The following is a 115654-nucleotide window of genomic DNA, read 5'->3' as shown; positions in this document are numbered from 1 at the left end:
AGTATAATAAATTTATTATTTATTATTTATTCTAGTGCAGTTGGTGGCGGTAATGCAACATATTTAATGCCAACTGCCGTTAAACCTAATCAAAGAAGAAGAAATGAAGTAGGTGGAGCAAAAATGGTTGCATATGTCATCCAACAACATGAGTCTACTGTGGCAGTTGAGAAGCCAAACAAACTTCTTTGCATGGATATTTCAGTTATGGTTCGGTTAACAGACGTAATATTCATAAACGATTTATATCCCTTTTTTATTTAACCTTTATTTAGGGACAAGTAATACTCATTTCAAAAACCTGTTGTAGTTAGTGAATCTTAGCTCTTAGCTAGGTTGGTTGAAGAAGTAGCTAGCTAACGTTGCATGCAAATTGAACCAACGTTTCAATCAGTGGGGCACATGCTCAAAGCAAACATGGTCGTCAAAATAAAGTATTGGCCGAGAGGAACCAGGCAGTTTCACCTGCAGGCGCCTGGGTGAAGAGTGGACAAGACTACCACGATAATGAGCATCCAACTGCAAGTCACGTGCTGTAGTTAGCAACATCAATTATTGTACTGGAATAGGTAGGTAGCTGGAGCATATTTACCTGTTGACTTATTCTCGTATGGGCCAGATTAGTACCCTGCTAACTGAGGGGCTACAGGTGGAGATGCAACCGGTTTCAGGACGAAGTGTGCCGCCCATGCGAAATAGTGACTAGCCTATATTGTGTGGATAATTGACATTATTGTATTGCCATAGTTGCTTTTAGTAACTCAGGGGTATTTACAAACACTAGCGTTTATTCCAATTGTAATGAGTTACACAAAAACAGTCTGCGGGAAGCCAGAAGTTAAAAACAATTACATTTTAACTTGAAGGGAAACTTCACAATTATTCAACTCATATTCATTATCTCCAGCACCACACCCAACATCAACACATGTGAAAATGGTGCGTTTCTTGGTTTTGTTGTAAGAAAAGATAGAGGAAGATACGTCTTTCAAATGTATGTAATTCTGTGATTGATTAAGTTAGTTAGTAAGTAAATAATTAAGCCAATTTGTATATATCTGATTCATGATTTATATTAGGGTTCGTGCAGATATCCAAGGGTTTGCGACGTTCAGGATATGACTGATGAGGTAATAATACATTAATAGAAGACTGTAATTGATAAGATATGAACATATTTGAAGAGTTAGTTCAATAAAATAGAGACTATAAACATTTTCCCATGGTGCCCCTACTTCCTAGTTAATTAAAGTTACATGATTAGATTAATCACATAAGGAATAATTACACAGAGAATTTATTTGATAATATAAGTCTTCACAATTAATGACAGCAAACTCTACCACAATCCCCTCTAAGCTCGTCACCACGCTTGGGTCACTGGGACTGAACACCTTCCTCTGCAACTAGATCTTGGACTTCTTGATGGGCCGTCCCCTAGTGGAGACGGAAGGCAACATTACCGCTGCCACGATGACCCTCAACACTGGGGATCTATAGGGGTGTGTGCTTAGTCCCCTCCAGGGTTTTTTTCTGTATCAAAGTGGGGCTTAGGTGGTGGGCGTGGCGGGGGCTTGGCCAATGGTGTGGTTGCTTACCGAACATTTTAGAGGCCCCCCTGTTGGCCACAGTGTAAAAATGTAGCTTATACTATCTGAGTGACTCAGACATTATATGGCAAAAATACTCCTGATTGCATCATTTATGGAATTTTTGATTCTCCCTGACTGTCTCTTTTATTTTGGTTATTGTTAGTTCTCAAAGATAATTTTATTGGAAAACATATAGGTCCATTATCTTCAATACATACTTTGTTTCTGGTTTTAGTCATTTAAGTTTACACTGAAAAACTTCTTCCCATCATGAAAAGTATATATTTTATATATATATTTTACTGTTTGGACATAGGCCGATATGTTTTATTGCCCTCCAGCACTCCCTGTTCACCCACGACTGGCCATGCATGGCTCAAACACCATCAAGTTTGGTGATGACACAACGGTGGTAGGCCTGATCACCAGTGAAGATAAGACACAGGAAGTGTTGTCCTCTCCCTCAACGTCAGTAAGACCAAGGAGCTGATCGGGGACTACACAAATCAGATGGGATGGCGTATCGCTGCAGAATGCTGCAGTAGACATGCTGGTTAAGGGTGCCTTGAATTCTAAATAAATCACTGACAGTGTCACCAGCAAAGCACCATCAAACCTCCTCCATGCTTCACTGTGGGCACAACACATGCTGAGCTCATCCGTTCACCTACTCTGCATCTCACAAAACACAGCAGTTGGAACCAAAAATCTCTTGGACTGGACTTATTCTCCCAATCTTCTTCTGGATCATCCAAATGCTCTCTAGCAAACTTCAGACGGGCCTGGACATGTACTGGCTTAAGCAGGGGGACACGTCTGGCACTGCAGGATTTGAGTCCCTGGCGGCGTAGTGTGTTACTGATGGTAGGCTTTGTTACTTTGGTCCCAGCTCTCTGCAGGTCATTCACTAGGTCCCCCCGTGTGGTTCTGGGATTTTTGCTCACCGTTCTTGTGATCATTTTGGTGAGATCTTGCGTGGAGCCCCAGATCGAGGGAGATTATCAGTGGTCTTGTATGTCTTCCATTTCCTAATAATTGCTCCCACAGTTGATTTCTTCAAACCAAGCTGCTAACCTATTGCAGATTCAGTCTTCCCAGCCTGGTGCAGGTCTACAATTTTATTTCTGGTGTCCCTTGACAGCTCTTTGGTCTTGGCCATAGTGGAGTTTGGAGTGTGACTGTTTGAAGTTGTGGACAGGTGTCTTTTATTACATTTACATTTACATTTAAGTCATTTAGCAGACGCTCTTATCCAGAGCGACTTACAAATTGGTGCTTTCACCTTATGACATCCAGTGGAACAGCCACTTTACAATAGTGCATCTAGGTCTTTTAAGGGGGAGGGGGAGAAGGATTACTTTATCCTATCCTAGGTATTCCTTAAAGAGGTGGGGTTTCAGGTGTCTCCGGAAGGTGGTGATTGACTTTTATACTGATAACAAGTTCAAACAGGTGCCATTAATACAGGTAACGAGTGGAGGACAGAGGAGCCTCTTAAAGAAGAAGTTACAGGTCTGTGAGAGCCAGAAATCTTGCTTGTTTGTAGGTGACCAAATACTTATTTTCCACCATAATTTGCAAATAAATTCATTAAAGATCCTACAATGTGATTTTCTGGATTTTTTTTCTCATTTTGTCTGTCATAGTTGAAGTGTACCTATGATGAAAATTACAGGCGTCTCTCATCTTTTAAGTGGGAGAACTTGCACAATTGGTGGCTGACTGAATAATTTTTTGCCCCACTGTATATCTAATGTGCATCTATATCCATCATTGATCTCTGCTCCTTATAGACCTAGGCGACTTGCCCTTTTTATCCTCAGTGATGCAGATGGATTATTTACACAGATGTTGCAGCCTTGCTGGCTGAACATACTAATTCAGTGTCATTGCCATTAGGGCTGTCATTAGCTCTATAGATAAAATAGATATTCATACGGGCTGGTTCTGGTTTTTCACTTCAGCAAAGTCAAGAGGCAGGTCAGACACAGACTGGTGGCCTGTCAAATGTTCCAAGATGGAGAAGTGATGTCAGAGCTCCCTGGGGGATTATGGAAAGTGTCTCCAGCCAGAGATGTGCGTTTACACTGCTCCTTTCTAACTGGCCAAAGTCAGTTTTGACAAAAATGTCAGATAACCATATAATTCGAGAAAAACGTTTTCTACCTCCTATGAATTTATAATTATTTTTCAATGGATATAACTTTATAATTATTAGCTCCCATTTACAGGAATACTGTATTTACTACAAGATTTTTCTGGAAATGTGAGTACAAATAACTATTTTGCTTTCTAACTCAAAACAGAAACCTGTATCTCGGGTGACAAGAGCAGAGGAGGATGCTGAAGAAGAAGAACAGGAGGAGGAAGATATTCCTTTGATTGGGCAACAAGACTCCCCTCTTCAGAACTTTGAATCTCACGAAGGTCATGGGAGAAAGGCTGTCACCTTTGACAACAATCCGGTCGGTCACAACAAGTGTTCTCTTTTTAACAGTTCTCCAATTTCTAAACACTCCCATTTCCCCAAACCACATACAGTCCTGTGAGGCATGTGCTTATTCAACCATTACTTTAGTCAAGCTATAGTGATTTGTGTTTGTTTATCAGTCTATATGGTTTTCTTTGAGTTAAGAGGTGCTTAACTCTTCTGTAAATTAGTCTTTGGGTGCTGTTGCCCAGGAGTCATCTGACTTGTATGAAAAAGACTGCTTTAATGCTAAAATGCATCTATTGTGACCGCTGATAATCAATCTTACATACCTGTGTGTGCTTGCTGCAGGTGTGTGAGAGGCTAGTTACAGAGCCTTATCCTGCAGGTCATAGTTTTCAGTTTGGTACTGACTATAGAGCTACTCAATTGCTCTGGCCACAAGAAGACCAGGATGAACTGATAGAGACAGGTGGTAAAGGTCAGTTAGAACTACATTATAGGGTTCTAGTGTTTATGAATATACAACCAGGCCCTTCCAAGATGGCTACCAAATAACCTTTATTAGTGACCATATTTACACACAGCCAGTTACATCAGCTCTCCGGGTGGCTGGTCTCAGACGATCCGGCAGATGATGAAGCCAGATGTGGAGGTCCCAGGCTTGCGTGGTTAAACGTAGTCTGCGGTTGTGAGGCCAGTTGGATGTACTGACAAATTCTCTAAAACAAAGTTGAAGACAGATTATGGTATAGAAATTAACATTAAATTCTCTGGCAACAGCTCTAGTGGACATTCCTGCAGCCAGCATGCCAATTGCATGCTCCCTCAACTTGAGCCATCTGTGGCATTATGTTGTAACACAACTGAACATTTTAGTGGCCTTGTATTGTCCCAAACACAAGGTGCACCTGTGTAATGATCATGCCGTTCAATCAGCTTCTTGATATGCCACACCACAGGGATGTAAACAAATCTGTGCACATTTGAGAGAAAGCCTTTGATGCGTATGGAACATTTCTGGGATCTTTTATTTCAGCTCATGAAACATGGGACCAACACTTTACATGTTGTGTTTTATATTTTTGTTCAGTATATAATCTCCATTGAAAGTACTTTTTAGTCCAGGAATAATATGACTCCAGGAAACTGGACCTAAATGTGTTTGTGCTGGTGAACCTAGAAAATAAGGCCCTGTGTCCCAGCCTATGTTGTGCATGTTAATTGTGTAACAAGTTGGGCCCTGTGACAGCAAATGGACCAATAAAGACTGTACTGCACATATGTCAGAGTCAAGGCCCGCGGGCCACATCCGGCCCGCAAGAAGGTTTTTTACGGCCCCTGGGATGATCTTGATTTATTATTAGAACCGGCCCGCAGCAAGCCGGCAGCCCGCAGATCTTTTACACGCACCAATACTACATTTCCCACAATGCAAAGGTGACGCACCGAGCAGTAGGCTGCTTCATTTCAATATTTATTGGCACAGCAGTCGTCAGCATCACAGTAAAATTAACTTTCAGATACCCATCAAAAATGGCAAAACGGAAGGTGGATACTGAGAACCGGGGGTTTCAAACAAGGTGGGAGTCGGAGTATATGTTCACGAAGGTAGCTGGAAAACCTGTGTGTCTTCTGTGTGGAGAAAGTGTGGCGGTACTGAAAGAGTATAATCTGAGACGACATTATGAAACGAAACACGCGGACAAAAACAAGAATATGGACATGGAACAAAGGCTACAAAAGGCAGAGGAATTAAAACGAGGCCTCAAATCTCGACAGGCTCTGTTCAAAAAAGCCAAATCACAAGGCCAGGCTGCTGTCAAGGCCAGTTTTATTTTGGCAGAAGAGATCGCTAAATCAGCCCGGCCATTTACGGAGGGGATTTCATCAAAAACTGCATGATTAAAGTTTGTGACGAAGTTTGCCCAGAAAAAAGGCAACTCTTTTTAAATGTGAGTCTGAGCAGAAACACCATTGCCGAGAGAGTAGACCAGTTGTCCATCAATCTAAAAGAGCAGCTTGTGAAAAAGGGAAAAGATTTTATTGCATATTCCTTGGCTGTGGATGAGAGCACCGACATTTCTGACATTGCCCAGTTGTCAATTTTCATCCGCGGAGTGGACTCCAACCTAAGCGTGACAGAGGAGTTTTTGGCTTTACGTCCTATGCATGGCACAACTACGGGGCATGATTTGTATGAAGAGGTGTCAAGATGTGTAAATGAGATGGAGCTGCCTTGGGAAAAACTCGTGGGTTTGACAACCGACGGAGCACCTGCGATGTGTGGACACAGGAGCGGACTGGTGGCGAAGATACGGGAAAAGATGCAAGAGGAAAACGCGACAGGTGAGCTGACAGCTTATCATTGTATCATACACCAGGAAGCGTTGTGCGGTAAAGCCTTGAAAATGGAGCATGTAATGAGCATCATCACGCGCACAGTTAACTTTATCAGAGCCAAAGGTTTGAATCACCGCCAGTTCAAGGCATTTCTGACGGAGTTAGAAACGGAGCATGGTGATTTGCCTTATCACACAGAGGTGCGATGGCTAAGCCAGGGAAAGGTGCTTCAAAGATGTTTCGAGCTTCGTGAGGAGATTTGTCTGTTCTTGGACAGCAAAGGGAAAGACACAACACAACTCCGAGACGAAATGTTTCTGTGTGAAATGGCTTTTCTGTGTGACATTACGAGTCATCTGAATGCAATAAACTTGCAGCTGCAGGGTCGGGATCGTGTCATCTCTGATATGTACAGTACAGTGAAGGCATTTAAAACCAAACTGACTCTGTGGGAGACGCAGATGCGGAAAGAAAATTTGAGCCACTTTCCCAGCTGCCAGACCATGAAAGAGAAGCTCTCTACCAGTGCGTTCCCGAGCACACAGTTGGCTGATAAAATAGGTATGCTTGCCGCTGACTTTCGACGCCGATTTGCTGACTTTGAAGCACAAAAAAAGCAGGTTGGAACTGCTCGGTAACCCATTTGCTGTTGACGTGGAAAGCTCACCACCAAACCTCCAAATGGAGTTGATTGACCTCCAATGCAATGATGCACTGAGGGCAAAATATGCGGCAGTGGGTGCTGCGGAGTTCGCCCGTTTCCTCCCGGCACAATGCCCCAGCTGCGCATCCAGGCTGCTCAAACGTTGTCTATGTTTGGCAGCACATACCTGTGTGAACAACTGTTTTCTTTGATGAACCTGAACAAAACATCACACAGAAGTCGACTTACTGCTGAACACCTCCACTCAATTCTGAGGATTTCTTCAGCTCAGAGCCTTACCCCGAACATTGATGAACTTGTGGAAAAGATGGGACACCACCAAGTATCACCCTCAACCTCAAACAAGTGAACATTACTGTGCAATCACATATTTAGAGTTTTTACTCAGTTCAAGTTTAAAAGTTAAAATTTAATATTTGTTTTCACTGCATGTTACTTCTCCTTAAACAAAGTGTTGTTTTTGATTAATAGATTTTTGCACTTTATTTTTTTGTATTTCAATCCAATTATATTTTAAAAATATTTCAGTTGAGTGGATGATAGAAAATTGCTATTATTGTTTTTTCTTTGAAGTAAATTTAGCCCACTTTTGCTAAAATAGAAAATATAGTCTACTGATGGTGCCTTGAATACCGGTTTCTTTCATTTAATGTTCATGTTATGGGGATATTTATATAAAGGAAATTTGTCTTTTGTGTCTGTTGAAAATTAAAGATTACTGACAGAGCCATAAGAAAATATTGCTTTATTTATCTGATCATATTGTAATATATTTGTTAGGTTTTCAGTAGGTTCAATTAGGTTCACTAGACTATATGCGTCATTTAAAAATTTTTCAATGAACATTCGAACAGTCCGGCCCTCGTCTTGTAGCTGATTTTTTTATTTGGCCCTCCGTCCATTTGACTTTGACACCCCTGCTGTACTGTGTTCTGTGGCAGGTACATCAAGGTTCTGAGAGCTCGGATGGAGAGCATAGCTCTGGAGAAGACAGAGCTCCCCCCTCTGTTGCTGCGGAGACAGTTTTTGGGACTCCCATCCTGACACCTGCGCAAATTGTGTCTTCTACCACAACTCTACATTTTTATTTTATTTATTTTATTACGTTTATTTAACAGGCAAGTCAGTTAAGAACAAATTTACAATGACGGCCTACCAAAAGGCAAAAGGCCTCCTGCGAGGACGTGGAATTAAAAATAAAATAAAGGACAAAACACACATCACAATAAAAGAGACACCACGACACTACATAAAGAGTAACCTAAGACAACAACCTAGCAAGGCAGCAACACATGACAACAACATGGTATCAACACAACATGGCAGCAGTGCAACATGGTAGCAGCACAAAACATGGTACAAACATTATTGGGCACAGACAATAGCACAAAGGGCAAAACGGTAGAGACAACAATGCATCACGCAAAGCAGCCACAACTGTCAATAAGAGTGTACAATCAGCACTAAATGTCTCAACCACAAGTTAATTGGCTACCTCCAATAGAACAGTAAAGTTAAAGGTATAGTCATTCTTTGACCTGCTGCAAGCCAAGATAGGTGACTTGCACCCTTGCTGTATGTTTTTCATATGAAGTATGTATCATTTCCACGTAGATTAGCACCCCGTATTATCGGCATATTCAACAGCGTTTAAATTACCTTCACCAGTGTTATCCTGTGATCAAACTATCAATGTTTTGTGATTATTGGGGTCGTAAAAATGTTAGCAAACGGGTTAGAAATTAGCATGTTTGACATTTCAGTGGAAATACTACTACAATCAGCCTTTTTGATAAGCCCTTTAGCAAAACAATAGGTCCCGTATTATCGGCATACGGTCCCCAGTTACCTTACTATTTTGTTCAATTACAAGATATTTCAGTTTAATTTTGTTCAAAAAAGAGACCCCAACCTTGTATCTGAAGTGTTTACTAGATAGTTGATGAGTTGGCTAGCCTTCCAGTAAAAACAAACAAACTTGCCTGTCAACTTTTCATTGCGTAGCCCACCAACATCATCTTCAGGGTTGTAACCAAATAATATTATTTGTTTTACAGATTAAGGAGGAGCCAAGGATGGAACCAGAGCCGGTGTTGGAGGTGAGCGAAGCAGAGACAGTGAAGGAGTTAATGGGGAAATTGGAGGAGAGAGTTATGAGGGAGATGCTGTGTTGGTGCATGAGGCACAGAATTCGCCCGACGGAGCGTGTCGGGGAGTTGATGGCACCTGGGTCAGCTCTCCATACTCGTCCTGAGGTGCGTGCTAGTCGTCTTGTGAAGACTGTGCCAGCCTCACGCACCAGACCTCCTGTGCACCTCCCTAGTCCTGCACATCCTGTGCTAGCTCAGCACTACAGTACTCCTAGCCGTGGCGGGCGTTGTACTGGTCAGGCACCGTGTTATGCGGTGGAACGCACGGTGTCCCCAGTACGCGTGCTTAGCCCGGTGCGCTACATCCCAGCTCCCCACATCTGTCGGGCTTGGGTGAAGATCCAGCCAGAGCGGATGGTGCCAGCCCTACTCTCAAGATCTCCAGTACGCCTTCACGGTCCGGTCCATCCAGTGCCACCTCCACGCACCAGCCCTCCGGTGGCATCCCCCCGCACCAGGCTGTCTCTTCGTCCTTTGTCTACAGGTGCTCCCGCTTGTCCAGCGCTGCTAGAGCCTTCCTCCTCTCCAGCGCCGCCAGATTCTCCCGTCTCTCCACAGCTGCTAGAGTCTCCCGCCTGTCCAGAGCCGCTAGAGTCTCCCGCCTGTCCAGAGCCGCTAGAGTCTCCCGCCTGTCCAGAGCCGCTAGAGTCTCCCGCCTGTCCAGAGCCGCTAGAGTCTCCCGCCTGTCCACCGCCGCTAGAGTCTCCCGCCTGTCCAGCACTGCTAGAGTCTCCCGCCTGTCCTGAGCCGCTAGAGTCTCCCATCTGTCCTGAGCCGCCAGAGCCGCCAGTCTGTCCTGAGCCGCCAGAGCCGCCAGTCTGTCCTGAGCCGCCAGAGCCGCCAGTCTGTCATGAGCCGCCAGAGCCGCCAGTCTGTCATGAGCCGCCAGAGCCGCCAGTCAGCATGGAGCCGCCAGAGCCGCCAGTCAGCATGGAGCCGCCAGAGCCGCCAGTCAGCTTGGAGCCGCCAGAGCCGCCAGTCAGCTTGGAGCCGCCAGAGCCGCCAGTCAGGCCTGTCAGCCAGGAGCCGCCAGTCAGCCAGGAGCCGCCAGAGCCGCAAGTCAGCCAGGAGCCGTCAGTCAGCCAGGAGCTGCCAGAGCCATCAGTCAGCCAGAAGCTGCCAGAGCCATCAACCAGCCTGAGCTGCCTCTCAGTCCTGAGCTACCTCTCAGTACTGAGCTACCCCTCAGTCCTGAGCTACCCCTCAGTCCTGAGCTACCCCTCAGTCTGGAGCTGCCCCTCGGTCCGGAGGAATTTGTTAAGTCCAGAGGTGTCCCTCAGTCCTGTGGGCCTATTTATTAGGGTTCCCAGGTCAGGGTCGGCGGCAAGGGTCTAAGACTATGGTGGAGTGGGTTCCACGTCCAGCGCCAGAGCCGCCACCACGGACAGATGCCCACCCAGACCCTCCCCTCTAGGTTTCAGGTTTTGCAGCCGGAGTCCGCACCTTGGGGGGGGGGAGACTGTCACGTTCTGACCCTAGTTCTTGTGTTATTTGTTTGTTTTAGTTGGTCAGGACGTGAGTTGGGTGGGCATTCTAGGTTTTGTGTTTCTAGGTTGGTTTTCTGTGTTCGGCCTAGTATGGTTCTCAATCAGAGGCAGGTGTCGTTAGTTGTCTCTGATTGAAAATCATACTTAGGTAGCCTGGGTTTCACTGTTGTTTTGTGGGTGATTGTTTCCGTGTCTGTGTTTCTTCGCCACACGGTACTGTTTCGGTTTTGTTCACGTTTATTGTTTTGTATTCATTGAGTGTTCAGTTTATGTTTTTAAAAATAAATAACCATGGACACTTACCACGCAGCATCTTGGTCCGATCCTTGCTACACCTCTTCAGAGGAAGAGGAGGAAAACCTTTACAGTGTGTATATATATAAAAGCCAGACTATGGTTTGCAACTGCACATGGGGACAAAGATCGTACTTTTTGGAGAAATGTCCTCTGGTCTAATGAAACAAAAATAGAACTGTTTGACCATCGTTATGTTTGGAGGAAAAAGGGGGAGGCTTGCAAGCCGAAGAACACCATCCCAACCATGAAGAACGGGGGTGGCGGCATCATGTTGTGGGGGTGCTTTGCTGCAAGAGGGACTGGTGCACTTCACAAAATAGATGGCTTCATAAGGAATGAAAATTATGTGGATATATTGAAGCAACATCTCAAGACATCAGTCAGGAAGTAAAAGCTTGGTCGCAAATGGGTCTTCCAAATGGACAATGACTCCATGCATATTTCCAAAGTTGTGGCAAAATGGCTTAAGGACAGCAAAGTCAAGGTATTGGAGAGGCCATCACAAATCCCTGACCTCAATCCTATAGAACATTTTTTGGGCAGAACTGAAAAAGTGTGTGCGAGCAAGGAGGCCTACAAACCTGTCTCAGTTACACCAGCTCTGTCAGGAGGAATGGGCCTAAATTCACCCAATATATTTTTGTAAGCTTGTAGAAGGCTACCTGAAACGTTTGACCCAAGTTAAACAATTTAAAGGCAATGCTACCAACTACTAATTGAGTATATGTAAACTTCTGACCCTCTGGAAATGTGATGAAAGAAATCAAATCTGAAATAAATAATTCTCCCTACTATTATTCTGACATTTTACATTCTTAAAATAAAGTGGTGATCCTAACTGACCTAAGACAGAGCATTTTTACTAGGATTAAATGTCAGGAATTGTGAAAAACTGAGTTTAAATTAATTTGGCTAAGGTGTATGTAAAACTTCCAACTTCAACTGTATATATTACTTTTTTGAAAACTCTCAAAACCTAACTTACATAAACTGCAATGAAAATCAGTGGTCAGCTAGATAGAAGAGTCATTAGTCGCAAAACGCACTGTTATTTTCCAGGCCATTTAAATGTTGAGCTCCAAGTGGTTTAATCCTCCAACCGCTAGAGAGTGTCCGAAGTTAGGGGGTGTCCGATGTTGTGGGAAAACTAGATAGAATTCACTATTTCCTAAAGCATTAAATTGTTCAGTTCCTGTTAGTAACATGCCTCGAGGAGTAATTAACACAAGTATTTCAAGGTCCCGGAACATGAACCCACTAATGTGTACCAGTTACCCATTAGTGACCTCCTGTTCATATAAAGTTCCATATATATATATACTTCCATATTGTCCCTATTTTTATTCTTCCCTATGTAGATTTGTCTCTTTTCAAGCCTATCTGGATCGTGTTTATTAGGGTACGCAACATATATATATTTTTAAGCGTTGCAACCTAAAATGATAAAATTAGAGTTTCTTGTTGGACGGGTAGTGTAGTCCCTCCCTGCTTCAGTCCGTTCTCCTATGTTGGGTCCCTGATGAACATGGCCTTGAGAATCAGTATGATGTGCTTGGAATGGGAGGGATAATTTTTCCTTTGTATTTCATCCAGCCTATGTCCAGGCTCTGCAGTCTGCGCCGTTGAGCTATGATCTGAAGAATGGGAGCCACTCCACTTACCAGCGGGCCTTGGTTCGCAGGATCACCTCCATGCACGCCCTTTAACCCAGGAAGTAATCCAGGAATCAAACCACAGCTCACAGGAACTTAGACACCTTGCAAAGGAACAAAAATAAAATACATTTGAATTTCTGCCCTCTTTGTTTTTAGTCAAATCAATTACAACCGACTAGGTATCTCCCTTTCCTTTACATGTCATACATGTCGACTGATTTTAAATCAAACCTTGCCGTCTCTCTCTTGAATACTTATCATTTGTAATTCCTTAAAACATGATGGGATTTGTTTTGTATGTGGTTTTAATTTAATAATCTGTCATTCGCTTTGTCAGAGATGTACACTTGGTTTATGTCTGTCCTGATTTAAAAACACCTGACAATTTATCTTTGAACCTCAGGATGATGCTTCATTGGTGTTTGTCCGATAATGTATTTTGGATGCGGCAGTGGGCATAATCGCTGATGGTCTCGTAATCCTTCCTATGACAGTATACACAGTGTAGAACATTTTGAAACCCCTGGTCTTTCCATGACAGACTCACCAGATGAATCCAGATGAAAGCTATGATCCCTTATGATATCACTTGTTAAATCCACTTCAATCAGTGATGATGAAGGAGAGGCGACATGTTAAATAAGTATTTTTAAGCCTTGAGACAATTGAGACATGGATTGTGTATGTGTGCCATTCAGAGGGTGATATTTAAGTGCCTTTGAATGGTGTATTGTAGTAGGTGCCAGGCGCACAGATTTGTGTCGAGAACTGCAACGCTACTGGGTTTTTCATGCTCAACAGTTTCCCATGTGTATCAAGAATGGTCCACCACCCAGAGGACATCCAGCCATCTTGACACAACTGTGTGAAGCACTGGAGTCAAAATGGACCAGCATCCCTGTGGAATGCTTTCAACGTCTTGTATATTCAGTGCCCTGACAAATTGAGGCTGTTCCAAGGGCAAAAGGGGTGCAATTCAATATTAGGAAGCTGTTCATAATGTCTGGTACACTCAGTGTATATTATTCCATTCCTATGGAAAAAGAGTGGGCTGAAAATGTTGTCTGCTGGTTTAATTTCCTATAAAATGGGGAAAGAGTGACTTTTGTCTGAGACCACAGACCTATGATTGAATTTGTATTTTTTTTATGTCAATGTATTATTAATGTGTTACTCATTGCATTGTGAGGTTGATTGGTCACGATGTTTCCTATTGTAGTCAGATGACTGAATCTATGTTTTAGTTTGAACCAAAACAGAATATGAAAGGCCACATTGGAGGCTATACTTGTAGGATATAGACCAGAGGTCCCCAATAACATTCAGCCGCGGTACAATTTTTTTCTTGAGCAGATGGTCGGAAGGCCGGAACATAATTATAAAGAATTTGTATAGAAAATGTACTGCAAGAAGCCAAAACAGATATAGTATTTGACAAAAACAATCATTTCAAACCTTCATGACGTTGGGATACGAGCAGTGGTGGAAAAAGTACTCAATTGTCATATTTGAGTAAAAGTAAAAGTGAATGTCACCTTGTAAAATATTACTTGAGTAAAAGTATTTGGTTTTAAATATACTTAAGTATCAAAAGTAAATGTAATTGCTAAAATACCGTGGCAAGAAAAAGTACCCTTTGAAAATACCTGGATTTCTGCATAAATTGGTCATAACATTTGATCTGATCTTCATCTAGGTCACAACAATAAACAAACACAGTCTACTTAAACTAATAACACACAGACAGTTATACATTTTCATGTCTTTATTGAACACACTAGTAACATTAAAACAAATGAATCATTGCCACAATCCTGAGAAATGAGAGCACCTACCATAATGAACTGTTAATGAACCATAATGAACCCATCTGGACAAGAGGAATACCCATGTAAGAATGCTGTTCATTGACTACAGCTCAGCATCTAACACCATAATACCTTCCAAACTCGTCATCAAGCTCGAGACCCTGGGTCTCGACTCCGCCCTGTGCAACTGGGTACTGGACTTCCTGACGGGCCGCCCCCAGGTGGTGAGGGTAGGTATAACAACATCTCCACCCCGCTGATCCTCAACACTGGGGCCCCACAAGGGTGCGTTCTGAGCCCTCTCCTGTAATCCCTGTTCACCCACGACTGCGTGGCCATGCACGCCTCCAACTCAATCATCAAGTTTGCAGACGACACTACAGTGGTAGGCTTGATTACCAACAACGACGAGGCGGCCTACAGGGAGGAGGTGAGGGCCCTCGGAGTGTGGTGTCAGGAAAATAACCTCACACTCAACGTCAACAAAACAAAGGAGACGATTGTGGACTTCAGGAAACCGCAGAGGGAGCACCCCCCTATCCACATCGACGGGACAGTAGAAAGTTTAGAAAGTTAGTAGAAAGTTTTAAGTTCCACGGCGTACACATCACAGACAAACTGAATTGGTCCACCCACACAGACAGTGTGGTGACGAAGGCGCAGCAGCGCCTCTTCAACCTCAGGAGGCTGAAGAAATTCGGCTTGTCACCAAAAGCACTCACAAGTTTTTACAGATGCACAATCGAGAGCATCCTGTCGGGCTGTATCACCGCCTGGTACGGCAACTGCTCCGCCCACAACTGTAGGCTTTCCAGAGGGTAGTGAGGTCTGCACAACGCATCACCGGTGGTAAACTACCTGCCCTCCAGGACACCTACATCACCCGACGTCACAGGAAGGCCATAAAGATCATCAAGGACAACAACCACCCGAGCCACTGCCTGTTCACCCCGCTATCATCCAGAAGGCGAGGTCAGTACAGGTGCATCAAAGCAGGGACCGAGAAACTGAAAAACAGCTTCTATCTCAAGGCATTCAGACTGTTAAACAGCCATCACTAACATTGAGTGGCTGCTGCCATACATGTAAAAAATGTATCACTAGCCACTTTAAACAATGCCACTTAATATAATGTTTACATACCCTACATTACTCATCTCATATGTATATACTGTACTCGATACCATCTACTGCATCTTGCCTATGCCGTTCTGTACCATCACTCATTCATATATCTTCATGTACATATTCTTCATCTGTTTACACTTGTGTGTATAATGTAGCTGTTGTGAAATTGTTAGGTTAGATTACTGTTTTGGTTATTACTGCATTGTCGGAACTAGAAGCACAAGCATTTCGCAACACTCGCATTAACATCTGCTAACCATGTGTATGTGACAAATACAATTTGATTTGATTTATTACTATGAGTGCACAATTTTTTTTTTACAAATTGCTTGTGTGTTGTTCTAATTTAAGATACCTAATAATGAGAGATTTTCTCAACGCTTTATTTGAAAGTCTGGTGTGCTTTCCCACTGTCACTGTAACACACTGTTCATAAACCCTGTAATCATGAGACATATGACCACCCTCAAGGTGTTTCTGCCCTGGAAACATTCAATATTCTTTTCACACAAAGGATTGTGTTGACCCAAACCAACCCGTAATGACTATTTTCTTTTTACATTGCCCTTCTCAGCACAGTTTTTCAACATTTGAATTTTTGAACTGTTCTTTAACTAGGCAAGTCAGTTAAGAACCAAATCTTAACTGCAATTGCAGCCTAACCCAGATGATTGTGGGCTAATTGTGAACCACCCTGTAGGGTTCCCAATCACAGCCAGTTGCAAATCAGCCTGGATTTAAACCAGGGACAACAGTGATGTTTGGATTTGAACCAGAGACTACAGTCATGTTTGGATTTGAACCAGAGACTACAGTCATGCACTGAGATGCAGTGCCTTAGACCACTGCACCACTCAGGAGCTGCTGTTGCTTGCTCCACTCATGACTTTAGAAACTTTTCAATCTGTAATTTTAGAGGAGCATAATTTACATTTCAAACACATTGATGTCTTTTCATTTTCTGCTCTAAGTAGGCTGTACCACATTTTATTGACAGAAGACAACGCATCATTTTCTGTGGTGGTGGTGGTGGTTTTGTACTTGAGTAAATCAGTCATCGCTCCTTTAAAGCCTTGACGTCAGATACGGGAATCACATGTCCACACACTTCGGGAAGATGTGTATTGGTACGGCGGCTGGGCTTGGAAAATATTGGGAAATGGCTACCCTTGAACTATTATGGACAGAATCCGTAAGCATGTGGACTAATGTGCATGTGACACAGTAGAGAAGTGCATAGAGTATTTATAGAAACCGGCTTTTATAACGCTATCAGCTTGCTCAAGCATGCATGGAAATCTATGGGAATTCATTGTTGGCGGAGATTCACCCATTAACAGGAAGTAGGAATAGCCAAGCGACTGAAGCTGTTTTGATCAGTGTGCTTTTTAAACATTTGTTTATTTTTAAAATTATTACACTTTAAACAAAACAAAAAATAAATAAACCAGTGTTTTTATAATCAGTGGGAAAAATATCGATGGAATATTGTAACTAAAAATTCAAAGTCACTGGAGCTCGAACCTGTGTGAGAAGCTGTTTTTGAAAGTCCCATGTATAGACTTTCAGTTTGCTTTTGTGCTGTTTTTATATATTTTTGTAGTCCTATTTTTTTAACAGACCATATCAATTGGATGTATACAAGACGAACGAACTAACTTTTGATGCCATGTCTGAGAGAAAAGTGTAAGCGGTTTTAACAAGTTTTTCGAAGGTCAAAGACCTCCACCCAAGATGAGGTCTTCTTTGGCTCCCGGTATCAGACTGATCACGTCCTTCTCAAGAGACAGCTGGTAAGTTTATACTATCTTTGATCTAATCTAATCTATTGTGTGTGTGTGACACCCTTTTTGCAAACAAAGCTATTGCATTGTACAGTATGTAGGTTGATGGGGGGGGGGGCGGCAGCTGTTTTGTCCCTAATCAGATAGAAGTATATGATTGGCTAGACATGAGGCTGTAACCTGGCCTGATTTTTGTATTATTCTGTAGTAAGAAATGTTACGTTTCGTATGATATGTATTAATTTGTGGATATCCACAATATGTTACGAATTTGCAAACATACAATATGTAACGAATTTGCGAAATTATATGTTACAGATTCTAATTTGTTGTGGCTAATGTTAGCTAGGTGGCTAACGTTAGCTAGGTTAGGGTTCATGAGCATCATGGCAAAAACTGGAAGACTGGCCAGTGGCCAAGAGCTTTTACCTATAGACCATCAGGCTGCTAAATAGCCAACACTAGTCAGCTACCTCGAAAATTCAAGCAGCTTGGGTGCTGCCATATAGTTAGAATTAGAAGTGCCCATCCAAGAAAACACAAGGTCATTGGACACAGATAAATGACGTCAAATCAAGTTATATCTACCGTAGCTTTTATTGGACTGATAATGTCAACATCATACTTTCAAAATCTTAGCTAGCAGTCATCATCATGAATCAAGTCGACAATCTACTGCCAAATCCTTGTCATATGAAGATAAATTATAGATAAAATGTATCGGTGCTCATCGGCCATTGGACATAAACATGAATTTATGTTGGAAATCGCAAATTCAACAATGAGTGGTGTGGAAGGAATCAGTGGCTAACTGCAAGCATTGCAAAGCAATCACTAGCCTGTTATTCAGTGGAATGGGTGTGTGGTTCAAGTCTAGGTTCAAGGGTCTCTTTTCCAATCTTAAAAAGATAAACATTAGCCATGCTGTCAATCCAGCATGACTTCAGTGAGTTCAAGACAACTGGGAACTCTGGGGGGAAAAAAACAAGCTCCAACTGGGGAAAATACATTTTGAACTGTCATCCATCTCAGAATTTCAAGTCGGGAACTCGGGGTAAGACCGGCCCATGTTCTGAATTCTGTCGCTCTACATTTCACAAAAGTGCTGAACAAATAGTTATATTGGCTGCGTCCGTCGTAGCTCGCTTATTAATGTCTTAATTGAAATGACAGATTGCTCTTATCGTCATCCCCTTATGCCATAGTTTGTACATCTCAATTGTCAGGAGAAACCACATTTTGTTTAAGCAAGTCAGCCTTTTTTTTAAAGGCAGTAAATGAGGCTGAATGAACTGTTTCTCTGCCAGACAAGGCTCAGCTGATAGCCAGGTGTAGCAGTGGTAAGGTGTTGGGACAGCTTTATGTAGGCCCTAACAGTTTGTGGGCACCGTTTGTTACTGTTATATTGCAATTCATGTATTGTTTAGTGTTGTGTAGTGCCTTTGCTGGCATGCATATTTGCTATTTTTTGGGGTGTTTGTCCCACCAAGATTTACATGCTAAAATCGCCACCGTTCATTACATATAGTTGAGGTCGACCGATTTAATCTCAATGGTCGATTAATTAGGGCCGTTTTCAATACAATCGGTAATCGGCATTTTTGGACGCCGATTACATTGCATTCCACAAGGAAACTGCGTGGCAGGCTGACCACCTGTTACGAAAGTGCAGCAAGGAGCCAAGGTAAGTTGCTAGCTAGCATTAAACTTATCTTATAAAAAAACAATCCATCTTAATGTAATCACTAGTTAACTACACATGGTTAACTAGCTTGTCCTGCATTGCATATAATCAATGTGGTGCCTGTTAATTTATCATTGAATCACAGCCTACTTCGCCAATCAGGGGAGGATTTAACAAAAGCGCATTCGCGAAAAAAGCACAATTGTTGCACAAATGTACCTTCCTATAAACTTCAATGCCTTCCTTAAAATCAGTACACAGTAGTATATATTTTTAAACCTGCATATTTAGTTAACAGAAATTCATGTTAACAGGCCATTTTAACTAGGGAAATTGTGTCACTTCTCTTGCGTTCATTGCACGCAGAGTCAGGGTATATGCAACAGTTTGGGCTGCCTGGCTCATTGCCAACTAATTTGCCATAATTATTACATAACATTGAAGGTTGTGCAATGTAACAGCAATATTTAGACTTAGGGTTGCCACCCGTTTGATAAAATATGGAACGGTTCCGTATTTCACTGAAAGAATAAATGTTTTGTTTTCGAAATTATAGTTTCTGGATTTGACCATATTAATGACCAACGGCTCATATTTCTGTGTTTATTATATTATAATTAAGTCTATTATTTGATAGAGCAGTCTGACTGAGCGGTGGTAGGCTGCAGCAGGCTCGTAAGCATTCATTCAAACTTTACTGCGTTTGCCAGCAGCTCTTAGCAATGCTTGCTTCACAGCGCTGTTTATAACTTCAAGCCTATCAACTCCTGAGATTAGGCTGGCAATACTAAAGTGCCCGTTAGAACATCCAATAATCAAAGGTATATGAAATACAAATGGTATAGAGAGAGATAGTCAATGCGTCATAATTCCTATAATAACTACAACCTAAAACTTCTTAACTGGGAATATTGAACCACCAGCTTTCATATGTTCTCATGTTCTGAGCAAGGAACTTAAACGTTAGCCTTTTTACATGGCACATATTGCACTTTTACTTTCTTCTCCAACACTGTGTTTTAGCATTATTTAAACCAAATTGAGCATGTTTCATTATTTATTTGAGACTAAATAGATTTTATTTATGTATTCTATTAAGTTAACATAAAAGTGTTCATTGTTCATACAGTATTGTTGTAATTGTCATTATTACAAATATATATATATATATAAAAATCGGCCGATTAATCGGTATCTGCTTTTTTTGGTCCTCCAAAAATCAGTATTGAAAAATCATAATCGGTCGACCTCTAGTATAGTTAAAACCAATGATGTATATAAACCCTGGATTGCTAATGCTATGTTTTAGCCAATGAGAGGCTTTGACGTCACCGGTCGACCATATTGGAACTCCCCAGAAGATGCAGTCCTCTATAGTCCATAGGAATTAATAGAATTCTACAGTATTTTAAATTAAATGTTTCATTTTTAGCAAACATTTCCTGGTTGCTAAAATTCTAATAGTTTGATTGTTTTGTCACAAACTGAAATTTGTCTCTGTATAGTGTAGAAAATCATTGAACCATCTGAACCGCTGTGAAGTATATTTTCCATAACCAAAAATATTGTATTTTCAGCTGTTTGAAGCTGGTGTACAAAACCGAAAGTAAAAGACACAAAAACAAAACTTAAGAATAGGAAGCATGGAAATAGAGCACATAGAACAGATGTACCGCTTCTTAGACATTAGTTTTAATGAGTGACAGATCTATAACTCACATTTCTATGTGCACTTGGTTAGTTTGCCCCAAGAAGTTACATATTGCAGCTTTAAGTATTTTGTTGTAGTGGGGACATTTTTAACATTAGAACTTTCAAATAAGTATACTTTAAAGCGGCAATATGTAAATTTTTGGGCGACCCGAACAAATTCACATAGAAATGTGAGTTATAGATCTGTTTTCTCATTGAAAGCAAGTATAAGAAGCTATTTATCTGTTCTATGTGCGCTAGGGCGGGGGTGATGAACACTGTCTACCGGTGTACTAGCTAGCTAGCGTTGTCTCCCCTGCCTATTCTTCTTCTGTGGGTTTTATCTGTGTTTGGTATCCAACGTTATGGTGCATTACCGCCACCTATTTCCGCCTGTGTACTGGGGTCCTAGCTTAAAAATGGACCAGTTGAGGTATAAAGAGGGTTTCCTGCAGATGCAGGAATGCCCACATGTTGGAACGCCATGAATTGTGGGCCACAATTGTGGGCCACAATTGTGTTATTTTCACTTTAAACCCCATATTCAAAGATGTCTTGTGCAAAAAGAAGCATAGAATTTTATGTGAAAACATCCTAGGTGAAGGCCATCTACACTGTTGGATTTCTACAACATTTCATCAATCCACAATACTTTCAGGATTATTGCTGTAACTGATCCAGGTTGTTCCATAAACCTGACCAAATAGTCACACGTTGTCCTAGATTTAGTCAGTCAAACTGTGAAGGTCACTGCAGGTTGAGTCTTGTGCACAACACTTTCTCCTGAATGTTTGTGTCAGAAATGGCATCCCAGTAGTCACTATTTGACCAAGGCCCTAGTGTACTGCTTTTGATCAGGGTCCATAGCGCTCTGGACAAAAGTAGTTCAGTAATAGGGTGTCTTTTTGAATGCATCTTATGTGTTGTGTGCAATTAGCTTGAGGATGAGGAGTTTACACCAGGTTCTGAGTGAGGTGTTAACTAACTGTTACTAAAATCTAAATGTGGTAAAGCCTTCCTTTCCACTCCAGGAAATGTAAACAGGTCAATACAGAGCGTGTGTGGTGTAGCTAGCTTCCTTCCTGTGCAGTGTACACCTCGTGTCAGCTAAGTACCTGTACTGCTCTCAGCAGTGATGAACTCTTCTGAATACCCTGTTTGGTTCCCACTAAAAAACAAGCCTATGTGTACTGCCTACTGTACAGACAAGACCATGTGAACAATTGTGTTGTTTTCTCTTCTCCTCAGATCCTTCTTCAGGATGGTAGTTTGAAGCCTTTCTCTCTTCTCTCTTTTTTATCTTTTTCCCTCTCTCTCCCCCTTCCGGTCTTATGAGACTAACATCCCATAATACCCAAGACCTGTAGACCTCTAGATAATGTATAAGAGACTGTCCAAAAAAATGTGTGTGCTTTGACAAAGGTGAGGTTGTTGATGGCATGATGTTTGCTTTGGACAACATTAGAATGAGCTCTTTTTCTACTCTCTGTGCAGGTACAGAGGTTTCACCCTCTTCCTCACCTTTCTCTTCTATACCAGCTACCATCTCTCCCGGAAACCCATCAGCATCGTCAAGGTGATACACTGACTTCACAAACCTGTATGAAACGTTATCTTATTTATTAGTATTTTTAAATGTAACCTTTATTTAACCAGGCATCTTAACGCAAGGCCACACTGTTCAGCTCTATATTCTAACATATCTAAGTGTTCTAGGTCACAAAAGCCAGAGAACACTCAAGTTGCACTACAATAGTTAACATAGTCATTTTTGAGATAGTTATATGATAGTGGCTGTTTTTGTTTCGAGGCGTTTAAGCTGGTTGCGTCTTGGAGGCCTAGTATTTTGTGTCCATGTGTGTAATCTCTGGTTATTGCCCCATGTATATACAGAGTGAGCTGCACAAAAATTGTTCCACCCTCATTCGGCCACCAAACCTCAATGGAACTGACAATGAAACCTGGTGTGACTGGGCGCCATTTGGTGAGTCCTCGGCTTGACTTGACTTCTTCGTTCATTTTTAAAAAGGAATAAAAATGCTTCCAAAGTGTTTCTGAGAATATAGAAAGCACACCAAATAGAATGAATCCGTTTTTATGTTGCTGTTTAAGCATTACGACAGCAGATTTCATTCTGACATTTTCTGTGCCAACTCATTTTCTCCAGACCAGGACAACTACCAGACGCTGTTTGGAGCCGTGGACAACTCTTTCCTCGTTGCTTATGCCGTTGGCATGTTTTTCAGGTAGGCAGAATGATGTAAATTCTATCATTGTTTTTGTTTTTTGTGGGTGGGTGTGCGTGCTTGCATGTGTATTAAACCTCACTACAAGGAGTTAACCAGATGATGTGTTGTGTGTTTTGACAGTGGGATATTTGGTGAGCGCGTGCCCTTGCGCTACTACCTGACCACCGGGATGCTTCTCAGTGGTCTCTTCACATGTCTGTTTGGCCTGGGCTTCTACTGGAACATCCACTCTATCTGGTACTACGCCTTCGTCCAGGTAAGGGTTAAATCCCCTCTAAAACCATTGTCACTCGCTCACACCCTGCCCCATAGTTACCTTTGAGTTCAGGCCCGACCTGGGGCATGTTCGTAAGAGTTTGCAGCGTAAACATTTTGCAACGGGAAGTCCTGGTAGTCCCTCTGTTTCGGTCAGTTGTCTTGTGTTTCGTGCCTAATGAACACAGCCTGGTACTGAAAAACAACAGTTTAAAGTTACATCTTTGTCCACACTGTGTATACTGGGCCTTGTGTATGCATGCACATTCATGAGTTTTCCTATCTGAGCATATGCAGCAACAAAACAACTTGGGAAAGTCAGGTAAAAGTTGGCATGGGGGCTTTAGGCACTATCACATGACAGATCAGCAGTATCATATGATGTAGAGCGTGTGAGGGAGGCTGAGGGATTGTTTCCATGCCAGTGCTTTTCTCAAGGCTATGTGTTGTGATAATATAATGGTGTGGGTAACCGGCCCAGCCCCCTTCTCTTTTCTGTGTCTCTGTTTGTATCTCTCTCATGGGGATACAAAACATCTCTCCCATCTTTTTTCTCTCTCATCGGGTTGAGTATAGGGGCATATTTAATGTTGAAATTAAAAGCATCTAAATCTCCCTCTTACTTCCCTAGGCAATGAATGGACTAGTGCAGACAACGGGCTGGCCTGCAGTGGTGGCCTGCGTTGGGAACTGGTTTGGAAAGGGGAAGTGAGTGAGACATATTCTTACTCTTGACTGGTTCAGCAATGCTGAGTGCACAGTATCAGTACCCCTTTTCCATATTGTGTAGGGTATTTTTTTGTTTGTTGCTCAAGGTCAGTCACATTATGTGAAATTAAAAACAGAACTCTCCAATCAGTTCCTTTGTTTGAGTGTAATGACTGTTTGGAAATTCAAAATAGGAACAATTTACAGATGTCCAGTTTCCAATTCAGCATTTTACTGCCGGAAGCTGTCCTCAGTATTTAGTACCGGTATGTTGAATGTTTTAAGTATATATTGAATTCACTCCAATAATTTCCCTATGTTCAAGTGTCCCTATAAGTTAATGTAAGCAGGCTCACTGTCTCACCTTTCACTGTCAAGATATACAATGTTTCTAAACCCATTTCATTCGTGTCCACCCATCTGTGTGTGTCTGCCCTTCAGGCGAGGGTTCATCATGGGCGTGTGGAACTCACACACCTCGGTAGGCAATATCCTGGGATCGCTCATCGCCGGCATCTTTGTATCCTCGGCCTGGGGCATGTCCTTCATCGTGCCCGGCATCATTATCGCATGCACGGGCATTCTCTGCTTCTTCTTCCTGGTGGAGAGTGAGTGTGACCTTTTGACCTCTGGGTCTGTTTTCATAGAGAAAGTAGGAGTGCTGATCTAGGATCAGTTTTGCCTTTTAGATTATAATGAATGGACAGAGGGGGCCTGATCCTAGATCACTATTCTTACTTTGAGATGTTCAAAACATGTCAACAGGACCATAGTGCTGACTGCATAAGCCACTGCAACCTATTGAAGCTTGATACCGTAGATCATAGAATCCAAATGAAATGGTATACAATATTCATTGCCATTAGAAAGTTATGGAGGATAAGTTTTTATTAACATAGTTTGAAAATGGATCATGTTGTGTTCCCCCGACAGGATTTATCTGAGAGTTTTTACTCTGCAGGAATTTCATATTCAACCTAGACTGTTTTCATTTAGACATGTACAATGAGAATAGGCTCGTCCCAAGACGTATTTTGACATGAAAATGGATTTGTGAGCACACCCTTTCTTTCTTTTTTGTCACAGAACCAGAAGATGTCGGCTGCAGCCCTCCGCAGCACCGTGTAAGTATAACCAAAGAACATATGAAGTAATGGGTGCCTTGCTCAAGGGCAGTCGGTGTCGGTGGCACCTGAGATATGATATAAGCCCTGCTTTTGTAAACTCTAGCTACCAGCTCCCACCAGATTATGGCCTGGTTTTGTTTTGACCAATGTTTTGTCATTCAATTAATTCCCTTTCTTTCGAAAGACTTGATATTATAGAGTAATAGAAGACATGTTAGACTATACATAAAACATAGTCAATAGTTGTAGCCCTGGTTAGAACAATGCTAATGGCTGTGTATGAGCAGGAAGACAACGAGAAGGAGCCTCTCTTACAAAACTCATCTAGTAGCGAGGAGATCTTCAGCAGTCCTGGCCTGTCCAACTCTATCTCCTCTGAGTCGACAGAGGAGCACACCGAGGCCATCAGCTTCTGTGGGGCCCTCAGGATACCTGTGAGTGCGGATCACTTTTTAAAAATATTTTTCCCTACCACCCCTCCCCTAATTGGAGTAAACTAATAGACAACAATACTTAGGCTTCCACTTCCACTATAAACATATTGCATACATTTCATGTACAGTATATTTCACATGAGTTATCTTTTGTTTGTTTTTAGTCCCAGCCTTCAGCTACACTCAACCCCTTCCATATATCTCTGAAGACCATCCAGTTTTGATTTATTGTTATGACAGTTGCTATGACTGCTCTATGACCAGTGTGTAATAAACTCAGCAAAAAAAAGAAACGCCCTCTCACTGTCAACTGCGTTTATTTTCAGCAAACGTAACATGTGTAAATATTTGTATGAACATAACAAGATTCAACAACTGAGACATAAACTGAACAAGTTCCACAGACATGTGACTAACAGAAATGGAATAATGTGTCCCTGAACAAAGGGAGGGTCAAAAGTAACAGTCAGTATCTGGTGTGGCCACCCGCTGCATTAAGTACTGCAGTGCATCTCTTCCTCATGGACTGCACCAGATTTGAAAGTTCTTGCTATGAGATGTTACCCCACTCTTCCACCAAGGCACCTGCAAGTTCCCAGACACATCTGGGGGGAATGGCCCTAGGCCTCCAATCCAACAGGTCCTAGATGTGCTCAATGGGATTGAGATCCTGGCTCTTCGCTGGCCATGGCAGAACACTGACATTCCTGTCTTGCAGGTAATCATGCACAGAACGAGCAGTATGGCTGGTGGCATTGTCATGCTGGAGGGTCATGTCAGGATGAGCCTGCAGGAAGGGTACCACATGAGGGAGGAGGATGTCTTCCCTTTAACGCACAGCGTTGAGATTGCCTGAAATGATAACAAGCTCAGTCCGATGATGCTGTGTCACACTTCCCCAGACCATGACAGACCCTCCACCTCCAAATCGATCCCGCTCCAGAGTACAGGCCTCGGTGTAACGCTCATTCCTTCAATGATAAACGCGAATCCGACCATCATCCCTAGTGAGACAAAACCGCAACTCCTCAGTGAAGAGCACTTTTTACCAATCCTGTCTGGTCCAACGACAGTGGGTTTATGCTCATAGGCGACGTTGTTGCCGGTGATGTCTGGTGAGGACCTGCCTTACAACAGGCCTACAAGCCCTCAGTCCAGCCTATTGCTGACAGTCTGAGCACTGATGGAGGGATTGTGCGTTCCTCGTGTAACTCGGGCAGTTGTTGCCATCCAGTACCGGTCCCGTAGGTGTGGTGTTCGGATGTACCGATCCTGTGCAGATGTTGTTACATGTGGTCTGCCACTGCGAGGACGTCAGCTATCCGTCCTGTCTCCCTGTAGCGCTGTCTTAGTCTCACAGTATGAACATTGCAATTTATTGCCCTGGCCACATCTGTAGTTCTCATGCCTCCTTCCAGAATGCCTAAGGCACGTTCACGCAGATGAGCAGGGACCCTGGGCATCTTTCTTTTGGTGTTTTTCAGCATCAGTAGAATGGCCTCTTTAGTGCCCTAAGTTTTCATAACTGTGACCATAATTGCCTACCGTCTGTAAGCTGTTAGTGTCTTAACGACCTATCCACAGGTGCATGTTCATTAATTGTTTATGGTTCATTGAACAAGCACGGGAAACAGTGTTTAAACCCTTTACAATGAAGATCTATGAAGTTATTTGGATTTTTACGAATTATCTTTGAAGGACAGGGTCCTGAAAAACGGATGTTTCTTTTTTTGCTGAGTTTGTGTGATATATTATCTTACAGGGTGTAATGGAGTTCTCCCTCTGTCTGCTGTTCGCTAAGCTTGTTAGCTACACCTTTCTCTACTGGCTTCCTCTCTACATCTCTAATGTTGGTACGTACTCAGTTTAGCTCCTATTTGTGGACAGTTCACCTGAGGGTTCAAATGATATCAAAACTTATAAGCTGATAATGACTTGCTTTGCATTTTGAGATGCGCCATTAGTTAATTTGGCATACACTGTGTCGCTAAAAATTCCGAATGTTTATTTCCTCAGCCCATTTTGACCCCAAGGAAGCTGGGGACATGTCAACACTATTTGATGTAGGAGGAATTGTGGGTAAGCCTTAACAGTCATGTGACTGACTTTATATGGAATTAGGTAACCTTTATCGCACAATACTCTGAGAGATCATATGAGGAACCAGGAAGCTCTTCTCTGATTGATCTGGATGTTTTGTCTACACTGTGGTTATAACAAGTCATAGACATAACGAGGGGTTTCTGCAGTCATAACAAAACATAGACATACCAAGTGATGTCTGCAGTCAGAAGAGTTCTCATTAGAATTGCCAATGATTGGCCCCTACTGTATTGTGGTGTCTGAGCACTTACTATTGATATTCAATGCAGCTCCTCAAAGGCTGACTATTTTCAGATGATGTAGGACTGCTATCTTCCCCTACGTGTTAAGTCTGTGGTAAGCGTGTGTTGTGTGTCTACAGGGGGCGTTGTGGCTGGACTGGTGTCGGACCAAACTGGGGGCAGAGCCTCAACCTGCTGTGTCATGTTAATAGTGGCTGCTCCTATGGTGAGTGTGCACTCACACAGAAAACATCACTGGCTTATACCATGTGTAACACCATGGTCTCTTTATTATAGTACACTTATGACTTCTCTTTGAATTGTAAATGTGGCATTTCGAGAGTAATATGCACATTCCAATCTTTAGAAAACCGGTGCTGGGCAAAAATATACTGTATTATCATGAAAGGAAAGGCCTGCACAAAATGCCTGAATTGCATATCTTTACTGGACACACTTTATGTTCACTAATGAAAAGAGGGAATTCTCTCAGTAAATGTATTGATCATATACACTACCAGTCAAAAGGTTGGACGCACCTACTCATTGTGCAAAGCTGTTATCATACATTTGAAGAATCTCAAATATACTATATGATTCCATTTGTGTTATTTCATAGTTTTGATTTCTTCCCCATTATTCTACAATGTAGAAAATAGTACAAATAAAGAAAAACCCTTGAATGAGTAGGCGGCTCCAAACTTTTGATGCTGGTACTGCATATGTCATGTAAATATGACTGCCTGGTGGACTCTGAAAAAGGAATTTGGCTGCACTTGTAGCTCTGGAATTGGCAGTGAAATTCACCCGCTGCCCGAGAAATATTTCGTGATAGGTTGCAAGGTCCTTGACAGTATTGTGTCAATCTGTTTTTCAGCATAGCTAAATATTTTCCTTTGGGTTTACATGTGGGTTATTAAATCATGAGCAAATCCTTCAAGAGTGCCACCTTTTATCCAAAATCCAGTCCAAATGTTTGTTTTGCTTTCCTAGCTGTTCCTGTACAACCACATTGGACAGCATAGCCTAGCAACCACAATCGGTAAGAGATACATTTTATTTTTTTTGTATGGCATTTGACTTTCCATCCATAGAGCCATTTTAGTCTCAACCCTTCCTGCTAACAACTACATCAATGTTCCAATTTAACACATTGTAGGGCGAGTTACATTCGGTGCATTCAACTGAAGTAGGCAATCAACAACCACATATCACAATAAATCTTCTTAAAAAAGACCCTTGCTATCTGCTAGCTAGCGTACTGTACATGCCTGATTCTCTCACAGTGCTGTGTTGTTGTTGTAACTCTGCACCGTAGGGATGCTGTTGGTGTGTGGAGCCCTGGTGAACGGACCCTACGCCCTCATCACCACCGCTGTGTCTGCTGACCTGGTAAGCATATCCATTCCAGAATGGACCACTTCATGCCTCTAACATGAGGTCCTCACCTCTCCCGAAGTCACACGGAGGAGATGAGCTCCTCATTGGCCTAACTCCCCCCACATCCCCTGTTAGTCCACGGCTCTATGTTAATGCGTCTTTCCTCGATCCCTTGCATTCTGTCTCCCTTGTCTCTTTCTCAAACCGATTCAAGGTGCCTCCCATCAGACAATCACCTTCAATGCGTTTTGAGGAGAGAGGACGCAAGGAATCGAGGAGACAAATTGAGGAATCGGATTGAATGTTGGTTCATAATGAGTATTTTTCCTTTCATAGGGGACACATGAGAGCCTGAGTGGAAACTCTAGAGCGTTGTCAACGGTCACGGCCATAATTGACGGCACAGGGTCAATAGGTATGTGGGGAATGTCTTGGCCACATGGGGGATTGGTGCTGATTTTGTTGTTTTAGTTTTGACGTTTGAATGGTGACCAGTAATGGGTTAGTGGGGCTATGGTGCATTTATGTGCGCCTGTGTCAATGCATGAAAGAATGTTTTTATTTATTTATTTATTTGAGGTCACCTATGTTTCGAGATTCACTTCAATGCTCACTTATTGCAGTGTAATGTGGCAATTTACAAATTGTTTTATACAGTTCATGTACAAGGTCCATGGCTACCGGTAATTGCCATGCACAATTATTTTCCATTGTAAATCATGTAGTGTTCTAAAGGCAGACTTTTCATGATTGTTGTCCCAAATCAAATTGTATATCCAGACCTGGGGCCTTATTTATCAAAGCTGCGCGCGCACAAAAAAGCCTCTAAACACTGCGTGCGCCAGTTTTCCCCCAAAGGTTGGTATTTAACCATTTTGAACATGATGTGAAAGTGGGGGTATCTCCACGCATATCTCACTTCTAGTGGTTGATCAATTGTATTGCAAGCAAATATTGTTCTTTTGAGGGAAATGTCGGTGTTCGATACATCGGAATTGTAATAATACTAGATTAATAAAAACATCTAATGATAAAACGGATGCATTTGCCGTGGGTAAGGAGATCGCATGGCAGCATGTAGCCTATTGTGTTTCTTTTATTACCCTAATACTTGATTTAATAGCTTTGGCATTTATTTGCTTAAATCACTGAACACAACAGGCACTTATTAGAGATTGGTTTCTATTTGAACCAGGCATCTATTTCCTTAATGCACACAGCTTTTTTTTCTCATTTGCATAGTTAATTGCTTGGATCCAGCATTCACTTCCAACATTTTAAGCTATTTATTAATTTCATGCACTGTGTTATCATTTACACAATATGTCACATTTCTTTTGTCGTAGTATGTCTCTATTTAGACAGAAAAAAAACATTAATTGATGGAATAATTATTCTCCTCTGACTGCATTTTCAGCAGTTCTTACTTTCGGATGATTTCTAGGGGTCTGTACCCCCAAAGTTGTTGACTGTTTTTGTGCTTGATCGTTAGCTAGCAGTTCTCAGCTGTTAGCAGCCAATGGCGTGCAGTTTCTAACTGGTGATAAAAAAACGGAAGATTTTTTTGTTGTCATTACTGAATTATTTAATGTAACAAATCAAACATTAAACCTTGTAGACAATTCATGGTAATCCATGGTAACCTCGTAAACAATTCAAACCCAGCGTTTATTTGCTGAAATGCGTGCCGTTGCCCAGCTATTTAAAGGGACAGGTGGCCATTTGAGACTGAGCATTTAATTGAAGTTTTACGGTATATAGGCCTAAATCATGATCATATTGCAGGACATGACTGTCCTTTTCTGACATGACTGGTTTATTCCCGCTACACATCATATAATAGTGTACCATTTATTCATCGCTCATTTAATAGCCAAACATGCTAGAAATTAAATAGACCGGTAGCCAATTTAATATATTTGATAGTATGGGTATACAGTAGGCTACAGTATAGCTGTGCAATAGGAGCGCAACATCATAGCCAATATATACATTCAGAGCCAATATATACATTCAGATTCTATACCAAGGCAGGAGATAGAAACACAATCATCTATTGAAAATTGTTAAATTTTCAATAGAAGTGTGCTATAGCATTTAGTCCTACTTTTACATTGTTCGAATAGAAAATTATACTTCCAGAATGTGCTGCTAGTGTTTGGCACTCGCTATAGGCGGCATGCATTTGTTTGAAAAAGTCATGACAAAACGTTCTGTGCATATCTCTTCATAACTGTGATCAAATGTACCATTGCGCTTTACTTTACAACCTGTCATGGCCCAGTTCCAACATCTCCAAATCATACAGCAAATGAGGGTGTTTTTGTTACCATAAAAGGTGAATGGGGGTGTTTTCCAGGCGGGGTTGTAACGCTCGTTCACGAGCGCACAAATATAATATGGCTCTGATTTATCAATGAAAACATATGTTACGTGCGCCAGTTTGATAAATCCCAATTTGTTGTTACCTGCAAATCCTAGAATCGACAGAATTTAGTGAGACATTTACACACGGTTGATAAATGTAGCCCCTGGTTTCAGGTGCTTGGTTTCCCCTGCTCAAGTGTTTGACTGTTATTCTGACTGTCCTGTAGGTGCTGCCCTAGGTCCTCTGTTAGCAGGAGTGATCTCTCCGACGGGGTGGAACAATGTCTTCTTCATGCTGATCACTGCTGATATCCTCGCCTGTTTGGTTAGTTTTTAGTCATGTTTTATAAATCAGTGCAATATTTGAGCCACATGCACAAAGAAGGTGCTATACCTGTGGATTGTGTACAATAGCGGTCTCCAACATTTTCTACCATTTTCTACTTAAAAAAAAAATATGTTGCAAGCTTTTATTTTACCCAATACATTACTGGGAGCTTGTACAGTGCATTCGGAAAGTATTCAGACCTCGTTACAGCCTTATTCTAAAATTGATTCAATAGTTTTTTTCCTCATCAATCTGCACACAACAACCCATAAAGACAAAGTATAAATCCGTTTTTTTTTTAAGAAAAACAAGAAAACCTTATTTACATAAGTAATCGGACCCTTTGCTATGAGACTCGAAATTGAGCTCAGGTGCATCCTGTTTCCATTGATCATCCTTGAGATGTTTCTACAACTTGATTGGAAACCACCTGTGGTAAATTAAATTGATTGGACATGATTTGGTAAGACACACACCTGTCTATATAAGGTCCCACAATTGATAGTGCTTGTCAGAGCAAAAACCAAGCCATGAGGGCGAAGGAATTGTCCGTAGAGCTCTGAGACAGGATTGTGTTGAGACACAAATCTGGAGAGTGGTACCAAAACATTTCTGCTAATGTCTAAACCTGTTTTTCACTTTGTCATTATGGGTTATTGGGTGTAGATTGATGAGGATTTTTTGATTTCATCCATTTTAGAATAAGGCTGTAACGTAACAATGTGGAAACTGGAAGGGGTCTGAATACTTTCTTATAAAAACATTTGTGTTATAAATATGTGGAAAATGTTTTTTTTTTTATATATCTAAAAACATATATACAGTATATACAGTACCAGTCAAAAGTTTGGACACACCTACTCATTCCAGGGTGTTGCTTTATTTTCTACATTGTAGAATAATAGTGAAGACCTAAAAACTATGAAATGAAGCTTATTGAATTATGTAGTAACCAAAAAAAGTGATAAACAATTCAAAATATATTATCTATTTGAGATTCTTCAAAGTAGCCACCGCCTTGATGACACACCGCCTTCGCACACTCTTGGCATTCTCTCAACCAGCTTCATGAGGAATGCTTTTCCAACAGTCTTGAAGGAGTTCCCATGTATGCTGAGCACTTGTTGGGTGCTTTTCCTTCACGCTGCGGTCCAACTCATCCCAAGCTATCTCAATTTGGTTGAGGTCGGGTGATTGGTAAACTGTGTTGATTGTGCTGTCTTCCTGTTTTCCAGCTGCTGTCCAGGCTGGTGTATAAGGAGGTGAGGGGCTGGTGTGGACACAGCCCCAGACAAAGAGGGTGAGCCACTCATGAATACACCACTTATATCACCAATCAGGAAACCAAAAGCTGGTTTCATTTTTTTTAAGTTGAAGAGGCTTCTAAGTGCAATAAGTCATAAAATAATACATTTGTGTATCTAAGGAGTGACCAAATACTGTCTCTTTAAGGGTACATTTTTTTTGCAATTGAACTTGCGTGTGCACAAAAATGGCTCCTCCTTGAAATACAGGTCAAAGCCACAAATAGCTACTCAGTAGGGCTGTTGTACATTAGCCTCTCCCTGGAGGTTAAGGGTGCCCATTATTCTACTCCAAAGGGGCCTCCAGGCTGCTTATTAATTGGCCAGCTTTAAAGTAACTGTCCAGTATTTCCACATTTCTATGAAATATTACCTGAAATTAATTATAATATCAGTGAAATAGTTTTCTTCCAAAACATGGTATTTAAGTATGTTAAAAAGCATATTTTCTGTTTTGGAATGGTGTGGGCGTATTCCGGCCATAAAAAAATATTCATGCGAGTAGACCACTGATTGGCCAGCTCATCCTCTATGAGGAAATATCAAGCATTCTTTTAAACATTCTGTTTGATACAAGTTTAAGGTGTGTTTTAAAAAAAAAAAAAGTTTTATTTTTCTTCATTTTTTTCTCTAATCTTTATTTTATTTTTTATTTCACCTTTATTTAACCAGGTAGGCTAGTTGAGAACAAGTTCTCATTTGCAACTGCGACCTTTATACGAGTATAGAATGAATCGACAATAATATTTGGGTATGCGTTAACAGAATATTAACTTTTAAGCCTATGTGAGAATTTCATTGGACAGTTTAAGAATAAAATTGCAGTTACACCTCAGGCTATTTTTAGGCATCATAGGTAATCAATCACTATCAACCTGGGACAACCTACGTCTTGAGAGTTCTATTTTTCCAACAGGTTCCCATAGGATGAGACATGATTGTCTTTGAATGGATGACTTGAGTTGGGTCTTAGACGCTCAATCAAATGTGACACAGAATCTTCTCTGTTCACTGAGCACTCAGGCTTCTTTACTCTTTCACAGCATCAACTAACGGTTTCTTGATTCTTGATTGAAGCACCTTTCCATGTTCTGCAAATCTATATACACTGGGCAACTGGGATTAACCCTTTGCACTTGTGGAAATTGGCTTATATGGATAGGGCTACATTGAAATGTTTCTTACAGAAGAAATATGAAAAGCATATGCATAACCGTGGTAGCAATGAAAGGGAACAATTTGGAGATTATGCAAAAATTCTTAGACCAAAGTTGTGAAGACACAAGACTGAATCCAAACATTACACTGTTGATTTTATGTGCATTTTATTTACTATACTTTTCGCAGTATTTGTTGATAACAAAATCAGAAAATACTCTGGATACGTACAGTCTTTAACTATAAGGTGCTTTTTTGAGCACTCCTAGCAGTGCCGTTGAGGAGCTAGAGGAACCACACTTTTAGTTGTTTTCTTTGGTACACAGCCCTTCATCCCCGCCATCACACAATTACTGTTGTTTACTCATACCAAAAAAGCGGTTCATTAATAAATCTCAATCTGTCAGGTGGGCATAATTTGAAAGTCTGTACTATTGCTAACATGACTAGCTACGTTATAAAATACGATCTTAGTGTTAGGCTTTAACAATGCAATTCAGGGAAACGGATCATAATTTTGGCGCGCGCACAGAAAGGAGGCATGAGTGCATTCTGGTTCATGTGCCGTGGCAAATTTTCTTCACGGTAGACAAACGGGCTCATCCTTGTCAGAACAACCCAGTGTATGATGCAATGTCATCTAGTAACTGTACATCAAACATAGTGATCATAAACGTTAACTATACGACGTGAGTTTTATGATATGGAAATGTGAAGTGCACCTCTGGACTCACAGTTGTTTGGCTTGCTTGTATGACATCCGTGGTATTTATTATAATCCTCTCTCATCTTTCAAAATACATAGTCCTCTGAGTTTATAGCATTTCCCTCACTCAGACAACAAGAAATGTGAAAAGTTACCCAATTTAGATGCAGGGATGGGGGCAACTTCTTGTCGTGTAAGGTGCTCAAGTTCAGAATGGCTGTCAGAAACATTATGTATAGCGTGATACTGTACAGCCACTGCGTTCCTGTTTAGGCGTTTATCAGTGCCCAAATCTGCCATTTTCAACCCTTATGCGAATGTAAAGGGTTAAGAGCCATTGTGACATCAAGTTTAACACATGTCATTGTAGGCTGTTTTGGAAACTATAGCAGTACTACATTACCCATAATTCACCATGTAACATGTCTGGTTTGTCATAATGGAATTACACTACAGTCCAAGGAGTCTTTCTTTGAGCTACCTAAGTGTCAAAGCTAAAAGGAAGCTGTATCCACCCCAATATCCACAACTGCGCAAGGCACCGGCCACTCTCACACTGTCCCGTTTATTCCAAGTCCCAAACTAACCCTCACATCCTGTCAAATAATGCTGCCAAATTAAGCAAGGCTCCATCCCCAACAACAATATCCACAACTGCGCAAGGCACCGGCCACTCTCACACTGTCCCGTTTATTCCAAGTCCCAAACTAACCCTCACATCCTGTCAAATAATGCTGCCAAATTAAGCAAGGCTCCATCCCCAACAACAATATCCACAACTGCGCAAGGCACCGGCCACTCTCACACTGTCCCGTTTATTCCAAGTCCCAAACTAACCCTCACATCCTGTCAAATAATGCTGCCAAATTAAGCAAGGCTCCATCCCCAACAACAATTGTGCACCTCATGGCTCTATACTGCCCCTCATTTATTCCACTTCCCAAACTGACTCCATAGCATTAGCCTCTCTCCAGCAAGGTTGAGAAAGTGCTAGGGACCGTGTTTACTTGCAAAATTTTCAGAGAGGATACTCTGTTGAAGATTATGTGGTGCTTGCTTCTCCTCCAGTCCTCAAATATAAAATGACATTGAATTAATCAGATCCAATGATTTGGTACCTATGTTAATGACCAGAATAGGTTTGTATTTGGTCCATTCTGAAACGGGTTAATCTCACCTTGTGTTGTCAGGTTCAAAGAAATATGAGTGGGTGCCTGGGACAAGAGACCGTATCACACATGCAAGGAAGGACGCAGGAAAAAGGACCAAGAACTAACCCCTGAGGTGCATCAAGATTTATAGGGTGCCGATCCTTTCATCCTTAATGGCCCCAGACCCCATCACCAGCGGATGAAAGGATCTGAAAAAGGAGGAAGGGGCCATTGATATTTTGGGACCATCTGACGGAGAGAGAGAACATGTCCTTTCTTCAAATGGTCGCAAAGCACTTTCTCTCTTATGCCTTTTTTATGATTATTTTGTATGTTTATTTTTTTTTTCTGTTTGCCCCTCTCGGGGCTGTGTGCATCTTTCATCTTATTATTAAAATAATGTGCACACTGCATTTCCCCAATCTCTCCTCAATGGTTACTATAAGTTAAAATCACATGCTAGTTTTGGGCAAGCTAAATTGGGCGCGCATGTTTTGCACAGCCTGGAGAACGCCGAACTACATAAGCAGCGAAGGAGGAGTTTGCAGTTGTAATCAAGTGCTGTGGCGGAAAATGTTGTCACTAACTAAACCAGTGCAGATAAGGATAAATTGTCTGACCAATCAAGAATATTTCTCAGACAGTACCATCACATCCTTCCATTTGTTTCTGATGGAAATGTTTGTTGATCAATGATTAGACATTTGTTTGTATCCACCACATGCATTTGGTTGTTGTTTTGTTTTTGACTCCACCCCTCATAGTGGGCCTCACACATGTTGAGCGGGGTGTGGTGATACTGATGGTTTCTACGGTTGTGGCCAGCTACGGACAGAAGTAACTTTACATCGCAGGTTAGGAGAACTGACGCTGCAGGTTAGGAGTATTAACATAGGAGAATGAGGTTAAGGTTAAGAATGAGGTTAATAACTTGATGGAGCTGTACCATCTAGCCACAACCATAGAAACCATCAGACTTGGCAAACCATTAGGGAAAGGGAAATACCTAGTTGTACAACTGAATGCCTTCAACTGAAATGTGTCCTCCGCATTTAACCCAACCCCTTTTGAATCAGAGAGGTGCATGGGGCTGCCTTAATTGACATCCAAGTCTTCAGTGCCTGGGGAACAGTGGGTTAACTGCCTTGCTCAGGGGCAGAACAACAGATTTTTACCTTGTCAGCTTGGGGATTCGATCACAGCAACCTTTGGGTTACTAGCCCAATGCTCTAACCACTAGGCTACCTGCCGCCCATTCGTATAATAACAGGGGGATTTGACTTTTGTCGCCGGGTTCCCAAATTGCAAGTTGAGTGCTACAGACGTAAGCTCTTAATCTGATCACCCTGTTATAGTAGAACTGTGGGCCATGCAGAACAAGCTCACTCAATGTTTTCATGTGATTTTGATTTGTAAACATTTCAATGGCACATGACAACTATGCCCTCTGACCAACAACAGGCAGGTGACCAGTGTCCACTTGACACATTTTTATATATATAATTTTTTTTTCAATTAATTGGTCTTCCATTCCTTTTGATCTACATTTCACACATTGGTCCCATCCTCGATAGTGGCCCATGTTATTAAGGTGATCATTTTACTTTGGGGACCCTCTGCTTTGTTGTAGTGAGAGGCGTTGCTATAGGTGGCAGAAAATACATGTTGAATTGAGGGGGAGGTATGCAGTTACCGGTAGTTGTAATGCCCCAGATGATGACATGCATAAGCGTATGCAGAGGGCAGGCTTTATTATGATGTAGATGGGTTTTTAAAAGTCGGGTTTTCTTGAAAGTCGTGACAATCCCCCCCCAAATAGAGTAGAAATTATTTTGATTTTGTTGCATTATTTGAGCATAAAAATTACGTTTAGGGGAATTTTATAAGGAAATAGATTAGTTTTGGGAATTTTTGAAAATACTTTAAATATTTGTTGATTTCCATGTCGGCTCTGTGCCTGAAAATGTCCTTGTCCGAAGCAAAGGATCCCAATTTCAAGCGCTCCAAAATGTGTGGCAATAATGGATATTAACTGAAGTGATCTTTATATAGTTTCTTGCTATAGCCCTCTGACTTTAAAGAATAGTTCTCTCAACTGTGATTCCTAAACTATCCAGAGATTTGGTCAACTCTGTCAGATTTGTCTTAAATCCTAAATTAATCAGGAATGCGCTGTGTCAGCTATACTATAAAGAACCCTCATGTCAAATCAAATCAAATTGTGTTAGTCACATGCGCCAAAAACAACAGGTGTAGACCTTTCAGTGAAATGCTTACGAGCCCCTAACCGACAGTACAGTTTTAAAAAAAAATACAGATAAGAATAAGAGATAAAAGTAACAAGTAATTAAAGAGGAGCAGTAAAAAAAATAACAATATATACAGGGGGGTGCCAGTACAGAGTCAATGTGCAGGGGCACCGGTTAGTTGCGTAGTATGGACATGTAGGTAGAGTTAATTAAAGTGACTATGCATAGATGACAGAGAGTGGCTGTGGTGGGGGGCATTGTGAATAGTTTGGGTAGCCATTTGACTAGATGTTCAGGAGTCTTATGGCTTGGGGGTAGAATCTGCTTAGAAGTCTCTTGGACCTAGACTTGGTGCTCCGGTACCGCTTGCCGCGTGGGAGCAGAGAGATCAGTCTATGACTAGGGTTGCTGGGTCTTCTCAATTTTCAGGGCCTTCCTCGACACCGCCTGGGATAGAGGTCCTGGATGGCAGGAAGCTTGGCTCCAGTGATGTACTGGGCCATTTGCACTACCCTCTGTAGTGCCTTGCGGTCGGTGGCCGAGCAGTTGCCATACCAGACAGTGACGCAACCAGTCTGGATGCTCTCGATGGTTGAGCTGTAGAACCTTTTGAGGATCTGAGGACCCATTCTAAACCTTTTCAGTCTCCTGAGGGGTTTGTCGTGCCCGCTTCACGATTGTCATGGTGTGCTTGGACCATGTTAGTTTGTTGGTGATGTGGACACCAAGGAACTTGATGCTCTCAACCTGCTCCACTGCAGCTCCGTCGATGAGAATGGGGGCATGCTCGGTCCTCGATTCGATCGCCGCCTACTCCTCAGAAGGCAGCCCGCCCTCCGGCCTCTCTTTCTCCGCCTCCTCTTCGCGCAGATCATTTGGGTCGGGCCTGTTCCCGAGGGAGCCGTATATCCTCCGCCTCGGGCTTGTCAGAGTTGTGAAAGAAGAAAAAGGATTCTGCTAGTCCATGGTGAATAATCGCAGTCCTGATGTCTATAATTTATTTTCGGTCATAAGAGACAGCAAAATTATGTACAAAAATAGTAAAATAAATAAATAATAATAAACAAAAAAACAATCGGTTGGGGGCATGTAAAACGTCTGCCTTCTGCTCTGGCGCCATTTTAACATTTGTGTCCTCATTACATGCACATGTTTTGCAACAAGACCACTCATGGTCTGTAAAGTGCTCACTTTTTGATAGATTTAAACAAACAATATTGGAATCACCATGGTCACAACCGTAAACTGTCAACACCATCTGTCTGATAGAATATACATTTTGGTTCAAATATGTTACTTTTAATATGGTTCAGAGTCAAAGCAACTGGGGAAAAACACAATTGGTTCTGTGTATACCACTTGAATGAAGAAAAATTATAATTTTTATCAACTCGGTCAGAGTGCTGAAACATCTGATAGAATGGGGGGGGGGGGGGGGGTCCATGAAGCTAAATGTTAGGACTTGCGTCAGCTCTTAAAGTATGTTTGTGGAAGAAGTTTAAATCGATTTACTTAAGTGAAGTGGTGAAATATAGTTCAAAATGTAAAAATATCTAGTCTGATTACTTTGACTATATTAACCTTATTACTTTGGACTATGGGGAAGTTAGAGCACATATTTAATCAGAAATAACTACACAGACTAATACACTTCCACTCATGAGAAATTAGAAAAAGTTTGAGTATCATTTGCGAAGAGAAATCTGATGGTGCATCGGGTGGAAGAAATTTAGAATTTCGTTAGTGTTAAAAACAAATTTGTTAGTTGATTTTAAAAAGTTTTACTTGAGTGAAGTAGCAGAATATAGTAAACATTTAAGGTTGAGTAAGTAAACAAACAAAAAAATCCACAAATATACCCACATTTCTATAAAACGTAAACAGTTTGATTAGTGACTGCCATAGTGTAATTATTTTGTAAGATACTTCTCCTTAGAAGCTGAAATAATATTTTTTCAAAGCCATTTTAGCCGTTGCGCTAGTTTGGTCTGAACAGATTCACAACAGATCATTGGAAATTGTCACGCTATGCAGATGTTGTCTCCCTCCGAGGCACGTATTGCTAGGCCACCCCTCTGCACTTGCCTAGGCATGCCTGCTTCCGCCGTGGTTAAAGCTAGTGTGAGCTTTCTCTGCAGATCCTCTCCGGCTCTGTCAGGTTGGATGGGAAGTGTCGCTGCACAGCTATTTTCAGGTCTCTCCAGGGATGTTCGATCGTGTTCAAGTCCGGGTTCTGGCAGACCCACTCAAGGATATTCAGAGTTGTCCCGAAGCCACTCCTGCGTGGTCTTGGCTATGTGCTTAGGGTTGTTATGCTTTTGGAAGTTGAACCTTCGCCCCAGTCAGGTCTGAAGCAGGTTTTCTTAAATGATCTCACTTTACTTTGCTCCGTTCATCTTTCCCTCGATCCTGACTAGTCTCCCAGTCCCTGCCGCTGAAGAACATCCCATATAATGCTGCCACCACCATGCTTCATCGTAAGGGTGGTATTGGCCAGGTGATAAGCGGTGACTGGTTTTCTCCAGATGTGAGGCTTGGCATTCATACCAAAGAGTTCAATCTTGGTTTCATCAGACCAGAGAATGTTGTTTCTCATGGTCTGAGTCCTTTAGCTGCCTTTTGGCAAACTCCAAACGGGCTGTTATGTGCCTTTTACTGAGGAGTGGCTTCCATCTGGCCTGATTGGTAGAATGCTGTCCTTCTGGAAGGTTCTCCCATCTCCACAGAGGAACTCTGGAGCTCTCTGAGTGACCATTAGGTTCTTTGTCACCTTCCTGTCCAAGGTCCTTCTCCCCCAATTGCTCAGTTTGGCTGGGTGGCCAGCTCTAGGAAGAGTCTTGGTGGTTCCAAAATTCTTCAATTTAAGAACGAGGGAAGCTACTGTGTTCTTGTGGACCTTCAATGCTGCAGATTTTTTTGGGGTCCCCTTCACCAGATCTGTGCCTCGACACAATCCTGTCTCTGTGCTCTACGGACAATTCCTTTGACCTCATGGCTTGGTTTTTGCTCTGACATGTACTGTCAACTGTGGGACCTTATATAGGCTGGTGTGTGCCATTCCAAATCATGACCAAACAACTTAATTTTACACAGGTGGACTCCAAGTTGTAGAGACATCTCAAATATGTTGAATGGAAACAGGATGCACCTGAGCTCAATTTCGAGTCTCATAGCAAAGTGTCTGAATACTTATGTAAATAAGGAATTTCTGTTTTTTATTTGTAATACATTTGCAAACATTTCTTAACCTGTTTTCACTTTGTCATTATGGGATATTGTGTGTAGATTGATATAGAACATGTTTTATTTAATCAATTTTAGAATAAGGCTGTAACGTAACAATGTGCGAAAAGTGAAGGGGTCTGAATACTTTCCGAATTCACTGTACACTCAGTTTTAGGTACACATCTTTACTGAACAAAAATATGAACGCAACATTTAAAGAGCTGAAATAAAAGATTGCAGAAAATGTACATACATATTTCTCTCAAATTTTGTGCACAAATTGGTTTACATCCCTGTTAGTGAGCATTTCTAAAAGATAATCCATCCACCTGACAGGTGTGGCATATCAAGAAGCTGATTAAACAGCATGATCATTACACAGGTGCACCTTGTGCTGGGGACAATACAAATCCACTCTAACATGTGCAGTATTGTCACACAGTGCCACAGTCTCAAGTTTTGAGGGAGCGTGCAATTGGCATGCTGACTGCAGGAATGTCCACCAGAGCTCTTGCCAGATAATTTCATGTTTTAATGCACAGAGATACCGTGACGAGATCCTGAGGCGAATTGTCGTGCCATTCATTCGCCCCCATCCCCTCATGTTTCAACATGATAATGTGCAACCCCATGTCGCAAAGATCTGTAAACAATTTGTGCAAGCTGAAACTGTCCCAGTTCTTCCATGCCCTGCATACTCACCAGACATGTCACCCATTGAGCATGTTTTAGAAGCTCTGGATAGATATGTACGACTGCGTGTTCCAGTTCCCGACAATATCCAGCAACTTCGCACAGCCGCTGAACTGGAGTGGAACAAAATTCCACAGGCCACAATCAACAGCCTGACCAACTTTATGTGAAGGAGATGTCGTGATATATGAGGCAAATGGTGGTCACACCAGATACTGACTGGTTTTCTGATCCACACCCCTACTTTTTTTTGTTTTGCTGTCTTTTACCAATAGATGTGTACCTCTATTCTCAGTCATGGGAAATCCATAGATTAGGACCTAAGGATTTTTTTTCAATTGACTGATTTCCTTATATGAACTGTAAATCCTGGAAATTGTTGCATTTGACATTTTTGTTCAGTGTAATTTGTGCATGAATGTTCAGAGAAATAAGCTTTTTTGCATATGGAACATTTCTGGGATCTTTTATTTCAGCTCAAGAAACATGGGACCAACTCTTTTAAATGTTCTTTATTTTTGTTCAGTGTATATCTAAAGGTGATGTATTTTTTTACATGATTTACATGTGTGGCTCAGTTAGTAGTGGATGGCGCTTGCAACGCTAGGGCTGAGGGTTTGATTCCCATGGGGAACCAGTACGAAAATGTATGCACTACTGTAAGTCACCCCCGATAAGAGCGTCTCCAAAAATAACTAAAATGTAAACAAATAAGTATGTACATTTAATGTATGAACATCAGATGAATATGAGTTTGAGTATTTCATTAAAAGGGCATGTTTTGCTTCATGTAAAATTCATATTCAATGGGAATGATTGATTACAGGGGAAGTCTACCTAATATGTAAAAAGCAACTCACCATAACAGTTAGGATAACTGGTGTAAACTTGTCCTAAGATGTTTTTATCTCCTATTTTCTATAATGCAGAAGACGTTTCTGTGTAGCCATTTCCTATGCTCAGTTATCTAAATATAAAATCACTCAAGAACATATATCCTGGTACCACAATAACTATGTGTCCATGCCAAATGTGCACTACTTCCTTTATAGTGCACAACTTGTGACCAGGACCTATAGGACTGGTCACAAGTAGTATACTATATAGGTAAAATAGTACAATTTAAGATTCACACACATACTTTTAACACCATCTGGATCTTTTGTTTCCTCGACCCCAGGTGAACTATTAGTTAATCAGAACAAGCCCACTTTATTATTGATATTAGTGATGTATGAACGTGGTTTGAACTCCATGTGGAAACACCTGATGAACACCATTCACATCTGATGTAACCCATTGAGTAGGCTTTACCAAATCATTTACATTTACATTTAACATTTAAGTCATTTAGCAGACGCTCTTATCCAGAGCGACTTACAAATTGGTGCATTCACCTTATGACATCCAGTGGAACAGTAGTGCATCTAAATCGTTTAAGGGGGAGGGGGGGTGAGAGGGATTACTTTATCCTATCCTAGGTATTCCTTAAAGAGGTGGGGTTTCAGGTGTCTCCGGAAGGTGGTGATTGACTCCGCTGTCCTGGCGTCGTGAGGGAGTTTGTTCCACCATTGGGGGGCCAGAGCAGCGAACAGTTTTGACTGGGCTGAGCGGGAACTGTACTTCCTCAGTGGTAGGGAGGCGAGCAGGCCAGAGGTGGATGAACGCAGTGCCCTTGTTTGGGTGTAGGGCCTGATCAGAGCCTGGAGGTACTGAGGTGCCGTTCCCCTCACAGCTCCGTAGGCAAGCACCATGGTCTTGTAGCGGATGCGAGCTTCAACTGGAAGCCAGTGGAGGGAGCGGAGGAGCGGGGTGACGTGAGAGAACTTGGGAAGGTTGAACACCAGACGGGCTGCGGCGTTCTGGATGAGTTGTAGGGGTTTAATGGCACAGGCAGGGAGCCCAGCCAACAGCGAGTTGCAGTAATCCAGACGGGAGATGACAAGTGCCTGGATTAGGACCTGCGCCGCTTCCTGTGTGAGGCAGGGTCGTACTCTGCGGATGTTGTAGAGCATGAACCTACAGGAACGGGCCACCGCCTTGATGTTAGTTGAGAACGACAGGGTGTTGTCCAGGATCACGCCAAGGTTCTTAGCGCTCTGGGAGGAGGACACAATGGAGTTGTCAACCGTGATGGCGAGATCATGGAACGGGCAGTCCTTCCCCGGGAGGAAGAGCAGCTTCGTCTTGCCGAGGTTCAGCTTGAGGTGGTGATCCGTCATCCACACTGATATGTCTGCCAGACATGCAGAGATGCGATTCGCCACCTGGTCATCAGAAGGGGAAAGGAGAAGATTAATTGTGTGTCGTCTGCATAGCAATGATAGGAGAGACCATGTGAGGTTATGACAGAGCCAAGTGACTTGGTGTATAGCGAGAATAGGAGAGGGCCTAGAACAGAGCCCTGGGGACACCAGTGGTGAGAGCACGTGGTGTGGAGACGGATTCTCGCCACGCCACCTGGTAGGAGCGACCTGTCAGGTAGGACGCAATCCAAGCGTGGGCCGCGCCGGAGATGCCCAACTCGGAGAGGGTGGAGAGGAGGATCTGATGGTTCACAGTATCGAAGGCAGCCGATAGGTCTAGAAGGATGAGAGCAGAGGAGAGAGAGTTAGCTTTAGCAGTGCGGAGCGCCTCCGTGATACAGAGAAGAGCAGTCTCAGTTGAATGACTAGTCTTGAAACCTGACTGATTTGGATCAAGAAGGTCATTCTGAGAGAGATAGCGGGAGAGCTGGCCAAGGACGGCACGTTCAAGAGTTTTGGAGAGAAAAGAAAGAAGGGATACTGGTCTGTAGTTGTTGACATCGGAGGGATCGAGTGTAGGTTTTTTCAGAAGGGGTGCAACTCTCGCTCTCTTGAAGACGGAAGGGACGTAGCCAGCGGTCAGGGATGAGTTGATGAGCGAGGTGAGGTAAGGGAGAAGGTCTCCGGAAATGGTCTGGAGAAGAGAGGAGGGGATAGGGTCAAGCGGGCAGGTTGTTGGGCGGCCGGCCGTCACAAGACGCGAGATTTCATCTGGAGAGAGAGGGGAGAAAGAGGTCAGAGCACAGGATAGGGCAGTGTGAGCAGAACCAGCGGTGTCGTTTGACTTAGCAAACGAGGATCGGATGTCGTCGACCTTCTTTTCAAAATGGTTGACGAAGTCATCTGCAGAGAGGGAGGAGGGGGGAGGAGGATTCAGGAGGGAGGAGAAGGTTGCAAAGAGCTTCCTAGGGTTAGAGGCAGATGCTTGGAATTTAGAGTGGTAGAAAGTGGCTTTAGCAGCAGAGACAGAAGAGGAAAATGTAGAGAGGAGGGAGTGAAAGGATGCCAGGTCCGCAGGGAGGCGAGTTTTCCTCCATTTCCGCTCGGCTGCCCGGAGCCCTGTTCTGTGAGCTCGCAATGAGTCGTCGAGCCACGGAGCAGGAGGGGAGGACCGAGCCGGCCTGGAGGATAGGGGACATAGAGAATCAAGGGATGCAGAAAGGGAGGAGAGGAGGGTTGAGGAGGCAGAATCAGGAGATAGGTTGGAGAAGGTTTGAGCAGAGGGAAGAGATGATAGGATGGAAGAGGAGAGAGTAGCGGGGGAGAGAGAGCGAAGATTGGGACGGCGCGATACCATCCGAGTAGGGGCAGTGTGGGAAGTGTTGGATGAGAGCAAGAGGGAAAAGGATACAAGGTAGTGGTCGGAGACTTGGAGGGGAGTTGCAGTGAGGTTAGTGGAAGAACAGCATCTAGTAAAGATGAGGTCGAGCGTATTGCCTGCCTTGTGAGTAGAGGGGGAAGGTGAGAGGGTGAGGTCAAAAGAGGAGAGGAGTGGAAAGAAGGAGGCAGAGAGGAATGAGTCAAAGGTAGACGTGGGGAGGTTAAAGTCGCCCAGAACTGTGAGAGGTGAGCCATCCTCAGGAAAGGAGCTTATCAAGGCATCAAGCTCATTGATGAACTCTCCGAGGGAACCTGGAGGGCGATAAATGATAAGGATGTTAAGCTTGAAAGGGCTGGTAACTGTGACAGCATGGAATTCAAAGGAGGCGATAGACAGATGGGTAAGGGGAGAAAGAGAGAATGACCACTTGGGAGAGATGAGGATCCCGGTGCCACCACCCCGCTGACCAGAAGCTCTCGGGGTGTGCGAGAACACGTGGGCGGACGAAGAGAGAGCAGTAGGAGTAGCAGTGTTATCTGTGGTGATCCATGTTTCCGTCAGTGCCAAGAAGTCGATTTTATGTATTTATTCAAAGTATACGCAATGTCAAAAATCATTATTTAATAATATTTTCACATTTTGATAAGTATACTATCACTTCCTTTTCATGGTAATGATCCAGCATGAATTTAATACATGTAATGAATCAATGGCTGCTATGAATGAAAAACAATACCCCTTTCCCACCTATATCATATTTCATAATTGATGCTTATTTATAAAGCCCTCTTAGGCCTCACTCCCCCCATCTGAGATATCTACTGCAGCCCTCATCCTCCACATACAACACCCGTTCTGCCAGTCACATTGTGTTAAAGGTCCCCAAAACACACACATCCCTGGGTCGCTCATCTTTTCAGTTTGTTGCAGCTAGTGACTAGAGAGAGCTGCAACAAACACTCAAACTGGACAGTTTTATCTCATTCTCTTCATTCAAAGACTCAATCAAGGACACTTACTGACAGTTGTGGCTGCTTTGCATGAGGTATTGTTCTCTCTACCTTGCCCTTTGTGCTGTTGTCTGTGCCCAATAATGTTTGTACCCTGTTTTGTGCTGCTACCATATTGTGTTGCTACCATGTTGTTGTCATGTTGTGTTGCTGCCATGCTATGTTCTCTTAGGTCTCCCTTTATGTAGTGTTGTGTTGTCTCTCTTGTCGTGATGTGTGTTTTGTCCTATATTTTTATTAAATTTATTTGTATTTTTAATTCCAGTCCCCATCCCCACAAGGAGGCCTTTTGGTAGGCCGTCATTGTAAATAAGAATTTGTTCATAACTGACTTGTCTAGTGAATCAGTTATGAACATATTCTTATTTACAATGACGGCCTATCCCGGCCAAACCCTAACCCGGATGATGCTGGGCCAATTGTGCGCCGCCCTATAGGACTCCCAATCACTGCCAGTTGTGATTCAGCCTGGAAATGAACCTAGGGCTGTAGTGACGCCTCTAGCACTAAGATGCAGTGCCTTAGACCGCATAATGTAAATAGCGCCGACAGAGATGGTCAACTCGCTTCGCGGTCTTAGGAAACTATGCATTATTTTGTTTTTTTATGTATTATTTCTTACATTGTTAGCCCAGGAAATCTTAAGTATTATTACATACAGCCGGGAAGAACAATATAAGAGCAACATCAACTTACCAACATTACGACCAGGAATACGACGTGAAGTGGATCTTCTGTTCGGACCACCACCCAGGACAATGGATCTGGTCCCAGTAGCTGACCCAAAACATCGGCGCTGCAGATGGAGCAGCCTTTTGGTCAAGCTCCGTAGACGTGCTCACCGCTCCCGAGTATACTACTCGTCAATATTCAGTCTCTTGGAAATAAGGTAGATGAAATTCGAGCAAGGGTTGTAACATTCTCTGTTTCACGGAAACATGACTCTCTCGGGATATGTTGTCGGAATCGGTTCAGCCACCGGGCTTCTCCATGCATCAAGCCGACAGAGATAAACACCTCTCTGGGAAGAGGAAGGGCGGAGGTGTTTGCTTTATGATTAACGACTCATGGTGTAATCATAACAACATACAGAACTCAAGTCCTGCTCACCCGACCTAGAATTCCTTACAATCAAATGCCGGTCATTTTACCTACCAAGAGAATTCTCGTCAGTTATAGTCACAGCTGTGCACATTCCCCCTCAAGTGATCACCAAGACTGCCCTCAAAGAGCTTCACTGGACTCTATGTAAACTGGAAACTATATATCTGGAGGCTGCATTTATTGTAGCTGGGGATTTTAACAAAGCAAATTTGAGAACAAGGCTACCTAAATTCTATCAACATGTTGATTGCAAGACTCGCAGGGCTTATACTCTCGACCACTGCTACTCTAACTTCCGCAATGCATACAAAGCCTTCACCCGCCCTCTCTTCGGCAAATCTGACCACGATGCCATCTTGCTTGTTCTGTCTTATAGGCAGAAACTCAACCAGGATGTACCAGTGACAAGAACCATTCAACACTGGTCTGACCAATCAGCGATCCACCACATTTAACCATGGAAAGAAAGAGGTCTGGAAATATGGATGAATATATACAGTGTAGTTATTCCATCCGCAAGGCAATCAAACAAGCGAAATGCTGGTACAAGGACAAGGTGGAGTTGCAATCAGAGCATGCGCAAAACAGCTGGCTGGTGTGTTTACGGACATATTCAATCACTCCCTATCCCAGTCTGTATTGTCTCCACATGCTTCAATATGGCTACCATTGTTCCTGTACCCAAGAAGGCAAAGATAACTGAACTAAAGGACTACCGCCCCGTAGCACTCACTTCTGTCATCATGAAGTGCTTTGAGAGGCTAGTCAAGGATCCTATCACCGCCACCTTACCGGCCACCCTAGATCCACTTCAGTTTGAATACCGCCCCAACAGGTCTACAGATGACGCAATTGCCATCACACTGCCCTATCCTATCTGGACAAAAATAATACCGATGTAGGAATGCTGTTCATTGACTACAGCTCAGCATTCAACACCATAGTACCCTCAAAAGCTCACCATCAAGCTGGAGGCCCTGGGTCTCAACCCCACCCTGTGCAACTGGGTCCTGGACTTTCTGACGGGCAGACCCCAGGTGGTAAAGGTAGGAAATAACATCTCAACTTCATTGACCCTGAACACTGGGGCCCCAAAAGGGTGTGTGCTCAGGTCTCTCCTGTACTCCCTGTTCATCCATGACTGCATGGCCATGCACTCCTCCAACTCAATCATCAAGTTTGCAGACGACACAACAGTAGTGGGCCTGATCACCAACCAAGACGAGACAGCCTACGGGGAGGAGTTGAGGGCCCTCGGAGTGTGGTGTCAGGAAAACAACCTCTCACTCAACGTCAACAAAACAGAGGAGATGATCGTGGACATCAGGAAACAGCAGAGGGAGCACCCCCCTATCCACATCAACGGGACAGCAGTGGAGAAGGCGGAAAGCTTTAAGTTCCTCGGCATACACATTACGGACAAACTGAAATGGCCCACCCACACAGACAGTGTGGTGAAGATGGCTCAACAGCTCCTCTTCAACCTCAGGAGGCTGAAGAAATTTGGCTTGTCATCCAAAACCCTGACAAACTTTTACAGATGCACATTGTTTGTTCATTTATAAGTTATTTATAAGTTTATGTAGGCTTCTTTGTGTTTTGGACACTGGTGACCAGCCTTCGTTGTGTTTTGGACACTGGTGACCAGCATTTGTTGTGTTTTCACTGGTGACCAGCCTTTCTTGTGTTCTCGCTGGTGACCAGCCTTGCTTGTGTTCTCGCTGGTGACCAGCCTTGCTTGTGTTTTCGCTGGTGACCAGACTTGCTTGTGTTTTTGCTGGTGACCAGACTTGCTTGTGTTTTTGCTGGTGACCAGACTTGCTTGTGTTTTTTGCTGGTGTCCAGCCTTGCTTGTGTTTTTTGCTGGTGTCCAGCCTTGCTTGTGTTTTTGCTGGTGTCCAGCCTTGCTTGTGTTTTTGCTGGTGTCCAGCCTTGCTTGTGTTTTTGCTGGTGTCCAGCCTTTGTTGAGCTTTTGCTGGTGTCCAGCCTTTGTTGTGCTTTTGCTGGTGTCCAGCCTTTGTTGTGCTTTTGCTGGTGTCCAGCCTTTGTTGTGCTTTTGCTGATGTCTAGCTTTTGCTGGTGTCCAGCCTTTGTTGTGCTTTTGCTGGTGTCCAGCCTTTGTTGTGCTTTTGCTGGTGTCTAGCCTTTTATGTTTTGGATGCTGGTATCCAGCCTTTGTTGTGTTTTGGACACTTGTCACCAGCCTTTGTTGTGTTTTGGACACTTGTCACCAGCCTTTGTTGTGTTTTGGACACTTGTCACCAGCCTTTGTTGTGTTTTGGACACTTGTCACCAGCCTTTGATGTGTTTTGGACACTTGTCACCAGCCTTTGATGTGTTTTGGACACTTGTCACCAGCCTTTGATGTGTTTTGGACACTTGTCACCAGCCTTTGATGTGTTTTGGACACTTGTCACCAGCCTTCGATGTGTTTTGGACATTGGTGACCAGCCTTTGTTGTGTTTTGGATGCTGGTGGCCAGCCTTTGTTGTGTTTTGGACGCTGGTGACGAGGCTTCCTTTTGTTTTGGACACTGGTGACCAGCCTTTGTTGTGTTTTGTACATTAGTGAGCAGCTTTTCTTGTGTTTTGGACACTGGTGACCAGGCTTCTTTGTGTTTTGGACGCTGGTGACCAGCCTTCGTTGTGTTTTGGACACTGGTGACTAGCTATCGTTGTGTTTTGGACACTGGTGACTAGCTATCGTTGTGTTTTGGACACTGGTGAGCAGCTTTCGTTGTGTTTTGGACACTGGTGACTAGCTATCGTTGTGTTTTGGACACTAGTGACCAGCTATCGTTGTGTTTTGGACACTGGTGACCAGCTATCGTTGTGTTTTGGACACTGGTGACCAGCTATCGTTGTGTTTTGGACACTGGTGACCAGCTATCGTTGTGTTTTGGACACTGGTGAGCAGCCTTTGTTGTGTTTTGGACACTAGTGCCCAGCTTTCGTGGTCTTTTGGATGCTGGTGACCAGATTTTGCTGTGTTTATGAAGCTGGTGACCAGAATTAAACAAAACAGAAATGTCAACCATCGAGTTAGACTCAACCATTACTTTCATGATAATCGACCCAGTCATCTAATAGCTAACATGCTTCGACGTAATGATCGGTTAGTGGATATTGCAGCTATTGAATCTGAGTCAGGTAAATTACTATCAGAACCCAAATTAATCAACCAAAGATTATTCTGCTTCTATAAAGAATGGTACACCTCTGAGTATAAATCAACACCAAGCCAGACTGAGTCCTTTTTTTAAAGATATGGGAGGCCAAAGCTCTCTCCATGAACTGAAAAGGGCATTGGAGAAAAGCAAATCACCTGGTTGGGACAGTACTGTGTTGCAGGAATTAAATTCCTCTATGTTTTAACACCCAATTAAAATTAAACATTCTGTCAATTCATAAGGATTTGTATGACCCTTATTTTATAAAAACAGGGCCCAGTCTTAAAGTCAAACAGCAGCCTTTATTCACGAGAGTACAGCCCATTACACATTTTACCACAGGTTATAAACTGACAATGACGTCATTAGTTTCAGTACTAGCCCATGTCATCTCCGCTGTAGTACAATGGCTGTATGGTTCTCACATGTCTCTCCCTATTTAAGATAATATATGACCGAGCCAAGGTCATGCTTGTGTAGATAAGCCTTCTAGCCAGACTGGCTATAAGTTCATTCATTTCTACCATGGTACAGACAGTCATTGTTCTAATTCTTGATTATATTTGCACACATTATATTCAGTACTAAGATTAAAAAGAAAATTCATACATATACAGTAACATAATAGTATTCTGATTAGTCAGTCCTGATTGAAATGTATACATAATTAGTCATCATTGATAAAAATTCCCTTAACATACTGCTACTGAGATCTATACAAAAATGTTTAACCAATTAGTTCCACTGTTACTTGAAATGATTAACACAGCCGTTCAGAAAGGGTGGCGGCACAATTATTATTTTTTTATTTTTTTTACATACTAAATGTATTGTTACTTTTTGGTTCTGTGATGCAAGCTAACTATTACATGATATTAATTTCTGTATTGTGTATGTAGTCCCCCCTCCAATAAATTTTTTTTTATACAGATTTGGTCACAAAAAAAGAACAGCAATACTTGTCTAACTAACACATACACACACACACACACACACACACACCAATATATTTTTGTGTAGAAACTCATCCCTCTGTATGTCTATTTTTCTGTTTGTCTAAAACCAAAATATTACAATCAATAATGTAATCAATTCTCATGAAGTCTTTTTTTAGACTGAAATAAAATGTGAAATTTAAGCTAGACCTCAGTGAAAATCCATCATATCTGTGATAGTCAGGATTAGTTCCATAGTAAACTGGAACCATAGAACTGGGTTGTCATAGTTCCAAGAGTCAATAGGATTCTAGGATTCTATTCACCAAGGGGGAATTCCTACCCAAGTTAAGCAGTGTAAATGGAAAATAATTCCCTTTTTATGCTCTTTTCTCTCTACGTGTATACGGACCTTGAACTTAAGCATGAGAAAAGCATGCCATTCACCCACTATTCGTTTGGGGTGGAGATTTAAAAAATAAATAAAGGTGTGGCGGAGGTGTGTCTACAGATTAATTGACTTAATGCACTCATAATTCCACCACCTTTACGCGTGATGAAATTATGAATAAGGTTGAGCAACCTGTCAGTTCCAAGTGGAACATCTCATTTATTTGTTTTCTGATAGAAATAACACCATTCTCCATTCACTGTAATTTACAAATTGATAGGAGCTATTGATAAGAGTAAATAAGTGGTTGAGCGGTTTCGATAAGGGAATTGTAAACATAAATTGCAATTGTTTTAGACCTATTTTACCTTATGATCCCTGGAGACAAATGTGAAACCAGTCATACAGCAGCAAACTGAAGCATATCAACAAATCACCTTTTCCAAAGTGATATTTATGAAATACTGGTCTAATAATGGGATGCAATTTGGAGACCCAAGCTATAGCCTTCTGTAGCCATGTGCAAATAACACAAATCAGTTGATTTAGGATCTCCAGAATGTTTTAATTATATGCCCGGACTTTTCACAGTGTTCTTTACAATTTGAATCGTGTTAAATATTAGCCACTATAGGACATCACCGCCAGTTAGACCCACATACATTTATAACTCTCATTGACTTTAGTGTTCATTTCCTTACATTTTGAATCATTCCATTGCATTGTTAGTTTAACTTTCTTTCCTCTGTCACATTCGTGTGGTTGTTCCCGAGGATCGCTAGCAATAGGGCATCTTCTAAGGCTAACGTATTACAAGTTGTTCAATAATTTGGGACATGTAGCCTATTTGAATCATTATAGAACGCAAACCATATGTAGCAGTTTAAACCTGGAGCACGGTTCACGAGGACTGGACCATTGTCACCACAATCCCATGATTAGTGAGGATTATTAGGGTAGATATCAGAACTATGCGCTGACATTGCGAAGAGTGATCAAATATTTTTTAAATGCTAAAATCTTGCAACATGGATAGTTAGCATGCCTGTATTTTCAACAAAGTTAATCACTGGTTCAGTATCTTTACAGATGATCCAGCATAAATCCAGAACCCAGGATAGAGGGGCTGCTTAAATGTGGTCTGGACTCTGTGGAGGAGGGTCATTGTGTCAGAGACGCTGTAGAAGGACAGAGTTCCTGCCCTATGGTCCAGGTACACTCCTACTATTCTGGAAGAGCGGGGCACATGTATGGCAGTCCGCTTGTTATTGTGGTAGAAATAACAGCCAAGGATAGAACAACACACCAAACTCCAGGACTGATCATTGCCTCCAAACCAACACTCATCACCACGTCCTATTCTGCCAATCCCTTTATATGAGGTGGCTATATAAGCCTTGAATGCGCTCCACTCTACCTCCCAGTAGCAGGTTCCAGACAGACCCTCTCTACATAGGACTTGTTCATAGGTGGAAAATCTGTCTGGATGGTCAGGATAAGGCTGGGCCTTATTACTCCATGGACTCCACGTCACCTTCCTATTCCCCTCTGACAGACACAGCCAGTTATTAGCTGTGTTGGGATCCAATGTGAGCTGGCAGGAATCTGAGGACAAAGAAAAAGTAGGTGAAAGGGTGTGTGTGTGTGTGTGTGTGTGTGTGTGTGTACGCATATGCATGCACACTCACATTCCAAGAACTCTTCTCTGGTCTTGGGTTCAGGCCTTATCTTCTGAAAGGTGGCATCATTTCTACATGACGCTAGTTCACCAACTAACAGTCCAGACTGAGGCGTGCTGAATGACGTGAGACTACAGGGCTCAACGGGGTGAACAATTTGGACTTTTGTCACTATGGAGATAAAGAACATCAAATATCACTGGTCCACACTGATCATTACATAAACATACAGGAAGTTAACGGGCTGGGATTCAATGTAAGGCACAGGGCACTATACATTAGGGGGATTCTACCAATTGGGTGCCTTTTGAGAAGTGTAACTTCGTCAGAAAAACTTTTTCACCTAATTTTAACATTCTGTCATAAAGAGCATATCTTCAACTTCATCAAAAACACATTTTCCCATGTCAAGAGGTAATCCTTTTTTTTTACTATACTAAGTGCCTTTTAAGTGCCAAATGAAGTAACAGGGTTGACGATGTCATCTTAAATCAGCAATAAATCCTGTTTAGGGGAAAGGAAGCTTGTTGTGCGCAACAGGGAATGGCAATTGAATGCAAGCTCCACAAATGCATTTTATCTATGGGTAAAAGTACTACCGTTTATCTATGGGTAAAAGTACTACCGTTTATCTATGGGTAAAAGTACTACCGTTTATCTATGGGTAAAAGGGTTAACGTGTTATACTCGACCCGCTCCATTTTCCACCAGAAAAACACCAGAAAATGGCCAAAAAGAGTAGACCCAGATCACTAGCTCAGGGGTCCCCAAACTTTTTCCTGTGAGGGCCACATAACTTTTCCCTTCTCTGATGGGGGGCCAGTGTCAGTTTGTAACAGAAAAAGTGTGACGATCGTAGGGGAGCTTAAAAAATTTATTGTTTTCCAGAAAGCCACACATAACCAAATAACCCTTTCCAGGTTCTTTACAGAAAAAAAGTCAGGAAACAAATAATAACACTATTAATGAAATAAATAATAACTAAATAACCCTCTCTGAGTTCTTCACAGAAAAAACAGGAAATAAATAATAACTAAATAACTCTCTCTGGGTTCTTCATAGAAAAAAAAGCCATGGAACATTAACTTTCTGTCGTGCCATGCACAATCTTAACAGATAAAGGTTCAACTCAGTTGTCAGAGCAGAATCTCTCTGACACATATGAGCAGTCTCTTAAAGTTCTTGTGTTCCTTCCTTATAATCCTTTTGTAGGTTCCAGTAGGCTTGTAGACACCGCTGTTTGCAGCTCTCTCTCATCAACTTCCCTGTGAAAACCACAAAAGAAGCAGGTTGAGAAACTGAACTAAGTGATACAGCACCTACACAGCACAATACATTTCACTACCAGTATGGTTGTAAAGATGGATTTTATCCCAGTAGATTTTATTATGATTATATTTGTTTATGCTCAGAATGACTCATTCAAGTCAGAAAAGTGAGCTTACCTATGTATGTTCATCAGTGTGAACTGTGGGCCTGCATCTGGCTGGTGAGAAGTTGAATATCAGGTTCCATTCTAGTTACAGCCAGTCTCAAGCACTGATGCAAATGTTCATCTGTCAATCTTGATCTCATCGGGGTTTTCAGCAGTTTCATGCGAGAAAAGGTTTTCTCGCAGATATACGTGCTGCCAAAAACTGTGGACATTTTCATTGCGTGTTTTTTGATGTTTGGATATGTGTCGTTTGGGTGGGCGGCATAGAAGTCAATGAGACTGTTGGGCTTGAATGAGTCTTTCAGAACATCACAGTTCTGTAACTCAGCCAACTCAAACTGATATGAAGGCTGGGCTTCATCAATGTCGGCAACAAAGGGGTTCTGAAAAAGACGGATTTCTTTTGCATGAACATGTAGTTCACTGAATCGCACACCGAACTCCGCCTTCAGCATTTCCAGTGCTTCCACGCACTTTTCAGCTGGGAACGGGACCGCTGGGTATGGACGAAGTTGCGCTTTTTCACTTGTTCCAAAAGCAGCGCTAATTTCACCTCAAATGCTTTTATGTGTGAATACATGTCGCAAATGAGTTTCCCCTCGCCTTGTAGCTGCAAGTTAAGGCTGTTAAGTATTTCTGTCACGTCTGTTAAAAATGCGAGGTGCCATTTCCATTCTGGGTCGATCAGCTCTGGGACCGTTTTGTCTTTTAAATGAAGAAATGCGTTAATTTCGGGTAGCAGCTCGTAAAAACGCCTCAAAACTCTGCCCCGGCTCAGCCATCGGACCTCTGTGTAGTACAGCACATCTCCGTGCGTAGACTCCAGTTCAGACAGGAATTCTTGGAACTGCCTGTGTTTAAGTCCCTTTGCTCTGATGAAGTTTATGCACGACACCACAACCTTCATTACAGAATCCCACTTCAACACTTTGCAGCACAGTGCTTGCTGGTGAATTAGGCAGTGGACTCGTAGCGGGGCGGTGAGACCCCTTTTTTCCAACTCCCGGTTCATGCGTCCTATTAGACCGCGAGTTTCGCCCACCATGCTAGGAGCCCCCCCGTCAGTCGTGATGCTAGCTAGCTTTGACCAGTCCAGGTCCAACTTCTCCATGGTTTGGCACACTTTGTCAAAAATATCCTCTCCCGTTGTAGTCCCTTTGAGACTTTGGAGGGCTGCCAGCTCCTCGCATATCTCAAAGTTTGCGCTAACTCCACGAATAAAAATGAGCAGTTGCGCTGTGTCTTGCACGTCCGTGCTCTCATCCAGTGCTAATGAAAAAAAGTCAAATTCTTTCGTCTTCTGCTGCAGCTGGGCATATACATTACTCCCAATTTCTTCAACGCGTCTGGTGATTGTACTCGCCGACAGACTTACGGCATTAAATGCATCTTTCTTCTCGGGACACACCTCCTCCGCGACAGCATCCATACATTTCTTAACAAACTCTCCGTCAGTGAAAGGCTTACCGCTTCTTGCTATCAGTTTAGCAACCCGAAAGCTGGCCCGAACGGATGCCTGGTTCAGCTGAGCTTGGCGTACAAATGTATTCTGCTGAGATAGTAGTCCACTTTTTAGCTTTGAGAGTTTGTCTGCTCGTATTTGGCCTTGCAAGCTATCGTACTTGTCTTTGTGACGGGAGTCATAGTGTCGGCGAAGATTGTATTCTTTGAATACCGCCACCGTCTCTTGACAGATGAGACAAACAGCCTTTTCTTTGCATTGAACAAAAAAATTTTTGTTTGTCCACTGCAGGTTAAATACCCTGCATTCTGAATCAATTTTTCTCTTACCTAACCTTTTCGCCATTATTCCGTTCTCTCTTTGACAGGGCCGGGGCCTAGGATTTTTTTTCTGGAGGCCAAATAGGAAAAAAATTCGATAGCGTCTCTGGTATTGTTCAGAGGGCCGGGCCAAATGTGCTGACGGGCCGTAGTTTGGTGACCACTGCACTAGCTTTTACACAATGATTTGACTATTAGATGTTAAATGTTTGTTTTGACTCCTTCTTTTTTTAAAGGAATAGTTTCGCCTTATTAAATTGAGAGTTCAGTTCACGTAACCAGGTTGACCTTAAAATAAGGACAAACTTTTAAATAAATCACTAATCACATGAAATATAAATTAATAATAATCTTCAGAAATGATTTTGTCAAAGCAACAAAAAAGCTAGGGCTTTACAATGATGGTGAAAACTTGTAGACATTTTGGGGTTAAGTGGGTTTAAAGTGGGTTAACATTTTTATGCACACTAAATTCTGATTTATTGAATTCTCCATGTTGTCTATACTAAAGGGCAACTCATTCAATATAAATAGCTTTTAAAATGCAATATTGGTGCACAATTTCTATTTAAAATATCAAAGAGATGCAAAAGGTCCTATTTTCATGGAACAACCAAGCAGACAATAGACCTTTTAAAGGCATTTTTCCCTAAGTTCGCAGAGCTTGCATTCATGGTAAATGTCAGCTCAAGTGTAAATAACCTTTAAAAGTATGTTATAGTGTGCTGCGCTATAATGTACCGTGCATTGAATCCCAGCTTGAGAGTGGTTCTTCACTGAGTATAAACATTAATCTATGTTCAAATTAGATCACCTAATGAAATCACTATGTCAGTGAGATTAACTCCGATAGGATGAAGCACATTTCATTTCTAGCAATGTTCTTCAAAAAGACCTAGACCTACTTTTCGCAGAGATCATGGCAATTTCCCCAGAGCAGATAACTTCTATTTGATTTTTCAGCTCAGACACTGATTTCTTCACATCCTCAAAAGAGACATGTTGGTTGACAGTGATGCTCAGTAAGGCCTCAGATCCAGGAGAGACGCAGAGGGACTGCAAAGTCTACAGAGTGAGGAAACAGGGAATAGATTATTGTTGAGGAAGACTCTCAGCCGTTCCCATTGGCCCTAACCCCTCGATGTTAGCATTCCTGAAGGGTCTTTATAGGCAGTGTAGTGGTGAAGCTTCCACTGTACAGATCTTGCAAACATTGAAGCGTTAGGAGTGGGACCAATGGGAAGGGGATCAAATTGTGAATGGCTTAAATGATCACTTTCTACAGTGACACCTGCTCCTGTGGAGAGTGAAACCAGTGATGTCACCTGGAGGAAATGAATGTGATCCTCTGTGTGTGAAAGCTGCTCCAGCTCAGCGTCTCTCCTCCTCAGCTTGGCTATCTCCTGCTCCATTTGCTTCAGAAGTCCTTCAGCCTGATTCACTGCTGCCTTCTCCTGGGCTTTTATCAGCTCCTTCACCTCAGAACACCTTCTCTCAATGGTGCAGATTAGCTCAGTAAAGATCGTCTCACTCTCCTCTACTGCTGCCTGTGCAGACCGCTGTTAAGACACAGAGAGAGGAGGGGTTCCATTTGAACCAACCCAGTCACTCCATTCTCACCAGGACACCAGATAAGCAGGTTCCCCACAGTAGGGTTGACTGGGGTTCTCACTGGCTCTGCAGTATAGTTTACTGTAAGTCACTTACTGCTAAGTGAATAAATATAAATGGTCAAAACTCACCTTCAGTGACTTCACAGAACGTCTAACCGTCTGTATCTCTTTCTCTATCTTCTTGATTCTCTGTTTCTCCCCCTGCTGCCTCTGTAGAGAAACAAATCTTCCATTTTCATTCCATAGACCATTTGCAAAAGTGTCTGTCTACGTCAAACTTTATGATCAGTCAATGTCCATACCACATGGAGGTGTGTATGTATGCACACGCACGTTAGTGTATCTAAAGTTTCCATAAAAAAACACGTTTGAAATCAAATACTACTGCCATGCATAAAATGACTTGTTAATTGCTCAAGTGTTCTGTAAATAATACAGTTTATGTCCTTACCTGTCTCTCAGCCCTTTCTGATTCAGCCGACACTGTATCGTGGCCTTTATGATCACCTATCATACAGAGGTAACAGATAATTTGCTGATCGGTACGGCAGTACATTTCCAGCAGCTTGTCATGACGAGAGCAAATCTTCTCCTGTAGCTGTGTGGAGGCTTTGACCAGCTTGTGCTTCTTAAATGTAGGTGATTCATAGTGAGGTTGAAGGTGAGTCTCACAGTAAGAGGCCAGACACTCCAGACAGGACTTGACGGCTTTGAGTTTTCTCCCAGTGCAGACGTCACACTCCACATCTCCAGGTCCAGCATAACAGTGAGCAGGAGGAGCAGCTTGAAGCCCTGTTTTCTTTAGACTCTCCACCAATTCAGCTAGCAAAGTGTTTGTGTTTAGAACAGGCCTTGGAATGAAAGTCTGTCTGCACTGTGGGCAGCTGTAGACACCCTTCTGGTAATCCTGATCCCAGTAATCCTTAATACAACCCATACAGTAGCTGTGTCCACAGGGAATAGCCACAGGATCCTTCAGTGGATCCAGGCAGATCGAACAACTGATCGAATCCATGGATGTTGCCATTTTGGTGCTGACACACTAACAGATGGAGTGCAGCAGAGTATCAGAGTTCACTAACGTTTCTCTAGAAGTGTTTAGGGTTATAGAAATGAGAATTGATTGTGTGTGTACTCTGTACCTGCAAGGGGTGTGGCGTTGGATGGATTCTATATAGTTATATGAGGGGCTATTTTCTTTGATAGTGAATATCTTCTATATTCACTATCAAAGAAAATAGCCCCTCATATAACTATATAGAATCCATCCAACGCCACACCCCTTGCAGGTACAGAGTACAGTGCAGGGGCCCCTACATAAAAAGATATTACAGTTTACTATAGAAGAGTATATTACTTTAGAATTCTGTAGTAAACTATAGTACATGGTAGTATACTGTAAAAACCTGTACTCTACACTGTAATATACCTAAGATCGTGTAGTGCTTACTATAGACTTTTGTAGAATACTATACAACACACTGAACAATCCCTTGATCATGGGTAGTACTTACTTTAGAATGTTGTAGAATACTATACTAAACACTGTAGTATCCCTCGATCATGTAGGGCCCGTTCAGACTTAGGAAAGTACGCCTTTCCTGCGCACGCCTTTCCGACACACTTCTCAGTAGTTAGTATTCAGACTTACCTTATGCAGGTGCTTAATGGGCTTTGCAAGTGAGGTTCACTTGCACGCTAAATACATGTCTTTCAATGTTATTCATCCTGAAAGTTGAACCCGATCGAATATCTCTGGAGAGACCTGAAAATAGCTGTGCAGCGACGCTCCTCATCCAACCTGACAGAGCATGAGAGGATCTGCAGAGAAGAATGGGAGAAACTCTCCAAATACAGGTGTGCTAAGCTTGTAGCGTTATACCCAAGAAGGCTCAAGGCTGTAATCACTGCCAAAGGTGCTTCAACAAAGCCTTTTTTTGAACTAAATGCATGTCTTTCAATGTTATTCATCCTGAAAGTTGCCGTATTAAATTTTTAAATTCATGAAATATTGGAAGGTGAAAAAAAGTTAACAATAGGGGTTGAACAGTAGTCCTATAAATCTACCCTAATAATACTCATTAATCATGGATTTAATGAGTGTAATGACAACGGTCTAGTTGTTGTGAACCGTGCGCAAGGCTCCAGGTTTAAACTGCTAGGTATCAAATTAAATTGTATTTGTCACGTACCCATGGTTAGCAGATGTTAATGCGAGTGTAGCGAAATGCTTGTGCTTCTAGTTCCGATCATGCAGTAATATCTAATAATTTCACAACAACTACATTATACACACAAGTGTGAAGGAATGAATGAGAAAATGTACATAAAAATATATGGATGAGCGATGGCCGAACGGCATAGGCAAGATGCAGTAGATGGTATAGAGTACAGTATATACATATGAGATGAGTAATGTAGGGTATGTAAACATTATATAAAGTGACATTGTTTAAAGTGGCTAGTGGTACATTTATTACATCCAATTTTTAATTATTAAAGTGGCTAGAGATTTGAGTCAGTATGTTGGCAGCAGCCACTCAATGATAGTGATGGCTGTTTAACGGTCTGATGGCCTTGAGATAGAAGCTGTTTTTTCAGTCTCTCGGTCCCAGCTTTGATGCACCTGTACTGACCTCGCCTTCTGGATGATAGCGGGTTGAACAGGCAGTGGCTCGGGTGGTTGTTGTCCTTTGATCTTTTTGGCCTTCCTGTGACATCGGGTGGTGTAGGTGTCCTGGAGGGTAAGTAGTTTGCCCTCGGTGATGCGTTGTGCAGACCTCACTACCCTCTGGAGAGCCTTGCGGTTGTGGGCGGAGCAGTTGCCGTACCAAGGCGAAGATACAGCCTGACAGGATGCTCTCGATTATGCATTGTAAAAGTTTGTGAGTGTTTTTTGTGACAAGCCAAATTTCTTCAGCCTTGGGGATAAACCAACTAGGCTCATAATTTAACAATTTTATTTGTATTTACCGATGACATACAAGTTTGATATTAAGGCACATGAAGGTTCACATGTTTGAGAAAGCATTTCTGCCCCCCCAAAAAATGCATTTTGATAAAAAATATGTTTTTACATTCAAAAGGCTCTCTGTGAAGTCGTGACTTGCGATGTACACCTAGATCTATTTTTACCTTATGATCGCTGGAGACATGTAAAATCAATCATATGACACCGTAAGTTGCCACCACTGTCATTGCCATTAGTGTTAATTTCCTTACATTTTGCATCATTCCATTACATAATTAGTTTATCTTTCTTTCCTCTGTCACATTCGTGTGGTTGTTCCTGAGGATCGCTTGTAATAGTGGATCATATTAGGCTAAAGTTTTACAAGTTGTGTAAAGAATTGGGACATGTGGCCTATTTTGAATCATTATGGAACACAGACCATACCAGGAATACCTATGTGAGAATGCTGTTCATCGACTACAGCTCAGCATTTAACACCATAGTACCCTCCAAACTCGTCATCAAGCTCGAGACCCTGGGTCTCGACCCCGCCCTGTGCAACTGGGTACTGGACTTCCTGACGGGCCGCCCCCAGGTGGTGAGGGTAGGTAACAACATCTCCACCCCGCTGATCCTCAACACTGGGGCCCCACAAGGGTGCGTTCTGAGCCCTCTCCTGTACTCCCTGTTCACCCACGACTGCGTGGCCACGCACGCCTCCAACTCAATCATCAAGTTTGCGGACGACACAACAGTGGTAGGCTTGATTACCAACAACGACGAGACGGCCTACAGGGAGGAGGTGAGGGCCCTCGGAGTGTGGTGTCAGGAAAATAACCTCACACTCAACGTCAACAAAACTAAGGAGATGATTGTGGACTTCAGGAAACAGCAGAGGGAACACCCCCCTATCCACATCGATGGAACAGTAGTGGAGAGGGTAGTAAGTTTTAAGTTCCTCGGCGTACACATCACAGACGAACTGAATTGGTCCACCCACACAGACAGCATTGTGAAGAAGGCGCAGCAGCGCCTCTTCAACCTCAGGAGGCTGAAGAAATTCGGCTTGTCACCAAAAGCACTCACAAACTTTTACAGATGCACAATCAATAGCATCCTGTCGGGCTGTATCACCGCCTGGTACGGCAACTGCTCCGCCCACAACCGTAAGGCTCTCCCGAGGGTAGTGAGGTCTGCACAACGCATCACCACATCAACTCCAGCCACTTTAATAATGGGAATTGATGGGAATTGATGTAAAATATATCACTAGCCACTTTAAACAATGCTACTTAATATAATGTTTACATACCCTACATGATTTATCTCATATGTATATGTATATACTGTACTCTATATCATCTACTGCATCTTTATGTAATACATGTATCACTAGCCACTTTAAACTATGCCACTTTGTTTACATACTCATCTCATATGTACAGTGCCTTGCGAAAGTATTCGGCCCCCTTGAACTTTGCGACCTTTTGCCACATTTCAGGCTTCAAACATAAAGATATAAAACTGTATTTTTTTGTGAAGAATCAACAACAAGTGGGACACAATCATGAAGTGGAACGACATTTATTGGATATTTCAAACTTTTTTAACAAATCAAAAACTGAAAAATTGGGCGTGCAAAATTATTCAGCCCCTTTACTTTCAGTGCAGCAAACTCTCTCCAGAAGTTCAGTGAGGATCTCTGAATGATCCAATGTTGACCTAAATGACTAATGATGATAAATACAATCCACCTGTGTGTAATCAAGTCTCCGTATAAATGCACCTGCACTGTGATAGTCTCAGAGGTCCGTTAAAAGCGCAGAGAGCATCATGAAGAACAAGGAACACACCAGGCAGGTCCGAGATACTGTTGTGAAGAAGTTTAAAGCCGGATTTGGATACAAAAAGATTTCCCAAGCTTTAAACATCCCAAGGAGCACTGTGCAAGCGATAATATTGAAATGGAAGGAGTATCAGACCACTGCAAATCTACCAAGACCGTCCCTCTAAACTTTCAGCTCATACAAGGAGAAGACTGATCAGAGATGCAGCCAAGAGGCCCATGATCACTCTGGATGAACTGCAGAGATCTACAGCTGAGGTGGGAGACTCTGTCCATAGGACAACAATCAGTCGTATATTGCACAAATCTGGCCTTTATGGAAGAGTGCGCAGAAGAAAGACATTTCTTAAAGATATCCATAAAAAGTGTCGTTTAAAGTTTGCCACAAGCCACCTGGGAGACACACCAAACATGTGGAAGAAGGTGCTCTGGTCAGATGAAACCAAAATCGAACTTTTTGGCAACAATGCAAAATGTTATGTTTGGCGTAAAAGCAACACAGCTCATCACCCTGAATACACCATCCCCACTGTCAAACATGGTTGTGGCAGCATCATGGTTTGGGCCTGCTTTTCTTCAGCAGGGACAGGGAAGATGGTTAAAATTGATGGGAAGATGGATAGAGCCAAATACAGGACCATTCTGGAAGAAAACCTGATGGAGTCTGCAAAAGACCTGAGACTGGGACGGAGATTTGTCTTCCAACAAGACAATGATCCAAAACATAAAGCAAAATCTACAATGGAATGGTTCAAAAATAAACATATCCAGGTGTTAGAATGGCCAAGTCAAAGTCCAGACCTGAATCCAATCGAGAATCTGTGGAAAGAACTGAAAACTGCTGTTCACAAATGCTCTCCATCCAACCTCACTGAGCTCGAGCTGTTTTGCAAGGAGGAATGGGAAAAAATTTCAGTCTCTCGATGTGCAAAACTGATAGAGACATACCCCAAGCGACTTACAGCTGTAATCGCAGCAAAAGGTGGCGCTACAAAGTATTAACTTAAGGGGGCTGAAAAATGTTGCACACCCAATTTTTCAGTTTTTGATTTGTTAAAAAAGTGTGAAATATCCAATAAATGTTGTTCCACTTCATGATTGTGTCCCACTTGTTGTTGATTCTTCACAAAAAAATACAGTTTTATATCTTTATGTTTGAAGCCTGAAATGTGGCAAAAGGTCGCAAAGTTCAAGGGGGCCGAATACTTTCGCAAGGCACTGTATATACTGTACTCAATACCATCTACTGTATCTTGCCTATGCTGCTCTGTACCATCACTCATTCATATATCTTTATGTACATATTCTTTATCCCTTTACACGTGTGTATAAGGTAGCAGTTTTGGAATTGTTAGCTAGATTACTCGTTGGTTATTACTGCATTGTCGGAACTAGAAGCACAAGCATTTCGCTACACTAGCATTAACATCTGCTAACCATGTGCATGTGACAAAAAAGGATTTGATTTGATTTGAGCAAAGAAGAGGTCATCCAGTTCTCCCACATGGTTTCCTCTTACAGAAGCTAAAGACTCATTTGGTGGTTTTTGGGGCAAAAACAATATGGCCAGATCTCCAACAAAAATGTAACCAGATCTAGTAAAATGGATATAGGTTTGTCCTTTACAAGACTAAACGTTGTTGGATAAATGAATAATCCAATATTGTGTTCTTTTGAACACTGTTTATTGATTTCAGCCTAGGCCATGTAACCTACTATAGCAATACAGCTTTTAGATGCAAACACATCAAAATCTTAATAGTGGGATTGATTCATAGGTATTATTCACTCTATCGTTCCTAAGCTGTGAGAGGAACGACTACCACCCTTAATGGTAGGGCTGGGAATTGTCAGGGACCTCCAGTTACAAAATGATTACTATACTAAGGTGCCGGTTAGATATGTATTGCGATTCTCACAGTTCTATATGTATTGCGATTCGATACTGCAATTTGATGTTCCAAACATATTGCTCACTATGTCTGCTGCAGAGAGACAAAAGAGAGCATGAGAAAACTAGTATTGATCAGTCAGGGAAATAAAAGTGCTGAAAACATGTTGGCTCACTATTTATAAAGAAGATGAAGAACAAGCTATAGGAAGAAAAATACCAGAGTTTTGGCGTAGGTACAGACGACTAGCGTTAACAAATATAACTTTTTTTTTACAAATCAATATTTGAAGTCAAATAGCAATATAATATCGGCCAAAAATCATATTGCGATATGTAATTGTATCGATTTCCCCCATCACTAAACGGTATGCCGCACACATAGAGGTGAGACAGTTTTGAGTGATATATCAATGATACACTTGCCACAATTAACCCGGCTTAGACAGCGTATTAGAAAACAATCTTCTGAACTGAGGAATGCCGAAACACAGAGAGACGTGTGTTGAGCAGAATGCCCCAGACTTTGCACTTTGCGGGTTGGGCAGTGGGAGGGAGGCGGGGTTAGACGGAATGCTCATCTATGCTATGCCGTTACGTCTCCCCTCTGAGGAGAAGTACACTGTATTTATAGAGACTCCGCCAAGTCTGCGACACTAAGTATACACATGAGATCACTGAGCAAGAATGAGAAAGCCTGATGTCAGCAGACGTTGTGGTGAGAGTATTCACCATAAAGGATGTGTAGCAGGGAGAAGATGCTACATTTGGTTCCTTTTGAATAATGAGAAAATGTGATCTTGGACAATCTTTGTGCAATGGTAACATCTCTATGTTGCTAGATGTCTTACATAAAACAGGCAGAAACTAAGAGGAGTTGCTGATATATTAAAGGCACTGTTACACATAGAGACAAATACTGAGTTGAGAAGGTGTTATAGGGGGCAAAGTGAAATCCAAGGACCCAATGGACGATTTGGCAATAGGCTACTCCTTCTGTGGCAATATTCCTTTTTTTTCAAGCTAATCAACTGACACTAAAAATGATGATAGAATATGAAGTAACACAGATGAAAGTCCTCACCGAAACAATGTGCATTCCTCCACAAATTGATGTTCAATTTGCTTTGGTAATTTATGTAATGTTGATTACACAACACAACAAATATGTAATTGTGGTCCCTGTATTTACAGAGACTAAGCACCCCTTATCCATAGCTCTGACCAGTGCCTGTAAATCAATCACACAATAGGAGCCAAAGGGACCCTATACCCTGTCTCGTCAGTGGCCCCTTACACAGTTGTGCTGAAAACCACTCTGACACCACACACCATCTATAAGCTCAATGAGCAAATGCCATGGATTAGATAGATCTTAGTCTTTAAAAACAAGGCAATAATATACACATCCAAAAAGTCTACTGGTGCTGGGGTAATCGCGCAAACCTGAGATCAAACTGTGTGCAGGCTTCTTTTTTCTCACAGACTGACAATTCTTGTAACATTTCATCATTATGAGCAAAGTAAGGTACAGTATATACAGTACCAGTCAAAAGTTTGGACACACCTACACATTCAAGGGATTTCTTTATTTGTATTATTTTCTTCATTTTAGAATAGTGAGTGTGCAAAACTGTCATCAAGGCAAAAGGGTGGCTACTTTGAAGAATTTTCAAATATATATTTTTATTTGTTTAAAACTTTTTTGCTTACTACATGATTCCATATGTGTTATTTCATAGTTTTCATTTATTCACTATTATTCTACAATGTAGAAATCTAGTACAACTCTAGAAAAACCCTTGAATGACTAGGTGTCTCCAAACTTTTGCCTGGTACTGTATGTAGCATATATTGTCATGTGAATGACAATTGAACCTTTATTTGACTAGGCAAGTCAGTTTAGCCTCCATATTATCCATTAGTTCTAATGTATCCATGATATGTGTGATCTTAAGTGCATGAGGGTGATAGTGTGTTATGTGATTTCCTTTATGATCCATTGAGATACTTAAGACCGTATATAATCTCCCACCATAATGAAAAATGTATCTGTTACTTGTGAGCTCAATAGATTACTTTATATATATCCAAAGAAGTGTGGATCATCATTATTTGGACAATATAGATGAATTAGCTAAATCAGTTTTTGGTCCAATAGCATATTTAAAATGATATATTTCTCCCTCCCAGTCCTTTTTCCACCCAACCTCATCTATAGTTGTAGAGTGAGTTCCCTGTAAACAACTATCTTTTAGCCATTTAAAAATCTATCTTTTTTTATGATTACAATTATAACTATGAGTATGATATGTTGCCATCCATAGTATTGAATGCAAGGGAAGCCAGCGAGCATTTGGACTCCCTTGATCAAAAAATATATCAAAATAATAGCCAATGATTGTTGAGCTAAACTGAGCAAGCTCAACTGTGAATGGTCCTGGCACACCAAAAAAAGTGTCAAGAGAAGCCAGTTTGGTTTCGGCTTCACACCAATCACATCACATCAAAAACCAAACATTATTATTTTTATTGTTACATCTAGTTGTGTTGTCCTCCAATGGCTAGCTAACTAAAATTGGCCCTTTTCTAAATTAGCCATGGATGGAGATAGGTATTTGGACTTGTGGTTTTACTTATTTCTCTGTACTGCCCAATTATTATAATAGCAATTCTGATCCAACCATAAATTCATAAATTCCAGGCAATTCTGATCCAACCGTCAATTCCTAAATTCTAGGGAGCAAGCATTTTATCCAGGTAGCCTGAGACAGCAACATGACAGTTATATATCGTTTTGTCAACATGAAAGCGAGGCGGATGACATTGGCATTTCTCTAAGGGTGAGTCAACATGTTTTCTACTTGCATGAACGCACACATACACAGATCAATTATAACCATGGACATCCACATCATATTTAGTTTAGATTGAACTACATCATGTTTGGCATCTTTTAGTTGTAACTGTGTATTAGACAAAGCTGTACTGTAGGTGATTTGATTATGTTGAAATGGTGCTGGAAGAATCGAGACAGTTGCTGTTTTCTTTGCGACTTCAATAGTTGGTTAGTCTTCCGAACATTTTATAAACATTAACTTGCTTGACCATGTTGTAGGTCATCTAACTGTTTGTTGAACTAACAGGTTATAGATCAAACAACGCAATTATCACAGCACATGTTGTAATAGGGCAAAAATCACTGGCTTGGTGATTAAGTTGCTGTTAAACCTGTTAAATACCACTTCTTAGAAGAAATGTATTACCCAATCAATCTAATGTTGTTTTTGGGGGGACAGAGAAGGGCGGATTTTAAATTGACCTATCCTTTGCTTGGCATGGGATCTATCTGTATGCCCTAGAAAAGTTTGGTCAAGCTCAATAATTACTTTCCCTAGGCGTAGGATAACAATTGGGCACTTAGGATAACAATTGGGCACATTGATGCATTTAAGTCTATTATTGCGCAAACTATTGAATCAATGGAACAGGAGTTAATTTATTCTGCAACAGATGTCATTGGCGCCTCTTGGGAAGTATTGTTAGGGGAGTGATATTTCTTTAGGTTTGCGAGCCCGCAATTGTCCACAATAGGCCTACAGTGCAGTAGGGTTCGTCAGAGGAAGTGACGGGAACGGGATAGTAAACTCAAATGAGGACTTCCAATTTTTCATGAAGGCTGCCACAATATAAGTCTGGTTAAAGTCGTCTGAACGAAGAGCGCAAATGTTACAGTAGCCTAATGATTGTGCGCAAGAACGTTATATTCACAGACGTCAGAAACGCTACAATGTATCAGAATATAGAATGTACTCGGGCGACACAACGATCAATGCGGGATGGTAGCCACCAACATTTGCAGAGATTTCACAATACTGAATTAAATCTGTGGATCATAGATTGAACTTTATGCAGACTTTTCAGGACTTTTCGTTGATTTGGAAATATTTGCGACCGATTTCAAGATGATTTACAACGAGGGTAGTAGACAGATTTTTAATAGTTAAAGTTATTCCATGAGTTTCAGAATGTATGCAAGTGAGATATCGCCACCAGTTCGGATTTCTCTGCTAGTGGTAACTCTTGTATCGCTTGGGATTTGTTCAGAACTAAAAGTACGAGTGCGTTTAAGTGATGGACTAATTGGGGAGGAGATTTTGGACGCCAACCGTGAGAATGATGACATTACAGTCGAGTTCAAGCAAGGAGATGGTACTCATATTACTGTGGTATTTGATTTCAAACGGGTGAGTTAAGTCAATATTCTTCAATGTAAATATTTACAACAGTTTTTAAAAACTTTGTAATATGCTGCATTATGTTACTACCAATATGTATAAACACACATACACACACCATTAGGCTGTCTATTATATAGATATCCTGGACATGATATTATAAAGGCCTATCCATTATCTATAGGCCTACTGTACATCTATTTAACTATATGCTGCTGTGTTGCCAGACGAGAAAAGAGTGCAGTATAACTGCAGTATGCTGTAAATACGGCATCCAAAATCAGTTTATTTTTTATTTTTACTGCAGTATAACTGCAGTTATTCTGCAATTACTGCTTCCAAAGTACCACAGCAAAATTACTGCCCTTTTGCAGCAATCTTTTTCTGTAAAGGATGAAATACCAAAGACAAATAGTCCTCTTGGACTGACTTTTGGAATTATATCATATTTGTTATATTCTGTGAACATAGGCCTATTTTTTTTTTTTTGTATTGTCCATTATTACAATCAATACAAGTGTTTGTTAATTAGGATTTGCTGTGAACTGCCCCTGATTGAGCAGGCATTTGATATTACCCTGGCTAATGAACTCCCTACAATGACCCACGATATCCTGACATTACAGACACATTCAAAGTCTTATTGACTTGTAGAGCAATCAAGGAATCGTACAACTATTGTCCCCCAATAGCTTATCTGGTTACAGTTAACAGGCAGGGGACATATTTTCTTCTGTCTGGATCAAGTCAATTTGGACAGCAGCTTTCCCTCACTCCATGTGCGTGCTTCCAATCTACTCCTGTCGGCATTATGCACATTTATGGAAAATTGGAATTGGTCTGAAGGCCAGCTGCCAGAGTGGAGTTATTGTACAGCCAGGCGAGACATCTCATCTGGTAGAGGAACCTGTTGAAAAGGTGCAATGAAAAAAATGCAGGGAATATTTGTCTTCCTATGGTGTGTAAGTGGCGGAGCAGAAAGGGGACTAAGTCTAACTGGAGAATAACATCATTTTTTGTTTAAGAAGTAAATGGGATGTGCAATATTCAGAAAATCCAGCATCAATGGCTGAAAATTCCAGACGCATTCTGGTATTATTTTTCAAGTCTTTTTGGCAGCTTTGTTGTTTGTTTCTGGTTCCTCCCCTATTCCTGCCCCTCCCTCTATATGTGAATAGATGAATCAACATTTTAGGCAACCACAAAATACTCTTGCCTTTCAGACCTTAATGTCAATACCATGACATTTCAAGCCATATTGCATTTTTCACCAGACAGGGAACAATCTGTATCCATTTGTGAGAGGCCTGCCAAGCTGGAGTGATGTTAAAGGTTCCCAGGATTGTAGACTGTTGTATACGACTGTAATGGTGATCATGTGGTCCACAAGTTACATCCACTTCATACATTGAACGCTATTTCAGCATGACCTTAACAAACCTTCGTTTTTAAAACCGGAAAATATCCCTCTGCCTCAAACCAAGTTGAGAAATGTAAATCTCCCTCATACACCACCATACACATATCTCCTGTTGAATGTATCTCAATTCAACCATTGGTGCGATTCCCAAGCCATCTGTCATTTGTTTGGTCCCAGGTTGTGATGGCATGGGGATAAGATGAAGGAAAAGAGTCACCTCTCACTTCATCCCTATGGGAGCTGCAGTTTGACCTGTCATCGGAGGCTCTGTGGTGCGTTTCTTCTGTCTGTCAGTGAGAGGTATTTACCATGCCAACCCAGCCCCCATGAAGAACCAGGGCAGCAGCAAACCCATGCAGGTTATATCAGATTGTATGCATGATGAGCCAACTACGCATTCATCTCCGCACCCTCACCTCCAGCTATTAGCTGCCCCATGGAAGCTTGTTTTGTACAGGCTATGTTTTTACAGCATCAGTGCAGTTATTGGTAAAAATACAATCTTTTTGAGAAAGTAACATTTGACATTTTTGTTTATGACGATTTTATCAGTGTTGGTGTGTTCAGTAAGCATTTTAATCAAGCTATGTTATAGGGTACTTTGTTCAAAGATTTATATAAAGACATTTGATGCTTTGTTCACAGACTGTGGTGATATTCTCAACGTGCGGCCTAATCCCTATTTAAATAGCTTTGTTTCTGTATCCTCTGTCGGTGTGAATCCCTCCTATCTTGTCGGGTCAATCCCCAAACCATGTCTCACTTTAGCTTTCCTTGGACTCTAGTGATCATGCTAGTCATTAGACAATCACTTGTTGCCCATTGAGAGGTTAAGGGCCCACCACAGTGATTTCACAGTCAACGCAGACAGAGCTATTTTGCGTTGCATTCCAAAAATCCAGCCTCACAAAAGTACATATGCAAACTAACCTCCAGCAGATCCATTGCGGATCCGTTGCGTAGACTGTGTAGAGCCCTGTAGGTGGCCTGGAGTTCGACCATAAGAAACCTGCCTTGAATCGAGTTGTACACAGGCCCCTCCAGGAATGCTCCCATCCCCTCCCCCACTCTGTATACCCCATCCATCTGCTCCTCTGGATGTTCTACCGTCACAGTGGGGGAAACAAGAGTCCCCCATCCTCCTTCTTCTTCTCTTCTTCTTCCTCAACCACTCCACAGTTTCCCTGACCTCATTATCGACATCTCCAACTTGAGGACCAGAGTGTTTGAATCATGGTACTTGTTTTACTCCGAGGGTGATCAACCCAATGGGATGGGTAAATGAAGAGAAGAAAAGGACTTGTTCCTTGTTCAGATAGCCTTGTCTTCCTTTGTCTACTCAGCCGACTGGGATGTTTACCTCGGCTTTGTGTTCTACTGGGAGTTTTAAGAATGAGTATGTTTACATGCACAATAATGATTAAGTATTATATTAATATATTCAACTGATTATGACACTACTCTGAGTTTGGCATAATCCTAATTATGGTAAGGTCATAAGCGGAGTAACCATCAACAAATTGAAACACCAGTTTTGTTGTTGTTGCTATCTTTTGAATGATTAGAAAATGTAACACCTTAATCGGAGTTAATGCAGTGTATTTGATTTGCACATGTGCTTTCACGAGCCTCCCTTCTTGGTGCGAGTGAAGTGTGTTCGGAAATTATAGTAGACTATCTATCTTAGAAATGGTTTTCACATACAAACTGCATATGTCTGAACTCAGAATAAAATAAGCTTCCCAAAAATAATATGAACGCTTGTGATACAAGGATAATATTGATTGGCTATTTTCTGAATTTTTCAAAGTCTTATTAAATCAAATCAAATCAAATTTATTTGTCACATACACATGGTTAGCAGATGTTAAGGCAAGTGTCGCGAAATGCTTGTGCTTCTAGTTCCGACAATGCAGTAATAACCAACGAGTAATCTAACTAACAATTCCAAAACGACTACCTTATAGGTACAGTGCCTTCAGAAAGTGTTTACACCCCTTTATTTTTCCCACATTTTGCTGTGTCACTGCCTGAATTTAAAATATATTAAATGTATTATTTTTGGTCACCGGCCTACACATGAAATGGGGTATCATGTGTAGGCCAGTGACCAAAAAAACTCAATTGTATATATTTTAAATTCAGGCTGTCAAAGTGGAATTACATTTTTTACAAATTCATTAAAAATTAAAAGCTGAAATGACTTGAGTCAATAAATATTCAAGCCTAAATAAGTTTTGCGAGCAAAAATTTGCTTAACAATTCACATAGTAAGTTGCGTGGATTCACATTGTGTGCAATAATAGTGTTAATGTTATAGACACGTTTAATGGAGCGTTGCAAGAACATTCATGTGTTCAGTTTTCTGAGGGCTAGAATGATTTTTGAATTACTACATCATCTCTCTACCCCACACATACAATTGTCTGTAAGGTCCCTCGGTCGAGCAGTGAATTTCATTTTTTATTTATTTCCAATGGTTCGCAAAGAATGAGACTTATTGGTAGCTTGATACATTTTTTAAAAAAGCAGGCATTGAATATACACCCAGTCACTACAAAGAAAGAGGCGTCCATCCAAACTCAGTTGCCGGAGAGGAAGGAACCTGCTCATTGATTTCACCATGAGGTCAATGGTGACTTTAAAACCCTTACAGAGTTTAATAGCTGGGATAGGAGAAAACTGAGGATGGATCAACAACATTTTAGTTCCTCCACAATACTAACATTATTGACAGAGTGAAAAGAAGGAGACCTGTACAGAATAAAATATTCCCAAACATGCATTATGTTGCCAATAAAGGTACTAAAGTAAAACTGCAAAATAATTGGCAAAGAAATGTAGTTTATGTCCTGAATACAAAGCATTATGTTTGGGGCAAATCTAATAATAATATCTCTGACTACCACTCTTCACATTTTCAAGCATGGTGGTGGCTGCATCATGTTATGGGTATGCTTGTCATCAGCAAGGACTATGGGGTTCTTTTTATGAGAAAAAAATAGAATAGAGCTAAGCACAGGCAAAATCTTAGAGGAAAACCTTGTTCAGACTACTTTCCAGCAGACACTGAAAGAGTAAATTAACCTTTCAGGCGGAGAATAACCTAAAACTCAAGGCCAAATATACACTGGAGTTACTTACCAAGGTGACATTGAATGCTCCTGAGTGGCTTAGTTACAGTTTTGACTTAAAAATCGATGGCAAGACTTGGAAATGGCTGTCTAGCAGTGATCAACAACCAACTTGATTAATTTTAAAAGTAATAATGCGCAAATATTGTACAATCCAGGGGTGCAAAGCTATTAGAGACTTACCCAGAAAGACTCACAGCTGTAATCGCTGCCAAAGGTGATTCTAGCATGTATTTACTCAGTGCTTGAATACTTATCTAATCACGATACATTCAATTTTTATTTTTTATTTTTTAATTTTTTTTACAAATGTTTGATTTTTTTCTCCCTCTTTGACATTAAAGAGTATTTTGTGTAGAAATTTGACCAAAAATGACAATCACATCCATTTTATTTTTACTTTGTAACACAACAAATGTGGACAAAGTAAAGGGTTGTGAATAATTTCTGAAGGCACTGTAGCCTGATTATCAGATATTGTATATGTTAACCGCATTATAAGGTTAAACGTTCTACTTGCAAATCATGTTAATCTTAGTATTATATTAATATGAGTATTCACAATAATCATAGTATTGTGTGCATGTAAACATAGTCGATTTTGGGATAGCCAAAATTAAGTCAGTGTAGCATTGTGACAGATGTGGGTATAGGGTTGGATTCAGGTCTCATGTTTCTAGGTCAGGTCAGGTCAGCCCTCATAACAGACATGACACTTGATATAGTAGTTACTTATTTATGGATTATCCTTATGCCAAACGCATAGTGGAGTTTTGGCAGCACTTTTACACGAAGGTTCCCTTATGCCATGCAGTATGTATGTAGCTTCTTTCGACACCTAGTAGACTCCATGCCCTGACGAATTTTTTTTATTTATTTCACCTTTATTTAACCAGGTAGGCTAGTTGAGAACAAGTTCTCATTTGCAACTGCGACCTGGCCAAGATAAAGCATAGCAGTGTGAACAGACAACACAGAGTTACACATGGAGTAAACAATTAACAAGTCAATAACACAGTAGAAAAAAGGGGCAGTCTATATACAATGTGTGCAAAAGGCATGAGTAGGTAGGCGAATAATTACAATTTTGCAGATTAACACTGGAGTGATAAATGATCAGATGGTCATGTACAGGTAGAGATATTGGTGTGCAAAAGAGCAGAAAAAGTAAATAAATAAAAAACAGTACAAAAACAGTATGGGAATGAGGTAGGTGAAAATGGGTGGTCTATTTACCAATAGACTATGTACAGCTGCAGCGATCGGTTAGCTGCTCGGATAGCTGATGATTGAAGTTGGTGAGGGAGATAAAAGTCTCCAACTTCAGCGATTTTTGCAGTTCGTTCCAGTCACAGGCAGCAGAGTACTGGAACGAAAGGCGGCCAAATGAGGTGTTGGCTTTAGGGATGATCAGTGAGATACACCTGCTGGAGCGCGTGCTACGGATGGGTGTTGCCATCGTGACCAGTGAACTGAGATAAGGCGGAGCTTTACCTAGCATGGACTTGTAGATGACCTGGAGCCAGTGGGTCTGGCGACGAATATGTAGCGAGGGCGAGCCGACTAGAGCATACAAGTCGCAGTGGTGGGTGGTATAAGGTGCTTTAGTGACAAAACGGATGGCACTGTGATAGACTGCATCCAGTTTGCTGAGTAGAGTGTTGGAAGCCATTTTGTAGATGACATCGCCGAAGTCGAGGATCGGTAGGATAGTCAGTTTTACTAGGGTAAGCTTGGCGGCGTGAGTGAAGGAGGCTTTGTTTCGGAATAGAAAGCCGACTCTTGATTTGATTTTCGATTGGAGATGTTTGATGTGAGTCTGGAAGGAGAGTTTGCAGTCTAATTGAGTCTGTTCTGAGGGCAAACTGGGGGGAGCAACTCAATATTAGGAAGGTCTTCTTAATGTTTTGTACACTCAGTGTATAGTGTATCACTAATATGTGAATTTATATCCTGTTTATATTTCCTATTTCTCTCCTCTCTCTCTTTTTTTCAGGATGTGAGGATCGTCCGAGCTCTGATCCTGGGGGAGCCAGAGCGAGGCCAGAACCAATACCAGGTGCTGTGCTTTGTCTCGCGCCTCGATCACCACGAGATCATTCCCACTGAGTCCATGGCTCGCCTCAGACAGGTGAGCTGCTGTAACAAACCACCACTGTCCCTCATAATCTGGGCCATCATTCCCATATGGGGCATACTCATATGTTGTCATATTGACAACTCCATTGTGTCCTCCTCCCAGAGCGCTAAGAACCTTGGCGTGATCCTGGACAACACCCTGTCGTTCTCAACTAACATCATGGCGGTGGCCCGTTCTTGTAGGTTCATGCTCTACAACATCCGCAGAGTACGACCCTGCCTCACACAGGAAGCAGCGCAGGTCCTAATCCAGGCACTTGTCATCTCCCGTCTGGATTACTGCAACTCGCTGTTGGCTGGGCTCCCTGCCTGTGCCATTAAACCCCTACAACTCATCCAGAACGCCGCAGCCCGTCTGGTGTTCAACCTTCCCAAGTTCTCTCACGTCACCCCGCTCCTCCGCTCTCTCCACTGGCTTCCAGTTGAAGCTCGCATCCGCTACAAGACCATGGTGCTTGCCTACGGAGCTGTGAGGGGAACGGCACCTCAGTACCTCCAGGCTCTGATCAGGCCCTACACCCAAACAAGGGCACTGCGTTCATCCACCTCTGGCCTGCTCGCCTCCCTACCACTGAGGAAGTACAGTTCCCGCGCAGCCCAGTCAAAACTGTTCGCTGCTCTGGCCCCCCAATGGTGGAACAAACTCCCTCACGACGCCAGGACAGCGGAGTCAATCACCACCTTCCGGAGACACCTGAAACCCCACCTCTTTCAGGAATACCTAGGATAGGATAAAGTAATCCTTCTCACCCCCCTTAAAAGATTTAGATGCACTATTGTAAAGTGGCTGTTCCACTGGATGTCTTAAGGTGAACGCACCAATTTGTAAGTCGCTCTGGATAAGAGCGTCTGCTAAATGGCTTAAATGTAATGTAAATGCATAGGGAGAGGTAACTAGGGACAGGTTTTGGATGTGAAGGTATGGTACCAATGGTGTTATTATAAGAGATGGGTCTTTACATGAAAGAGTGCCTTTTCCATCCCTTTTGATATTTTAAGTATACATTTTGTACTAATATTTAATTTTAAAAGCTTTTTATATTAAATTAAGAACCCTTTAATATAGACCACATGGATATTAAAAATAGATTTATCGAATTATCCATAAAGACTTGCTAAAGTGCCAAAATTCAGCATTTCACTGTGACTTCTAGGAAGCCTTAACCCCAACATTTCAAGTTTTCACCATCATGGTAAAGCCCTAGTTATTTTGTTGCTTTGAGGAAGTAAATTTTGACGATGATAATTTATTTAATGTGATTAGTGATTCATTTACGTCTGTCCCAAGTTGACAAGGTAAAGATCTGTCGTCGTTCTGCCCCTGAGCAAGGCAGTTAACCCACTGTTCCCCGGGCGCCGAAGACGTGGATGTCGAATAAGGCAGCCCCCCGCACCTCTCTGATTCAGAGGGGTTGGGTTAAATGCGGAAGACATTTCAGTTGAAGGCATTCAGTTGTACATCTGACTAGGTGTCACCCCTTTCCCTTTCCTTTCCCTCATTAAGATCAACTGTTACGCAAACCGAACTGTCTTTTCAATATGGTGAAACTATTCCTTTTTTTTAACATTGAACATATAGTTTAAAAGCAGGTGAGCTGGTTCTATACTTTTTGGCAATTTTCTGTTGTTTAGTGTTGGAAAACTGAATGGGTTGAGCGTAACATGTCAACCCTTTTACCCCTAGATAGACAGGCTAGAAATGTTTCAATTTAAATGAATTTAATTGAATTGCCAATTCGTATTGCACACAACAATCTTCTATTCCCCCTGTCACAAAGGGATTTATTGTCAACCCTATTATACAGTCAACCATGTTACTTTACTTGGCACTTAGTAGGCACTTTATATACACTACGGGGCAAAAGTTATAGAACACCTACTCATTCAAGGGTTTTTCTTTATTTGTACTATTTTCTACATTGTAGAATAATAGTTAAGACATCAAAACTATGAAATAACACATATGGAATCGTAGTAGCCAAAAAAAGTGTTAAACAAATCAAAATATATTTTACATTTGAGATTCTTCAAAGTAGCCACCCTTTGCCTTGATGACATCTTTGCACACTCTTGGTATTCTCTCAACCAGCTTCACCTTGTATGCTTTTCCAACAGTCTTGCAGGAGTTCCCACATTATACTGAGCACTTGTTGGCTGTTTTTCCTTCACTCTGCGGTCCGACTCATCCCAAACCATTTCAATTTGTCTAATGTTGGGGGATTGTGGAGACCAGGTCATCTGATGCAGCACTCCATCATTCTCCTTCTTGGTAAAATAGCCCTTACACAGCCTGGAGGTGTGCTGGGTCATTGTCCTGTTCAAAACAATTTATAGTTCCACTAAGCCCAAACCAGATGGGATGGTGTATCACTGCAGAATGCAGTGGTAGCCATGCTGGTTAAGTGTGCCTAGAATTCAAAATAAATCACAGAGAGTGTCACCAGCAAAGCACCCCTACATCATCACACCTCTTCCTCCATACTTTACGGTGGGAAATACACATGCAGAGATCATCCGTTCACCCACACCTCAAAAAGACACGGCGGTTGGAACCAAAAATCTCCAATTTGGACTCCAGTCCATAGGATACATTTCCACCGGTCTAATGTCCATTGCAAGTGTTTATTGGCCCAAGCCTCTTCTTATTATTTTTGTCCTTTAGTAGTGTTTTCTTTACAGCAATTCGACCATGTAGGCCTGATTCACACAGTCTCCTCTGAACAGTTGATGTTGAGATGTGTCTGTTACTTAAACTCTGCGAAGCATTTATTTGGGCTGCAATTTCTGAGGCTGGTAAATCTAACGAACGTATCCTCTGCAGCAGAGGTAACTCTGGGTCTTCCATTCCTGTGGTGGTCATCATGAGAGCCAGTTTCATCATAGGGCTTGATGGTTTTTGCAACTGCACTTGAAAAAACGTTCAAAGTTCTTGAAATTTCCCGGATTGACTGACCTTCATGTCTTAATAGTAATGATGGACTGTTGTTTCTCTTTGCTTATTTGAGTTGTTCTTGCCATAATATGACTTGGTCTTTTACCAAATAGGGCTATCTTCTCTATAATGCGCTTTGGTAGATTGGTCATAGATAGTAGGGCGGGTTGCCCAGCAGGGATCTCTTGTCCTTTGAAGAATGTCTCTGGTGGTAAACTGGATACATGGTAGTACCGTCATCGTGTGGTAGAACAGATACTCTGTCCATCCTCTCCTAGCCCACGTTTACAGTTGCTGCGCTAACGCAACGGCTTGGAGGTATCACTTCTTTAGTGAATAAGAGTTCGAAGTTCATACCATGTTGCCATACTTTTAAGCTCATGCTATATTCTGGCTGGCATAGTCAAAATTCATCCTTTCGGTGTGTTGACCGTCATCTTCACATTGAAATTCGATGCTAATTTCATTAGGTTCCTGCTGAGGTTGGCTTAGTTCTGTAGGTGGTCTTTGTTCTTTCAACGTGGGGACCGCAAGTCCTCACGTCCTTGGAACAGGAAGTTACATTTTTGTAAAGGGGCTTATATAGGGTTGGGAAAGAGGGCCGTGTTTCATCGTTTACAACCGATGTCTGTTCACCTGGGTGGGGCCACTGAGTTGAGCGTAGTTTACTCATGAAAACCAATTCTCTCATTTAGAAGCTAAAATTACATTTCATCTTTTCACAAATCTTTTCATATTTAAACATTTAAATTGCTCAACAATTCCATGTGAATCTGAACTAGAATGTGTAGACTTTCCAAGATAGTTTTTTTGTTGTTGTTGAATTTTACCCCTTTTTCTCCCCAATTTCGTGGTATCCAATTGTTTTAGTAGCTACTATCTTGTCTCATCGCTACAACTCCCGTACGGGCTGTGGAGAGGAAGGCTGAAAGTCATGCGTCCTCCGATACACAACCCTCGGCAACCTTGGTTAGCGCGCACTGCGCCCGGCCTGCCACAGGAGTCGCTGGTGCGAGATGAGACAAGGACATCCCTACCGGCCAAGCCCTCCCTAACCCGGACGACGCTAGGCCAATTGTGCGTCGCCCCACGGACCTCCCGGTCGCGGCTGGTTACGACAGAGCCTGGTCGCGAACCCAGAGTCTCTGATTGCACAGCTGGCGCTGCAGTACAGTAACCACTGCGCCACCCGGGAGGCCCAAGATACAGTTTATGTCGTCCTATCATCAGTAATAATGTCTCAGATGCGAACTGATCTGACATCATATTCAGTAAGTACCAATGCATATTTTCAACTGGTTGGATTACCGAAATAGGGTTCCGTTTCCAACCTTTTGATGTTCCCAGACTCTCTATGTTAACAAAGGAATTTTCAATAGTCACATCGGTAGAGTAGAGAGAGGAAAGAGGGGAAAGGTATTTATGGGGTTCATCAACGTCCCCCAACAGGCCAACGTCATGACACTACATGATTGCATATGTGTTATTTCATATTTTTGATGTCTTCACTATTATTATACAATGTAGAAAATAGTACCATATAGAAAAACCATTGAATGAGTAAGTGTTCTATAATTTTGACTGGTAGTGGTGTATTTAAAAAAAAAAATGACCTCTTCCCACATACGTGTTTCTATGAAGCTGACGACAGAACTTTTTTAAAACACTTCTCAAAAGGCACCGGATTGGTGGAACGACCCATTTTGTGTTATAATAACATGTTATAGGGCTGGTTTCCCAGACACAGAATAAGCCTCGTCCTGGACTTTCAATACAGTATCTTCATCACTAGCCCATAAGTAAAAATGATGCACAAAGTTATCTAACTTACCACCAAACTGTTTAATCCTCACACAAAGTAGTGGAGCTTAATTCTATTGCTAAATTTATTCTACCAGCAATACTTGTCCTTTTTCAACTTCCTCGCATTTTAAAATATAGCTGTTCTGTGATGGGATTCTACAGAAGAACCCCCACTTGGTCCGCACGGCAGAGGAGAAGCGTGGGGTGGAACACCTCCACATGGACATGGTGGTGAACGTGAGTCATGCAGGGCACCTCAACACACTCATCCACAACGTGTGTAAGGAGGCCCATGAGGGGTTTTATACCCGGACAGCTGACACCAAGCATTGGCTGGATAAAGGTGAGTTTGGCTTCCATTCAGATGCTCTGTTAGTGTTGTTTGGGTGTTTTAAAGGAACGTTTTCATTCTGTCTATCCTAGCTTTTTTTCCCATATTGTTGCCTAAGTGTCCTTAAGCTTTTGGATGTTTATCTGCACAGCTATGAAGTTCATTGCCATGCATTTTAACAGACATTCTTTGATCGAAAGTCAAAATGTCTCTACAGGAATAGAGGCCATTGAGTTTGAGCCCCTGCCCCAGACAGTGGACGTCTCTGGTCTGCAGCGATGCCCCTCCACTCTGGACCTGTGGCAGCCATGCTTCTGCAGCTATCACCTACGTCTGGAGTGGCTCCCCTGCCTGCTCAAATACTGCCGCAGCCGCCGGGGCGCGGCTGGAAGGACCAACCCGTACAAGTGTGGCATCAGGAGCTGCAGCAAGGGCTACCGCTTTGACTACTACGTCCCCCATAAACAGCTCTGCCCATGGGATGAGGAGACCTAGAGCAGCTGGTTTTGCCCTTAGTTCTTTCCTAGATGGCATTTAGCCTACCGTGCACATCTGGACTGAGCATGGCAGGGGATTGGCAAGAGGCCTTGAAGTGTATACAGAGTATACCAAACATTAGGAACACCTTCCTAATATTGAGTTTTTCCCTCCGAAAAGCCTCAATTCATCAGGGCATAGACTCCGCAAGGGGCCGAAATGTTGACTCCAATGCTTCCCACAGTTGTGTCAAGTTGGCTGGATGTCTTTTCGGTGGTGGATCATTCCTGATACTCACAGGAAGCTGTTGAGCGTGAAAAACCCAGCAGCATTGCAGCTCTTGACACAAACCGGTGTGCATGGCACCTACTACCATACCCTGTTCAAAGGCACTTAAATCTTGTGTCTTGCCCATTCACCCACTGAATGGCACACATACACAATTCATGTCTCAATTGTCTCAAGGCTTAAAAATCCTTCTTTAACCTGTCTCCTCCCCTTCATCTACACTGATTGAAGTGGATTTAACATCAATAAGGGATCATAGCTCTCACCTGGATTCACCTGGTCAGTCTATGTCATGGAAAGATCAAGTGTTCTTAATGTTTTGTACACTTGGACTTACACTAACTTATTTTCAGACAGAAGAGTGTCTCTGACTTACCACCAAGGTATTTGGATTCAACCAGACAGTAGCATATCTATTGTAACCATGTGTTTTTAATGTTGGATGTTTCCTACAGTGGTGTGTTGAGTCCATATATAATAATACTTTTCCTAAGCATGCAAGTGTCTGTATTAGGGCAGCTAGACAGGAGCTTAATGGGGGAAAATTGACAATGTGAAAATGGTAATATCGCCCAACCTAGATGGAATTGCCCATGCTACTATGGATGAATGTTTTGATTTGTTCAGTGCTCCGTTGGGGTCAAATTGGATGGTGAATCTGCTCAAGAGAAAACATTCATCCATGGTAGTGAATGAATCACTTAACTGATGTAGTTTTTATTGACTTAATGCAAAATAAAGCCATTTATTTACATCCTGTTAAAAGAACTAGGGTATTGAAACAGTACGGTCTGTAACCAATATCCACACTCTTGCCTTGAACTATAGGGACCAATTTTTGGGCTCGCTGGAAGGGTTTTTTCATTGCTGTCAAATACATCAGCGTGTAGCATCATATGCAGACACTGACTTAAGTCATGTTTATACTATAGGTATACAGAATAAAGTGATTAACTGTGAGTATTGTGCTGTCATATTCATGGTGGTATGAGATATTCATCAGGCAACTTATATCTGGGAACTTCTCTGTTCTACTTTTTGTCAATACTTTTTTTTACCTCTTTGATCAACAATATATTTTCAGATTTACTATCTTGTTGTGATAAACCCGAAGACACAAACTAGTGGACTGAAAAGTTTATGTAGTCTTTCTGTCCTTTATATATTTATTCAACTTTTCAAACGTAATGTCCAAAGTGCCAGTGATTAAGCTTGTACTGGAGATTGCTGTTCTGCATGTCATTGGTACATTATGATAACTGCTCATGTGTCTCTCTGAGGGAAGAACTGTTACAAACAAAAGTGATTTTTCAAAAATGGACCTAAAGCATACGTCCAGGAACAAAACATAAACATTTATTTTTTAAATCTATAAATTATTGGTTGATGGTAAGTGCCTTAACTTGTCACTGTGTTGTTTGATTTGAAAGTAATTATATGGTTTTAAATGTTTTATGTAAAAAATCTGCAGTTGAAGTTCAAAAATGTTTCCTAAAGGTGTCTAACTTTGACAAATGAAAATCCTTATTAGTCTTTATACTAGGCCTAATGCTTCTTCTGTTGGGTGTCATATTTGCAAAGCTGGATTTGTGGGCATATTAACATCATAATGCACAATATAGACATCTAAAACCCCAAGAATACAGTGTCCTCCATCATTATTAAATGGAATAAGTTTAGAACCACCAAGACTCTTCCTAGAGCTGGCCATCCGGGCAAACTGAGCAATTGGGGGAGAAGGGAGGTGACCAAGAACCCGATAGTCACTCTGAAAGAGCTCTGGAGGTCCTCTGTGGAGATGTGAGAACCCTCCAGAAGGAGAACCATCACTACAGCACTCTACCAATCAGGCCTTTATGGTAGAGGGCCCAGACAGAGGCCACTCCTCAGTAAAAAGAAAGTGACAGCCCGCTTGGAGTTTACCAAAAGGCACCTAAAGACATTCAGGGACAAGTCTCTGGATGTGCTTGAGTGGCCCAGCCAGAGCCCAGACTTGAACGCAATCAAACATCTCTGGAGAGCCCTGAAACTAGCTGTGCAGAGACACTCCCCATCCAACCTGACAGAACTTGAGAGGATCTGAAGAGAAGAATAGGAGAAACTCCCCAAATACCAGTGTGCCAACTTTGTAGTGTCATAGCCAAGAAGACTCAATACTGTAATTGCTGCCAAAGGTGCTTCAACAAAGTACTGAGTAAAGGGTTTCAATACTTACAGTATGTAAATGTGATATTTCTGTTTTTTATTTTTAATAAATTAGCAAACATTTCTAAAAACCTGTGTTTGCTTTGTCATTATGGGGTATTCCGTGTAGACTGAGGAGGGAAAAACTATTTAATACATTTTAGAATAAGGTTGTAACGTAACAAAATGTGGAAAAAGTTAAAGGGTCTGAATCCTTTCCGAAGCCACCGTATACATAATGCACAAATATCCATTGTGGAGTTTGACTGCCCTCTGGTGATCACTGGACTGAAGGTTGCCTGACAAAATACATTTAGGAGACTTGACAGCTTTATGATAGGCTTAGCCTGTAGCTAAATTATAAGTCATAGTTTTTTAGAAACTTTCTTACACGGGTCCGAGGTTGAGCACTGTTCCAGATTTCCTTATGGTGTATGTGTGTGCACGCACATGTGCGGAGGAGCAAGGCAGCTGCTTACTCCGCCACCAGGGCCATTCTCCCACTGAACATCAATATTCTCTTTATCTGTTTTAAGATTGACCAAAATAATTTGCATGAAGGTCTTCGTGTGTCCCATGCCTTCTTTTCTTCATGTCATTCAGGCAGACAGACCTGTGGTTGTGGCATCCTCTCAAAACATACTAGCACAATGTTGTCTTGTAGTGAAAAGAAGCAGATGATAATGCACTTCGAACCAAACCTGTCATAACGTTTTATACAGTTATAACATGTTATAAATGCTAATGAACTGTAATGCTTACAATGCCTGTAAGTGCGCATGTTTATAAATGTTTACAAATAACGAAATGGACATTTATTGATAATTAAATACAGCTTATTCATGAAATGTATTAAAAAGTGTTACCCATATTTTGGCAGTCTGCTCATTTTGTCTGCCCATTGGTAGATTTCAATCTCGTTCCATAGTGACAAATAACTATAATTCTCTCCCGAATTTGCCCTGCTTTGATGCTAAGTTATGCCATTGCGATATGCTGTCCTTCCCTTTATCCTTCCCTTTATATAAACACATACACTGAAGAGCAACTTTCCTAAATTCGCAGACAACCCATTGTTGTTTTATGCAAAAGAACTGAGACTGGATAGGACACACAGAGAGACTTATGCAAATGACTCTATCTGCCTGTGTGGGATACTAAAAAAGGTCAATGTTCCTCCACTATCCCACTTAGGTAAATGCAGATGAGCACTAGTTGGTTTGTGAAATTTCTATCCCAATACCAGCATGTTTTTAGAGAAAAAAGAGGACATATTCACATAGTGCTATCTAAACCAGTGAGTGGAACAATTCTTCAATCCAGGTAATTATTTTTTTTTTAAATTTTTTAATTCAAAATGAATAAATGACCTGTTCAAGTTTTACATACTTATATTCAATGTAATAAAAAGCAACAACAAAAAATAGCCATTTCAACAAACGTTGTGAGTGTCTCTTGACTTGATTCATCTGGTTTTGACTGAGTTCAGATAGGGTAGAGAGCTGGAGTAACTGTGGTCAATACTGAATGGGGATACCCTCCAACTTATGAATATTATAACAGCAATCACATGTCGGAGAAAATTTGAAAGTAAACTGCATTAGAATAACCTCAATTGGATTTTACTGGTAGAGCTGTGTGCTGCACTGTCCCAGTGAAGTTACAATCCTTTAGGAAAATCAGCAGTATTTATCATTTACAGATATTAAGATGAGCACAGATGGTGTGGAACACTCAAAGGCTCACCATGAACAAGCAGGTAAGGATGTTTCACCTGATTTTCAATGTTTATTTTCAATTTGTGTGTTTGTCGCTAACTCTTGTCAGGTGTATCTGAACAAATTGTGATGTAAACTTTTGTCCTCCATTGCACCTGCTAAACATTTTTCTTGGTGATGGTGGTGTTTAAAACAAAATAGCCTTACAGAATTTTCCTTTAAAGTTCTGCTTATTCGTACTGTCCTCATGGATGCATGGGTATGTGGCGCTTCCATGCAGAGCATGAACATTTTACATTGCTATGGTTATTTTAATCATAGAAGTTGATTTCTGAAGTAGTTATGGTGTGTCTGCACATTTGTTTTGTAGCTTTAAGCTATATTTCCCACAAACTCTCTAGTATTTATCAGCATTTCTACAATCCTTTACTGATAAGTGGGGAGTTAGGGTGTATTGATTACCACAGTGTGAATAGTGAATTATTATTTCTCTGTATAATTTTTCTGGTTGAAAGAACCTTATCAACAGCAAACATCTCCCTCAATAACACTTTACTATGAACAAGTGTTTCTGAAATAGGATGTGTTGATTCTGTCCGTTGGAGGCTCTACCAGGATGTACCTCAAGCTGTTTGCAGAGAAGTTGCCACATCCCTAGGCTATTAGGTGACATGGGAGAGGTGGTGAAACACGGAACAAACTCAATGAAAATGTGGAACTTGGATTCAGAGTGTATGGAAGTGAATTCATTGTTTTAAAGTTTTGGACATAATCTTACAAAAATAGTTTTTTAATCCGTTTCCATCATGATGTTGCCCCAGCTTCATTCATATTATTCAAACAAATCAATGTAATACAATTGGGATCATTTGAGTACACTAGGAGTAGAAACATTGGCGAATGTGGTGAGAGAACTCAGGAATTAATGTTAGTTGAACTTTCCTGCTCCAAGGTTGAGAAACCTTGAAATATGAGTGCAGCAGTAGCTGGTTGCATTAACCTTTCAAGTTGAATCAACTTCACCTCATAGGATCACATCAGGATCACACCAGCTATGAATTTCATGTAATCTAACACTAATAGCCACAACGCTACGCAAGACCATCAGTTAAGGGAAGAAAATATCACTATCGTTTTGCCCTGAGAGCAATGTTATCATGAATCCCTTCCCACAGCTTACAGTTCATTGTTTTATTGTATTTTTCAACACAAATGAACCAAAATGAATCAAACAACATAACTCCCTAATTCTTTTTTTCTTCAATGAAAGGTCTTTATGAAATAAGATAAGATAGTTCTCTGTGTGTTAATTGTACCTTTGAGAGGATATCCCCTCAGCAAATTCATGAATAGTATTTGTATAATATACTAGAGCATGGAGACCTTTTATCGGTTTCAAGTTTTCACGTACAGTAAAATGCCTTTCTTGCAAGCTCTAAACCCAACAATGTAGTGATCAATAACAAGGTACAGTGCATTCAGGAAGTATTCAGACCTCTTTACTTTTTCCACATTTCATTATGTTGCAGCCTTATTCTAAAATATATATTTTTTGTCCCCTCATCAATCTTCACACAATACCCCATAATGACAAATGTTTGCTAAATTATGACATTTACATAAGTATGCAGACCCTTAACTCAGTACTTTGCTGAAGCACCTTGGCAGCGATTACAGCCTCGAGTCTTCTTGGTATGACGCTACAAGCTTGGGCAATCCTGTATTTGGGGAGTATCTCCCATTCTTCTCTTCAGATCCTCTCAAGCTCTGTCAGGTTGGATGGGGAGCGTCGCTGCTATTTTCAGGTCTCTCCAGAGATGTTCGATCGGGTCAAGTCCGGGTTCTGGCTGGGCCACTCAAGCACATTCAGAGACTTGTCCCGAAGCCACTCCTGTGTTGTCTTGGCTGTGCGCTTAGGGTGGTTGTCCTGTTGGAAGGTGAACCTTTGCCCCAGTCTGAGGTCCTGAGTGCTCTGGAGCAGGTTTTCATCAAGGAGCTCTCTGTACTATGCTCCATTCATCTTTCCCTCGAACCTGACAAGTCTCCCAGTCCCTGCCACTGAAAAACATTTCCACAGCATGATGATGACACCACCATGCTTCACCGTAGGGATGGTACCAGGTTTCCAACAGATGTGGCGGTTGGTTTCATCAGACCAGAGAATCTTGTTTCTCATGGTCTGAGTCCTTTAGGTGCCTTTTACTGAGGAGTGGCTTCAGTCTGGCCACTCTGCTATAAAGGCCTGATTGGTGGAGTGCTGCAGAGATGGTTGTCCTTCTGGTAAGTTCTCCTATCTCCACAGAGGAACTCTGGAGCTCTGTCTTAGTGACCATCAGGTTCCTGACCAAGGCCCTTCTTACCCGATTGCTCACTTTGCCCGGGCAGCCAGCTCTAGGAAGAGTCTTGGTGGTTCCAAACTTATTCCATTTAAGAATGATGGAGGCCACTGTGTTCTTGGTGACCTTCAATGCTGCACCCTTCCCCAGATCTGTGCCTCGACACAATACTGTCTCGGAGCTCTACGAACAATTCCTTCAACCTAATGGCTTTGTTTTTGCTCTGACATGCACTGTCAACTGTGGGACAATATAAGGACAGGTGTGTGCCTTTCCAAATCATGTCCAATCAATTGAATTTACCACAGGTGGACTCCAATCAAGATGAATGGAAACAGGATACACTTGAGCTCCATTTGAGTCTCATAGCAAAGGGTCTGAATACTTATCTAAATAACATATTTCAGTAAATTTTTATTTTTAAACATTCACAAAAACTTCTAAAAACCTGTTTTCCCTTTGTCATTATTATAAAATAAGGCTGTAGGGCAACAAAATGTAGAAAAAGGGAAGGAGTCTGAATACTCTCCGAATTCACTGTCATACTACATAAGGTAGAACAAAAACAGATGAGAAATACAAATAAGAAATTCAGAAACAGTCTATTTGCTGAGTTATCAATATTTATTGATGTATAACTACAATGATTAATTGCAGAAAGTGGCTTTCCAGATATCACTTTCAGAGGTGCATTGATTTCCACAGCAGTGTATTCTGGATGGAGGGCTTTGACACTTGATTCAGAAACTGTCAGTCCCATTACTGAAAACCTGGCTGAGTAGTCATCCAGAGCAACCAGACGGTCTATTCTGTGTCAACTCACTTACCATTACTATTAGTATGGTAATGTGCATTATGGGAAACAAAATCATAAGACCTTTTTTATCAGAGATTTTAGAATTGCAAGGGGTGTGATATAACCATTATATGGAAGTTAAACCCAGTTCCATTATAGTTCTGGGTCTGGAGTTAGGGCTCTATTCAATCTGTAAAGCTGAAACATTTCTGAATCTGCAATAGAAATGTAAAGACCTTTTTATTCATTTAACCAGGCAACTCAGTTAAGAACAAATTCTTATTTACAACAACGGCCTAAGAACAGTGGGTTAACTGCTTCGTTCAGGGGCAGAATGACAGATTTTTACCTTGTCAGCTCGGAGATTCTATCTAGCAACCTTTTGGTTAGTGGCCCTATGCTCTAACCACCAGACTACCTGCCACCCCACTTTGCAAAAATCACTCCACCATTTCCTGGTTGCTAATTCTAATAGTTAGCCTAATTTCAGTTTATGTGGCAAAACAAGCAAGTATAGTGTAGATAATCTTTGTACCATCTAAACCGCTGTGAAATGTCTTTACCATAACCAAAAGCTGTTTGAAGATGGTTTACAGAACCGAAATTAAAAGAAGAAAAAATGTAACTGAAGAACGAAAAGCATAGAATAGCTCACTTAGAACAGATCCACTGCTTCTTAGACTTGCTTTCAATGAGAATGACAGATCAATAACACAATTTTATGTGAATTTGGTTGGGTTGCCAAAGTTAGATATTGCGGCTTTAAAGGTAATTTTCGATTGAGCTGACATATGCAGCGTTTACCGTGAATGCAGTCTTTGCTAAACCGGGAACATTGCCTTTAAATTTCAATCACGCTGTAAAGCTGAATTTCCGCTAGGCGGAATGAATAGGTCCCTTAGTCCGTGTGTACAGTGCACCTGGGGGTCTGTAAACATTACAATGGAAGGGCCTGAAAAGGTTGCCAGGACTACGCAGCTGATTTGCATGGCTTGATGATTTCCATACTGGAGGGTTGGCCTCTGAACAGGGTGGTGGTGGGGGGGGGGGAGATTTCCATACTGTGGGTCGAGCAGGCACATCGCTCGCCACAAACTCCCAGAGGTTCCATTTGAAATTCAAATGAGGGAAGATTACCTGTCACAGCAGACCTTTGCACTCTCTGTCTGTCACATGGTATTGTTGTATTGAAGGGAGGGTACCAGTGTAGGCTTAAAATTATCATAACCTTCTTAATCACTCCATATGGTGGTGAATCATCCATATGGCTGTATTGAATTTATACATTATACCCCTGATTAGGATAGATATGATTAGTGCCAAGAAGCTGTATCTTGTATATTATTATCCTATATATTGATAAAATTCAGGGCATGGTGTCTCTGTGTGTTGTTTATTATAACACGTTATAATAAATGTCATGAAATAGCATTCATAAATTATTTTAAATAAACAAGTACCTCATTTGTAAAAATTTATAAATAATTACAAGTGTTACGAGCGTAACAATTTATAAACGTTTATAAAAAAGTATTCTAGTTTATAAAGCATTATGAACAAGCATTATATATACAGTGCCTTGCGAAAGTATTCGGCCCCCTTGAACTTTGCGACCTTTTGCCACATTTCAGGCTTCAAACATAAAGATATAAAACTGTATTTTTTTGTGAAGAATCAACAACAAGTGGGACACAATCATGAAGTGGAACGACATTTATTGGATATTTCAAACTTTTTTAACAAATCAAAAACTGAAAAATTGGGCTTGCAAAATTATTCAGCCCCCTTAAGTTAATACTTTGTAGCGCCACCTTTTGCTGCGATTACAGCTGTAAGTCGCTTGGGGTATGTCTCTATCAGTTTTGCACATCGAGATACATTTTTTCCCATTCCTCCTTGCAAAACAGCTCAAGCTCAGTGAGGTTGGATGGAGAGCATTTGTGAACAGCAGTTTTCAGTTCTTTCCACAGATTCTCGATTTGATTCAGGTCTGGACTTTGACTTGGCCATTCTAACACCTGGATATGTTTATTTTTGAACCATTCCATTGTAGATTTTGCTTTATGTTTTGGATCATTGTCTTGTTGGAAGACAAATCTCCGTCCCAGTCTCAGGTCTTTTGCAGACTCCATCAGGTTTTCTTCCAGAATGGTCCTGTATTTGGCTCCATCCATCTTCCTATCAATTTTAACCATCTTCCCTGTCCCTGCTGAAGAAAAGCAGGCCCAAACCATGATGCTGCCACCACCATGTTTGACAGTGGGGATGGTGTGTTCAGGGTGATGAGCTGTGTTGCTTTTTACGCCAAACATAACGTTTTGCATTGTTGCCAAAAAGTTCAATTTTGGTTTCATCTGACCAGAGCACCTTCTTCCACATGTTTGGTGTGTTTCCCAGGTGGCTTGTGGCAAACTTTAAAAGACACTTTTTATGGATATCTTTAAGAAAAGGCTTTCTTCTTGCCACTCTTCCATAAAGGCCAGATTTTTGCAATATACGACTGATTGTTGTCCTATGGACAGAGTCTCCCACCTCAGCTGTAGATCTCTGCAGTTCATCCAGAGTGATCATGGGCCTCTTGGCTGCATCTCTGATCAGTCTTCTCCTTGTATGAGCTGAAAGTTTAGAGGGACGGCCAGGTCTTGGTAGATTTGCAGTGGTCTGATACTCCTTCCATTTCAATAGTATCGCTTGCACAGTGCTCCTTGGGATGTTTAAAGCTTGGGAAATCTTTTTGTATCCAAATCCGGCTTTAAACGTCTTCACAACAGTATCTCGGACCTGCCTGGTGTGTTCCATGTTCTTCATGATGCTCTCTGCGCTTTTAACGGACCTCTGAGACTATCACAATGCAGGTGCATTTATACGGAGACTTGATTACACACAGGTGGATTGTATTTATCATCATTAGTCATTTAGGTCAACATTGGATCATTCAGAGATCCTCACTGAACTTCTGGAGAGAGTTTGCTGCACTGAAAGTAAAGGGGCTGAATAATTTTGCACGCCCAATGTTTCAGTTTTTGATTTGTTAAAAAAGTTTGAAATATCCAATATATATCGTTCCACTTCATGATTGTGTCCCACTTGTTGTTGATTCTTCACAAAAAAATACAGTTTTATATCTTAATGTTTGAAGCCTGAAATGTGGCAAAAGGTCGCAAAGTTCAAGGGGGCCGAATACTTTCGCAAGGCACTGTATATATATATATATATACAGTGGGGCAAAAAAGTATTTAGTCAGCCACCAATTTTGCAAGTTCTCCCACTTAAAAAGATGAGAGAGGCCTGTAATTTTCATCATAGGTACACTTCAACTATGACAGACAAAATGAGAAGAAAAAAATCCAGATACTCACATTGTAGGATTTTTAATTAATTTATTTGCAAATTATGGTGGAAAATAAGTATTTGGTCACCTACAAACAAGCAAGATTTCTGGCTCTCACAGACCTGTAACGTCTTCTTTAAGAGGCTCCTCTGTCCTCCACTCATTACCTGTATTAATGGCACTTGTTTGAACTTGTTATCAGTATAAAATATACCTGTCAACAACCTCAAACAGTCACACTCCAAAATCTACTATGGCCAAGACCAAAGAGCTGTCAAAGGACACCAAAAACTAAATTGTAGACCTGCACCAGGCTGGGAAGACTGAATCTGCAATTGGTAAGCAGCTTGGTTTGAAGAAATCAACTGTGGGAGCAATTATTAGGAAATGGAAGACATACAAGACCACTGATAATCTCCCTCGATCTGGGGCTCCACGCAAGATCTCACCCCGTGGGGTCAAAATTATCACAAGAGCGGTGAGCAAAAATCCCAGAACCACACGGGGGGACCTAGTGAATGACCTGCAGAGAACTGGGACCAAAGTAACAAAGCCTACCATCAGTAACACACAACGCCGCCAGGGACTCAAATCCTGCAGTGCCAGACGTGTCCCCCTGCTTAAGCGAGGCCCGTCTGAAGTTTATATATATATAGCATTATATACAAGCATTTATAATGCCTTATTCATGAAAGTTATTAGAAAGGATTTAATGATTTGCTTAGTATTCCCTCTTGTAGCTTAATTCTGAAAAACCATCCATACTGTTACAGTTTTCTTCTGGATAAAGTGAGGAGGACCAAAATGCAGCGTGGTTATTTGTATACATCTTTAATAAAGATGAAAACACAAATAATACAAAACAACAAACGTAACGTGAAAACCTAAACAGCCTATCTGGTGCAAACAAACACAGAGACAGGAACAATCACCCACAAAACACTCAAAGAATATGGCTGCCTAAATATGGTTCCCAATCAGAGACAACGATAAACACCTGCCTCTGATTGAGAACCACTTCAGGCAACCATAGACTTTTCTAGACAACCCCACTATACCACAATCCCAATACCTACAAAAACCCCAAGACAAAACACACCACATAATAAACCCATGTCACACCCTGGCCAGACCAAAATAATAAAGAAAACACAAAATACTAAGACCAGGGCGTGACACATACCAGTGATGGGCAACTTTGATGGGGTTGGGGGCTACAAAAAAACCTGAACTCATAATCAGGGGCCGCAGTAGCTTGCGGGTCTGCGTACCCACATCCATACCCACACATGCAGTGAGAGCTGGCCCTAGTCTTTTGGAGGCCCTAAGTGAAATTTAGTTGAGTTGGGTCCCCCCCACCTTGCGAGCAAAACCTTTTAGGACCCCACTTAACAGTGGCGAGATATCCTGCAATTTTGCCATGGAAAGAAGAAAACATTTTGTACTTTTAAAGACATTTTGCTGCAATTCTACACATTTTTGCCATAGGGTGGAGAGGACCGCCATTTGCCCATCCCTGAGCCATGCTGTTATCCAGAGCGCTACTTCATGTGTAGGCCTATTCTTAGAAACTAAAGGTAGTTTAACCTAGTGTAGCCCTAATATGCTAGGAAGGGCATTGTGATATTTGGCTGTCTAATATTTGATATTTACTTTCTCCTGCAGACATTGAACAAAGACAAGTGAGTATAGAAAACACATTTAATTCTAACTTCTGATTAAATCTCCATAAATGGGAATTCATTCAAGTGGGAGCTACTTTCCGTCTGAGAACAGATTTATAGTAGGACGTTACAGGAAATCCATGTTTGCAATTTATTCGATATAGAAAAACTTGAAAGGTTTTTACTTCATGCCATATGTCTTGAGACAATTGGTACTTGTACGATTTTATAAGAAAAACATTGATTGTGATGTCAGTCCAAACTGAAAGTAATGTACGAAAGACAGTGTAAATAATGTCATAAGAACTTCTACTATCGTATTACAGGAACTGAATAGACTGCTGGACAGTTAAACTAAGATCATCAGATTTTTCACACAACTGTTTATATACCTCAAAATGTCTTTCTATTATTATAACCTATTGCCTATAAGTTATTCGTAAACTATGTATTTCCAATTGGCATTGGGAGATTGTTAGAGGTTTATTGTTTTAGTCCTGGGGGTTACAGAAACTGCATTGAGCCCCGGTGAGACATTTGCATACTGCACTGCCTGAGGGGAGTTGTGTTTATCACAGTTTGTATCTTGTTAAACAAGTCCAGCAGCCTAACCCAACCGGTCCACACACACACACGCACACGCACAGACAGAGATACACATACACACACATAGACAGAGAGACAGACACACACACTGTGATCTATGACAACATAGGCCAAATGTCAGCCTGGTTGTTCCATGTCAAATGGTCATACACAATTGATATGCAGATTTCCATTGAAAAGACAAGACAGTGTTAATGGACTGTTATTCTTCTAAAGACAATGTCAACATCAGACAGCAGGAAGTAGGAAAGTGAGTAATACTGTCATGTGATTGGTTCACAGATTAAAACAGAGAACCTCAACGACTCTCTCCATGCACACAAAACATGTCACCCGGCACAAGGATCCCCAATACCTGGAGTCCAAGCAAGCCAGCTGTCAGTGGTAGGTCACACATCTTGTGTCTCAGTAGATCAGGGGCCATATGTATCTAGTGTCTTAAAATATGAGTGCTTCCCTAGGATCAGTTTTACCTTTTAAATCATAATATATATGATTATATATACTGGGGGGGACCTGATCCTAGATCAGCACTCCTACTCTATTACGCTTGATACAGTGCCTTCAGAAAGTATTCACACCCCTTTACTTTTTCATATTTTGTAGTGTTACAGCCTGAATTTAAAATGGATTCAAGTGTTGGCTTAAATAACCTTGAAAATCTATGGCAAGTCAATGGCTGCCTAGCAATGATCAACAACCAACTTGGCAGAGCTTGGAGAATTAAACAAATTATAATAAGCAAATGTTATACAATCCGGGTGGGCAAAGCTCTTAGACACCTACCCAGAAAGACAAAGCTGTAATCAAAGGTGAAGGTGAATTTAACACATATTGACTCAGGGGGTTGAATACTTATCTAATCAAGATATATAGGTGTTTAATTTTCATTCATGTTTTACAAATGTTTGAATTTGACATTACAGAGTATATTGTGTAGATTCCAATTACATCCATTTTAATCCCACTTTGTAAAACAACAAAATTCGGGACAAAGTCCAGGGGCGTGAATACCTTCTAAAGGCACTGTATATACTGCCACATGTTTAATGTCACGTAAAGCTATGATTATTGATCATTTTCTAAGAATAGGAGGAAATAGTCATTCTGTAAAGGAATGCATTTTGTTGGTTGTTTTTTGGTTTACATCCAGGTCTCCCTTGCAAAATATATTTTATCTAAACGAGACTCATCTGGATAAATAAATATTAAATAAATGAAAAATCTAAGAAAGTATTTCTGTTTCCACAGGAGCTCCCCTCCCTCCACACCATGCCGCAGCTGGTGCTTATGTCAGGCTCTCACCACCTCTCATCCCCCTCCTCCTTCCTCCTCTCTCAGACACAACATACGGGGCATCAAGGTAAACATGTATCATGTAAACTTTCCCACAGTTCCCAGTTTTTCCAGATACAGTATACCAGTTTGAGGACTCCGAAAACCAGGCGAGAATAAGCAGGGAGGGAATCCTCCAACTGGGAATCCTTCAACGAGGATTTCTGAAAAATATGGGAAGTTTACAATATCTATGATACTTCTCTAAACAAATTGTATCAATAACAATTTTTTGCCCCTGTGTAGCACTTCTGCAGCAGAACCTGCACAACTTTCCCACCCAGAGCCAGTCAGGTCTCCTCCAGCATCAGCCTGGGTTAGCACTAACACCTCAGGTAAAAATCATACCTCTTACACCAGTTGACATTATTAGCTGTAAGTCAAGTGATCACATTTGCTGAGTAGATTAAAGGGCAACAATACAGGTTATGCATCCGGATCCTTGAACTTGATAACCGAATGATCTGTTTACAGGACATACCATGAGAGGGATAAGGTCTTACAGTATCATGGAACTTTCACTGACATCAGTCAGATATACACTGAGTGGACAAAACATTAAGAACACCTTCCTAATATTGAGTTCAGGGCCGGTCCTTGCCATTTTTGTCGAGACCAAAAAATGCCACCCCGCAAAACTAGAATAGTCCCAGTAAGCAAAATTACGTTTAAAAGACATTTAAAATATGCTTTTTCCAGATTGTGAAGTTAGTTTAAATTTAGGTTCTGAATGAAATGTGAAAATACATATTTTCCGCTCGTTTAAAATACATATTTTCCAGTAAGTTGAAAAGGCATCTTTTCCAGACATGGAAAAATACGTATTTTCCGGTCATTTAAATCAGGTTCATTTTTGGTTCTGAATAACGGTAGGAAATATTTATTTTCCGGATTTTGAAAATACGGCCAGTTGCACAGGGCGGGGTCGAGACCCAGGGTCTCGAGCATAAAGATGAGTTTGGAGGGTACTAAGTAATTAAATGCTGAGCTGTAATCGATGAACAGCATTCTTACATAGGTATTCCTCTTGTCCAGATGGGTTAGGGCAGTGTGCAGTGTGATTGCGATTGCTTCGTCTGTGGACCTATTTGGGCGGTAAGCAAATTGGAGTGGGTCTAGGGTATCAGGTAGGGTGGAGGTGATATGATCCTTGACTAGTCTCTCAAAGCACTTCATGATGACGGAAGTGAGTGCTACAGGGCAATAGTCGTTTAGCTCAGTTACCTTAGCTTTCTTGGGAACAGGAACAATGGTGGCCCTCTTGAAGCATGTGGGAACAGCAGACTGGGATAGGGATTGATTGAATATGTCCGTAAACACACCAGCCAGCTGGTCTGCACATGCTCTGAGGACGCGGCTAAGGATGCCGTCTAGGCCGGCAGCCTTGCGAGGGTTAATACGTTTAAATGTTTTACTCACGTTGACTGCGGTAAAGGAGTCCGCAAGTTTTACAAAAAAGACCGCAATGGAATTTTATATATGCCCTTCCATGTGATAGGCCCACCATTTGTAAAACAGGTCATTGCATTCACTTTATTAGTCCTGATTCCTGTGACTAATGGATGTGACTATTTGCAATGTGTTCACACAGTGGGAAATGCATAAATATTTTATTTTTCTGCTATGATCAGCTTGTCAGAAATGTACGGATACAAACCTGAAAGCACTAATCATGACAATTATGCAAAGATCCTGTACAACAGTTGTGAATGTCCATGACATATTTTCCATTTTACTTTGACCTGTCCTGGTTTTTGGATATGTTGTTTGTTAACACGACAGTGCCTTTTTTATTTGATTGGGTGCGCATGATGTACAAAGTGTCAGTCTCATTACATTGTCATACATTTTATCTCAAGCCTGTAGGCTACAGAAAAGGCCACATACTCTTTCTACTATATCCTATACGTGCTACATGATTTTGTAAGGGTTTTCCTCCTCTTCGTCTGAAGAGGAGGTGTAGCAAGGATCGGACCAAGATGCGGCGTGGTAAGTGTCCATGGTTGTTTATTTAAAAACATAAACTGAACACTCAATGAATACAAAACAATAAACGTGAACAAAACCGAAACAGTACCGTGTGGCGAACAAACACAGACACGGAAACAATCACCCACAAACACACAGTGAAACCCAGGCTACCTAAGTATGATTCTCAATCAGAGACAACTAATGACACCTGCCTCTGATTGAGAACCATACTAGGCCGAAACATAGAAATTCCCAAAACCTAGAAAAACAAACATAGACAACCCACCCAACTCACACCCTGACCATACTAAATAAATACAAAACAAAGGAAATTAAGGTCAGAACGTGACAGATTTATGTTACATTTGTTGGTGGAGCGCCGCAGCGATGCATCTCTCCAACAGCACCCTGGAGAGGCACGCTGGGAATGGACAAGCTAAAAATTTTGTGCCCTGCCTTTGACAAAGTGGGCACTGCTTATCACATGGCAGCTAAACATCGACTTCGGCGATGTCATCTACAAAATTGCTTCCAACACTCTACTCAGCAAACTGGATGCAGTTTATCACAGTGCCATCCGTTTTGTCACTAAAGCACCTTATTCCACCCACCACTGCGACCTGTATGCTCTAGTCGGCTGGCCCTCGCTACATATTCGTCGCCAGACCCACTGGCTCCAGGTCATCTACAAGTCCATGCTAGGTAAAGCTCCGCCTTATCGCAGTTCACTGGTCACGATAGTAACACGCGCTCCAGCAGGTGTATCTCACTGATCATCCCTAAAGCCAACACTTTTTTTGGCCGCCTTTCGTTCCAGTTCTCTGCTGCCTGTGACTGGAACGAATTTCAAAAATCGCTGAAGTTGGAGACTTTTATCTCCCTCACCAACTTCAAACATCTGCTATCTGAGCAGCTAACCGATCGCTGCCGCTGTACATAGTCCATCGGTAAATAGCCCACCCATTTTTACCTACCTCATCCCCATACTGTTTTTATTTATTTTATTTTCTGCTCTTTTGCACACCAATATCTCTACCTGTATATGACCATCTGATCATTTATCACTCCAGTGTTAATCTGCAAAATTGTAATTATTCGCCTACCTCCTCATGCCTTTTGCACACAATGTATATAGACTCTCCTTTTTTCTACTGTATTATTGACTTGTTAATTGTTTACTCCATGTGTAACTCTGTGTTGTCTGTTCACACTGCTATGCTTTATCTTGGCCAGGTCGCAGTTGCAAATGAGAACTTGTTCTCAACTAGCCTACCTGGTTAAATAAAGGTGAAATAAAAATAAAATTAAAATAAAAAGCTCTTATGCCATTGCTTGAGAGAAATTGTAATTGTTAAGGGGCAGAATTAGGCCTAGGTGAGGTTTTATGTGTTGTTGGAGGTGCGTCTTGCTAAGTTTAGCTCAGAAAATGCCGCCCTCGTCAATTTGCCGCCATAGGTGGACACCTAATCGTGCCTAATGAGCGGGCTGGCCACCCCTTTTCCCCTCAGCCTCAATTCGTCAGGGCATGGACTCTACAAGGTGTCGAAAGCGTTCCACAGGGATGCTGGCCCATGTTGACTCCAATGCTTCCCACAGTGGTGTCAAGTTGGCTGGATGTCCTTTGGGTGGTGGACCTTTCTTGATACACACAAGAAACTGTTGAGTGTGAAAAACCTAGCAGCGTCAAACCAGTGTGCCCGGCACCTACTTAAATACTGTGTCTTGCCCATTCACCCTCTGAATGGCACATGTTGTGTCTTTACTATCATTAAATTGAAGACTTAGTTTTATCAAAGATTCTCTGTAATTAGTATTACACGATTAGACTGATTAATCATGTAACCGTAATTAACTAGGAAGTTGGGGCACCAAGGAAAATATTCTGTTTACAAGGTTATAATTTCCCAATATAACCTTTCAGATATTTTCATATCTGATCCATTGTCTTCTGATTAATTAATTATTTACTTTACCTCACGTTAGTCTCATTCCAAACGTCGTAAATTGTTGGTTATCTGCAAGAACCCAGTCTTCACTATGAGTCATACATACATAAATTGTCTTAAATAATTTATTTATTACTAACTAAGTAATTTACAGAAATGCATAAACAAAACAACAAAGTAAATATGGTTACAAGAAATGATAGGAAATGTGCCCTAGTGGCCTAAACCGGCATCGCGGCTTGGTGGACAAAAGGGGGAGTCAGCTGAGAAGTCACTAGAGTGATAATTATAACAATTTAAATGCTAATCCTTTGCACATGAACACTCACTCATTCGGGAACAATTGCAATCAATATATATATTTACGTTCAGTGTGTCGTCTTGATCGCTGTTGAAAAGTTTGTTTCTGTTGGAGAGTTTTGTCCTCTCTCTCTCTGGCTCTCTCTCGCTGTCTTGGTTAGAGGGGATAGTTCAAAGTGACATTCATTAATTTGTTATAGAATGGATGTTTCAGCAGTTGTCGTTCTTCGCGTTCAATGATACCGAATTCCTAGCTGCAGACTAGTAATTAATATCAAAGACTTGTTCTTATTCTGTCGGTATCGATAGTCTAAGAGTTTAACCACGAGGTATGGTTAAAAGATTCAGCAATGGTCTACAACCTTTATACTCCCGTGATTGAGAAAAACATGGTCTGGTGATAATTTCTCAAAGTTGGGTTTTATTCGGAATTGCAGAAAAGGGGCTGTCCCAGGATGCCTGACCCTAACTGGGCTCAGGGGCGGTCCTCTGATTCAGTTAAACTCAAAAGGGAATTGGCATTTCCTTCATTAAACAGTCCAAAATCACATTGTAAAATTTTGTAAACAGTATCATACTCACTCATTCATCTTATACAACAATTAGATGTAAACCTCATATCTGAGGCTATTATATAAACAGTGTTATGGTAATGTGGCCACACCGTCTCACATGAGCTTCCCCAAGTTGTAACAAACGGACCAGTTCGTAGCTGGATTCTTTACCGATCTTTTATACCTTCTCTGGAACATGAAATTTGTTCGGACCTCGAGTTCTGTGAGGTGGAAGAAATTCCTTTGTTCTCTATGAAACTTCACTCTCTCTCTGTACTGTGTGGCCATGAGGAGATCCTCAGGAATTTACGACCTCTCTCTGACCACAGCAGCATAGTTGAAGGAGGAAAGGGGAAGGCAGGGAGAGGGGGGATGGGCTTGCTGTACCCAAAAAGGGCAACGTCATGACACACACATACACAATCCATGTCTCAATTGTCTCAAGCATTAAAAATCCTTCTTTAACCTGTCTCCTCCCCTTCATCTACACTGATTGAAGTGGAATTAAAAGGTGACCTCAATAAGGGATCATAGCTTTCACCTGGATTCATCTTGCAGTCTTTGTCATGGAATGAACAGATGTTCCTACTGTTTTGTACACTCGGTGTAGTAATGAGGAAATATGAAGAGAACATTTGCATATCACAAAAACATGTTACATTTCCATATGAACAAGGTTTCTAACACTGCTAAAATGTTCACATAGCTGAACACATACACAACACGTTCTATCATCCATTTAACCCTTTTTCTCCTCCTTAAAGGCCATGAGTCGGTCGGGCCTGACGTCGTCGTCCATGGAAGGACACGTGGACATGTCCCACCTGCAGGTCCCCAAACACATCGGGGCCCTCCAGCAGGACGATCCCAGCGACCTAGAGGAGCTTGAACAGTTTGCCAAGGCCTTCAAACAGAGACGCATCAAACTGGGCTTCACCCAGGTACAGACTGAGGACCACTGGCTCAAAATACAATATAGCTTTATTTGTATTTTTGCTATCTTGTTATTTTCCCTATGCCCCGGACACCACACATACCGGCAGTGCCGTTTCTAGGCGTAAGCAAAATAAGTAGCCTCTTCGGGCCCCACAGCCAAACCCCCAAAAATTCAATAAAATGTGGTTTTATTTTTAGGAAGTCAGTGGGGGTCTCAACTTATTGTTAGTTAGTATTGTAGAATACACAACGTGCAATTTCGAAATTTGATGGTGCATCAAATGTTTTCCTCTTGTTATGTCAGTCACTGTCAGTCACTCAATAAGCCCACGTCAGCTAACATTTGATAGATTTCTAGGTAAGTTAGTCTAGCCAATTATCTAAATATTGTAGTAATTCTGGCTGAATTACTGACCGGGAATGCAAGGCACATGCCAATGGGCCCTGAACTCTTTTTGTTAGTCACTCACTCAGATATCATATAAACATGGCATAAGTCATGGGAAAGTCAAATGTTCCTGTCAGCCCTGGGATTTGAAGCTACTGCCTCACTCTGATTATTGTTATGCCACCTAACTTCTGTACTTGGTGTACTTGCTCACTTGTAAATAGTTGTAACACACACAGTGCAAAGACAGTAGTGAAGTGACATGTTTTCTGTAGTCAAACCACTTCAAAGAGATAACATTATTATTTGAAAGTTTGCCATAATCAGATTCAAATATATCCTGTGTGTGTTCCAGGGTGATGTAGGCCTGGATATGGGGAAACTGTATGGGAATGACTTCAGTCAGACTACCATCTCCCGCTTCGAGGCACTCAACCTGAGCTTCAAAAATATGTGCAAGTTGAAGCCGCTACTGGAGAAGTGGCTGAGCGACGCAGGTACTATAGTGTATAACATATTTTGCTGATGTCTTTACACACTTGTACTGTTGATTTCTATGCCGAGGGGATATTTATTTTGTTTTATTGGCTCAAAAAAATCCTTTTAAATCATGTTCACTATCTCTTTCCACATCAGAGAATTCTCCCTCTGACTCTATGGCCAACGTTGCCTCTCTACCCCCCCTGATGGAAGGCTATGGAAGGAAAAGGAAAAAGAGAACAAGCATTGAAACCAACATCAAGTTCACCCTGGAGAAACGCTTTCTTGACGTGAGTTAACTCTGTCTATCCCCTAACATTGTCCCCTGCACTTCCAACCATAAATACATCATTTAGGAACTGTTGATATAATTTGTATTTAAAAACACTTCATGCAGGGAGCAAAACAATCCACCTTCGTGCACATTGTTGTGGCACTTGAGTGACTACATAGCACCCATTTCAAAGTTAGTTGCAATGTTGATACATATGATATGGCTTATTAATAAGATATTATAGAAGCTCATTCATGCTTATAATAAGTCATAAGCATTGTACTTGCAGGCTTTACAGTTATCTACCAAGGTTTATTTTCAGAACCCTAAGCACAACTCAGAGAAGATCACAATTATATCAGAGCAGCTACATATTATATGCCATATCATAAGGCATTATAAAGGTTCATAGATGCTAATAGCATCTACAGTAATACCATTATACCCATGTTTCTATTCAGAACCCCAAGCCTAACTCGGAGGAGATCACGCTGATTTCAGAGCAGCTGTCTATGGAGAAGGAGGTGGTGCGGGTGTGGTTCTGTAACCGTAGACAGAAGGAAAAGAGGATCTACTGCCCTGTGTCCCCCTCACCCATGAAATCACATAACTTCAACCCCAGAATGGTTAGCTTTAAATCTCTTAGTGATAATGTTTTGGGAAAATGTTGTATGTTTTTTTCCTGATAGTAAAGTGGCCAGCTAGGAATATGTACAGTAGCTCTATATTTTCAAGTCAATTTGAAAGCCTATATATTTTTAAGGGGGGCTGAACTTTCTGATTTGGCCACATTTTTCGCCTTGGTCATTAAGAAGTTGTCCAGTCAAGCTATTGCTTTTGCCAATTAGCGTGGCTGGTGTGCCACTGTGGCAAAGTTGATTTTAGTTGGGGGCCATCAATAAATTACACATTGTAAATGCTTTCAATATTTTTATATGAATTTTTACAGTTTATAGTTGTTTTGAGGTTTTTAAGTCATTGAAATTTTGAGCTATTAACCTTTTAAAATATTGTCTCATGTACATTGTGTAATTTACTGATGGTCCCTAACAAGACCCATAGGGATATCATGGGCATTATGATTGGGTTACGTGCAGCTGCACTCAAAATGGATTATTACTTGGGTGCTTCCAGCTGTGGGCATATGGGCAGGGTTGAAGGTACCCTTCATTCCGTGACATACCTTTCTTTTCCTATAACCTCGCAAATTTCAGTTTTGGATGACCAACATTATAATATTTTAATAGTGTCCATTTTGACACTAGAATACATTTTTCTGACTCCTATCGATAGCACGTAGGCCGTTTTCAAAACGAGAAGTTGCTTTTTAGGGGCTTTCGCTCTTCACTGGTATATGATAAGATTTGTGTAATAAAAGAGTAGTGTAATAGTAATGCATTATGTACACTACAACATTTTCAGTACATTGTCTTATTTTTTCCCCACTAGCCTTCATGTAACACTCTGTTTCAGGCCTCCACGTCCAGATCATACAGCCCTCTTGCTTCAGGAGGAGGCAAGTGTCACCATATGCACTTCATATAATCTGTATTTAAGACAACTTCATATACAGTGGGGTCCAAAATGGTTGACACCCTTGATAAAGATGAGCAATAACGACTGTATCAAATAAATAATTGAAAGGCTATATTGTATGCTCCAAAAAATGAAGAGATTATATTATTTTATACTAATTCAATTGCTCAGAAAAGGAGATTTTCTGTAACAAGTAATATTTTTTTCTCAAAAAGTTAGGGGTCAAAATTATTGACACCCCTAAAAATTAGACTACTTTAATTTATGACAAAATGTAGTATTAGGTCCCATTGTAATGCGATGCGACTGGCCCAGGCGCAGGAGAGCGGAAACTGATTTACACCGTTTAATAACCATAAACCACCGTAAACAGAATCAATACAATAAACGGGTCAAACAAAACCCAGTACACACCAGCATAATGTGCACAAGCACTACAACAAACAATTACGGACAAGGACATGGGGGGGGGGGGAACAGGGGGTTAAATACACAACATTGATGGAATTGATGGAATTGGAACCAGGTGTGATGGAAGACAAACCACGGACCCAGCTTCCAGCAGGGCAGGCGGAGGGGCAGGTTTCGGGTCCAGAGCCAGACACGGTCCCGGGGTCTCAGTGCGGTGGCGATCTGCGTTCTTCTTTTGGCGCGTCACGGCCTGCTGAAGGTAGACACGGACTCCTCCGCGTGCCTGAAACAGTCGTCTGAAACAGTCGTGCATACTGGTACCCCAGTACGCACTAGAAGGGAGAGAGATTAGTGGAGGAGTGGCGGAGTAGCGGAGTGGCGGAGCGAATTCTGTGCCATCTCGGCCCAGGGCACGTAAGCTGCCCACTCCCCCGGGCCAGTCCTGGCAATAGGACCGCAGAAACCTACCCACATCCTGGTTCACTCTCTCCACCTGCCCATTACTCTCGGGGTGAAAACCTGAAGTAAGGCTGATCGAGACCCCCAGACGTTCCATGAACTTGGCCTTGGTCGACAGGTGCGACCAAGGCCGCTGTGGAACGGGTAAGGGGTGTAGCTTACCTCTGGGCAGGTGCCTAGGAGCCTTACACTGGGCACACACTGAGCAGGTGGAAACATAAACCCTCACGTCCTAGCCAAGGTAGGCCACCAGTACCTCCAGCTCAAACAGCGCACTGCCCGACAGATCCCAGGATGACCAGAGGAGGGTGACGTGTGGGCCCAATAGATTAACCGGTCATGAACAGCAGACGGGACGTACAGACGCCCAGCGGGACACTGGACGGCAGCGAGCTCTGCAAGTAACGCCTGCTCAATGTCCGTGTCCAACTCCCACACGGCGCCACCAGGCAGGAGGCGGGGAGTATGGGAGTGGGATCCATGGGCCGCTCCTCTGTGTCATACAGCCGGGACAATGCGTCTGCCTTCAAGTTCTGGGAGCCTGGTATGTAGGACAGGGTAAACACAAAACAGATGAAAAACATGGCCCACCTTGCCTGGCGAGGGTTCAGTCTCCTCGCTGCCTGGATGTTCTCCAGATTGCGGTGGTCAGTCCAGATGAGAAAAGGGTGTGTAGCCCCCTCAGAATGTCATCTATATACACCACTACACCCTTCCCGTGCAGGTCCCTGAAAATCTCGTCTACAAAGGCTTGGAAGACTGATGGTGCATTCATCAACCCGTACGGCATGACGAGGTACTCATAATGCCCTGTGGTGGTACTGAAAGCCGTCTTTCACTCGTCTCCCTCTCGGATACGCACCAGGTTGTAAGCGCTCCTGAGATCTAGTTTGGTGAAGAAGCGTGCCCCGTGCATTGACTCAATCACTGTGGCTATGAGTGGTAGCGGGTAGCTATACCTCACAGTGATCTGATTCAGACCCCGATAGTCAATACACGGGCGTAGACCTCTCTCCTTCTTCACAAAAATAAACTTGAGGAGACGGGTGAAGTGGAGGACCGAATGTACCCCTGACGCAGGGATTCGGAGACATATGTTTCCATAGCCTCCGTCTCCGCCTGTGAGAGGGGATACACGTGACTCCTGGGAAGTGCAGCGTCTACCAGCAGATTTATCGCACAATCGCCCCGTCTATGGGGTAGTAATTGAATCGCCTTCTTTTTAGAGAAGGCGAGAGCCAAATCTGCATATTCAGGGGGATTGCTCACGGTGGAGACCTGGTCTGGACCTTCCACCATAGTCGCCCCAAAGGAAATCCCTAAACACCTCCCCGAGCACTCCTGCGACCACCCCGTGAGAGCCTTCTGTGGTCAAGAAATAGTGGGGTCATGACAAACTAACCAGGGTAGGCCTAGCACCACGGGAAACACAGGAGAGTCAATAAGGAGAGATTAATTCTCTCATTGTCCCTCTCCCCTGCGTCACCATGCCCAGAGGAGCGGTGGCCTCCCTGATCAAAATTGACCCTAATGGTCGACTATCTAAGGCATGAACGGGGAAGGGCACAACCACGGGAACAATGGGATTCCTAAACTATAGGCGAACACTCAATCTATAAAGTTCCCAGCCGCGCCTGAATCGACGATATGCTGGGAATGCTGGGAAAACTCAGAAAAAGTAACATAGACAAACATATGGGCAACAGAGGGCTCTGGGTGAGAATGGTGCCTGCTCACCTGGGGTGACGCCAGAGCGCCCTGCCTGTTACCTCGATGTCTGTTACCTCGATCCCCGGCAGTGTGACCTCTGCGGCCACAGATGGTGCACGAGCTGGAACCCCCTCCGTTCTCCCTGCGCACCGCCCCTCCCAGCTCCATAGGTATCGGAGAGGGGGTGCGGGGGGATGGAACCACCAGACCCCGATCTGAACGTCCGCGGGTAGCCAGCAGGTTGTCCAGCCGGATAGACATGTCCACCAGCTGGTCAAACCTAAGGGTGGTGTCTCTGCATGCAAACTCCTGACGGACATCCTCTCACAGACTGCAGCGGTAATGGTCGATCAGGGCCCTGTTGTTCCATCCCGTGCCGGCAGCCAGGGTCCTAAACTCCAGGGTCGAACTCCTGGGCGCTCCTCGTCTCCTGCCTCAGATGGAAGAGGAGCTCACCCGCCGCTCGACCGTAGGGCGGGTGGTCGAAGACTGCCCGGAAACGGCAGGTGAACTCCTCAAACTGGTTTAACGCCGCATCTCCCTCTCTCCATACGGCGTTGGCCCACTCCAGGGCTTCCCCGGTGAGGCACGAGACGTTGGCGGACAACCTCTCACGGCCTGACGGAGCTCGGTGGATGGTGGCCAGGTATAGGTCCAGTTGGAGAAGGAACCCCTGGCCCCTAAAATGAAGAGATTATATTATTTTATACTAATACAATTGCTCAGAGAATGTGTCACGGCTTCTAGGAGTAGTGGGTGGAGAAGTCAGGAGCAGAGAGCAGAGGTAGTTAAATCGTGATCTTTTAATCCAGAACAACAAGTAACGGTAACGCCAAACACTAAGGTGCGTCACTTAAAAAATAGTCCACGAGAATACATACCACGTGAACAGAAAAACAAGCCTACACAAAAGCAGGCGGGCATACCTGGTTAAATAGCCCAAATCAAAACCCAAACAAATCAGACAAAACTAACTGAAACAGAAAAGGGGATCGGTGGCAGCTTGTAGACCGGCGACGACGAGCGACGAGCGCCGCCCGAACAGGAAGAGGAACCACCTTCAGCGGGATTCGTGACAGAATGAGATTTTCTGTAACAAGTAATCTTTTTTTCTCCGTAAGGTAGGGGTCAACATTATTGACACCCCTAAAAATTAGACTACTGTAATTTCCGGACTATAAGCCGCTACTTTTTTCCCACGCTTTGAACCTCCCGGCTTATACAATGACGCAGCTAATTTATGGATTTTTCCCGCTTTCACAAGATTCATGCCGCCAAAAAACTGAGCACCGTCACATAATGTGACGTAAATCGAGTGCGCTCAAACTTCCCATCATTCTGATTACGGTAGTCATTTTGTCACCCTCATCATGGCAAAGACACAGAGAAATGCATATGATGCAGCTTTCAAGTTGAAGGCGATCGATCTAGCTGTTGGAAAAGGAAATAGAGCTGCTGCACGGGAGCTTGGCCTTAATGAGTAGATGATAAGACGTTGGAAACAGCAGCGTGAGGAACTGACTCAGTGCAAAAAAGACAACAAAAGCATTCAGAGGGAAGAAAAGCAGATGGCCCGAACTAGAAAATGAGCTTGAAGACTGGGTCAACACACAGAGAGCAGACGGCCGAGGTGTTTCAACTGTGCAGATCCGACTGAAACAATCGCCACCGCAATGAAGTTTGAGGATTTTGGAGGTGGACCATCGTGGTGTCTAAGATTTATGAGACGTAAAGGCCTGTCCATCAGGGTACGGACGAGTCTGTGTCAGCAGCTCCCTCCCGACTACAGGGAAAAAGTTTCAAACTTCCGCAAATTCACTGATGCAAAGATAGCGGAGCATTCCATCGGCCCGCACGACATCATAAATATGGATGAGGTTCCTCTGACGTTTGACCTGCCTCTCACTCGGGCTGTCAACAGGAATAGCGAATCATCCGTCACGCTGAAAACAACTGGGCATGAAAAAACGCACTTCACCTGTGTTCTGAGCTGCACGGCATCGGGAGAAAAGCTTCCACCGATGTTGAAGCCTATTTATTTTTGTTACAAGCCGTGTTTCGTTTAAAGGCCTATTAATTTTTGTAACAAGCCGTGCGGCTTATTTATCTACAAAATACATATATATTTTTTAAATTCAGTGGGTGCGGCTTATATTCAGGTGCGCTTAACAGTCCAGAAATTACGGTACTTTAATTTATGACAAAATGTAGTATTTGGTCCCATTGTAATGCGATGCTACTGGCGGCAGAGAAGTCAGGCGCAGGAGAGCGGAAACTGAATCACAACGGTTGAGTTTAATAATCATAAACCACCCTGAACAGAATCAATACAATAAATGGGTCAAACAAAACCCAGTACACACCAGCATAATGTGCACAAGCACTACAACAAACAATTACGGACAAGGACATGGGGTTAAAACCGAGAGTTAAATACACAACATGTAATTGATGGAATTGGAACCAGGTGTGATGGAAGACAAGACAAAATCAATGGAAAATGAAAAGTGGATCGGCGATGGCAAAAGGTCGGTGACGTCAACCGCCGAACGCCGCCCGAACAAGGAGAGTGACCGACTTTGGCGGAAGTTGGGACACCCATATTGCTAGAATGCAATGACTACATCTAGTGAGAAAGTTAGAGGGTCAAAGATCATACCCCCAAGACATGCTAAATTCTCACTGTTACCAATGACAGGGGAGGTTAGCATGTGTATGATCTTTGACTCTCTAACTTTCTCACTCACCATTATTAACAAATCATTTAGGATTATCCATAATCATGGTAGCATCCACATTAATGTATAAGTGTTTAGAAATCTATCCTATTCATTATTTACAATAAAGGTGACTCCAAAATAATATAATACATTATTTACCATTCATATTTATTGGGTACAAAATAATCTGAAACACAACCAAAACTAACTGAAAATGCATCCAACAAGTTTTTAGAGTCACAAAGCTTGATGTAGTCATTGCGTCCAAGGAATATGGGACCAAACACTGAACTTTTGACTACTTTATTTATAAGAATCATTAGGGGTGTCAATAATGTTTATCCTGACCTTTTAAAGATTTTTTTTTGATTACTTGTTAAACAAAATCTCTTTCTCTGAGCAATTGTATTAGTATAAATGTGTTTCAGCATACAATATAGCTCAGTACTTGAATCATTCATTTTATACAGTCATTATTGCTCATCTTTATCAAAGGTATCAGTCATTTTGGACCCCACCGTAGTCTGTACTACTTAAGACCTGTAAAAGTGAAGGGCATGAAGACATTTGTGTGAAATCCACACTGTCTGAGAAATCTAACCTGTAAAACCTTCATCCATATGAAACTCACTGTATAAAGTCTCAAGCTTTCTTGTGAAGTGAGTGTGCATGTTAAATTGAGTTTATTCATTTGTGCTCTAGTGTCATCGAGTCCCTCTCCTAATAGTCCTAGTCATGGGCCTTCGCTCGGCACACTCTCGTCTGGCTCCCCTGCTTTGACCTCCCAGGTCAACCAATCCTTCAGCTCACCAGGGTAAGGGACTCACCTCTCACCACATCCAAGCAAAGGTAGTGCAATACATAGGGAATATGGTGTCATTTTAGAGACACACAGAAGATTATTCTAGTGCTGTAATGGCAACATGGCATTGTACAGATGAGCGATGAATCTGTTATGTTTACGTTTCAGGTCGTGGTATCGCACATGGAACCCTATGCCCTATCACCACTGAGAAATCCTGCCTGTTGTGGAAGAGAACTAAAACTACCGATGTCAATGAAGGGAAACAGAAATGGATACAATCCATCAAACACACATATTGTCAAATGTCATATACAATACTTGGTCCCGCTTTAAATTATGTTAAAATTATAGAAGCTTCATGATGCCTTCATAAGCACTACATAAATGTGTTGCAAAGTATCTTTAACTGTATTTCATGGTTTATAAAGGGTTCATAAATGTGGCCTAACTATGTGACATAATCACCAATGTCAGCTGCCATAACCCGCTATGTCGAATATGATATAAACATGTGCTTTATAAAAGGGTGACATGTTGTGCTGAAGCATGGCATAAGGCTCTAAAGTGATGTCATGTTAGTCACATTACTCCTAACCTCAAACACTTCTGCCCAAATGCGCAGAAGGTCTGGTGGACCAACACATTAAACTTGGCCTTCATAAGTTAGGGTTAGGTTTAAAATCACATTTTTGTTCTGTGAAGGGAGTAGTACACAGCGTTGTACGAGATCCTCAGTTTCTTGGCAATTTATCGTATGGAATAGCCTTCATTTCTCAGAACAAGAATAGACTGACGAGTTTCAGAAGAAAGATCTATGTTTCTGGCCATTTTGAGCCTGTAATCAAACCCACAAATGCTGATGCTCCAGATACTCAACTAGTCTAAGAGGCCAGTTTTATTACTTCTTTAATCAGAACAACAGTTTTCAGGTGTGCTAACATAATTGCAAAAGGGTTTTCTAATGATTAATTAGCCTTTTAAAATTATAAACTTGGATTAGCTAACACAACGTGCCATTGGAACACATGAGTGATGGTTGCTGATGGGCCTCTTTACGCCTTCCAGCTACAATAGTCATTTACAACATTAACAATGTCCACACTGTATTTCTGATCAATTTGATGTTATTTTAGTGAACCAAAAATGTTAGATTTCTTTCAAAAACAAGGACATTTCTAAATGACCCCAAACTTTTGAACGGTAGTGTATGTGCTTACTGCACTACAGAAAATCTGCTCACCAAAGAACAGTGCAGGGCATGCTCACTGAAATAAAGGGCAACTACACACAAAAAAAACGACATTTCTTAGATTTTTCCTAGACCTCAAAAGTCGTCCCCTGATGTGGTTTAAGCATTGTTGTGAACACAGAAAATATTTTTTTTTCGTTTTTTCTATTTGAAAACCTGGGATAAACCAGAAAAAAATGGGGAAATCCGAAACCTGGAAAAACAAAACGGTATTCGAGTTAAAGACTGAAGTAGGCAAACATTTTTAAATGGCCTTTATTAAATAAAGGTTCAAAAAAATTAAAATGTATTTGACCACGGGAAAATGCATGTAGCCTATACAGTTGTATATGTTGGATTCAGTTGAGCTGCCCATGAACATTGTTTTGTTTAGTAACACTTTACTTGACACCCAGCGTCATAATAAGTTATGACACAGTCATAACCATATCGTAATATGTCATAACACCTGACATAACATGGTCTTAACACTTGTCATGACCCATATATTTACACCTGTTGTGGCATATATTGCGTTATTTTATGGCTGGTTATGACACCTATTCAAAATGTTTTGTCCCTGCCAAGAAGTTTCCTTTCATTTGAAAGTTTGTCCTTCGTCCTTTATTTTTGTTAGGAATTCTTTACAGTCATGTTTCCCCCCCATCTTATTTTAAATAACTATTTTAAATCATTTTCTATCATTTTCTACTAACTAGAAAATATACTTTTTGACACAGTCATAAACCATTATAACCACCCTGTGTCACATGGACTAAGAAAATACACTTATGACACTGTCAAGAAACATTATGACTATACTGTGTCACTTTACTTGGACTAAGAAAATACACTTTATGACACTACCAAGAAGCAGTATGACCATCATAATTATATAAGCAAGATAGGCCTATCACATACATGCCCTTACATCTGTCATCAGTCAAAAATAGTCTTCTCGTGCTCCTGAAATCTGTTTCTGTGTTCATCCCAGTCATTAGAAACAGAGCATTGGGGTAGGTGCATGTTTGACATCAATGTGTGCACAGTTACAATGCTAATTTAATATGGTACATTTCAGAAAATGTTATATAACACAAACAAGTAGGCTGTGGTGTAATGGAATGTTTTGCCTGGTGTGGTAGTTTTGTGGGTTTTGACACTCTTATGTAGGTGTCATAACCAGCCATAAAATAACGTAATATATTTCACAACAGGTCTAAATTTGTGTCATGACAGTGTTGTGATCCTATTATGACAAGTTATGTCAGCTGTTATGACATATCATGACATGGTTATGATCATGTCATCATGTGTTATGACCCTGGGTGTCAAGTAAAGTGTTATCGTATTGGGTACAGTGAGGTTAATTTGGATATTTTCTTTGTTATTCATCAGGGGTTCAGGTGTGACAATAATTGTGTGAAGGTGTACATAGTAAAATACAGCAATCTTACATAATGATGTTGTCTATTGTTTGTATTTGTATATATAATGTTTGCAAATATATTTAGGTTGTGAAATTATTAAATATTAGAGGGGCCAGAACTTTAGAAAAATGAAATGATTAACATAAAAAAAATCAGCACTAGTATTTTTTAAGGAATGTTTCAGAAGTACATCACACTTTAAAATCTGCAATGTGTTTCAGTGTGATCTATCAATGGTCCAATTCATACATTGTTACAGTTTATTACTTTCATTAAACACACTTTGTTACATTGTAGCTAGTTTTAGTGGAGTCTCTTGGGCGTGGGTAGTTGAGGTCATTCTTGCAGGGACATGTGGTGTGGGACAGCTATTGTCTTTACACTTTACCCATCAGAGGGGGGTATGTGGTGTAGATGTCTCCCAACTCCGAATCTAGATCCGTCTCTTTACACTTCACAAGTACTGTATCTCTCCTGGACCTAGTTTGGATCATCAAAGTAGTATAGTGTAAAGAGGCCATTTGTCACCTGTCTGTTTCATAACTCTAAGGGTAAGTAACTCAGTCCCAACGAGAAATTAGGAGGCCTGGGCCTAATCAAACATGGAAACACTAGTTTCCAAGAATGTGTTATGATGCTTGTAGACCCTGCACACTTGACTTGCCTTTAATTGCCAGGCTTGTAATGCTTGTCACCTTGAAATCCAGACTGAATTCAGCACTGTTGCTCATTTGCATGATTCAGTCTGTATTTTGAGGCTACCTGTCTTCAAATGCTATCAGGTTAACTTTTTGGATAGGCTTAAAACAAAAATTACATTTATATTGCTGGATTCAAACTTTCAACCATTGGAATCAGAGGCAGATGTTCATCCACCACCCCGTCCACAACACCCTAGCACAACCGAACCCCAATCTAAGGTAACAGCACTCACTATTGCCCCTAGTGGCCGTTTTCCACATCTTCTCCCAACAACCTCAAACATGGGGAACAGAGGGTTAAATACACAACATGTAATTGATGGAATTGGAACCAGGTGTGATGGAAGACAAGACAAAATCAATGGAAAATTAAAAGTGGATCGGCGATGGCTAGAAGGTCGGTGACGTCGACCGCCGAACGCCGCCCAAACAAGGAGAGGGACAGACTTTGGCGGAAGTCGTGACACCCATATTGCTAGAATGCAATGACTATATTGCTGGATTCAAACTTTCAACCTTTGGAATCAGAGGCAGATGTTCATCCACCATCCCGTCCACAACACCCTAGCACAACTGAACCCCACTTTAACGTAACAGCACTCACTGTTGCCCCTAGCCGCCGTTTTCCACATCTTCTCCCAACAACCTCAAACATGGATGGATATCGAATACTGACTTGTATCACGGGCGACCTGGCTGAGCCTATAGTCACTACAATGTCCAAGGCTAGCCTATATTTCACTCAATTCTATTATCCTCACAGTTACAGTCATAGAGACTGTTGCATGTAGTATTTCGAGGAGAGAGTAACTGTAGTGCCTTATATCACTTGCTTGGTCTACAGCCAGGCTATATAATTGGAGGAAATCAACTAATCTCATAAGAGGCTAAAGCTGCTTGAGAACCAAGGGGAAGGGATTTAGACTAGTTAGGGGACTAATTGATTGTGGTAGGCTTCCTTGACATTTTATTGCAGTGAAAAAGTGAACATGCAATCCATTTTAAATGTGCCAGGCCTTTTTGGACTGACTTTGAGGCAGATCAGAAAGGTAATAGCAACACATATGGAGGCTGAAGATGGCATACATTTGTTGTTGCAGATCTGGATTACAGGTTATGATGCTTGTGGAGAGAAAAGGATAAAGGTACCGTATGTAGGCTATGCAGTGGTGGAAAAAGTACTCAATTGTCATACTTGATAAAAAGTAAAGATACCTTAATAGAAAATGATTCAAGTAAAAGTCACCCAGTAAAAAAAACACTTG

General features: G+C 41.8%; 4 protein-coding genes across 6 annotated transcripts; 3 read left to right on the top strand and 1 right to left on the bottom strand.

The window, feature by feature from the left end:
* Nucleotides 1-16599: 16599 nt before the first annotated feature.
* LOC115105321 (glucose-6-phosphate exchanger SLC37A2-like) lies at nt 16600-36619 on the top strand. The gene is made up of 18 exons (XM_029627243.2): nt 16600-17348; nt 22210-22291; nt 22609-22699; nt 22883-22961; nt 23085-23220; nt 23851-23927; nt 24369-24535; nt 25014-25051; nt 25342-25488; nt 27251-27341; nt 27505-27567; nt 27953-28038; nt 28806-28854; nt 29131-29204; nt 29529-29607; nt 31787-31884; nt 33123-33187; nt 36246-36619. The coding sequence occupies exons 1-18, from the start codon at nt 17290-17292 to the stop codon at nt 36259-36261; spliced, it is 1497 nt and encodes a 498-aa protein (XP_029483103.1). The 5' UTR covers nt 16600-17289; the 3' UTR covers nt 36262-36619.
* A 14946-nt stretch (nt 36620-51565) lies between these two features.
* On the bottom strand, nt 51566-60207 carry LOC115105320 (E3 ubiquitin/ISG15 ligase TRIM25-like). Of its 3 annotated transcripts, none has more exons than XM_029627241.2 (6): nt 59570-60207; nt 59248-59328; nt 58831-59064; nt 58411-58570; nt 54298-54459; nt 51566-54214 (listed from the first exon to the last, which is right to left on the bottom strand). In XM_029627241.2, the coding sequence occupies exons 1-6, from the start codon at nt 60143-60145 to the stop codon at nt 53676-53678; spliced, it is 1752 nt and encodes a 583-aa protein (XP_029483101.1). In that variant the 5' UTR covers nt 60146-60207; the 3' UTR covers nt 51566-53675. The 3 variants fall into 3 exon arrangements, with proteins under 3 accessions (XP_029483101.1, XP_064863312.1, XP_064863311.1); XM_065007240.1 differs by lacking the exons at nt 51566-54214; nt 54298-54459 and adding exons at nt 54477-55553; nt 55734-55774; XM_065007239.1 differs by lacking the exons at nt 51566-54214; nt 54298-54459 and adding exons at nt 54477-55553; nt 55734-55770.
* A 9222-nt stretch (nt 60208-69429) lies between these two features.
* LOC115104635 (out at first protein homolog) lies at nt 69430-85617 on the top strand. The gene is made up of 4 exons (XM_029625991.2): nt 69430-70055; nt 76597-76731; nt 81637-81817; nt 82023-85617. The coding sequence occupies exons 1-4, from the start codon at nt 69825-69827 to the stop codon at nt 82298-82300; spliced, it is 825 nt and encodes a 274-aa protein (XP_029481851.1). The 5' UTR covers nt 69430-69824; the 3' UTR covers nt 82301-85617.
* A 286-nt stretch (nt 85618-85903) lies between these two features.
* Nucleotides 85904-113984, top strand: LOC115105319 (POU domain, class 2, transcription factor 3-like). The gene is made up of 13 exons (XM_029627240.2): nt 85904-86077; nt 86457-86513; nt 94601-94617; nt 95488-95589; nt 96457-96568; nt 96787-96875; nt 102076-102252; nt 102991-103132; nt 103272-103405; nt 103851-104015; nt 104863-104905; nt 110928-111039; nt 111196-113984. The coding sequence occupies exons 2-13, from the start codon at nt 86465-86467 to the stop codon at nt 111236-111238; spliced, it is 1185 nt and encodes a 394-aa protein (XP_029483100.1). The 5' UTR covers nt 85904-86077; nt 86457-86464; the 3' UTR covers nt 111239-113984.
* Nucleotides 113985-115654: the final 1670 nt, after the last annotated feature.

The sequence above is a fragment of the Oncorhynchus nerka genome, linkage group LG22 (genome assembly GCF_034236695.1).
Source record: "Oncorhynchus nerka isolate Pitt River linkage group LG22, Oner_Uvic_2.0, whole genome shotgun sequence".
NCBI classification, from domain to species: domain Eukaryota; kingdom Metazoa; phylum Chordata; class Actinopteri; order Salmoniformes; family Salmonidae; genus Oncorhynchus; species Oncorhynchus nerka.
This window is presented reverse-complemented; position numbering and strand designations above follow the sequence as displayed.

Excerpts from the sequence above, each read along its gene's own strand:
- LOC115105321 (XM_029627243.2), top strand. The coding sequence starts at position 17,290 with ATGAGGTCTTCTTTGGCTCCCGGTATCAGACTGATCACGTCCTTCTCA. Across the intron at positions 27,568-27,952 it reads TGATGTAGGAGGAATTGTGG|GGGGCGTTGTGGCTGGACTG; the intron begins GTAAGCCTTAAC and ends GTGTGTCTACAG. Across the intron at positions 29,205-29,528 it reads CCGCTGTGTCTGCTGACCTG|GGGACACATGAGAGCCTGAG; the intron begins GTAAGCATATCC and ends TTCCTTTCATAG.
- LOC115105320 (XM_029627241.2), bottom strand. The coding sequence starts at position 60,145 with ATGGCAACATCCATGGATTCGATCAGTTGTTCGATCTGCCTGGATCCA. Across the intron at positions 59,065-59,247 it reads GTTCTGTGAAGTCACTGAAG|CGGTCTGCACAGGCAGCAGT; the intron begins GTGAGTTTTGAC and ends GTGTCTTAACAG. Across the intron at positions 54,215-54,297 it reads CAGAGAAGAGTTCTTGGAAT|ATTCCTGCCAGCTCACATTG; the intron begins GTGAGTGTGCAT and ends CTTTGTCCTCAG.
- LOC115104635 (XM_029625991.2), top strand. The coding sequence starts at position 69,825 with ATGAGTTTCAGAATGTATGCAAGTGAGATATCGCCACCAGTTCGGATT. Across the intron at positions 70,056-76,596 it reads TGGTATTTGATTTCAAACGG|GATGTGAGGATCGTCCGAGC; the intron begins GTGAGTTAAGTC and ends TCTTTTTTTCAG. Across the intron at positions 76,732-81,636 it reads CCATGGCTCGCCTCAGACAG|AAGAACCCCCACTTGGTCCG; the intron begins GTGAGCTGCTGT and ends GGGATTCTACAG.
- LOC115105319 (XM_029627240.2), top strand. The coding sequence starts at position 86,465 with ATGAGCACAGATGGTGTGGAACACTCAAAGGCTCACCATGAACAAGCA. Across the intron at positions 95,590-96,456 it reads AAGCAAGCCAGCTGTCAGTG|GAGCTCCCCTCCCTCCACAC; the intron begins GTAGGTCACACA and ends CTGTTTCCACAG. Across the intron at positions 104,906-110,927 it reads CCCTCTTGCTTCAGGAGGAG|TGTCATCGAGTCCCTCTCCT; the intron begins GCAAGTGTCACC and ends TTTGTGCTCTAG.